The sequence below is a fragment of the Strix uralensis genome, chromosome 6 (assembly GCF_047716275.1).
Source record: "Strix uralensis isolate ZFMK-TIS-50842 chromosome 6, bStrUra1, whole genome shotgun sequence".
NCBI lineage: Eukaryota > Metazoa > Chordata > Aves > Strigiformes > Strigidae > Strix > Strix uralensis.
Window position 1 is genome coordinate 10,602,285 of NC_133977.1, and position 109,023 is coordinate 10,711,307.

The 109,023-nt window shown below is 38.7% G+C and overlaps 5 protein-coding genes across 17 annotated transcripts; 3 read left to right on the forward strand and 2 right to left on the reverse strand.

Moving 5' to 3' along the window:
- The first annotated feature begins 22,873 nt into the window (after nt 1–22,873).
- Nucleotides 22,874–26,365, forward strand: ASDURF (ASNSD1 upstream open reading frame). Its single transcript, XM_074872695.1, has 4 exons — nt 22,874–23,076; nt 24,530–24,583; nt 25,138–25,213; nt 26,092–26,365. The coding sequence occupies exons 1-4, from the start codon at nt 22,969–22,971 to the stop codon at nt 26,160–26,162; spliced, it is 309 nt and encodes a 102-aa protein (XP_074728796.1). The 5' UTR covers nt 22,874–22,968; the 3' UTR covers nt 26,163–26,365.
- Nucleotides 26,185–30,887, forward strand: ASNSD1 (asparagine synthetase domain containing 1). The gene is made up of 3 exons (XM_074872686.1): nt 26,185–27,666; nt 29,287–29,468; nt 30,558–30,887. Exons 1-3 carry the CDS (start codon nt 26,185–26,187, stop codon nt 30,811–30,813), a joined length of 1,920 nt encoding a protein of 639 aa, XP_074728787.1. The 3' UTR covers nt 30,814–30,887.
- A 2,930-nt stretch (nt 30,888–33,817) lies between these two features.
- Nucleotides 33,818–39,458, reverse strand: OSGEPL1 (O-sialoglycoprotein endopeptidase like 1). 5 transcript variants are annotated; one of them, XM_074872690.1, is made up of 9 exons: nt 39,071–39,455; nt 38,683–38,932; nt 37,884–38,271; nt 36,805–36,847; nt 36,572–36,720; nt 35,922–36,052; nt 35,705–35,776; nt 34,519–34,599; nt 33,818–33,916 (listed from the first exon to the last, which is right to left on the reverse strand). In XM_074872690.1, the coding sequence occupies exons 2-9, from the start codon at nt 38,892–38,894 to the stop codon at nt 33,880–33,882; spliced, it is 1,113 nt and encodes a 370-aa protein (XP_074728791.1). In that variant the 5' UTR covers nt 38,895–38,932; nt 39,071–39,455; the 3' UTR covers nt 33,818–33,879. The 5 variants fall into 5 exon arrangements, with proteins under 5 accessions (XP_074728791.1, XP_074728788.1, XP_074728792.1 ...); XM_074872687.1 differs by having other exon boundaries at nt 36,805–37,009; XM_074872691.1 differs by lacking the exon at nt 39,071–39,455 and having other exon boundaries at nt 36,805–37,009; nt 37,884–38,266; nt 38,683–39,055.
- A 1,290-nt stretch (nt 39,459–40,748) lies between these two features.
- On the reverse strand, nt 40,749–47,244 carry ORMDL1 (ORMDL sphingolipid biosynthesis regulator 1). Of its 2 annotated transcripts, none has more exons than XM_074872694.1 (4): nt 47,130–47,244; nt 45,455–45,635; nt 42,946–43,097; nt 40,749–41,432 (listed from the first exon to the last, which is right to left on the reverse strand). In XM_074872694.1, exons 2-4 carry the CDS (start codon nt 45,626–45,628, stop codon nt 41,297–41,299), a joined length of 462 nt encoding a protein of 153 aa, XP_074728795.1. In that variant the 5' UTR covers nt 45,629–45,635; nt 47,130–47,244; the 3' UTR covers nt 40,749–41,296. The 2 variants fall into 2 exon arrangements, with proteins under 2 accessions (XP_074728795.1, XP_074728794.1); XM_074872693.1 differs by having other exon boundaries at nt 45,455–45,648; nt 47,130–47,239.
- An 89-nt stretch (nt 47,245–47,333) lies between these two features.
- PMS1 (PMS1 homolog 1, mismatch repair system component) lies at nt 47,334–96,187 on the forward strand. 8 transcript variants are annotated; one of them, XM_074872701.1, is made up of 14 exons: nt 48,107–48,481; nt 48,945–49,080; nt 50,208–50,361; nt 54,629–54,811; nt 56,920–57,022; nt 58,661–58,824; nt 68,414–68,530; nt 72,302–72,424; nt 74,448–74,591; nt 75,823–76,718; nt 81,910–82,365; nt 82,911–83,041; nt 92,931–93,091; nt 95,765–96,187. In XM_074872701.1, exons 3-14 carry the CDS (start codon nt 50,230–50,232, stop codon nt 95,954–95,956), a joined length of 2,802 nt encoding a protein of 933 aa, XP_074728802.1. In that variant the 5' UTR covers nt 48,107–48,481; nt 48,945–49,080; nt 50,208–50,229; the 3' UTR covers nt 95,957–96,187. The 8 variants fall into 8 exon arrangements, 7 of the variants coding, with proteins under 7 accessions (XP_074728801.1, XP_074728800.1, XP_074728803.1 ...); XM_074872700.1 differs by lacking the exons at nt 48,107–48,481; nt 48,945–49,080 and adding an exon at nt 47,334–47,394; XM_074872699.1 differs by lacking the exons at nt 48,107–48,481; nt 48,945–49,080 and adding an exon at nt 47,626–48,076.
- The last annotated feature ends 12,836 nt before the right edge of the window (nt 96,188–109,023 follow it).

A 109,023-nucleotide genomic window follows, 5' to 3' on the forward strand; every position in this document is an offset into this window, starting at 1 on the left:
CACAGTTCCAGCTTTGTGCGTACAGTGATCTAACAGAGCAGAAAATGTGGCTTACAGTATTTGCAGAGCTCTTTTTTTCTGATATCTTAAGCACAGATCTATTCATTAGCTTAGATCAAGCTAACAAGAAAACAGAAATATGACCGATAGCTTGCTGTTATCTTGCTATAATACTTCTCCACCCTATTATTATGGCTAGCACTCCCAAATGGATGGAATGACCTGTTACCCTTACCCAGATAGCTGGCTAAAGTACAATTTTTCATGGAATATTTATGCTCAATGGCATAAACTGTGATACGTTTAAATAATTAGGGAAATCAAGTCTCAGTATAAGCATCCATTGAAAATTTGAAAAGTAAGTGTGGTCAACATTTCAAGAAAAAGTTCATCAGAAGCAAATGCAAAGTCTTCTATCTGGGATGGAATAACTCCATTCAGGAGTACAGGTTGGGGGACAACTGTAAGAGGCAGCTTTGAAGAAATGGATCAGTGAGGCCTGGTGGACAACAAGTGGAACATGACTCAGTTGAACATGAAGCAGTGTGTCCTTGCATCAAAGAAGGCCAACTGCATCCTGAGCTGTTTTAACAAGAGTGCAGTCAGCAGGCCCAAGGAATCAATTCTTTCCCCCGTTTGGCACTTGTGAGACTGCATCTGGAGTACTGTGAATACTTTTTGATTCCTCTGGACAAGACAGACATTGACATATTGGAGTGAGTTCAGCAAAGGGCCACCAAGATGGTCAGGGGACTGGCGCACACCACATAAGAGGAGATGCTGAGGGAGCAGGGCCTGCTCACACTAGAGGAGGGAGGGCTAGGGACACATCTTAATACTGTCAGAGGATACAGAGGAGATGGAGCCAGTCTCTTCTTGGAGGTGCACAGTAATAGGACAAGAGGCAACAGACACAAGTTGGAACATATGAAATTCCAAGAGCTACAAGATTTTTTTTACCACAAAAGTGGTCAAATACTGGAACAGATTACCCCGAAAGGCTGGGTAATTCCCATTGTGGGGGTGTCCAATATACAACTGGACACATGCCTGAGGAACACGCTCTGGGACCTACTTTGAACAGAGCGTTGGACTAGACCTCCAGAAGTCACTTCCAACCTAAATGATTCTATGATTATGGAAACTTTATCACCTTCAGCACTCAGTTTCTCACACTGCAGGCTGTGGACCTCTCCTTTGGGGGACCTGTATAGTAATCCTATTACAGATCCACCAAGTAGAGTCAGAGTATGCGAAGAAGAAATGGTCAAAAAACTGATCCTGTTTGTTTGAAAAGGCAACGCTGATTTGAATTTGGGCAAGGGTTGTATATAACTAGATATTACCAGAAGAACTGCTCATGAAAAATAAATGCTCATGAGTCAATTCAATTTAAGTCAAGGTTAAATTAATATAATAAGCACAATCAGATCTTTAAGATTTTGCATGTTAGGAGATCAAACATTAATAAATTAAGGGAACTGATACGGAAAGTTAGCAACAACATAGGGGTCCTGGTCATATGAAGCCTGCATGTGAGTCATACATGAGCTAGTAAGAAATCTTTCCTGCCATATCAGTGTCAGGAAAACAAATATTTTCAAACAACTGTGAGAAAAAATCTAACCAAGTCTGTATATTACTGGTACTGCAAAGAACAGCTGTATATTAGTTATATTCTTGAACTACAGTGCATGGGTTTGCACATCGAAAAAGTAAAACAATGGCAAGATCAATGGATTTCAAACTGTCTTAATACAGTATGTTCTTTTTTTTTTTTTTCTGACCTCAATTGGGGCTGAGGCAGGGCTCTTGCTTCACTGCAAAAGAGATTGACTTAAGTTGCTTTTCAAGGTAAATTTCAAGTAAGTAGTCTTTTAAATCTATGGGCTGCTCACTAATTATGTCTTCAGTCCTGTAAAAACACATAATTGCCCATTACTGTATTCAGTAGAAATAGTCAAGTATTTATTATGCACGTGCTTCCAAGTGTTTTCAGGATGAGAGTCCATGCCAAAGTCAATTAAGTACAGGGCTCCAAAGTGGTTGGGAAATTATATAGGATAAACAGGCAGAGGATGTTTCTTAAGTGAAGGTGTAATTCTGGATGTCAGACATGGTCAGAAGCATTGTTGTGATGTATTTAACCTTGCGAACAAACAGAAGAGCTGCTGTAACATATAATTATTAAAGAAAACATTGACACAATTAAACCTCTAACTAATGTCTATTTACACAATATTCACATCCATCCTGAGGAGCACAGGTTTTTCATTTGTGAATTCCTTTCTTCTGTAGTCTTTCTGTTTTGACCACATTCTTATTGTCAGCAATCGATTTCATACCTCCCATTGCAAAACAAGTATTTTGTTTATGCTGCTGTGCATAACAAATTTCAAAATGGTGATTAATTTAGCTGAAAAACTGCACAGTGACTACATGTGACATAGGGCCAAAATAAGCTGCCTAAACACAGGCATCTAGTCTGAGAGACCCCTGTGTCTGAAACACCCACATGGCAAATACAACAAAGGTCCCGTAAGAGACCTGTGCTCTTCTGGTATATTAACTGGGTGGCAGACAGGATACCCTCTGTCATCTCAGATGACAGCAGATGTCTAAATTTAGAAAAACAGATCAAACTCTTACTCTCTGAAGACCTTACTGAGGCTGTTGGAGACATGCTAAATCTGGAGACAGCATGTGTTTATACAAACCAAAAACCTACCATATTAATGTTATCCTCAGAGTACATTGCCAGTATTTCTACGTTGAGACTCAGCAGCACTTCTGCACTAGGTATTACAGCTACACTGTGGAAGAACTGAGGTTCAAAGAGATTGAGAGCCACATTCAGTTTTCCCAGCTTCTACTTCAGTCTTTGTATCCAGCATTTTCCACTGAAAAAGCCCACAAGCCAAACAATTGAAACACTAGTTGCAATTCAGATGGCAGGAGTTTGGCCTTATATAATTTCCTCCAGGATGATTGCTTGGAGCCATCAGAACCCTTGACTGGAGTCTTAATGGGGAACTTGTCCTGACTGACTTTTAGAAGGCGGTCTGAAAGGGGAAAATGAGGTCTCTACAACACATGAACTTGTGCTGCTGTAGTGAGTAGCAGGTTGTAGCAGTAACTGAAGGAGGTACTCACTAGGAAGGTGAGAATCATTCCAAATTGTCCAGTGGAACATGCCTGTCTTCACAATTATTATTACTTAGATAATTAAATACATGGATGTTGGCTGTGGGAACCACTGTTCGGAATAAAATGGTTCATTTCCTTAACATTTTTTATAGGTGCCTAGACTTGGAGATTTAAAGGAAGCCATCAAAAGAAGTATTTCATTAACTAATTCAAGACATGAGATTCATTCTTGTGATTCAGCTTTGTTAGGCACAGACATTTAATCAGTGAAATTACATAATTATGCTCTGATACATCAAATTAACAAATGCAAGATACATTCAATTCAAGGTTTATTACTTTCCCTAAAATGCACAGGCCAAAGACAGGACTGAGAGAACAAGAAGGCTGGACATTTCCTTAAGTAGGAAAGGATGGGGAAAGAAGGAAAATTCAAAACTGTACCTGCCGATGTGGACATGATCTGATCTCCAGTGGGGCCTGTAGGAAGAAGGCAAATGGGAAGAAAGCAAGGAAAAAAAAACAACAAGGTTTTGGCACACAAGAAGACAGGACTGAGAAAGAGACTAAATCCAGTGACTGACCAACAGGCTGGGTGCCAGGGACTTCTGGATTCTGATCTTAGATTCATTGCTGACTCACCATGTGACCGCAAACTAATGACTCCGCCTTTACGTTTCAGTTTCTCATAAGCAAGGTGATATTTATCTACTAGTCTCATGGAATGTTGTAAAGATAATTAATAAACGTTTGGAAAGTACTTTGAAGGTGAAAGGCCAATTTCACAGTAATGGCTAGGAGGGCATCAAACTGACTTGCTCATTCCTTTTCAGCAAAAACAGTCTATACTTAGAGAAACCATGCAAAAAATGCCAACACAGATTTGTTACTGCTGTCTACTCTCTACTTATTTTCACCTAGGATTACTCTCATGGTGTAACCACAGATGGCAACTAAGCACCACACAGCTACTTGCTAGGGGAAAAAAGTAAATCAGGAGAAAAAGTAAAACTCACAGGCTGAGATAAGAACAGTTTAATAACTAAAATAAATTAAATATAATAATAAGAGTAATAAAATGTGATAATAATAGTAGTAATGAAAAGGAGTCTAACAAAAAGAGAGAGAAATAAAACCCAAGAAAAGACAAGTGATGCACAATGCAATTGCTCATCACCCGCGGACCTATGCCCGGGCAGTGATCTGCCTCCCGGCCAACTCCCCCCCGTTTCTACAGGGAGCATGGTGTCCTGTGGTATGGAATAGCCCTTTGGCTAGTTCGGGTCAGCTGTCCTGGCCATGCTCCCTCCCAGCTTCTGGTGCACCTCCTTGCTGGCAGAGCACGGGAAACTGGAAAGTCCTTGACTTAGTATAAGCACTACTCAGCAGCAACGAAAACAGCAGTGTGTTATCAACATTATTCTCATACTAAATCCAAAACACAGCACTGTGCCAGCTACTAGGAAGAAAATTAACTCTATGCCAGCTGAAATCAGGACAATTACACTCTATATTTAGCTAACGTTTGATTCAAGCAAATCATATGTGTACAACTATTTATCAGCTAAAGTTAATCATGTGCCCAGCTGATTATCAGATTAGATTCCAAGACTAAATGGTGTGTAGAGGGCTGTCTTTTATCATATATCTACAGAAACATCTGATAAACACTTTTTCAAATATAAATAATAATAGCTGGTAAGTTATAAAAAAGTGACAAATACACTTAGCACTGGTCATCAGCTCTTTGAAGTTGGGACCATTTTTAAGGTCTATGTTTGTGCCTTAGCATCAAAGTACACTGTTGATGGTGAGTGTTCATTAGAATTTTATATTATCAGAATATATTTTTTAAAAAATACAGCAAACTATAGGATACATTTATTACTTAATCTAATGTCAAAAGTCTACTACATCTTAGACAGCTTTGTGCTTATTTGGTCACAAGCAGACAGAAGCAGACTGGTATTCTGGGCTGGTAAAATTTTGGTTACTTACTTTCCCTAATGATTCTTCTACTCAAGGCTGAGGTCTTTCAGGAAGGCAAAACAGTCTTAGTTGTTAGGCCATTAGCATCTTATGGGTGCCATAAGTCAACTGTAATTTCTATCCAACTTAATATGCCTGTCCTTTCTTTAAGTCTGTTTAAAGTTTTCCATGTCAGGCTTTATATATGCAACTATCTATGAAATCACAACAACTTGACCTAATTTAGTAACATTGAATAACAGAAGAAAGCGCAGTTGAGCACGTTCACTAGCCATCCCTAAATAAAGTTTCTTCATAAACTATTAAAACAGATCATTTAATAAATATTTTTGAACTATATATTTAGTTTCTTGCCAGTTAAGATTTGCTGTGTTTGGGTCAGGTACTGCCACTGACTTAAGTAAATTATCATGATCTAATACAGAAGTAGAAAAGACTGCTATTCAGTGTGAATTAGTACATGAAATACCAGACATGCCATACTAATCAAGTGATTAGTCCACTTCTGCCTCTCCTGTACCAAAGCAGTGAGTAAACCATTTTTTCAGTCTAAGGAGAACAAGAAAACCTGCTGAAAGACCAAAATATTATCAAATGCTGGCACAAATTAAGCTGCCTTTATGACCTAATACATTTTTAGTTTTGGGCAACCCAGTGAAAAATAATTTATCATCTCTGCAAAGTAGGAAGCTTTATTTGACAAACAAAAAGAAAACTGGGTTGTCCAGCCCATTTTCAAATGGGAAGACACATAGGTTTTGTAAAAAAAGACAGAAAGTTGTAATTATTTAGCAAACAAAGTAACAGCTAGTTTAAAAACAAACATGGGCTCTATCTCCAAACCATAGCATACAATCACTAGTTTTCAAGAATGCCACATATAACATCACTACAGAAGCTGCAAAAAGTGACATTACATCTAAATATTAACATCTGAATATGAAAGAAAAACAACAATATTTTTGTGGCTTGAGTGGCTTAACTGAAAATTGGATAGAACCACTGATAATTCACTGCTTGCTTTCTCCCTACTGATACCAAATGGAAATGATATAGCAGCTTGCTAATCAGCAATCTTGGGCTCATCCTGTCTTGGGCTTTGTCACTGATACAGGGTGCACCTATACTGCAGCCTCTAATACCGGCCTAGTTCTGGCAGCACTGAGCAGAGCAGAAGCTGCACAGTCTGTCTAGGAAGTGGGGTACGTGCTCAGACAGTTAGTCCATGTCAAGCTTTACACTGCATACCTACTGGTACTTGATACTGAACTAATACCACACATGCTACTAACTCCAGGAAAAACATTGACAGCGTGTCACATTTTCCTTTATGCTTCACCCACAGCTTGATAGCTGTAGAGTGACAGTCCACTGGTCAGAGTCTATTTTTGGTTCTATCACCGGTCGTTTGTGTATTCCTAAACAAGTGCGTATTTTGTCTCAGGTTCCTGTGCTATAAAAAGAGAGATATTTTAAAGTCTTTTAAAATTTGTGGATGAATGGTGTCCTGAACAGTAATTTCAGAGTGCTGTCCTATGCAGTCACGTCTAGTTTTTAATCCTTCAATTTCCTCATCTATAGAATGAGGATTACTTTATGTGTTATAATTAATGGGTCACTAAGAGGTTAAATTCATGAATGTCAGTCAAGTGTTCTGAAAACGGAAGCAGCATTCAATGAATATTATTACTAGTTTCACCACATGCATATTACGTAAAGCTTAACTGTACAGAGAGGCCAGGGAGCAGGAGGCAGGGAACAGTGATGTTATTGTGTCCAGAGTGATATTAGAACAATGACCATTATAAGTTGATGATACTTTATCAACTGAACAGAACAATGGCCAAGGCTTAGCACCCAGTACTCTATTAGTTGTGACATTACAAATCAGAGAGATCATAAAAATGAGGTCAATTCTCTGGGCTAATTGTGTTTGGCTATTTGTTGAGAATTGTTTGTACAGGAAAAAAATGTGTAGTTCCGTTTACAGATCTACTGTACTAAAAAAATTAGAAATTCAAAAGGGCTAAAACTCAGCTGAGCTCCTCCCCCAGTGGTACCAGTCAGGTTCCTTTGTGACAGGATGCTGTGCACTTTTAAAAATCCCAGTGGAAAGCGTGCAGTTTGCAGCATTCACGTGTCATTATTTGTTCTTTGGGAGGAAAAGTCACACTGTTAAAACCTAAAACATATGTTTACACACTGTCCGCAGTACTGGGTGATCCTCAGGGAACAAAGCAGCAGGACAATGCCAAGTATTGGGGCTACCACTATGTTTTTCCTCACCTACTTACTATATATATATATATATATATATAATGCTAGATGTTTGTGTAATTTGATCACCATTATATATATATATATATAAAAAAGTATAGCTAACAGCACTGGACTTGTCACACTGAAAACTATTGACCAGCTAATACCCAGTGTGTCTATCTAACCTTACTATAGTTCTCCCAAGGAAAGAAGATCCTTACGTAGTCAGTGAAGAGGTGCTAAAGTTCAGACAGACATCACCTTCCTTGAAGGTCTTCAGAGCCTTCTCACTACTGCAAACTCCCAAGGTGTTTGCCATGTGCTTTCTGATGTGAAACAGCTTTATGGTGACCAATCTGCACAAGAATTGTGGGGTAAAGTACAGCTGTTACAGCAGTGACTATGCAGCAGTACAGTGAAGAATATAGCTGCAGGAGCAAAGAATGCTTATCTGTTGAACGGAGGGGACAAGAGGGGAAGTAGAATTAATAAAAGTAAAATCTGAAATGCAAGATGTGATTCATTTATTTTAGATGATAGAAAAAACATGGGAGTCAAAGAACAGGTGGAGTAAAAGGATGAAAATGGCTTGACTGGCCAGGTCAAAAAGTTTATTCTAACAGTGTGATAAAAGCATGAAAGGTAGGAAAACAGGTTAATTGATCACATACAGTACTATTACCAGCATGAAAGAGGTAAGGAAATTAACTTCAGTAGTTAAGCATACAAAAGAATAAGACTTTCTGCAAATATAATGAATATGGTACACACTGTCCTTGTCCTGTCCTCTCTCCAGTGTAACTTCATGGAAGTTAAACAGAAATTCCATTGCAGCTTTGGGAACAACTGATCAGCACAATATTTGTACTGGAGTCTGGGGCAGATAGTGGGTATGGGAAATGGGTTTTAGGTAGCATTCTACACAGATGCAGGTCATCTAATGGAAGCAGAAGATGTGAGCAGCCTCACTGGAAAGAAGGGCAATTGATTAAAGGAAGATGTGGCAATTAAACATCAGGCCAGATTGTGGCAGGTTTTATGGGCCTTGGGAGATGCTAGACACCTTCAACATTTTCTTGATCTCAAAGATTTGAATACTAGGACAATTCAGGCTGGAAAGGACCTCAGAAGGTCTCTTGTCTAATCTGCTCCAAGCAAGGTCAGCTATGAGATCAGGTCACTCAAAGCTTTATCCAGTCTGGTCTTGAAAACCTCCAAGGTTGGAGACTGCAAAACCTCCCTGGACAACCTGTTCCACTGCTTCACTGTCCTCATCTGCATCTTCTCTTATCTCATCTGAGAAATTAATTCATGCTTCCAGTTGCCAAATATCTCCTATATCTGTTCCTGCTTCACCGTCATTGATATTGGCACCCTGGAATTGCTTTTATTCTGCTAAGGAGGCATAACTAGTTGAAATTTTTTTTTATACAGAGTTCATACAGTACGAGCTGTGGCAATGTGACAAGAATACAATACAAGGGAGATGATGCTGCGCCATAAACTTAAAAAACCCCGCCTTTGTTCAGGGGATTGTAAAGCATTAGCAGAGTGCACTGCCATGTTATGAACAGTCTCACAGCTGATATCTTTAAGTTCTGTAGGCTAAAAGGCTCTAGTGTAGTGATTTTAGGAGCTGCCACCTGACTTCAGTAAAAGCTGAAAACATTCTCACTGTCATCAGAACAAGGATTTCAGTCCCCAGGGATGTTTTATGAAAGAAGAGAAGCAGCTGTGCAAGCATTCCTGCCAAAATAATCAACAAAACAGTAACTAAGAGTAACTGGAGTAAGTAGCTGTATATTTTGCACCCTGAGAACTGGAGGGAGTCAAAGTGAGAGCAACAGCTGTGGAAGAAGTAGTTAGGGAAATAGAAAAGGACAGCAAGATACTCTATGATACAGATTTTTGTTCGTTCTGAGGTATGCACATGTGTCTTCTGAGACAGGGGCCAGTATGCTTATCACCTCAGAGAATTAAAAATCAGCAACATCATTTGTGTTCCAGACAAAGCAATGATAAATGTTCTTCCCACACCTATGCACAGAGGTGTGGCACTCTGGTCTTTCATCAAATCTCTATTTGCAGGAAAACAGCTTGCTAGATAAAGCTACTGCATAGTAAGAGAGTCTTTCATAATGCACACTCTAAACCTGGCTGGGTTACCCAGGAAATTTCCTCCAATTAATAATCCTTCCTGTTTGAAGGTGGCTTTTTTTGATAAATCTGTAGAGACCGCACTGTGTTCAAGGGCAGATTATTGGCCCAATTACACCACACTCCTTCCTCAAACAAAATGCAAAATTTTCAGTCAGGATGTTGCAGCTGTTCCACCACCATGCACAGTGGTACTACGCAATAATTTAGGCCAGGAAACAGAGATTACTTCATACTAATGCAGAGCTGGTGATGGTTTTTGAAAATTCTCAAAGGTAAAGTTTTATTTCAGAATAAAACACTAAGCAAATAAATACATGAAGCAATGGCACCAAAGTCAACCAGGAAGCCCGCTTAATAACTTTCAGATATGAAGGACTAGAAGTACAGTCTAACATAAAATGACAGTAACACATGGAAAAAATAAAAATATCCTCAGCCTATTCACCTCGACTGCTGAGTTTACCAAAAATGTTTAGCCCGCTATTGGATCATACAGAAGCTGCTCGACAGGCAATAAGAGCTACTTGATCTAAGCATGCACTACACTCTGTTTGATGAGAAGCAAACTATTAAGAATTAAATAATGAAATGCTGCTAAATCATTTTTCTAAGCATGAGGTCAGTACTATTTGAAAACAACTGCCATCTGTTCTGCTAATCGGAAATTGACAGACATAATAAACCCCTGCAAAAAGACCTATCTACTGTCTACAGCTATATTATAAAGTCCTACTTTTAAAGATGAGCTAGTTAGAAAACCATTGAAAATTAATCATATTAATGCCTAAGCAGAATTCCCTTCTGTTGTGTCTCTCAGTAAAAACTGTAGCAAATGCTTCAGTGGAAAAACAAACAAAAAAACACATTCTAATGCTAAAATGAAAATGCAAAGAACTGCAGTGAATCCAGTAGTTTTTAGTTAATCATGCTAATTAGCATAGTAAAACCATCAAAATTGAAGATGATAACCAAAGGCTGGCATTGCCAAGTGCCTATCTTCCCACAAAAGAAGACAACTCGGACTGCGCTGGCCTTTGTGAAACTGTTTTATTACTTAACAGGTAGCAGTAATTAGGTATAGCACAAGATACTGTGCCATTTAGTTGTTGTTGTTGACTTCTTAAAAGGAACATTTGATACTGGAGCCTAAGAGCTATCGCGTTCATCTAAGTGTGACATTCTGGCCTTGCTGTGACCGACAGCCAGTACTACAGATTTCAGTAGATGTGCAATTCACTGTTGCATTTGCGCACACTAGTGCAGAAGGAGACTTAAGGGCTTAAACCAATTTCTTTCTGACACCTGCTTATATGCTGAAGCATGACATTTGGTTCTCCTTTTCTACTGTACCCTATGACAAAAAATATCATTAGTGCTCATAAAATTAGTCTATTACAAAAAAAAATCAGTGTTTTAAACTAGGAATTTCTGCGGCATTACATTTCACCCACTGTGTGCAACATGAATATTTTCAGTTCTAAATATATTACAACCCCACCACGCATCGGTGCTTTTTCTGTCATAAAATTAAATGAAAAAGAGGTAACAATCCCTACTACTTGGATGTCTCATTCAATCATTTTTCCAGTTCTAACTAATAGAATTGTAAATAAAGTCTCCCACATGTCAACCATATAGTACTGGTGAAGTGTTAGATCAGAAAGATAATTAATGTCAACACTGTTAGCAATCATCTTGCCAATCATCTAGCAAGTATTTCCTCATTGCTGTTCTGTGTAGGGCCGGATATGTAGGCAGCATAGATGGCGCAACCTGTCAGTAGAAGCTCTGCTGGGAAGAGGCTGAATACTACAAACCTTCTCCTTCCCCACTCCCCAAAATCACTTCCCTATCTACATATTAGAACAGAAAATCTTTACCATCAGCATCCTCAGCTTTGTTCTCAGCATCAGAATATGAGACATGCACAACTTTGCAATGGCTAGAAACTGAATTGTCCAGTAACTAGAGTCAAATTTTCAGCTTTCTTCATCAGCCACATGCATGATGCAGCCTTGTCAATCAAAAATACCTTCAGTTTTGAAAACCTAAAAGCAGCTTGAATAAGACTGATTATCAAGATAATATATTGAGGTATATATAGAATACTGAATACATTTATCAAGATAAATACTAAGACATTCTGCATCATTTTGGAATGGAGTAGTGCCTGAAAGAAAATAGTAAACTGCAAGGATCTTAGATGCACGTTTAGGTCTGATTCATTACATGTGATGTGGAAACTGCCCCCTTTGTTGTCCATTTCTACTAGTGTTTTAATTCACCTGCGTTTAGGTTTTAATGACTTCTGTAAACTTGAAAAGATTATTAGTCAAGTTACCCATGATGATTTAAAAATCCTTTTCAAAACAGGATCTTGAATCCTCAGAGATCATCAAGCCTAAGAGGAAATGTTTTATCAGCAGGCAAGGCAGATCACAAGTGGAGTGAGAACAACATCTATTGAGGTATAAAACTATCTTAAATTCTTCCCATTCTCCTTAAGTGTTTTATGATTTGGTAGTTTGGTTTTGGGGTTTTTTTTAAGTGTTTAGTATCACCTAACTTCCTTCTTTAACTTCTAATTAACTGTTAAATATTTCAAACAATGTTGGTCCACTAAAAATCCAGACTCTTCTCATAAGTAACTTCTAGATTCTTCACCCTGGGAACAGCTATTTTTGTCACTTAGGGCTTCATCCTGAAACAAGTTTATGTTCAAGGATAAGTCTGACCTTGTCACCTATGCAGAGCACCAATTATCCCCATATATTCCACTATCCATACAATATTTTCCAAAGGTTTACAGTAGTTTTGCTTTTTATTCATATCAACAGAATCTGACCAAGTCCAAACTTAATTCTGAAACTAGTATGGGTTTCAACACAAGAGTCTGCTGAAACTTAAGTATGCTGAAAAGAAACACTTTTCTACAGATTCCTAGTGATTTATACCTGGACCCAACCAAAAATTAACAAAAATACAGAACTATTTAAGTAGGGAATTTGGTTTGTTTTACAAACCAAATCAGCATCTGTATTACATCATCATCTCTGCTTTGCTGTCTAAAGAGTCTCCTAATTTCTTCTTCTTAGTGTATAATTTTAATACACAGTTCTCGACTTCCAAACTGTTTTCTCCAAGATGATTCAGCCCTTGACACTTTTTCCACAAGAATGTTTGGTTATCACCAACAAATTTTTAAGCTTTTCTGTCTACAATTCCAATATTTTGTCTTCACTCTTTCCTAGGAATGACGCTAACTTGGAAATTACTTTTTTTTTAGAGTTTAACTACAAACTCCTTATTTGACACCATACATACATATGAAACAGAATTCTACAATACAAAGAAATGCTACTAAGAATAATTAGATTATCTAGGATGATTATTATCTAGTACAGTATGCTTATGTGCATATATATAAACTTGTATTTCTGTACTCACACACACACTTGCACACACTTAAATGGATATAAATGTGGCATGAAGTTCCATTAAAGCTAATGGAAATCCACCAGCAGTGAGACTTTCAAGACTGTGTTGCTTATACTCCCTACAGAAAGAATGCAGTCACCCAAATAGTTCTTTAGCAGCTAAATCTTGCTCATCTTGCTTTGTAATCAACATTCAATTCAAATTACCGACAAGAGGAGGGAAGCAGAATTTGGCTTTGTGGACCACTACTCATTTAAACACGTAAGATGCAGATCACATGTCCAGGTTCTTATTATAATAAGATGATAATGACTTTTATTATAGTTAAAAATACCAAATATGATTGCAAACTAAAAATAAAATGATTTTCCAATTATTACTCAGAACAAGAAATGCTTTTTATTTCCCAATATCATGTACGAAAAAAATTTTCCAAATTTTCAGTCATACAAATAGGTATTTTATACTCCAAGGTATTAACTGGCAGCTCTTTTACTAAAAAAAATAAAGGTAGAGGACTAAAGGAGGAAGCATACAGTCTGCAGGAGTCTATTCTAGTGCATGATTGAAAACAAGCATGGCAAAATCTCCTGGCAACGCTTTGTGTAAAGACACAGTAAACAATTAAGTGTAAGTTACATGCACAGTAACTGAATGCTAGAGTCTGCATTTCTTATCCAAAAATATTCTGAGTGGTTCTATTTACTGTTAAGGAGCTGTTGCACTCATTTCAGTAGCAGACAATCCATGTAAGACTGTATTTACTGGGCTTATTTAGCAGAGGATTAAAAGTCAATTAGATACTTCAAATAAAAAGTAAAATGTAAAAAAAGAAAGTAATAATCATCTTCCTCTGATTTTTAAAAAGACCATGACCTCCTAGTTAATATAATTTTTAATCAGATATCTTAATGTAATTTCTGCAGTAGCTGTTTAACTAATAAAAGTAAATCTGATGGTCGCAAGGGCTGGCTATGAGGCCTTTTCAGTAGGTATTTGCCTAACCTGCCTTCTCCACTTTAATTGTGGTGAACACAGTATAAATTCTTTAACAGTTGTGGCAAACTTATCACTTAAACTCTGTTCACCAATAAGCCAGCCACAGACAGACAAAGCCACAGTCACACTGCTGTTCAGGGGCTGGTGTGTGGGGTTTTTTTTCTCACTGAGACAGGTACCTCAAGAATCCTTGCAGTCCGACTGTCAACATCTTAACCATACTCTTTATGCCTAAAGATTGCTTTAAATTTTTGAATTGCCTTTTGAGTTTTGAACACTGTTCAAAAAGAGGATTTTGACCACACTTACAGACTACAAAACGTGAAGTCTGAACGCTTCCTCAAGAGGAAGTAGCGCAGCCTTGTGCATTCTGCATATTATAATAATAATATATAAAATTCTACATATAATAATAATAATAAACCAGGGACTAAATTATAACCATGACATTGACATGAACAGTGAGAATGGGGCAGATCAATTTACCACAGTCCTCTATTTAACCTATGCACAAATGAAAGTGTTCTCCAACAGCCATTTTGGGGATTAATTACTTACCACTTATTACTTTCTGCATACTCTAAACACACATTATTACTGCAATATAACTTCTTTTGCAGATTGTTATTGAAAGAAAATGTGGCTTGCTTCTTCTTTTTACCATGCACTTGTGCTAGAAAACTGCAATTCTCCTACTCTAATAAGTTAAAAGGAGGAAACATTTATTCCTTAAAAATTCCTCCCAAATGCTTAGCTGTCCACCTCTAACAACTGAGAAACGAGTTCCAAAGAGATTTTTTTTTTACACACTGCACTTTCTTTCTCTACTCTGCAAAAGTACACACCCAACTCCTCCTTGATCAGCAAACAATTGGAGACAAATCCACCTCATCTTGTTAAAGGCAGCAGTATGATTTCAAAAAACAAAAATAAATTCTGCCACATAGATCACCTTTTTTAGTATAGTCATCATTTAAAACAAATGTTTTTTTCTTGTTTATACTTCTTGGCATGTTCTTTCCTCGGCTTCATTTATCAAACACAGATGGAGACAGCCTATAGAGCTAGAAGGACCTTTGATCTGACTCCATGCAGATACGTGTTATCTTATGTTCTAACCTACTTTTTTTTTCCCCCCCAGAGTGCCATGCATCAGAAGTAACAGAATTTTCATTGTACCAATTTGGTCCTGTAATTCAGATAGAAGGATACTGACATAGTTTTATGACTGAGATAACATTACTATTTTTGGTGCATTACAACAAAGGGCCATATCCATATAACGTACATATAGTCCACACTAGAAAAATCTACTACATTGAAGTACCTACTTTCATCTTCCATATCAAGGGCTGAAATTCATTATCTCCCTGATAATAATTTTTCAACATTTTGTTGAGGATGGAAGTCAGCTGAGAAGGCTAAGAAGATACAAAGAGAGCGAAAAACAGTTGCCAGTTTTCCCTTCTTTTAAAAGAACTTTCATCCGCTTGGACTGGAATAATTCCAGAAATTTATGTTCCTTCATTATAATTCATTGTCATACCTCTTTTTTTTGTTCTGGTCTGGAAATAATCAAATGTAGTCACATCTTGCTCATGTTGCTTGCAATTCTACTAAGAAAGGGTAGCTTCCATGCTTTAGTTTCATATGTTACTACTACTAGGCCACTAGATTTTCCTCTGTGTGAACTGATACTGACATTATCGTCATCTTCAACCTATTGAGACTGTGAGCAAAATTTGGCAAAGGTTGTTTATTCTAAATTCAGTATTCTTATTTCTGACTTCCACTGCTAACCAAAGTCACTACTTCTGGGTATGTCTGTCAAATTACACTGATACTCTCATATTCTTTTCAAAAGGCTTTAAAAGTTTGCTCTAACAGCATTAACTGAACTTACAAGTTCAGTTGTAAGCAAGGCTGAGATTTTAACTTACAGGTATCTAATGTTAGTTTTGGGTTGGTTTTTCTTCCAGACAGCTACCTTACTGTCTTGATTTCAGAAGAGCTAAATACCACTATCTTTCATTAAAGGAATGTTGAAATAGTTACAAAATGATATGTTACTCGAATGTTCAATGTTGCAAAATCGTACGATTCATCTAGGCTACCTCTCTCACATATGCGAATGTATGTCACTGGCAGAAAGACCTTTTTTAAGCTTTCTATTATCTAAACTACTGTTAAATTCTGAGCCATGGTGAATGTTTTGCTAAATATCCACCAGTTAAAATGCCTTTCCCTCCCTTGTGGTTATTCTTGCTCCAAATGATGAACTATCATATTAAAAAATCAGCACTGTGAATACTAGGAACTCAGTCAAGATTACTGGATTTCAGGTAACTGTATCAGTTATATCGGATAATACTATTAACATTCAAAGCCTACCAACATTTACACTGCTGGTTTCTTAGCTTCTAGTGGTTCTGCCTTGGAAGAGAAGGAAACCTTTTGAGGGCTATTATACAATCTAAAAGATGAGGTTCTTACATCTCACAGTAGTTACAGCCCTTTTGTACTACTATACATCCTTTTTCCTTAATTGTAACAGCTGTAATTACTCCAAAAATTGTGGTAAACATGGGAAAGAGTATAGGATCACTGATGGTGTTTCACAGGAGGATAGTTGGGGAAAACAATTAAATCTCATTGATGTTTAAACTTTAAATGAGATGACATTCATAGTAATGCATAGTACACAGCAACTTGCAACTAGTGAGTTTTGCCTTTCTTCAGGTTATATGTCAACATGACAAATGGAAGATGCTTTTGTCCTGTGACATTCCAAAATAAATGTTTCATGAGATCTCTTCTGTGAGCTTTCCTGTCAGAGTTCACTTAGCTGTGGAATCCTTAGTCTGCTGCCCCATGAGAACTTGAACAGAATATTTTCTTTCCAGCTACTGAGACGAAGCGTCTAGGCTGTCAAGCAACCATGATGGCTTATAACAGTCAACATAAAAATGGCAGTAAAATTAAAAGAGATACGTATTCACCATTCAGTTCAGTGAATTTTTTTGTACTGAGTAGTTTTCTGACTGTGACTTCATAAAGCAAAAATAGCCTCATTTTAAATATGGAAATAGTAACTCAAAACATGGAAATAGTAATGCTCATAGGCAGAACATGTGAAGAAAAGCCAGGACCTCAAAGTTTTGTTCCTCACTCTGCCAACTCACACAGCTTAGATTTCTTCTCTGTATTTATCTATCTCAGTCAGGCATCCTGAGCTCTAGGGACCCTAAAAACATTCAGAGCACTAAGTATCATACTCATCTTAAAATGATGGTGAAAAAGTATAACCCTCAAGACTGAAAGCTCTAAGATTTCAGTTATTTGTGTCCCAGGCTCTTTTGCCATGTGTGCAGCCTGACTGGACCAAAGCTTCAAGTAGGGAGGAAAAAAAAAAAAAAAAAAACCACGCTCAAGACGAATAAGGACAATGGGTAAATGGGAAGCCCTCAGCATAGTCTAAGACACAAAGAATGAAGTATAAAAATAAGTGAAGCCCAACAAACTGTCTGATAACATGGCCTCTGGCACATTAAAATTTGAAAACATAAGAGTGTCCTTTCAAATAACTCTCTTCTCCAAACCTGGAAAAACTACAGTTTCCCTCTTTGGTGTCCAAGTGGCTATATTTGCTAACTAGCAAGCACTAAGTCCAAACATCTGTAACAATGAGAACAAAGCGACAAAAAGCACCTGAGAGCAACACATTTAATAAATCAGCCTAGGTAAGATCCTAATCCAACTGGGCGTCTTCAAACAAACAGCCTTACCTTTACTCTTGCCTCAGAGAGCCTTGCAAAGGTATTAGGCCCTTTCTCCAGCCTACTCAGACATGTTCTGGTCTGCCCAAGCTCACAGTTAGGCAGGTCCATTTTGTGTCTGTGAGAACATGCTTTATGGGACTGTAACCTATCTCAGCCGAAATGACCACATCCCTGGTTCTAGGAGACCCCTATTAGAGTAACACAAGCAGGCTGCTACTTCTGTACCTTCAGCCCACCCTGCTCAGGCCTGCCTACTCCTTCAAAGCAATCTAATCTCTGTGGTTTATCTTCAAGAAGATATCGGTTGTACACAGTATTAAACACAGTACTTACTGTCAGGGAGGCACTCCCAACAGGAAATAGAAGCAAGCACATAATTATCCCTCTAGCCTTCCCCAGGCTTCCTAGCTCAGCTTGCAAAAAGCAGACTTACTGGGCAGGCTGACTCTTCACTCAGAGTGTCTTTGGTGCAGTTCTCTTTTCCTTTTCTCGTTAGGCAGAAATATTAGCGCTGATCTGATTTTGCATCAGGACACCCCAGTCCAAGGTGATGCACATGAGGCATAGGTCCATCTGGTGTTCCCAAGCAGTTCTAAGCCACTCACACTCCTGCACCGTAGCAGCATCAACAGAAGGGTTTCCAGCTTCATACTGCAAACAGAATGTTTGTTGTTGTAAGACAGAGCACTTGATTTTTTTAAGATCCCTGAACATTCACTGCCCAAAATATATATCTGGAAATCTGATCCCATATTCAAAGTAGACTGTTACTACAGTAAATGTGCATTGGTTATTCAAAGCATGTGAGGGACTGCTGTGCTAGGTTATGAACTCTCTATAACAAAAGAGAGCTCATAAACAAGAGACAAACTCAAATCTTTTAGCTCTACCCTTCTAAGTCAAACTACCACTCACATGAACGTCTCAACTCTCTTTTAAACTCTAAGCAAAGTGCACAACAAGGTATTCTGCACTAGGAAGAAAAGATTATGAGAATGAAAGGTCAAACTGTGTTCTCAGCTACAGCAACATAAAACCTGGAGAAAGGCCCTTGTATTCATTAGAGTTACTTCAGTTTTACACTGAAGAACACAGAGTGGACTTGGAAAAGTCCATTTTTAAACACTCTTTTATTTATATCATCGGACAAAAGACTGTGCTGGGAGTATTTTACAAAAAAGGTGCTTGGTCCAGCACTTTTAGAAGCTTTACGGAATGCTATCAGATTGTAAAAACTAATGATAGACTGATGCTACACAAGTTCTTAGCTATTTTTACAACAGCCTTAAAATCTTCCATGAGAAAGTGACGAAATCCTGTTTTAACTTGGAAAAGTAAGAATTTTATGCATCTGACCTATGCAGAAGTTTTGTGCAAACAAGTTCTCAGATTGCTTTAATAGTGTATCAGAAGTAAATGCTGAAAAAAATGACTGCACTTCAAGCTCATGAAAGTGTCAGACTTCTGTTTTGTTTGCAGTAATAGGACTTTTAAAGTAGAATGATTAGAAGGTTTGCAAGGTTTCTTGTGCAATTGATAATCTAGATACTTAACCTAAGGAAACAAGCCACGACTTTATGTAAATAGATTCCAGTACACAGATCGAGATCCCCGATTGTGTAAACTAAACTAACTCACTTCAAATCCTAATGTCTCAATCAAACTAGCAGAAGAACTACCATAAAGCAAACCCAACTAAATTCAACAATTTGAATTTTCTTAGACTGGTATGAGTTTGTAAGTTATTAAAATATAGGTTCAACTGAGAAGTTAATGTAGATATCAGTGTTACACCTCAGAATTTACTCACATGGATTCTAACGTCACAATGTCTGAATACAAAGTAACCCAGGATCAAAACTGAAAATGTTCCAAAAAAGACAAAAACCCATAAGTCCAAATACCCTCTGACCACTTTCTCCCCCTTCTAGAGACCCAATCTACCTGTCTTATATCCTAGGCTCCATTCTTTTTTTGACTATCTCTGGATTCACTGAACAGCCAGCGCAGTTTCGGCTTGCTCTCTTGTGGCCAACATTAGAGCTACAATTATCCTGGTACCTTCCCGTTCCAAGGACCTTCACGAGTGGTTCTTCTAAAGCATAACAAATTTCCTCAGATGACAGGCACAGCTGAACCTAGTAAATGACTCAGGTTTGAACCCACAATCAAGTTATCATGGCTTAACATGTTACCAAGCATCACCTTAGATAGAGAACTGAACACACGCAGATTTCTAACCCACAGCAAAGCATGGAAACTTGGTACTGCTAAGCCCCAAAGGCGTTATCAATGCTGCCCTGTACCTCTCATATCCATAAAATCATCTGACACAAGTGTACTGCCAACATCTTGAAAAGCGGTGTTCAAGACTGACAGAAGTTTTCAGAAGGACAGCCTAACATTTTCAGAATGCTTTTGACAACAGTCTGTCAGAGCTTCAGCTTGGTTATTTTGAGGATACTGTTTTAGTCATGTGCTTGCGAACAGGTGATGGCAACTTCAAATAGTTTCTGGCATCAGTAACTGCTGCCTGTTTTGTAACTGTTAACATTGCTTGTTGGGTAATTTGTGTTATTTTGTATATTTTTAAAGATCCCAGATGCTGAAAAGGTGAGGACTTTAAAAAGACTCTGAAATATTCCTTGATACTTTATTAACATTGTGTCAGGCATTATTATCCTCCCCAAAATAGTTTTATGCCAGAAATAGTTCAGACCACCCCAGCTGGCACAAGAGAAGTGCGCAGACACAAGCAGATTGACCAGAGATGTATCACCGACCTACCTTGCCCACTTAGCTTTCAGCTGGATCAGCTCCTGAGTCAGTCACCTCACCACCTCTCATGAAAAACAGTGCAAGCACGTGGCAAACTATAGAACTACAGCAGCCCTGGAATAAGGTTGGACTAAGATGTCGCAACTCTGCATGGGGAGATAAAAGGTGCCGACCTTTTCCTTTGGTGACTTTTAAACACAGCCGCTCTTATTGTGGGTATGGATGTGGGTAATTTCACGAGTAATCATGTCACAGGAATCCACTCATTTTAAAAAGGACTTATCAAATGCACATTCCATATCAGTAGAAGAATCAGCAATTCGCGGTAAGACCAGAATTTGAAAACATTCCACATTCCCTATTATGCCTCAAGACCATTATCATCACTCTTATGAACCAATCAATGGAACATTCTCAGGAATGGAGTGATGAATTTTTGATTAATAAACATTAACAATATTTATTACTGAACATGAAAAGGATCATCAGTACAGAAATTATACTTTGACTACTGAGTTACTTGATCATCAACCTTTGTAACATATCAACAGCAGATAAAATACAAAGGCAGCAGAGGGCCAGGAGGTACTCCGATTAAACAAGAGTGACAAACTACAAAGCACACTGAGCACTAGCACCAAAACTGCTGTTCATGCCCCGGGTATGTGTATTCCTTCTAGAATCCGAAGGACAAGCCCCAGAACCTCTCCAACCCCTAGGCAACAGCCCCTCAGCAGCTTCAGTGAATCTGCTTTGGGACGGCCAGAATCACATAAGCACCGGTAAGCTGCAGAGAAAGCTGGATCAGGTACCTCCCTTGTCTCACCACACAGCCCCACAGCAGCCGTGTTGATGTGGAGGCAGAAGGGTGTGGCTGAAGGCGGAGGGAAGAGCAAGATGGACCTTTTATGAAACTGTAACCTCGGTTTTTCTTTCTGTTAAAGGCAAATAAGCCTTTGCAAGCTACTGTACTGTTAAATACTCTTATAGCCAAATTGTCTTTTTTTTCATGCTTCTACTAGAAGCCAAAATCCTTGTTCTCTCTGCACCACTGCCAAAAATTCCTTCAACATCATGGACACTCCAACCAAGCTCATGGATACCACCAAAACAAGGTGTAATCTTGCTCACAAGCTCTAAGTATTATCAAAATACATATGATTAAGTGATCATAAAAAAACATAAAGCAGCAAAAGTCAACACTCCAACCTCAGTTATTAAAGTAGCAAATGTTTCAAATAATTCATGAAGATTTGCACAATATTTGCAGTGCAGTCAGTAGCACAAGAACTTGTAGGATTTTCTTAGATTTCTAACCCAGCTGAACCATCAGTAGCAGTCGTGAGCTTGGAAGGACTCCTGAGGCTTTAGAATAATTACACAACAATATTTAAAAAGAGGGGAAGGGATAACATGAGACCAAATAACTGCAATCTTCCTACATCAACCCGCTTGACAAAGTTTTACCCAAACTCCTCACTGGTATCCACTAACAGCCATTAATAAATATATGATCTATTTTCCACGAAAATCAGCAGACTTCCAACTTCCTGAGATACGCAGTTCATTCACCAGTTAACTCACTAATCAGAACATGTCATTCCTTTCATAAGGAAATCAAACTCTATCTTAAATTATTTTTTTGTTCCTCATCTGTGCTACTGGAAGATATTTTCAAAACTTTTCTGTCACAGTAATTGGCTCCTTTTACCGTTTCTCAGCCTAAAGTTATTTATGATAGCAAATCATGATAATATTGTTTGTTGTGCTACCGTCATCCTGCCACTTAAACAACTCCTTCCCTGATGTATTTATAAAGACAGGAAGACAGATGCATCACTGTGATATATCTACAGTAGAATGGAAGAGACAGAGAAATATTACCATCCTACCAAAGAGGAAAACTTATAATCCTAATATCTATAAATATTATATAATTCATAGCTCCTCTGGAATGCCTTTAAACAAGCTGCCTGACTCTGGCCCAGGGTCACCACCACACCAAACAGCTCCAAGGCAAAGCACTACCCTTTTGTTTTCCTTTTTGTTTGTTTTTTTTCTTTCTTTTCCCTTTACACCCTACAAGGCCCAGTTTCCAGCCCTCATCCCGAGCAGCGTTTCCACCTTGGCCTTGCTTAAACAACCCTCTGCCATGGCGACAGCCCAGCCCCGCCCACTCCCGCCTCTCGCCTCCCGCCTCCCGCCTCCCGCCTCTCGCCTCCCGCCTCGCGCGTGCTCAGGCCCGCCCGCTGATTGGTGCTCCGCGCTGCCCGCCGCACGCACGCGCATGCGCACGTGCCCCCCCCCCCCCCCCCCCCGGGCGGTCTGCGCATGCTCTGCGGGGAGCTGGTGCGCGCGGCTGCGGCTGTGTTGCCGGGGTTGTGCGCGCGGGCCCCGGCGGGGCGCGCTCCGCGGGGGGATGTCGGGCCGCGCGCTGCGGCAGGAGAAGGAGGAGGAGAAGGAGAAAGAGGAGGCGGACGCGGGGGAGAGCGCGAAGCTGCGCCGCAAGGAGGAGCTGGGCCGGAGGGTGAGTTGAGGCGGCCTGCTGCCGGGCGGGCGGGAGAGAGGGGCCGCGGGGCCGCTGCCGGGGCCGAGGCGCGGCCGGGGCTGAGGCGCGGCCGGGACCGTGCTGCTGGTTTGGGGGGTGGCGGCTCCGCGAGGCCTGTAACCTCGGGTGTGATCCGCGTGAAGAAGAGGAGGGCGAGTCGCGTCGAGAGGCTGCGGCTGCTGTGATGCGGGGTTTTCGTTGTGGGGCCGGGAGGAGAGCGGCTGCCGCGTAGGGAGTGTCTGGCCTCGCCGTGAGCTCTCTCGTCGTGTTGGGGTCTTGGTTCGTGCTGCTCCAAGTTGAGCTTGAAATGTCGGGTGAGTCGCAGTGAGGTTTTTCTTTGTGGTATCTACCTTGGCTGCATCAGCTCAGAAGGTCCCAAGGGATTTCAGTCACAGAGGCTGGCACTCCTCATAAATCTGCTTCCGTGATGCCAATAACTTATTTAGTATGAAATCTGCCAAGTCCTATGGAACCGCTTTCCCTCAAAAAATTACTTCCTTTCCATATGGTCATATTGTATAAAGTCAGTGGTATTTTTGATTGCCAGGGAAGCTGTAAAGCTGTGACATAACTGTATTGCAGGTTGCATTTTCTGTTATGTGTAAGTGGCTGGTTTAGTCCGTTTGGTCTGTTGGAACTGTAAATACAAGAAACGATGTAGCTACTGGAAAAGTTGTGTTTTCTGTATGCCACTTTCAGTTTGGCTAACCTAGCTCCGTGGCAGCTTTCTACTGTTGCACCAATTCCAGGAGACACAAAGGAAGAACAAAGCCATACATACTGTTTGTTTCTAACTAAAAGCATTAAGTGCCCGCAGACCAGATTTTGTTCTGTTTGTTGGGTTTTATTCCCATCCTCCTGATTGCTCTTTAGCATTGACAGCTGTCATTGTAAAAAAAAATGGGAATGCCTGTCACCTCCTTCAGTGCAGAGTGGTAAATCTCAGTAAAGAAGTTTGTGCAGAACTCCAGAGTGATAGAAAGGCTTCCGTTGCTCTTAATTCCGTTTTAGGGGTTTGGGGTTTTTATTGGTTTCATTTTGAATCATGATAATACATATGAGTATAAAGTCTGTTGTAGATATGATGCAAAATCTTGTTTTCTAGAGTTATTTTTGTATGTTTTCTTTTCTTCTGGGGGAAAAATGTGATCTCTGATTATAAATAGCTAGAGGTACTTTGGCTTCCCAGTAGGGATTGCTTTCAAGGGTAGGAGAAATATCAATCCATGCAAGATAACCCATTTCTAGAACAGTTATTTAGTATTTCATTTTTATATCTACTGCCACTTTGTCTTCAGTGGTCTGTTCAGAAAACAGCAACTATATTTGCATGTAGCTGTCTTAAAATATTAGCAAGCTTGTTCATCATCAGGGTTATAATACAGTAGTTTATTTTTAATACTTAAATTGAGGTGCATCTTTTGCCTTTCAGATTAAAGAGCAGAAGGTTGTAGTTGATGAGCTTTCAAATTTGAAGAAGAACCGGGTAAGTATGTATTTACAAATTTGTTTTTTACTATTTCATTTTAGCATCAGAGAAATAAGCATAGAGACAAGAGGGGAAACAAAATCGGAGCACACTGTCTTTAATTTGTTCCAATACAGATGTTAGTACAGATGTGCTCTGCTGTTCTCAGAACAACTTGTCCTCCAAATTATTTGATTATGTACACTTGTCCAGTGTAATAAAATGCATTGTTGGGACTTTTTGCCTTTTTGTGTTTTATCTGAGTTATTTCAATAAAATGTTTGGGTTGATCAGAAGACTTCATGAGGTATTCGTACTTTTCACGTATATGAGTTTTAAAATAGAATGTGATCCCTCATGTATGAGGAAAAGAGAAATGCAGAATAGTCATGGGTTGATCATGAAATGTTTTTGATGGTATGACATTAGCATGTTGCTGTTGTCAGGGCAGAACTTACCCTCCTGGCATAAAAGTGAAGGGGTGTATCAGTGGACCCACACTAGTGTCTCCTGCAGCGTGGTTGCCAGAGCCTGTTGCTTTGACTTAATGCAGCCTTGTTTTTGTTTTACAGAAAGTTTATAGGCAGCAGCCCAATAGCAACATATTCTTTCTTGTAGACCGAACCGAAACACTATCTCAATGCAAAAGTAAGTTTGCAGTGTAAAAGTTGATCAAATAGTTCACTGTTTTGAAGGTGCGTTTGTAGCTGTTAATGATTTCAAAGGTATATTAAAATGAAAAACTGGCAACGTGTATCAATGCAAAGGAGACTTCAAGACACGTGCTTGTTTTCCTAGGTCAGGTAAGTGTGAAAGTGTTTCCATTTGATATATGGATGTGATAAAAGAGCAAGTGCTGAAGGTGTAGGAAGAACGAGAACACCTGCCCCACAGAGAAGTTGCTATTGGTGCCCTTTGGTAAGCTGTATAGCATTTTGTCCCTTAAAAAAAAAAAAAAAGTCTAAAAGTCTAAAAGGGATGAGTAGGAAGAAAATGACAAGTTAAACTGGAGGCTAAGCTGCAAATCTTTAGGTAGTTGAAAGAATGGATCTGTGGGGTTGTGAAGATAGGAGAATGGATAATAAAAGGAGTTGATGATAGAACAAATGTTAGAAATGTATAAATGTATAGTATAAATTTTTCTGGAATGAACAATTGCTACTTTCTTTTTCTTTGATTTAATGATGTTGACATTTTAATTGACAGTTTGCTTTTCTTACTGTTACAACTGTGTGAATTACACTGATTATATAGGCAATAGTTAGCCTTTCCCCTAATTCTTATACTTGTAGTGTGGCTTCCTTTGGGAGAAAAAAAAAAATCATCATCTTTGTATAGTTGAAGAGGACTACAGTGAGCTATGTTTGTGTTACATGAATACTATAGAACTTTTGTTAGCATTTCATGTTTATCTCTTTAACTAAACAAATGGCTGGAATTACTCATTTCTTAGATATAGTCTTAAATTTACCTACTAATTTACCAGATTATGAAATTGATTATTAGTGTATTTTTCTCTTACACAGATACATTAGATGAATTAAAGAAGGCACATCAGGAGATGGAAAATTCAGAAAAGACTAAAATCAAGAAATAGTCCATCTGAGTTCAGAGTCACAATGTGTGGTATTTGTTGCATCGTTACCTTGCGTAGCCAGCGTGCTATTCGTGATTTCTTTAACGAAGACATACTCTGCTGTCTTAGAAGAAGAGGACCAGACAGTAGCCAACAGTTGATAAAAACCGCATCTGATCTCTCTTATGAGTGTCTGTTTTCTGGCCATGTACTTCACTTGAGGGGACTGGTGACTCCTCAGCCTCTGGAAGATGCCAATAACAATATTTTTCTTTGGAATGGAGAAATTTTCAGTGGAGTGCATGTAGGAGATCTAGAGAATGACACTGAAGTAATGTTTCATCATCTTGCATTGTGCAGTAGTGAAGCAGACATTTTGTCACTCTTTTCATCACTTCGGGGTCCGTGGTCTTTTATTTATTATCAAGCATCTACACACAGTTTATGGTTTGGTAGAGATTATTTTGGTCGTCGTAGTTTGCTTTGGCAATTCAATAATGAGGTTGACAGTGCTTTCTGTCTCACATCTGTAAGTGTTTATTCTGAGTCAGGTAACCAATGGCAAGAAGTCCCAGCATCTGGAATTTTCAAAATTGATCTCAAAGCTTGTGCAACAACTAAATCTTTGTCTTTAACATTGTTTCCATGGAAGTACAGCTGCACAGAGAAGGCAGTAGAAGAAATATTTGTTAATGTTCTGGACCAAGTTTCAAAAGACTTACCAAACCACATACCTCTCGTGATGAATGAATCAAAACTATGTCTCAGAGCACCAGTTATCCCCTTAAATAAAACCATTTCTGAAGCTTCAGGTGAATGTCCAGGCGCTAATGTTAGCAAAATTACCCATATGGTTTCTGTAGAAACCCTTCAGGGATTTCTTGCGGAGGAACACAAGAAAAAATTAGTCCATCAGTTTATTAATGTTTTAAATGAAGCAGTGAAGAGACGGGTTTTGTCTCTCTTCAGACATGAAGATCAGAAAAAAAGGGAAGTTCCAAGCAAATCTAATAGGAAGGCACACATTGCGGTGCTGTTTTCTGGTGGCATTGATTCTATGGTTATTGCAGCCCTTGCTGACAAACATGTGCCTTTGGAGGAACCAATTGATCTTCTCAATGTAGCTTTCATGATGAAAGAACAAACTAAGCAAAAGCGTGCCACTAAAAACCATACCAACCGGGAAGTACAGCTTGATTTGCTTTGTCCTCAAGAAAGTTGTAAAGATCTTGATGCTAAAACTGGTGCTGATTTATCTTGCTTTGCTGTTCCCGACAGAATCACTGGTAGGACAGGACTGAAAGAATTAGAAGCCATTAACCCTTCAAGAACCTGGAACTTTGTGGAAATTAATGTTACACTAGAGGAATTGAAAAAAATGAGACAACAGTGCATTAATCACTTAATTTATCCACTGCATACAGTCTTGGATGACAGCATTGGCTGTGCAATTTGGTTTGCTTCCAGAGGAGAGGGTTTTATTAGTAACCAAGGGGAACTGAGACCATATAAAAGTCCTGCAAAGGTACTGGTTGTTTTCTGCCCTATGCTTGACCTGTGAATATACAAACAGTTCTGTTGTTTCAGAAGGGTCTTTAATATTCATAAGGCTTCTGCAATTCAGTGGCAGAATATAGAATAGTTCTGTACTGATAATCTTTGTGTATTTCTGGAGTTAAAAACCGCATTCAGTTCTTTTATCATGTAATGTGTATGGCATTTCATTAAGCTTGAATAAGCACCAGTGTGACTAGGAAAAAAATAACAAGTCATCTTACCATTTTTGGTGTTTCAAGTCCAGTAGTGGGGAACTGCTATTCAATCCAAACTGAATAGGTTAACAAATTGAGAGATAAACATTAATGAAGTATTAAGTAATATTGTTTTGTGCCAGCATCCCAACAGCTGTAAAATTACTAGCTTGTTACTTAGGCACACTAAGTGACAAAATTGCAATTAATAATGGCAGAAAAGATTACTACTTGGAATCTTTTGTAATTAGAGTCTGGTTGAATGACAGAACTACAAAAAGTAGTTCTTTCTTTTTTGTAACTTATTTTCATGTATGTAGTTTTAAGTAAAATTTTTTTAGTAACTAGATGATTTTCTTGGGAATTTGGTTCTTATTTCTCACTTCCCAATTCCTGATGGTTTGTGTAGGGAGGAATAACTGTATAATTTTAGGAGTTTGCAGTTCACTGCTACCTTTGCTTTTTGAGGCTTCTGTTACTTTTCTGCTATTGCTAGATCTTAAAAACACAAAAACCCAACAACAAAAACCCCAACAAATGCAATAGTTTGTGTAAAAACTACTGCTGTAGAACACAGTTGATGCAGTTGACTGATCTACTTCAGGATGCATGTGTCAGATTTGTGAAACATACAGATTCATATTAGGTCCAGAATATGTTGAAATGAGACATGAGTTAATAAAACATGAAGTGAAATTGTCATCTTCCCATCAGTTATTTACTAGTGTGCACAGGTAAAAAATTAGTTGACCACTAGCTGGTGCCACATCAGTAAAACACAGTTGACTTAAGAGACTTCCGCTTTTATAGTGAATTGCTGTTGAAGGCACAGTAATGGACCAGATGTAGTAGTGTTTTTCTCTTGGTAACATTTTATATGCTTATCATTGAGTAGACAGAACAATGACACATTTTTATTTCCTGTAATGCAGTTGTTATTAACCCAGTAGCTGGTAAATTAATCTGTGTGTACATTCTGATAACTATTTAGAACCTACAACATACTGCATCACCTGCGGCAACAATTTTTTTATGAACACTGGTGCTTAACAAATGCTGTTTATTGTAATAGAAACTAACAAAGACATTCTTCAAAGATGTTGGTGTATTTGTGATGCACACTACATTATTTTGGTGTTTTTTCCTTGCCTCGGTAGAAATGTTTGTGTGTGCTTTTAGGTCTGATTGTAAACCTGCATCAGGTTCCCAGTGACATTACTGGGAACTGTTTCAGACTCTGTAAATGTGTAAGGCACATCCTATCGTAATAGGTAATATATTTAGAAGATGTGTATTGAAGTTATTCTCCTTAAGATGTAGTTAAACATTTAAGATCTGTTACATATTATTAGCTTGCATAGATAATAAAGATTTCTCTTACTCTGTTTGTTTAGGTTGTGCTTACAGGAATTGGAGCAGATGAACAGCTTGCTGGATATTCTCGACATCGTGTTTGCTTCAAAAAGTATGGCTTAGAGGGTCTGAATAAAGAACTTGAAATGGAGTTGCATCGCATTTCTTCTAGAAATCTTGGTAGAGATGACAGGATTATTAGTGATCACGGAAAAGAAGCCAGGTATTATTCTTTTAACATGAAGCAAAACTGGTTTTGCCAGTTAGATTCTGTTTTAACGCTCCAGCAGAAACTTCTATGCATTTTATTGACTTTAAGTTTCATTGCAGTTTCATTAATGTGTACTGTGTTCTGGGTTTTTTTTGTTTTAAGTGGTCTGTAGTACTGTGGAAGAGTTAAGGAAATTTAGCAACTTGAATATTGGATTTCCATCTGGAAGTTTTAAGAATGGTTTTATTCTTTTAAGTGGAACAGTCTTCTGCACAACTCTGAAGTGTTCTGGTGTGGTCATTTGGGGAGTGACTTTGTAGGAGGACAACACAACATAGAAGCCACGTATTCCTGTCCACACAATAAAGGCGTGATCAATATCCACTGCGTTTCCTGGTTGCTAAGTCAGAATAGTTAAAGAATCATTTTATTTGTGTTTACTTCCTTCATGCTACTGCCAACTTGCAAAAAAATTCCTTAGGTGTTGTCCAGTAGTAGAGGCCACTCAGGTGCATGAAAGGTCTTTTCCTGTGATCTTTGTACCAATGTTTTTTGAAATCTGTTCTTAGTTGCACATTTTCAGTTTAGTTGGTGCAGTGGTGGACAAGCAATGCTGTTAATCATGCTTGTGATTAGATAGCAATACCTAGAATTTGGAACATTGTCAGAATTTATTGTGTAAATATTTTTGTTTCAAAGTTACAGTGTATCTTCATACAGTATTTTTAAATACTTACTAGTTATCTTGAGAATTGTTACTTTAAAATTTCTTGCTCTTCCATTGTACTTTTGATTTTCTTCAGAATTTTTGTTTTGTATAAACCCAACATTTCTGATGCTTGTGTTTAGTCTTTTCTTTTGCATGAGTTTAAAAAATTCCAGGCTTCTGAAGGTTAAACATGATGTATTATGCTTTCTTTCTGCAAGACAGTGTAACTGCTTTGGAGACTTGCCTTAGTACTGCAACACTAACATTTAAGGTACATCTATAGTTAGGAATTGACACAGACTCTGATGTCTTTGCATGTGGTAAAGGGAAAAATCAAGACTATTTGTATGAAGTTTTTAAAGGGTCTTTTCCCATGTATATCTTTCCTTTAGGTTTCCTTTTCTTGATGAAGATGTTGTTTCATTCCTCAATTCTCTGCCCATCACAGAAAAAGCTGACTTGACTTTACCTCGAGGAATTGGTGAGAAATTGATTCTGCGCCTTGCAGCCAAGGAGTTTGGCCTTACAGCCTCGACTGTTTTGCCAAAAAGGGCTGTACAGTTTGGATCTCGGATTGCAAAACTAGAGAGCAACAGTGAAAAAGCATCTGACATGTGCAGCAGACTGAAGTTATTTTCAGTAGATTAATTATAAAGCTACATGCTGAGATGTTGCATTTATCATATATGCAAATCCAGTAAATCTTTGGAGTTTTCTTAGAATGCTTGGTCTGTTTTTTTTACACACTTACTATACACATTACTATTAATCATCAAAGTAACATGTTTAGATGTGTACTTGTACTAGAGACTCACTATGAATGCATCCATGGGGAGGAAGGGAATACTGGGCTCTGGGGAAGAGAGGATAGCCAGAGGTTGGCTTTCCTACCCTTCCTGACTGATGTCAGTGTTGCAGAAAGTGTTCAGTCTGTCCAATCTGTCACATAGACTGAATTCAGTACAGTAGATTTTCCTGTTATAGAACAGGGCTGGTCTTGCAGCTGTGCTTTAGGAGAGGGCTCAGGGTATGGTTTTAGAAGGGAGGGCGTGGTAAGGAGCTGGCCTGCGTTGCCAGAGCCAAAAAGAGCTGAGGATCTCGGGCCTTCTTGCCTCTTGGAGATCTGCCAACCATGTATCACACTTGCCCTTTTGTTATTTGAGAAATGGACACCCCACACACCTCCTTGGTGTTTTGGGGCCATCCTGTGCAGCCTCCCAGTCCTTGGCCAGTTCTGCAGGGCTGGGTTGGTTGGTGGTCCCCAGTCTGGGGCTCCCTCTGCTCCCAGAGAAACCAGGAAGCTCCCTTCAGGCTGTTCTTTGTCCCTCATTAGCTCCCCTAGCTTGATTCCTCTCCTTTAGCTTTAACTCTGCTACTTTTAAGTTGCAAAGCATCCATTGTGTACTTCAAGGAAGATATCTTTTAAACAAAACAAAAAAAGGTCTCTCTTTAAGGAAAAAAAAAAAGGTACTCTGGGTGAGTATGTGGATGCAATCACAGGGTTGAAATAGAAATATGAATGGATTTCCTCTGAAGAGGAGCTTGAGTTAGCTTGTTCTGATTGTGTATTGAAGGACTGCAAAGTTAACGTAAGAAAAACTGGATACATGTTCTCCAGTGGTTTTGGTAAGGTCAGAGCTTGGTACTCAACGTGCTACCTTACAGTTCTAGTTTTCTGTTTGTCCAATTAAGCAGAGAAAGGAAAAATCACACCAGAAAAAAAAAAAAAATCCATTTTCATGCAGAGCATAATATATCTATTCCTACAAAGTATCTCTAAGGGTGTGAGTAGATTTTCAATTTGTCAAGTCTGTAAAGAAATGTTTATTACAAAAATTTAAGTTTCAGACTGGTTCACAGCACTGGCAGATCTCTTACTGGTGCTTTGAGGAAAAAGGACTCCCTAGTACCATACCCTGGGATGTTTGCAAGAGTTCTTCCATCTAAAGCAGGTGGAGATTGGACCAAGAGGAGCATTAGGCTGCTGAAATGTGACTACTGTTCATTACTTATCTCTGTTGGAGTGTTCCTAGAAATTATGTGCACCTAGGACCCTAAGAAGAAAAAAGTTGTGCTTTCTATACCTAGGCAAATAGTTTATTTTCCAAACTAAGAGGCCTTTGATATTTAGAGAAACATGAGAAATAATTTTGGAAGGCTTCTAAATAGTTTTAGATAGTAGAAGGAAATCATGTAATTTCATGTTGGTAAACTTTTCAATTTATCCAGTTATTCATAAGAAATCAATTTATTGTTATTATTTATGGTACACTTAGTATTATTTATAGAGTTTCTTGACCAAATGTTCGGTTCCAGGGGAAGGGGAAGACATTTTAAAATACCTGATGTATTGAAATCATATTCCGTAATATTTTAGAACAACCTACAGGAATGTTACTGTCTTTTAATCTTGTTCTTAAGAGCTTTATTGTTTTCTTGCAAATACTAGTATAGTTCTTGACGGAGTAATTGCTCTGGTTTTTTTGTTAGCCTCTCTAAGAATTGTATTTTGGAAACTGGAGAATATTCTTAAAGACTGCTCGGGCCTGACAAAAATGTTCCCTAGACCTGAATAAGTTGATGAGGCAACCTGCTTGTCAAACTTACTAGCACAGGAAAATACTAGTGCCTTGTTTGCAAAGTCTGACTAAAGTAAGTATCAAGAATTACTTACTACCCTGTCCTCTAGTTGGCTGGCTTCAGAAGATGATGTAGTGCTTGGTAGATGCCCAGTGGACTGCTGGGCCAGATAAAAATTCTATGTACCCAGACAGCAACTTTGCTAGCACTGATGGATTCAGATATGCCCTTGCATTATTAAGAAATCCATCAGATCTTGAGAGAAGTCGCTGTTTAAACCTTCTGTGGGTGCAGATACAAACTGTCATCACGGCACTTCTTGTCAACTCCCTCCAGCTTACACTGATACAAAAATTGGACAAATTTTGATCAGTGGATTACATGGCAGAAGTTTGAGGCATATATACCCAAAGATAAATGTGTTGAGTTCCTTGAGCTCTGGTGCTCTGAAGTGAACGTTGATATTGATACCGATGGGAAAACCCAAACAGATGGAAATATTTTTTGAGTTTTCGTTCAGGAGGCAAGTACAAAAACATTCCTATTAAAAAAATACCTCATATTGCATGTAGTTTATACATGGCACTCCTAAAAGATGAGATTATTACTCAGAAAAATACAATCATTTGATCTCATGCAAGATTATAAGGTGATATGAAATACTGTAAATTAACAGATTACCAAAAGAGCTCAGCTTCCACTGTGCTATTTAAGTGATTGGTCAGATTTTCAAAAGTCCTCAGTACTTTGAAGCACTCTGAGAATAACTCCAGGCTTCCGAATTCTTCAAAATACATCTCTGAAGACACACGCATACATTTTTTCCTAACATTTTACATAGTTTATTTATATTATTTGGCACGTCTCTAAGATTTAAAATTAGTTGCATTGCTACATAAGGTGGTGTTAAGAAGAATCTTCTTTCTAACTAACATATAACTAATAATTCCCAGTGTATTAATAAAAATACTGTCAGGTTATATATGCAACAGCAAAGTGCATCTGACAAAACATTTTTAAAACTGAAGAATGCTTACATTTTAGTGGTACAGATTGTTATGGCAGACAACAATAGTTTTCTAAAAGGTTTTATTTGACCTTGTAGAATTTTGTACTCATTCCTGATTTGCAGGTCTAATTGGTATTTTCACCAATATGATTTTGAGGGAACCTGTGATGAAAATACAAATGAAGATCCAATTTATAATCCAAACTACAGAAAACAAAAGTGTCTTTGAAAGGCACTATCCCTATACCCCCCAAAATTTAGTTTTGTATAATTAAAAACAGGCTTCTCACACCAGCAGCATAAAATTAGGTACTGTTGAAACAAAATTCGGTTGTACTGGCATAGCTAACACATTGAGACCTTCTTGAAAAATCTGAGCTCTCTTGTGTCCATTTCTGCAACTTTTCAATCATGGTAGTTAGGAATTTTTTTAACATATAGTGTAAATTGTAAACCTTGTATAAATTATATATCGTTAAATTATAATATGGTATATATTAAATATATAAACCTTATAAGTTATAAAGTGTAAACAATGAAGGTATTTTCATTTGTGTAAGTTTATATTTATAAGAAAGTGCACTTTTATTTTTTTGTTATTAATACCTAGAACTGTTAGGCATTTGTGGAACAGTAACTGGAATCATTTTGGTGATACCACACAGCATTTATTCCTCTGTCAGGTGATTTTCAACACCTGTAAACCAAGTACTGTCAGTAAATGTAACAGTTTTTATTGAACAATTTCCCATTTATTTAGTTACCATTGTATCTTCTTTCTTAGTTTTGGCACCTTGATGGAATCTTCTTCAACTCTTTTTGAAATATCAATTCCAAGAGGAGCTCTGGAAAATAATAAAATTACAATGTATTTGTTAAAAATAAGTAACATTATGGCTGTATCACGCAGATGTGCAGATTCACAGACCTTTTTTACAATGAGCATGAGACTCACAGTGTTTTGCAGATTCCCTGCACTGTTCAGACTGTGTGACCATTGAAATGGTCTATCTGAAGCTGGACCTGAAAACATCTTCACACTGAGGAGATATTTGATCTGTAGCCATTCCAAAGTCAGGGAACACAGCTGTGATTTCAAAGGCATCTTTTGAGGGTGTTTTATTTAGATTCTCATTTTAGTTGATAATTCTTTTTACATGTTGCTGATGAATGCAAGACACACTAGAGATTCACAGGTATCTCTGTGATAAAGAATGTATAGTCTACAGCAAATAAAACTTAGTATTTTATTCACTGAGATATATAAAGCAAGTTAGTTTTCAAGAAGAGTATTTTATCATTTTTCCATGGGAAAATTCTAAAACAGACTTTTTTTTTTTGTCCTGAGACCTTCAAAGTCTGTTTTCCTGGAAATGGAAAGGGGAAAAACCTGAAAAAAATAAAAGTTTAAGACCAGCTGGTACTTTTGAAATTTTGTTTCACCTTAAGCCTGGGATCTACTTAAATCCATAGAACAAGTCTTACCTAACAAGTCATTAAAAAAAAACCAGTATTATCAGTAAAAAAAAAAAAAAGTAGTATCAGATGTTGTATGTTAAATTCTTTTTTAAAAATTGATAGCTCATTATGAATACACAGTTTGACTTGGAGCATTTTGATTTCTCTACAGTAACAGAGAAGCTAGGGGCAGTGTATTACAGCTTAACTTGCTCCAGTTTTCCCATACCACAACGGTAATAGGAAAACACATAAAACTGTTATGAAGTATCGTAATTTAAGTTTCTGAGCCAAAAAAACCATAAATGCCAGGCATGATCATTTGTATTTCACAGCTACATTGAAAAGGAAGTGCTGGTAAGTTTTAAAGGTTATATGCTCTGCAAAGACACTCCTCAGCTTCTGCTGCTTCTTTCAGCCTACACCTCCTTCCACTTTCATTGCCCACGGTGAATAAGAGGAGAAGTAGACTGAATGAATTGGGTCACTTACTTTGGTTCATAGCGGATCCCGTCAGTACTATGTAAAACACCAAGTCCTGCACGTAACCTTTCAATGCCGTTCCTAAGAAAGCAATTATGTAAAAATGTACGTCATAACTATCTGAATATGTGTATGTGGTTCAGTCACCATAAACAGAAGTTCTTGACTCTAATATCAACTCTTAAAGAACATTCTAGAAACACATGTAAAGAGAAACAACTCTTACCATGCAATCATAACACCATTATCAGTGCACAGCCTTGGAGGAGGACACAGAAAGGCAAAATCATTTGCATCTGCCAAAGTCTGTAGACCTTTTCGGATATACTGATTACTTGCAACTCCTCCTGATACAACCTGAGAGCAGTTTCCGAAAGAAAAAAGGCATTAACTCAAAAGTATTGATGGGTTACACTCAACTACCATCCTATTTAAAAAAAGGTCATCAAATGCAGTTCTGAAGACAGCAATAAATAACACATTTGAAGATTAAAACACATCTCTGAAGATGAAAACATATCAGAAACGAGTACAATAAGTAAGCTGCTTATGCTAAAAGAGATTCCTGAACAAAAGCATGTTATAACTAGAACAGCTGTCAAGTACTGGGGAGCACTAGGTCAAATTATGTGGCCTGAATTCTTATGGAAGGTCAGATTAGATGGTAAAAAAAATCTCTTCCTAGCTTAAAACCAAACAAACTATGAAAGACTTTACTGTAAATATTTACAGGACTATTACTTTAATCCTGGTATTTTAACAATGTAATACATACTGACATCTTCCTTACCTGTTAAGGGAGAAAGTACAAGGTATCTGCATCTTCAAATGTTGTTATACAGTCAAATATAAAAAGGAAAAAAAAAGTATACCCACCAGAGTTGCATTTCTTGATGATAATATGCTGTTTTTTATGCAGAACAGCATGGCTCGATATGTGCGCTGGATAATATGAACAGCCACTGCGTGCTGTACAGCAGCAGCAATATCCTTAACACAGGATAGGATCTCACCTTCTTGAATACCTATAAAAATGTATGATCAAATGGGGTTTCCGGAGTGTAGGCCATCAAAAAACACGGTTTATATCTGACTTCGTTTAAAAATACCTTCTTCTTTTTCTTTTTGTACAATGGCGTTATTGACAAGGTTCTGAAGTCCAGAAAAAGAAAAATCACAGTTACGATATTGCTGCAAGGGAAGTCTGAACGTGTGCTGTTGCCGGTTTCCAGTTTGAGCCAAGTGCTCTATCGCTTTCCCCCCAGCCATGCTGTGGCACTCTGGATGCTTTCTTAAAGACAGTCTCCTTGCTACCTAAGGAGATAATAAACAACAGACTTGGAACAGAGAGCTAAATTCATTCCTCCCATAATAGCATCACTGTATTTTAGTCAATGGAGCAAAACTGAACACCGCAAAAATCCAGTCCAACCTGAGCTTCCAAACAGGGCACAATAAGGACAAGACATATGCCGGCTGGATTTTTTTTTTTTCTGGAGTAATTAGAAATGCAATTCTAGAACAATTTGGGCAAACATGAGGATCAATGAATTTTGCAGGAAACATTAATTACCCAATTTTTATGCTATAGGAAACACACAGAGTGCCATGCTGCATTACCAGATAAACAAAGTTGGTTTCAACTTTCAACAATCCCCTTTCTGACTTGGCTCACACCCCCACTTTTTTTTAATACACACCAACACTGTTTATAAACTGCTTGTGTTTGAAAACAAAACTGTAAGTGACCAATTTTAGATTGTACTTGCTGACCCAGAAAACTTAGATGATTCTGAAAGTCAAACCAGGCTTTTCAAACTGTGCAAAAAAAAAAGGGTAAGAAATGTTTTAATATGTATTGCTTTAAACCTGACAGTATCTTTTAAAATATCGCTATCAGTCTTCTCAAATTCATACAGCTCGTTTGTAAAACAGGTGTCAGTGAAACTTCCAACACCAATTTTGCTTATGTTGTAAATTAATTATGTTTTTAGCAAATAGACATGTTACAACTGATGCTATGCATTGATTTTTAACAGCCTCCTGTGTCTTAAACCAATGGTATTTCAAAACAAAGCTCATACTGCACTGTATTACTGTCCTCAGGCTGATGATAATACTACCATTATGTAGTTTAACTGCAATAAGAAAAAAAAATAATAGATGCGCTTAAGTAAGGGAATCCTACCTTATCCAGCATGTCACCGGGTGCTATATCTATAGACTGTCCAAGCAGAAGGAAATCTGAAACTCCTTGTGCTACTGCCAAGATGCAGTGGCCTCCAGAGAGTAAAAGAACTAAGAAGGGAAATTCCAGGTGGTGCGTGAGTCTGATGGTCAGTGCGTGAGCCTCCATGTGATGAACGGGTATGAACGGCTTCTGGTACTTGTTCACCAAGGTCAAGCTGTACTGCAGCCCCACTTCAAGGCTTAGTGCAAGTCCTGGTTTTACTGTAGTTGCAATAGCTGCAAGTTCACGTACAGAAACTCCACTGACACCAAGCGCCTCTTTTACTACTTGCTCAATGTTTTCTCTGTGAAGTTGCTGTGCCACCACAGGAATTATTCCACCTGCTCTAGTAAAAACAAAGAATTACAATACATTTGTATTTCATAACAGATAGAATGATGTAAAAATAATTTCAAACACCTCTTAACTTACTACTTGATTCATTTTCCCTTAAAAAAATTTGAGACATTTGGTGGTTTTAACAGTAATAATGATTTCATCTTTAATTCAAGCTAGATAAGTAATCTGTCTCTTTTTGAAAGAAAATACTGGAGGAAACTTGCTACATGCACAGCTTGCTTTCCTCACCCTTAGTAATATCTCAAGCAGAATGTGTGGTGGCCCAGGGGGTTGGTCTTTACACCTACCCACTTCCTACTGAGTTTTCTGGAGAAGGCTTTCATACAGATGACATTACAAGTAAGAATAACAATAAAAAAACTAGTAAGGCGAAAGCCTGAGAGAAGTGTATTCTTACTGTAAATGGACTTCCTTCTGGCAGTGCAGCGCTTCTCCCAGCACATTGCCGGCATCGTCCACCACTGCGGCGCCGGTGTCGTCACAGCTCGTCTCTATCCCCAGAACTAGTTTCCGCAGATGCTGTTTTCCAGATTGAGCAGAGCTGGCTCTCAGCCACACAGCTTGGCCGCGTTTAACTGATTTCAAAAGGTTTTTGGCAATGCTGTTCATTGTTTAAAGTCGATCTGGTAGTTATGTCTAGAAAAGAACTGTACAGTTTATTTTTACTGGAGGGTTTTCAAGCATGGTCTGATTTTCTGAAGAAGTGGTACTACTTTTAAAGTTAGGAATGACCACACATGATATTTAAGACCCTAAGGAAAAAAAATCATTTACGTTTGTTTTACCTTAACCGTTCTTCGAGAGAGTTCTTGCTGTGTATGGCGCTCCTTGCAGCCCAAGGGGAGGGACACAGCCCCGCAGCAGCGGGCAGGGCCCCGCGTGCCCCCCGTGCCCCGCCGTTCGCAGTGCTGCCCCCAAGCTCCCTCTTTACCGTTTCGTCGTCAGAGCCTCGCCAGCCCCACGGAACCGCCCCCACGGGCAGCGGGTCACGGCGCGCCCGGCCCCCGCTGTGCCAGGGAAACACCGACCGCCCGGGCCCGCTCCTGGGCTGCGGCGCCGGGCGCTGCCACGCTTGTCCCCGCGCTCTCGCCCTGTCCCCTCGCTCCCTGACGCACCGCCGGCCGCGGCCGTCCGGTCCCGCCGGGGCCCACCCGCGCAGGCAGCCGGGCCCGCCGCCACGGGTCACGGGGCGGGGCTCCCGCGGACCCGGCGCGTGCGCGGAGCGGGGCGAGCGGCCCGGCAGCGGCGGGGCGCGACCGGCCCCGAGGCAGGGGGTGGCGGTCCCTGCGCTCCCGCCTCCCCGCCGGCGAGGGCGGCCGGGCCCGGGCCAGCGGTCATTGCGCACGCCGAGAGGTGCGCACGCCGCCCGGCGGCAGCCCTGCCCCTCACCGCGGGTCCCGGCGCTGCCCGGCCCGCCGCTCTCTGCCGCTCAGTTCCGGCACTGGACACCACACGGCGATTTCCAACGGGCAAGCAGAGCCGGAATTGAAAAATGAGCCCGCTACCACCTTCTGTATTAATCACACAAAAAAATTACTTCCACTTGCTAAAAAAAAAAAAAAACCAAAAACCTCATTACCTTTTTTTTTTTTTTCTTTTCCTTTTAATAGCATCATTATCAAGAAAGTAAATAGCTAGAAAATTCTCTTAGCAAGAAAAGAAGTGTGCCACTGTGGTCTTTGCGCTTTTTTTTTTAATTTTTTTTTTTTTTTTTTTCCAGCTCACTGGCTGTCACTGCAACCAAAATGTAAATCAAGTCTTACATGGAATCTTCTGTTAAATCTGAGCTGGTTTTTTTTGGCTGGCAGACATATGGTACACTTCAAAATTAATCCTTTTTCCAAGATGATAGAGAAATAAGTGCTCAGAACTCTAGATGTACCTCCTACACTCTAGTTCCAGAACTGGTAATATACAAGATTACTCAGTACTGCACAGTACTACACGGTACCCCTAAAACACAGCATTCCTCCACATTTCCAAGACATGCAGATTATCTATACCTTTTTCTGCAAAAGCATACAGTTAGTCCACGTGATTTGCCTATCACCTACTTTAGTTCAGCATCTATTCTAACTTGTGACCTACAGAGTTTCTCTTACATGTTCTGACATTGTTGCTCCGTAATGGAGCTGCTTTTCCTCCAACAGCAGCGACCTTTTCCCCCACCGTTACAGGCCTCTCAACTACTGAAAAATAACCCATCAGTCGAGTACTGGAGAAAACAGTCAAAAATCCACAGCTTAAAAGAAATGTCAATTTTTCAGGATGTCCCATTTACACATAGAAAAGTCAGTATCTGGTAAGCAAAATGAAATAAACACAACAGTGGCAACTTATAAAAGTGTACATAAACTGAGCTATCAAGTTGATGTAGAAATCCCCTGAGCTGACAGTTAAGGACTTTCTCCAGTCTTTGTGACAAAAAAAAAAAAAAAAAAAATCACAAGAACAGATAAGGCATGAATTACACCATCAGTTTATGCTAGCTGTCACAGTATTTACTGTGAGACAAACTTTTACAATGCAATAACAAGCACAACCACCTACAATCCATACAGCAGAAACTAGCCACTTAATCTAAGGATGCGGCCTCACCAGTCCTTGGCATTGAGGATCCTGGATTTATATGTAAAGTTACCATTTGCATCAGGTTGACTGCGAAACCCTGCTCTCCATTTCAGCTGTTACTCGCACCTTCCTTACAAGTCACTCGCATCAGCCCGGCATAGACACAGTCTCAGCGGGGATTACGCTTTAGAGCTGGGCCTGCCCAGTTCATGGAAATCTTTCTTCTAGAGGTTTCCGATTCACATTTAGGTATTTGAAGGCATCTTCTTATAAACTCAACTTTCATCCCAGACAATGTTGCAGGACGTGGGAATTGTATCTCAGATGTAAAAGCATCCCTCATGAATACGATTAGATACCTGGCACAGCAGACTACTCGTTTCCTTCACCTGGGGAGCAGCAGTAGCCACATCAGGGGCAGTCAGCGTCAGATCTCCTGCTTAATATTTATTGATGCCAAAGATTCGAACACCATGCAACTGTGGCAGCTTGGGGATAAGCACTGTCAGGAGAGAGGTTGTGTTGAGGATAAAGTGGGTTGGATCATACTTTGTGTAGAAACTCGCCAGGAAGTACCTGCAGGAGAAAAGGGAGCAAGTTTAGCTGATGACATCCTTGTCTAAAAAATAAATAAACAAAGCATAGCTGAAAGAAGTGCTTTAATAATCAGTAATATTCTATTGGTTAACAACTGATCTATTCCTGTATTAAATACCTCACCTGAGGTTCTAGAATATCTACAGCAAAATTATGGACTAAGTCTCTTCTTCCCATACTTCTCAAGGTGCTAAAAAGCAACTCTCAGCTAGTATTTCCCTCCAGCACTCCTCCCTGCCCCTCAAGTTGGAGTCTATGAGTTCTGCAGCTACAAGCCTGACTTATGATACGGGTTTTAAATAGCCTAAGATCTGTTACCAAAATACTCGCGGTTCTGCTACCCTAGCAAGCTCAGGGACAAAGCACTTGATGTTTTTCAGTGCTGAGCACACAATGCTGAGCACATCTGGGATTGGCGTGATTTTAAAATGCTTCCATTCTGGCAGATATTTCCAGCATATTTTTCTTCCAAGCTAGTCCACAACCTGTTCAACTGCAAGATCAAGGAAATGTGCCTCAGAAAATCCAATTCACTACCAACTTCTTAAGCTTTGAGCCAGTAATTTAATCTTGTTCTTTGCAAAAACTAGTCAGAGAAATGAGGCTATCACATTGTTAGGTTTTTGGTTTTTTTCCCAGCAAAACCCAGATGCTTATTCAGCTACTTACACATTATTAGTGAACGAAGAGAACCATACACAAGAGTTATCAATACAAAATTCCCACTGGAAAGTGGGAAGCAACCTTTGAAGAAAGAGAATTTTTTTTTTTTGAGGAGTTATATATATTTTTTCAGTTTTTATCCTTTGTGAACCAACTTTCTAAACACGATGCAGGATCTTTCCCTTCCCCTCCAACCCTGCCATGCAAGTGGACAACTTCCTTCAGGGAAAAACAGAAAGACTTTTTAGAGTTGCATATTAAATATGTATCTGATTTCCTTTAGTTGCACAACCATACTTTTGTTGACAGAGACAGGTGGTGCAGAATTTCTAATCTATTTACCTAACTAGTGTAAACAGAAGACAATCTGTACAAAGCAAAACCAACGTGCAAAATCCTGGCCCCATTCCGTGAGGACGGCCACACTCCTCGTAACTCACAAGTTGCAAAATGGTTAATAAATGCTGTCATGTGTTAAAGGCGATTACTTCAGATTGCCAGTATTTATGACTTCACAATCTCTTAAAGAACTTCAAGAGTTAACAGTAAGTTTTCCTCACATCCTTTCTAATCTTTATAACCTGCCCCATTAATATCTGTTTACAAACTTTGACTTCAGTATGTGAACTCAAGTGTCAAAAGCTGCAAGAAGATTGTTGATTATACAGCCTGTAAATATGTACTCCCTACTTCTGTCATGTAGAAACAAACAAACAAGCAAAGAAAGAGAGAAAATGCTTTTAGAATGTAAATTGCAACCTGTTTAGCTGCAGCTTTTGAAATCATTGTTTTATGATTCAATTAATCCACAATACAGTTTTGAACTCACAGAATTATAGGAGAGATTGTGAAGAATTTTCTTGAAGATGTAAATTGTACTCCATAATCCAGTTGTTCCCAGTGTGTTAGTAGCCTAGCTTTCCCCTGATCAGGTGTTTCAAAAGGAGTTCCCTTTACTGCATGCAAAAACACATACATTCCCTGGGAAAAATAAAAGTGAATACAGTGGCACTTTTAGCTATATCTTTTTTGTAATTGTTACATTGTTCAATGCATTGTAAAGAGAAAAAAAAAAAAAAAAAAAAAAGAGTAAATGAATTCTCACCCAGAAGAGCTGCTAGCCTGTATTGACAAATTATCAAAGAGGAAGGAAGAGACATGTGATTTGCCAGAGGTTGTGCAGTTAGTGGCACAGTCAGAATTAAAGCCAAAGTCTATGAGACATCCAATCCACTGCCTTGTCTTCTACATTAGATGGCAAAAATCGCATGAAATCAACAGAATTTTAACAAGCACTGTAACGAGTTTAGGGCTGCCGATTTACATGACCACTTTCCTAACACAGTGCTAATTGAGTTATGAGGTAGAGTCTGCACAAAGCAAAAATCTATCTACAAATACTAGTAATATTACAAGAATTTTTGAAAGCTTTCTTGGCCCCCCACCAGCTTCAAATAATTAGAAGTAGACTACCAGCAATCTGTTGAATACCATCTGTCCATCTCTTTGCTGCTTCTCCTTAACCACACTGGACTTCGTGATTGTGTTTGATAGGAGCATGCCATGTCTGGTCTGTTCTAAAAGATCACTTTGAGCCCACTGATTTCAGATAGGGGAGTGCGTCCTCTTCCAGCTTGAAAAAACACCTGTTTTCTATCAGAGAGCACACCAACTCCAAGCAAGAGTCTCCATCAGAAAATATCAAAGACTTCCCTTTATTTCTTTCAGGTTATTTCCTATGCACATACAGAAGTTGTTCTAGAAAGTTTCATATAGAAAAATCACATTTCTTCCAAATTCTTATAAAGGAGGTGAAATTTGAGCAAGTCACTTCACATCATCTTCCACTTTTTTTTGGCACAGCCCCCTGACCAGAGGCCTATTAAGCTAAAGAGAATTAATTTGCATGATTAATTCTCCAATTCATGATGTTTCCAGCATCTGAGTTTTAATAACTTAACCAAAAAGGCACTTTTAGGACAGGTCCAAATGCCTACTATACATCTTATGGCACTTGCAGAAAGGGCCACCAAAAATGCTTACAAGGTCAGCCAAGAGTTTCCCATTAGTGGAAATCCAAGATTTTTTTGTTCGTCGAACCACTCAAGGATTTGTTTCCAAAAAAGTGCCATCGAAATGCTGGAATATCCAAAAGTGAAGTTTATCCTCAATCTTCCACTAGAAAACTACTCGCCGTGCATGCTCTCATCCCTGTTGTCATTATAGCTACTTGTAATGAATTCAGTAAGGCATTTAGGAAATATTTAGTAATACTTGTCTCTGCCAACATCTTCCAAAGTCAGGCGTGTCTGACATACAAAATGTTCTAATGATGCTTACAATCCAACTGTCATTTTCAAACATATCTACAAAAATAAGAAGCTTGATTCAAGAGGATGTTATCCAACCTCAGTCTTTAAAATGAGCTATCGTTTTCCTAAATAAGGAAGAAGCTATCTTTTTGTCAAGACTTCTTTGCTGTTAATCTTACAAAGCTGAGTTAGCAAGCCTCAAGTATGATGTAAATTCCTGGATTATGTCCCTCTTTTCTCTAAGCTTGGCAGGACCAGTATACATACTTGCATTACTTTAAATGATTACAACAAAATTATAGCATCCTGGGGAAACAAGGCAGAAAGATTCTTAAGAACTTCAGCTTCCAAACCCTTTTGCATACAAAAGTCATCATGCAAATCACAGCCCACTGAATGACAAACGGTTTCAGGGCTTGGGTCAAGGTAGTCCAGTTCTTCCCACTGCTTTCAAGTAAGATTTTTCCTGTGTCTGTAGTGACAAAGTTGTATGCTGAAGTCATTCTGAGCTGAAATTTACCTAGCTTGGCCAGAAACCAATGCAAGAAAAAAAAAAGGAAGAGAAATGTTCCTGTCCAAGTAAACAGGTAAAATGCCAAAATGAAACATTTTGGGATACTAACAGATTTGTGTAGAAACATTAGTAGATAATATCCAAGAATTAAAAATATATTTTATGGATTCAGCACAGCTCTCTAATAATACACAAAACACCGTAAAAGTCAGTTGGCATGATGATTTTATGTTCGCAAGATTCTAGCTTAATTAAATGCCTTTTAAAAGAATACATAAATTGTATAAGGAATATTTCCTGTCTTTTGTGCTTAAACCCAAAGTGATCATGTATCACTCCTCCTCCCAGAAACACCCAACTCATCTAATAGTGGATAAGTCAAGTAAAGGTGTTTTTCTGTCTGGTTGGATTTCATTATCCATACAGCCTCGCTATTTTTCCTCTTCTCTTGCTACTAAAACTAAATACGTATGAACAGCCTTTCAAATTTTGTTACAAGAGAGGGTGCTTACCAGGTTGTGAATCACATTTGTTAAAGTCCAGGCGACAGGGACACTAAAGAAAGGAATGCTGAGCAAGACAATGTGCAGCATGCCGACTCCCAGCGCGTACGTCAGCCACATTCCACGACTGTTCATCACACGCGTGTTTGGATTTACCTCGCTGTGGGCAACTCCTACGTTCATTTTTATCCTATAAAACAGATCTGTTTGAAGATTGAGACTACTGTTACAGAGAGGTACTTAACATGCAATTTTTGAACCTGGGAAAAGGCTGTTTTAAATAAGCGGGTCTGGAAGGAACACAGGGCATAAGCCAAGATGTACCTTAAGATCTTCAAAGTATGATTTATAGAGAAGTCAGTACAAAGGGGCTGTTGGGAACTGTTTGTTTAAAAGGAGTCCAGACAAATAAAACGCACAAGCTTGCTACAGAAGGGCATTTTAAAAAAATAGTAAGCCATGCTGTTAGAAGCTGAAGCTGCAAACCTGTAAGAAACCAAGCTTTGTAACTTTTGTTCTCTAAATTATTTTCTCCATCCACAACAATATCTGCAGTTCTTTTCTACTTCCCATATCAGACAATTTTCCTCCTGTTTCTTCTTCATGGAATGGCTAGTGAAGAATTCTGCATATACCAGTTGCCCAGCCACCTACTGCTAGAAAGAACGAACAAGGACTAATTTATGCCTGCTTTTCTTGCAACAGAGTGCAGATTTTTCCTCCTCTGCCCATCTGTTAAGTCTTCAGACAGACATTTCCATCTTTCAAATCTGGCTGAAATTAGCCAAGGGGTTCAAAAGTTTTCTGACAGACACACAGAACAATTTAATAATGCTGATTTCTTCAGGAGATTGACAGAACTTACTGGAGGTGACACTCTTGTCCTGTTGTACTAAAATTTGTAATGATAATTTTAAAAAAGAATCATGGCATACTTCATACTCACGTGATCTGTGAGACTATTTATATTCATTTATGAGACTTAATTCTAAATCAGTCTACAAAAGCACTGTTTAAAGAGCAAAAATAGCTTGTTTCTGGTAGGAAGTTTGTTTCTTGTACTTGCTTAGTGCTGTAAAGCACTGTGATGTGATACTCAAGTATTTCTCAATATTAACAGCAGACTGTAGAATAAAAAGAGATGCGACAACCTGAAACTGAACCGGGGCAATGATGATTTTAATCAATACTTAGTGCAAAGTATTTCAAAACGTGCCGGTAACACGCTACCCGAGATGGGTGAAGAGAGACTCTTCCCTGGCCGGTGAGCCAGTACCCAGACGTACATCTTGACATAACCTACCACCTCTTTCTATTTTCCCCTGATGTTTCTCGTCTAATCAGCCGGCACCTTCTCTCGGCTCGCTGTACCCCCATGTTTTCCCTCTCATGGCCAGGAGCCCAGACGCACCGAAGAAGCGGGATGCTGGGCCCACAGACCCTGCCGCAGGAGCCGGGGCCTCCCCGGAGAGCCGCCTCCCTTCCCGGCCACGCACCGTGCGGGCTCCCAGCAGACCCCCTCCGGCAGACGCCTCCCACCGCCCCGGCCCGCCGGGGCCCGCCGCAGGGCCGGGCCTGGCAGCAGCCACCGAGCGCCCCGGGGCCTGCTCGCAAGCACCGGCGCGCAGGCGGCGGCAGCGGCGGCCCAGCCTGCCCGCCCCCCGCCTCCTGAACGCGGCCCCACCTTTCCGGAGACCCGCCGGCCTCAAGCGCCGCCGGCCGCACTGTGACCGCAGCCACCAGGAGCGGGAGCGGAGCGTGGGCCGCCGGCCGCAGGTTGAGCGCGCCGCTGCCCTGTGGGCAGGGCTGCCAGCAAGGGGAGGGGAGGGGAGGGGAGGGGAGGGGAGGGGAGGGGAGGGGAGGGGCCGGGCCGGGCCGGGCCGGGCCGGGCCGCCCGCACCGCCCACGGCAGCGGCGGCGGCGGGAGCTGGTGCGCCGTGGACGCGCAGGTAGCGCAGCCCCGGGGTGTCTGCGGGGGGGCGGCGGGGCGAGGGGCGGCGCGGGGCCGCTGCCCGCCTGCCGCGGGAAACGCCGCCGCCTCTCCCCGGGCCTCGGCCGGGGCGGAGACGCTGCTTCCCCCGGACAGCTGGCGGCACCGCGGCGGGAGCCGCTCCCTACTGGGCTGCGCGGGACGGGCCTGGGCCTGGGCCTGGGCCTAGGCGCGGGCCGGGGCCTGGGCCTGGGCCTGGGCCTGGGCCTGGCGGGGCGCGGCGGCCCCCGAAGCCAGGCCAGGCCGTGCCGTGCAGGGGAGGGAGGTACGATGGCTGGGACGGGAGCTGTGCGTCCCCCGCGGCCGTGGCTGCCCTCCCTTGCCTCACCGAAAAGCAGAACCGGGAACCGGGGACCGTTCGTGTGGTTTTAGGTGAACTCAAGGGGGACTGCCTGCAGGTTTATTTGCAGCTTTTCTTTTTTTTTTTTTTCTTTCTCTCATAAACTGAGGAATTACCTGAGTACGTGTTCTGGTGGACTCCGAAGAAAGGTCGGAGTGGGGGTTTGGGTGCTGCGCCAGAAACCTGTGAGGCTGCAACCGTGAAGTTTAAGGAGTTTTCATTGGCGCTTTACCCGGTGGCGTGCAGCATCACAGCTGTTGGGGAGCCGCCGCTGCTGGGCTGTCTGACTTCGTTTAGAGGGGTAAAAGGATTTTAGGAGGCAGCAGTGATAGTGCTCAGACACAGAAAATACTGTGGCTTCCCCCTGAGCGCGGATTTTAATATATTCAGTCAGCGAATGGGGCTTGAGCTGCTCGAGTGGTAATGGGGCAGCCCTGCGCGGGGTGGTTGGGTCCAGGGAAGGGGAAGGCACCCCGGGAGCTGGCTCCTGGCCCACACCGCCTGTATCAGTCACATCTCATCGAAAATTTGTCTTTGAGATCTGCAACGTTTCTTTTTTAAGACCCTCCCTTGTCTCAGTCAGTGTCTTTTGATAAAGGTATCCAGTTCGGATCTAGCACTTGGCATTAGTAAATCATGAAGCACTTGACGTGGGAATCCTGTATAACGCGTGAATGCATGAGGAAACCTGCCTCTCTGAACACGTGTACGTGATTAATATTGGTCCGTCTGCAACAACACACATCTTCCCGTGCTCCTCCAGTTTGTTTGGTGGAAAACTGATTTGTCAGATCTTTTTACCACACCTAAAAGGCAAACTCCCTTTGGAATATAAATAACAGCTTTGTAGCTGTTCTTAGAAAAGTTTTAATGCTGCTTCCTCTTCAAACCACTCTCCTTTTTTTTTCCCCCCCAGTAACTGTGTTTTTTCTTTGTCTTTTATGTTTGAAGAGCGGCAGTCTTTAGGAGGATATCTAGGCAGAGAAGTGTCCTGTAATTGTTGTATCAGCTGCCTATAGCCTGCGGGATAGCAGTGCTCTGGGGTGTTGGCTGCAGTCCCTTGCTGTGTCCTGACTGTGTCAGGAGGAAATCTGGGTTTGCTCCATTCCTCCACGTGTGCTCATATCCTTGGGACAAGAGCTGAGTGTTCAGTCTGTGTTTTCCACCAGATACTTGGGCTGAATCGATGAGGAAGCCAGGACTGCCAGGATTGTTTGGGTTTCAATGCAAGTAACGTTATGTAACATAACCCAATAAAGAGTGCTGCTGTGGAGAGAAGAAATCCAAGTCTGAACCATTCTTAAGGTGCAGAGAACAGTCTAGCAATGCTCTTTCTCACCCCCTTTCTCATATGCTTGAAAAACTGTGTTTGAGTTCTTTGTGTCGGGCTACAAGGATCGACAAAGATTTTTCCTGGAGTTTGGTTAATTGTGTCTACTTGGGTACTCAAACAGTAAGGCATGCAAAAATTTGCAGATCCGCTTACAATCTCTTTGTGGTAGAGTGTCTCTATAATGCAGCAGGAATCATACAATCCTTTGTAAGTATTTTCAGGGATAAAAAAAATAAATCTCTATTTGCTTATAATATGAAGCATCTCCATTTTCAAGTGGAAGATACAGAAATAAACTGACCTGCCTGAGGGCACACAGTAATTCAGATCAGAAGGGCAAGGTTTATAATTCAGAAGGTTTTTGGGTTTATTTTGTTTTGTTTTTCATTATTGCTGTTAGATCACATTGCTATTGAATATGACTTTAGCCTCAGCACTGTTGTGCTTCCTTCTTACTTCTTTCTCAATTCCAAAACAGTTACCTTCAGGTCATATTTCTTCCATGAATTTTTAGGTACTGGGAATCATACACACAAAACACAGCAGTGCTGAGCTCAGAAATTTTAAATGTAGGGGGAAAAAATGATGTGAGGAGTTTTTAGAAGTAAAAGAAAATTAATAAAGAATTTAAAAGTTCTGGGTTTTTTTTCATCAGTGCTGGAATTAGGCCTGGTGCTGGGTAAATATCCTCGCTGAAGATGTTTCTGACTAGCATTCCGTGTTACTGTCTAGTTTGTCTGCTCTGTTGTAATTGCAAGATCACAACCACATGTTATAGTAATTTAGAGGAGATGACTATATAAACATGAGATAATACACTGCTTTGCTGAGTATATCTCTGAATTCTTAAAGTTTTTCGTTAGAAGTTTAATGTACTTAAAATAGTGTTTTCTAGTCTAGACCTGTGTTCTGTTTCTTCCACAAGTCAAACTCCCATTGACTGCAGAGGAAGCTGGGTCCTACTTTATCTTAAAAATTTTACTCTTCAGCTGTAATGTTGTGTCTCACCTGCATTTAAAAGTTGCTGTGGAACAGTTACTTAGAAATGTGTATTTGTAGTGTGCCTTTTACGTTCTTTTTCTGTTATCTTTCTATGCAGCTTCTCTGAATCTTATTCCACTATGAAACAGCTGTCAGCAGAGACTATTCGTCTCCTTTCAAGTTCTCAGGTGATTACATCAGTTGTCAGTGTGGTGAAGGAGCTGATAGAAAATTCCTTGGATGCCAGTGCTACAAATATTGATATTAAACTGGTAAGTCCTCTTTCTCTTACAAAGAGTTGGACATAAAATAAGATGCAAGGAAAGTTGTTCCACTGAAAATGTATTTTTTAGGCTATTGGGGTTTGGGGAAGTAGAAAGGTATTAATAATAGTTATAGATATATATTTTAACCTCAAATAAAAATGTTCCAAAATTGTTTTCCTTTTAATGTGTTTCAGGCCCCACTGAAACAGTAAGGCATATTTGTGCTCCTGAGTATATCTTGGGGAAAAACTGTCAACTTCTTCAATACTTTTTTTCTTTCTCACAAATTACTTTTTCTCACTAATAGCTTGTTTTAAAAGATGTTGGACTTAAGTTTCACTGCTAGACTGGCATATTTAATGCTCATTACAAAATATTGTCAGGAAGGTGAAAATGGAAGCAATGGAAAAAGTCGATGGCTGTGCTAGATGTTTTTGGAATATAAGTTACTACATGGTCCCTAATTAGCACGGTGAGCTCTGGCTACTTCTAACATTTTATTTTTATAAGATGCTAAAAAAAAGTTGGCATATCACTTAAGGATAATTTCTGGAAAAAAAGAAAATATTGCTTATAAAACTTGTGCTTTTTTTCCAAATTGGGTAAAATGGCTGACTGATCAGCTTCTCTTGCTGCTATGCATATTTCTGGTTTTGCAGTATTTTGTCAACAGCTGCATCATAGCAGTATCTCCTACTTAGTAACAAAGTGTGTTGTTACAGCCTGTACAGATGGATGTATCCAGAATTTCGTCCAGCTTCCTTTCCTGCAAATAACAGTGAAAGCTATTCTTGAATTAAGTGCTCGACAAATGCTTTTGATTAGGAGGGCAATTCAGTTTCTGTTTGTTTCTTTGTCCATGTCACTGCTCTCTTTTCTGAATGAGTTTCAAGTGGTTTCTATCTGAGTATGGTTTCCTGCAGATGCCAAGGAACATGCTGCTTTGTTGCTTGCCTTAAGTGAACTGAAGATGCTCTGTCTTCACTATGGTCTGTGATGACCTCTGTCTTCTCAATATTTAGACTGCCTAGTATTTTGCTTCATGAGTAACTCCGAAATAAGTAGAGTGTGCACAGTTCTGGGCATAAGGGTATCAGAATCAGATCCTGTGAGCTGATCAGTAACTGCAAGAAGTCAACAGAAGGTTTTGGAACCTTCAAAAATTGTTAGAACAGACCTTGTCTCTTTTACTGGAGTGCCGATACAGAGCCGTGCAGACAGCTGGAGGAGAAAGCCCTCTAATCAGCGTGGGTTTCACAGTGCAATAACCAGCTGTTTCCATAGTGAGAGGTCCAAAATCAATTAAAAAGAGCATTTTCAACCCTTTCCAGTGCATGGGTCATCTTCACTACTGTTACATTCTTTGTCAGTTCAGCCCAATTCAAACCACTGTATTTCTAAAAGAAACGAACGAACCTGGCTTCGCACAAGTTATCAGTGAGTAAACAACATTTGCTGATTGTTCTGCTGTGGGTACTAGGGGAGAAGAGAAAACCTGCACTTTGCACAACTGTACAGAGCAATATTAATAAAACAGTGGATTTTTTTTTCCTGGAATTTTTTTGTGATAAAAATATTTTTATATCAAACTACTATTTTTATTGCGTGAAATTTAAATAAGGTTGACCACATAGTAGAGCTCAATGACCACATTAACTCTGGTTTAGTTCAAAAGCATAATAGAGAACGGAATCTTTGAAATTTTATTTTACAGCTTGATGTGCTTTGCCTGAAACTTGCAGCAGTTTTGTTGTTTTAACCTTTTCCAAATGAATTAGGAAGTCTAGCTGATTCATTCAGCTTTGTTACCCAGTTTGCCTGAACAAAGACAGGAATGGCTTTTTTGGAGACAGACAAACAGGAGTGAACCTGCAGGTGGAATGGCTCTCAGGTAGAAACCGTTGTAGTGGGAAGCTTTGGCTAGTGTTTTATTCTTGTTAACTTCTTGGCTGACCAGACTCCAACAGGTGATGTTATTGAGCGTCTTTGCATTCTGTATCTAGAAGGACGGATCTTAGCTACAGGTTTGCTACTATTATATGAAATGGCTGTTGTAAAAGGCAGACACTCATTTCTGCACCCTTTTTGTTCCGATGCATGAAGTGGGAGCTTTAATCCTTGGAACCTTCTCAGAGGAATTTTAGCTCGGGCTGAGGTTCTGGTGTACACCTGATCCATCTCATTGCCTGGAAAGCAAAGTCCCACATCCATCTGCACGGCATTGCTAGACATTTTGGCCTCTGATGATCCATTCATCTTGCTAATGTAAAAGAAAAGTAACCCAGCAAGAAAAGTGGATTATTTGTGTCTGTTTAATAAGCTGAATTGACCTTAGAGTTCTTCTGAGTAACAGAGCCGTAGCTGAAACGTAGATGGGACTGTGCAGTCATGAGTAAAAGAAGAGGGAGTTGAACCATATGGTTTGGCATCAGTGACCTGATAGAGCAGCTTAAACATGTCATGGGATCATGATGTCAGAAGTATTTAGGTCATGTAGCATGGTGGAAGGTGTTACAGAATACAAAGTTTAAGCACTGAAATATTTTAAGTAAAATGTGTACACGTAAAAATGAATAGTATTAGAAAAGAAATAGAGAATCATTCATGTAACATTTTGATTCAAGTTGAAGAAGATAAATCTCTCTTTTCCTAAGCAGTTAAGTGGTCTGGAAGTAAAAATTGGAGTGGAAAGTAGGGGTTTGTTGTAAAATGCTCAAACCCTTCATTAGTGCATACAGCAGCAGGGTAGAAGATTTCCCATTTATATCTCCTGTGTGTTTTTATGTTCAGTTGAGGTGTATTGCTTGGGTTCTGTTTTGCTTCCCAGTAGGAGGTTGACTCAAGTATTAGCAAAAGCATTGTTTTTTCACCTGTAGATAGCTTTAGCACCATTCATTAATACGGAAAGTGAAATGTACCCACAGTTCTTTTGTGTATTAGTTAATTAAATATATGTAGTTCTGTGTCTACCTCAGAGGCTTTTGGTGTTTCCTAATGCAGATTATGTGTGAATATAGATATTATCTTTAGATACCTTCCTTTTGTTTTTAATTGCATTAGTGTTTTACTGCGAGAAATAACCCTAGGAATACATCATAATTTTTTGTAACTGTTGACAGCAAAGTTCTGTTTAATCAGCTTTCTGTGAGCAATGGTCACATGCTCAGTACAGCAAGAGTGGTGGTAGCCACTCCTTCAAGATATTCTTTCTAAGCAAAACCAGTTTTAAGGTCGCCTAGATGTATTATACACTACAGCACATTTTTCTGTATGTTACATCATAATCTTTTCGAAGGGCTGGGTGTGCTTCTGTAAAAGAAGTGTAGTTAGTGATCCTGCAGCTCTAATTACTTTCTCCTCCTGGCTTGTGATTCTCTTGGGTGCGATTTACATGTGCAGGTTATAATGTAGCTGGAAGGAAGTATTCTGTTGCTGCACCTGTTTGAGATGCTGTAGAACCTGAATTCTGTCTTTCCTTTAGCTGTCCTAATTATCTGGGTTTTCAGAGTTTTACCCTGTTGATGCTGGTGCTTATTGAAATGACATATTTAAATTAGAATCCAGTAAAATATGTATTGCATATATGTAAAGGTAAATCACAAAGGTTGAACTTTGCTTCCTCAAAAGCTGCTTTTTAAAAGAGTCTCTAGGAACCTTTACTTCCTTCTGTAAAGTATTGTACCTTGTAAACAAGGTTTCTTATTTTTGTCCCCCTTCGTGCCTTGCCCCCATTACAATTTCAGCTTCTGTATATTGAGACACAATATAGAGACTGGAAAACTACTGAAGTAGTGAAATCACGTAAATGAAGACTGAAATTGAAGATGGTTCTGAGGGCCTTCTGACTTTACTGGATGCAGGGTGATTTCAAAAAAATTGATACCAAATAGGTAAGAGAGGTGAAAAGAGGTGAAAAAGTCTTTAGCTTTTTAGCTATAGATCTCTTTCTGAGCTTAAGTTTTGAAAGTTTGGTCATAGTTTTTAAAAAATTTACTTAATTCCCATTTTAATTTTACTGTATTTATATTAACGTGCTATTTTGGAACCACAGGGTATGAATTACAGAGAAACCACCACTTCTCTCCTAATATGTTAGTTGCGTTTTGGTTTGTTTTATTTAAACAGAGACATTTAATGGTTGCTCAGTTTCTCCAAATAAGCAAAACTCCCACTTCTATCTGGATGGCTAGAAGCTGTAACCTTAGCTGCTTCAGACTTGTGTCTTAATTCACTCAGCCATTCTAGTGCTTCGTTATGTTTTGTTCTTTTTTAGGAGAATTATGGGTTTAACAAAATAGAAGTAAGAGACAATGGCGATGGAATCAAGGTTGCCGATGTTCCAGTTATGGCAATTAAACACTACACCTCAAAAATAAGCTCTTCTGAGGACCTCGAAAGGTTGACAACATACGGTTTCCGTGGGGAAGCTTTGGGTTCTATTTGCTGCATATCAGAGGTGAGCAGTTGCTATAAATGTGTCTAGTCTTTTGTGTTGTGATTTTTGTGTGTGTGTGTTTGTGAAAGTTATATTAAAATATCAGTGCAAAGACTTTAAATTTTTCCAGCGGCCTGCCAGTGATATGTTTTCTGAACAGTTTGGTTTGTGTAGGCTGCCTTTCCCCACTCCTCCCCAGAAGTCATGTCATACGGTTAGGAAGCAGTATGGCTTTCTTGTTAGTGTCAGTCCTGCCTGTCACTCTGGTCACAGCAAAGCTCTCTTTATTTTCCTCAGTCAGAATAGGTCAGAGACAGATTGCTTGGTGTTTCCTTTTCTTTTGTATCAGGATATAGATACACGATTCCTTACACATACGTGTATAGATACATGATTCATTAGAACACTGGCTTATCTTCTTTCATATTATCAGCAAATACAACATCAAAAAGTATGGCTGAGTTTGCTACTTGAATTAGGGTAAATCAAAATGAGGAACAGCAGATAGTGGCCACGAGAAATCCTTTCAGGGAACTGATGGCCCACATAGCCACCGTTCCAGTAATTTCTGCCTTGATGTTCTCTAGGTGGTCAGCAGTCATAGGATCTTGCTGGGCTTCATATTGCTCCTTGACATGTATATGACTGCAATTGCACAAGCTGTGTTGTCCATATGAGTAAACAGGCCAGCGAGCAGGTTCCTATCTGAGTTTGATCCATGTGTTTGTGTTAAGAGGACTGACAGTGTACTGGTATTTAGGATTTAACTTGTTGACTGAAAGTCAGTAAGTTTGTTCAAAACCATCTGAAAAGTGTTCAGGCCATTAAGGGCACATCATGTATCTGTTCCATTGTGCTGTGCCTTTTCTGTATTCATGCTGCACCGAGGTCAAGTTTTGGATTCTTCTTTCTAAGTCTGCCAAGGATTAGAACCTGCAAGAAGACACTGATACCTGTGTCAAATTGGAACTGTCAACTGTCGAGGGCAGGAGAGATGGTAGAGAGCTTGACTCCCTGGTACCTTAGGCTACATTCACATTGCACTAAGCAGGAGTGGGTTGTGTGTTTGGATGGAGATTTCCAAAGATGCTTTCAAGAGTGTTGGTGTTCAGACAGATGATGACAGACCTCAATCACTGGTTCCTTCTAATGAGTTGTCAAAGCAGGATGCCATCTGTTCTGAACTTTTAATCAGCTCTGTGGTACATTTCATAAGAGATGGGAGGTGGCCCGAGTGTATGAAGTACTTTACTAGGTATTACTTTAATCCTTGGATCAGTAATTATGTTAATTAAATAGTTTTGGCATTAATTGCATTCTGCCTACCCAAACTGCCCCCTGAAGTTTTAGTTAAGAGGTACTTTACTATTGGCCCTTAAGTAGGTCTGTAATACTGTCATTTCCAATTAATCAATCACTGTTTTTTTCTCTCTAGAGGCATGGCTGAACTGTGAATGATTCATATGAGGCCCTAAAATAAACCAAAATATCCTGAAGCTCTGTATGTGTGATAACCTTTATGGCTTTCAGGTGGTTAAAGTGCAGTTGTTCAAAATGTTGATACCTGAACTCAGGGACCTGTAGTTTTATTGAACTTCTGGTTTATGACTGGTCTTGCTAAAGCCAAGCTGTGTATTACCTTAATAGCTTACAAAACATGCTACTACTGATTGCTAGATATGTTTGGGTGTGGAAAGATAATACACTGTTTGTTTGATAGTACTTGTTATGTTTGTGGAATCTCACATGAACTTAAGAAGTTGTCATAGTATGCCTTCTCTTGTGAAGGATGAAAATGTGAAATTATCGATGGATTTAGTTTTTATTTAACCTGGGTTAGAATAGAAGATATGGGAGTGTGTGTTGTAGGTAGTAGGGATTGCTATGCTTTGTGTATTAGTGTGATAGAAATGCATGGCTTTTAGTTAAATGGATGGAAAAATGAGTAATAATGCAGAATGTTTCTGTGACTGTAAGAAACACCTGTAGAAGAAAAATTTTATAAACTAGTTCAATGTAATTGTGGTGACTAAAACAACAGTGAGAGCGGTAGCAAAGCTTATCTAACTCATTCTGAGCTTTGTGAATCCTTGATTAACATAATTTTCTTTTTAAACCACTCTTTTCAGGTTTTGATCACAACAAAGACAGCTGCTGATGATTTCAGCACTCAGTATGCTTTGGATAGCCATGGGCGTATAACTTCTAAAAAGCCTTCCCATCTTGGACAAGGTAAGATACCACTGTTCTGGTGTTGTGCTGTGACAGAAGTATTTTATATTTCTCTGAGGCTCTATTTGATGTTGAAATACCTGTTCTCTACTTGAAGGCTGAGTATGAAATCTTTGCAGCTGTAAACATTTCTTGCCTTATGTCTGTCAGCTGAGAATGTGTTGTTGTTATTGTAAGAAATAATATGCTTTGGAAGTTGCTTTAGATGTAATTATAAACTAGTTTCTCCTCTGACTCACTTCTTCAAGCTGACAGCAGAAATAAAAGCTATAAAAATTCAATGCCCCAGGTCCAAACAGACTTACTGTGTAAGTATACAAAAGATTTGTTCAGGACCAAAATAATGTTTCTGTACATAGCAAAATCCTTGCTTAAAGCAGGAAGAGTTGCCCTGGTGCTATATGAAGGAGTTGCTGGAAACAGCTTGGCTGCAGGACCAGGCAAAGTCACAGTTCTTTCTAACCTGCAGGAAGGGTGTGTCACTAGAAATCCTTCTGCGTGTTTGTGTGAAAGATTAAAGGTTGCCCTCACCTCAGAGGCGGCCTTAGTGGTTCAGACATGGTGTAGGTTTGGGGTAGCATCTGCTCTGCTTCATGCTCTGCTCAGCTAATTGTTGCTCAGCGAGGACCGTTAAGACCGTGCTGTGTCCTGGCATACACGCTGCAGCCGGTGTGTATTCCCGGAAGAGGTGTGCTCCTTTCTTCTGACAAGGGCGTGCTCCTGAGGAAGCAGTTGCAGCTTTTCAGTAAAGCTCAGCTTTTCCCAGCTGAGCTGCAGCGGCTGGCTGCTTGTCAATATTTGGCAGTGCTCGTACACCAACAGGGAGCTGCCTGCTGACCCGCTCCCTTTCTCCTCAGCGCTAACTGACCACACGAGTCATTAAGCCAGAAGAAGCTGCTGAGGGCTAGTCAGTGGGCAAATACTGAAGAAAGAGCTGAAGCTGAGAACTCTTAATTTTAGCTAATTTTAACCAGGAACTCCAAAGATTTAGACTGTAGTAAAGCCAGAAAGCCTGTGGGTTGCATTGCCTTGTCTTTTGTCAAAATAGTTGAATGACTGACTGAATTCTGTGACATATATTTAATACTTTGCAATATCCTTATGGGCTAGGAATTTATGTGATTATGTTGGTAGTTGAGTATTCCTCCTCTTACTGTGTGCTGTGCCTTGAACAGAGGTATCTGGCTCATGAGGTACTACCCTAAAACAAATGCTTGTGAAGGGCCTTAATGGAGCACAGTGTTCCTTTGCATCCAGATATGTCTGATTAGATTCTAGTCTGTTAATCAGTTTACTAATGAGAGTTAACTTAATATGCACTGACAGAGTCTTCAGCTTTATTCAGTGCTGATTCTCGCTATTGTCAGTGTGTACAAAAGAAAGGTTAGTGCTACAGTCATAACTCTAAAAGAGGGGAGTTGTGACTCTTGAGGTCTGTAGGTACTGTTTTGGGGAGGGTGACCACTGATTTGGTATATTTCTTCTCATGCTAATACAATCTAATTTAGTGCTAGGGTTTATTTTGTATGCAGCAGCATACAGACAGGTCTCTTCAAGTAAAATTGGAGTTTTCCCAACATCCAGTCAGTGGTATGCTTTCAGTGTAATTTCTCCTTATTTTTTGTCACCTGCTTGCAGGTACTACAGTAACAGTCCTAAAGTTGTTTAAGAATCTTCCTGTAAGAAAGCAATTTTACTCAACAAATAGAAAATGTAAAGAAGAACTGAAAAAAGTCCAAGATCTACTGACAGCGTATGGCATCATAAAACCAGACCTGAGGATAACCTTAACACATAATAAGGTAATACTGAGTTCTTCTCTATCAGCTATCTTAAGGATCAATTTCTGGTGAATTTATGCAGTTCATCTAGTACTTACATAAAGTCTTTAATTCCTAGGAATTTTCTTTCATCATAGGTTTGTTTTGGACTTCCATTTCTTTCTTCCCTTCATAGATGTGTATTTATGATGGTTACAGATTTTGAGCCTAAACTTCTAAAGCTCAGATTGTTTTGGTCTGCTCCAGCAGATGCCTGGTTAGATATATGAAGTATAAAAATTATTTTACATGCTAGTGGTATAAGAATGATTTTATATGCTAGTGTTTAGTAAAGATGGTGGTGGTGTTCTGCAGAGCAAAGAAGTGAGACCTTACTAGGCCAGGGGGCCTGATCAAGTGTTAACCTTAGGCAACTGAAAAAACTCAAAGCTTGACTGGTTAGGCTATCTGGACAGACACTATAGCACTATAGCTTGCTGTATGATTAGTCCTTAGAGCTCAATACATAATGATGGTTTTGTTTAAAAAGGCTAAAAAATTCAAAACAATTTACTATATTGGTGTAAGGAAGAGTAACGTATGTTATAACAACAGGCTTTCGTTGAGCTAGTTGTTTTTTGTTCAGACAAGAGGGAACGGGTTCAGAGGCTGCTTGCAGGCTACTTTGACTTCACAGCATACTGAACAGTAATTATACAACACAGCTACAGAAATGACACCTTGAGCAGTTCTTTACCTAACCCAAATTTAACTAGCTACCTTTATGGGCTGTACTCTTGCTTTTGACACCTCTGAGAGGAAAGCTATGCTAATGAATTTCCAAGTTGCCACAAAGTAGAGAGTGACATCTCGTGGCCAGATCCCTCAGCAATTCTTTTTCTGTTCTAAAATAATTTTGTTTATTGATCTTGCTATTTGGCCTGCTCATTGATCAATTTCAATCAGTTATTCTATTAACCAAGCATTCACACTTCAGTTCATTTTCAGTGGGAATGATGAATGGCACTGTGCTTTCTTGAAATGACAACAGATTGCCCATCCTTTTCTGGAACTGTAGAACATGATCTGATTATATTTATGTATGTCTAAATATCAAAGTGTAGATACCCTGAAAAAAAAAAAGCCAACCTTGTGGCTACAGAATTAGTATTCCAAAGCTGAGAAAGTGTAGCTACTCTCAGTCTTACTTCATTGGGACTACAGAAAGTTTGAAACCAGAGATCTCGGGGGTGTGAACTTCTTAGATTTTAAGCTCCTTGACATATCTAGCAGTGGTTCACAGAAAAACTAACTTCTTCTTGGTGTTTTTTTTCTCTCTGACAAGTTGCAAAAGACTTTTTTTTTTTTCGATTTCATCCCCGTTGATTAGACTATAACATATCTTGGTTTTCTTTTTTCTCTGCTTGTTTTAATACAATGTCAATAATGTGCCAGAAGTTGATCACATGTTTTTTTCACATACTTACTGCAAAAATGGTGTAGAGAGTGGTGTGATAAGTAGCTATTGCATGTTGGTTTTGACTACCTATCCTATTAGCTACAGAGGTAAATTCTTCAATATACAACTTGAGTGGGTAAAATAATCAGTACAAATGCTATCTGCAGGCAGAATTATTCATTATAATGACAGAGATGGTGCTGATTTTTTAGGATCTTCATTATGCACTGCCAACCTTATGTTCATTTAATTTAGTTAGAAAAAAAGAAAACAAACTGCTCAAATGTTTCAACACGAGAGGTCGCTCAGTAGCTGTTGCTGAGCAGGGAGAATTAAAGTCTTAAGAAATCCTGCAGAAGGTATAGTCTGTCTCTGTGCATGTGTAAATGGTTTGAAATAGTCTGAAAATGTTAAAAAACTTTGAATGCAGATGCCCATGTTTCTACTGCTGTTGTCATTCTTTGAAAAATAAAAAATTACCTATTGCATCATACCTTTTAAGAAATTTGAAATTCTGAAATTCCAATGCATAACAACTTTCAGCAGATCTGTGTGCTTCTGTTTTACCATAATATCACAGAATGTGATTTTCATAAGTTCTTTTTACTTCGCATGCTAAGTATTATTGTCACTAAAATTACTAATTCAGATCAGAAGGGTTTTTTCCGATAGTGATTCTACAGTATATCAGTACTAGAATAATACTCTACTGAATAGGGTTGTCTGTATTTTTTTTTTTTTTTTGTGGTGGCTGTTATATTTCTGTTTGAAATGTACTAGGAGAAAGAATCAACTTCTTAGAATGGCTTTATTTTTCATGTAGCTCATAGATTATATATTAGTTTTTAAAAATTGTATGTGCAATTATTCAGAGGAGTTCCTAGAATCCCAAATTCTTGGGGCTGAGCCAATACTTTCTGTTGCAATGGAAGAAGATACACGTCAGGAGTAAGATCAGGTTCCAAGGCTTAAAAGAGCAAGAAGGTAGCAGAGATGAGGTATTACAGAAGAGGACGAGGAAAGATGGGTCAAAAGAATGGAAAGGGTGGTAACTGAAAGAAGTGTAAATGAAAGTTTTCAAAGAAATCTTCAAAATAAATGACAAAACCAAATCATTAAAAAAACGTCACAAATTAAAGACTGCCTTTGTGGGGATTTTAAGTCCTGTATTTTGTAAGCAATTAAAGAAGAATGGAAGAAAGCATAGCCCTAGCTTTACAGAGGAAAAATGTAAGGAGGCTGAAACATTCATAGAAGTGTCTGAGCGTAGGCATCTGAAAATGGTTGCCTAATTGATTCTAGCAGAAACTTATTTTGGCAAGTCAGGCCTCTTACTGAGCTGTTGAATATATATATATGTTTTTAGGATGCACACTACATTGCATGTTCTCTTTCTACTGTTTGTTTTTAAAGGTGTATGTCTTGTGTTTCTGAATGAAATTTTCAGAAATTTCTCCTGTTGTTGTGCCACGTTTCTTATCTGTGTTAGTTTGGAAAATATTACCGTTAGGTGTCTGATTTCTGTGAAGAGCCACAATGCTCTTCCTACCTTTAGGTTGTTTTTTAGTAAGTAAGAAAATAGATACCCTTTTATCAGTCATCCTAGGGTTCGTTTATTGTAGCTAGGAAATACTTAGTTGCTCTTTCTGCTCAGAATGTTTTGTTTGCATTAGCAATAAATAATGAATCACTTTGCAGATCAAGCCTTGAAATACTATTGCTATTTTGACAACTTGGATTAGCTAGTGCTCCTTCTTTTTATGAAGGTTTATCCTGCCAAGACATTCTTTGAATACTGATAATGTTGATCCTCTTGCCAGTATGGTTATGTTAGAAAGAGGTATTTTTCTTCTTTCATCACCATGTTCCTTGAAAGCATATTGAATAATGAGACAGCCAAATGGAAATAATTTACATGAGTATTCAGCAAGTATATTTAAAGTTAACATTATCTGAAGGCGTGCTAAGAACATTCCAAAGTCAGCTACCGCTTAAACCGCATCAAACTCTTCAGCCTGAAATGCCATGTTCTAGACACCTATGAGCTCTGGCTGTATTTTTCCTGAGGTGGTGTAGGTCTCTTTCCTGGAACAACAGTTTTCACACTCTTCACTGTTTAACACCAGTAGCCCTTGACTCAGTCTTACAAGCCACTGATGTTCAAGAAGCGCCTTTGTGTGTGGAAAGGCTGATGATACAGAATACTTATTTCTGTTCTAGTTGCCTTTCTTCCAGAAACACCAAAATGAGAGCAGATACCCAATAACTATACCTGTTTTAACAATTTCAGATATAATAGGGCTAAACAAATTATGGCAACAGGTGGTTTAGGTGATGCCTATCAGCAGGTCATACCATACACAACTGGTCCCATGTCTTGTGCAAAGCACAGGTGGGCCATAAGTAGACTCAATAAATTTACCAGTTCCTGTTTAGCAAAAATCTGCATAGGGGAATATTTTTTTCCAGTGTTTTTTTTGTGCATAATATTTTGAAGCCTTGTTCACACCCAGTTCTGCCTAGAACTATGTCTTGTTTGTTTCTTGAGAGAGTCATGGGTCAGAATTTCTGGATGCAAGAGGTCCACTTTAAAGCTATTATTATAACTGTGGGTGGTATTCTTCCCCAAACCCCCTTTGTGGTTGTGGTTCATGTTGACCTAAAGGATGCCATCTTCATTTTTTTTTTCTTTACAGTAATTCTCCTCTTATTTCCAAAATTGGATAATCTCAACCTACAGTCTGTATCCAATAGTCCAAAACCAGTTTGTTTTCTGTGTCTGAGTCCTCTGTAATAAGTGTGGGTTTTTTGAGATGGAGGTAAGTGCGTTAGGGTAAATTTATCATTTTTTCATAATGGGATTATATTTTGCTTTCTTTCATTGTGCTTCCAAGCTCTACTGTAGCTGCATGTTGAAAAAAAATCTGCATTGAGCAGAAACAGCAGCACATAAGCTCTTTCTTGAGTTGGAAAGGCTACTCAGTTTAATGTAATGATGATAAATTAAGTCCTTCCCTAATCTGCGTGTCTTAAAATATAAAGAGGAATTATGATTAAGAATCTGCAGTGCTCTGCAGCCAACATGCTTTCATGCTGACCTGGAATATAGCTCAGTCTTTACTTCCATTCGTTGTTCAGTGGCTTTGCTGAGAAAGCCAAACAGAGAGTTAATTATGGTGGTTTTTGTGCTGAGGACACCTGTCCACTAGGAAATGCGCTGAGAACCTCCACTCAATTTACATCAGCCAGAGAACAGCTGCCAGATGGTAACTACTTTTGGTCACTACCAACCTGGTTGAATTTGAACTGGTGACCTAGAGGTGAAATGCTTTATATCCTATTACTAATTCCTTGAGGTTTCCAGTTTCTCATCCATCACTTTTTTCAAATGACAGCACAGTATATGTCTGAAATCTCAAAACAATTACTGTTTCACATATGCAGTGTGTGTTGCAGAATCTGAGATGTGCCTTTAGCTCTTGCAAGGCTTTTGCACTCACTTCGTATTCTTAAATGTTAGCAGAAAAGGATATTTCCAAAGCTGCCTGGGATTTTTCCCTCTTCCTTACCAGTGTACTTTGTGAAAGTTAGGCATGTTATTTTTGTTAAGTACTCTTTTGCAAAACACTTTTAAACCTCCCTTTATTTAAACGGAATTCACTGTGTTGATGTACATCCTGTAAATGACAGTTTATGATTAGAGAGTGTGTTTTTTGATAGTAGTTTAATTGTTTGGGAACTTTTATTTTTTTTTCTTCTGCTGTGGAAGTGGAGTTTCTCTAAACACCCACAGCTGAATGTGTGTGGTTAAAGCAGCCAAAAAACTTACAACTCTCTCTAGTCTGTAATTCTTGAAAGGCTCTGAAAACACATGTTACCAGATGAAGGTCTCTGGCTCCTCGTAATATCTGTTAGCTCCTCTTCTAACTTACCTCGCAGCTCCCAAATCCAAGTATTTCTCCCCTGCATGATGCTCAAGAAAGCCTTTTCATTGAGAGGGTGCTCTCGTATCACAAAAGGGAAATCTGAGCAAGAAACATGTTGGAATTTGTAGGATGAACAGTGGCTGTGGAACATTACTGTCTTTCAACAAATCCCCTTGATAGCTGTCATGTCTGATGCCCATGGGATAGACAGGTATGTCAGCTGCATCTGATGAGGGGAAAAACTGTGCCTTAAGTTTCCCTATTGCATACCTCCGCTGGTAGTTGTCTCACCATCACTTATGAAATGGATGGACAACGGATTCCTCAGGGGCAACTATGAAATGTATGGGGAAAATAATCATGATTATGTAGAGAGTTGTGTTGTTTTTCTTTAAGCTAAATTGAAAAACTGCTGTGACTTCTGTTTTCAAGGGAAGATTCTGTAAGAGCTCTCTTTCAGTAAGATAACTTCCCATTGGCTTTAAAACAATACACCAGTTATGGCATGGAGATGATAAACAACATGAACACTTTTCAAGGCTGGGTTTTTAAAGAATGTGGTTAAGACTTTATCTTGATCTCTTCTTGATCTTAGCTGATAGACTTTCTTCCACTGCAGAGAATGTGCCAGCCCTTGCAGCTGGATATCTGTGCATCATAAGCAAAAGAGATTATATACATCGTACAAGGTGATGTCTTTTTGTTTCCCTTGGGCTCAGTTCAAATTTTGGGTATTGCTGCCTGGCTTTGTTCCTGTTTTTATACTCTTAACAGGTCAGCAGCGATGTTTTCAGTTACGTTGGAGCCTAATAAACTACTAGGTTTTAAGGAAAGCTAAGGAACATGCTGGCCCAAAGAGTTAACTATCTGCAGTGAGATCTCAGATGACTTTTACACCCTCAAACTTTATTATAGGATAAATAACATGATTATCACAAAACAAATAAAGAAAATAGATGGTTTCTGGGTACTAAAAGTCCACTTCATTAAGTTACTGCCATTATGTAGTAATGAGATAAACAATATGAATCTGTTTAGCTTATTGCACTGAAGAAGCCAAAGTCAGCAACAACATCCAGTCCCCAGCTCTAATTAACATTTTTCTTTTGTCTCTGATTGCAAATCATTGTGGCTGCTAAGTTCTAGAATATGAAGGATAGTTAGGGATGAGGAGTGGCTGTGTTTTTTCTCTGTCATTCCATGGTGTCTTTGAGGAGACAAATAATGAGCAGCTCTTATTCTCCTTAGTGCCATATACCAGGGACCCAGTGGGAAGAGGTTGCATATTCTTTCTCCACTCTTTACGCATTTTTTCAAGGAATCCTTCTGGGCTATGTGTATGCATCCTGAAATAACAGAGATGCCTGCTCCATGTGTGCATGTATGTTGTTGGTTGTCATCCTCCACAAAAGTATGTGTATGCATATGTCCTAGGGGTGGACAGGGGTGGAGAAATACATACAGACATACACACACATACTTATCTTCCATATATGTGCAGTACATTTTATATACCTTATGACATTTTGTACGATCTAGATCATGTAGTCCCCTTCAATGAAACAGGGAGGGAGGTGGGATATATTTGACTAGCTCTAGCAAAACCTAAGATGGGCCATATGTAATAATATATCTTTGAGTAGGCTGTTTCTGCAGTGTCATCATACTGACTAGAGTCAGATTCTTCCTTGGCTCATCCTGGACACCCGCTTTATATGACCTAGAAAAAAAAATATGGGGGGTGTGTGTGGGTGTGTATTTTTAGCTAAACTAAAGGGTATAAGCAAGGTTAAAAAAATAGGGTATTGCGGGAACCTCATCGAAACAGGCACTTTCTAAAATAAATTAAATGGAACAGGAATTGTTGCTTTGTGGACTTTTTAATGCCTGTTGATACGTCTGGAGAGTCTAGAAAAATAATTTTCTTTAGATTATCAGCTATTCCGATGTTGCTTCATAATGTGCAGTCAGGGCTAAAAATGAACATACAGTCCATTCTGTGTTTATATAGTGTACAAATTTAAGAGTGGCCTGGCCTCTTTAGTATGTAGGCTTTAATTTAACCTACCCCTAAACTTCTGTCTGTAGTTCTGAGTATTAATATTTGATAAATGTATGACTAGTTAAAAAATACCCCTGAACTTATTAACAATATCTACTTTTATTAAGTTTGCGTTTAATAAGTTGTCATTTTCCACAGCTTTCTTAAAACCACCTTACTGAAGTGATCTTTCCCAGTCCCGAGTTTCAGCTATTCAGCAGGTCAAGCAGTGTAATAACCTTGCATTAATCAGCAGCTAAGATTTATATCTGTACCTGTGGCATCACACTAGTAACCTAAAATAAACAGCATGATGTTTACGTTAGTCATGTAACAAGTGTCTTTCTCAGGTTGGTCACATGCATTTAATTTAAAATATATCCAGTAAAGAAAAAATTGCTTGGCACTTTGTGTTTCCATTTTAAGTAATCAATTTTAAAATAGAAGCAGTACAGGATATGTTTTATAAGAGGAGCTCTAAAGAAGAGGACAAATTCTTTCGTCACTCTGAAATGTCTTTGAGGAGATTTACAGCAGGTGTAGAGGAGAGAGGCTGAGAGGCAGCATGCTTTGGGCAGCCCCAAGCTATCCTTTGCCGCTGCCTGCTGCCAAAGGACAGTGGGCACTCTTCCTGCCAGAGCTGTGGACACCCAGCCCATGTCTCTGCTTGCTTGTTTATCCTTCTCCCCTTTTTGTATTTGCTGCCCTCCCCAATGTAAATTGTCCTTTATGTTTGAGGGGTTCACTCTGGCTGTAGGATGACTGAGCTGTTATCCAGCATGTACAAAAGGGCTGTCAGGCTGGTGTCTAGATTCAGCCAGGACTAAAAAGCCCCACTTCACAAATGCTGCAGAGCATACATGGAAATGCAAAATTAAAGATTTGGGGAATAGTTTTAGGCTCAACAGTCTCAAAGCTTTACAATTCCACCTGTCCTGGAGGAAAGGAATATCGTTTTACAGGAGCACCGTGTTCTTCTGTGGAATTCACCCCTCAAGGCCAGCAAATATTCCACTGGACAGGTGGAATTTTAAGGCTATGTATTGCATTTCTTGAGATTGGTGAGTGTGTATTCTTTGTTCGCTTACCATGCTTTCACATAACATCCTGTACCAGAATACTGTGAACTCGTTTTGAATTTACTGGACACCTAGCACCTACTTAAAACATCAATTTTAAACAGCAATGTAACATCAGATTTAAAATGCAACTTGCTGCATTTTTTTTCCTTTTGTGTTTGAATGTTGCACATTGAAATACACTCAGTCAGCCAACAGTGACAGAAATAGATATAAAGTGGATCTGACTCTAGCAGTCTCAGTTGCCTAGAAGCAGAAAGCCAACTAAGCAAAATATTTTTCTTGTTGATACACAGCAATAAAAGTCAGCAGATTCAGAGTTAAATTTGTGTCTGTTTAGTGTAGGACTTCTCATTAGTGAGAGACAAAGCTTCACCTCCCAGAGTAGCTGATACTTTCTGTATATGTAAGTGGACTTGACAGGTTAACTTCTGATGCAAGTTGCAGTTCATACTGCCTTGCTGTATTTATTAAATCTTTGCAATAGTACTGGAAGATATGTAGCTAATATCCTTTTAACTTAGAAAGTTTTCATTAGACAAGCAGCTGCTTTCCTTATACTTCTTTAGAACTTCTTTCCTTTCTAAATAGCAGGCTTGTCATAGACCTGGAGTATCAGGTTAAGAGCTATGAATGGACATCTAATAGCTTGATTTCTAGCAAAACAGCCTGCCTCTTCAGTATAAGTACCAAAAGTGTTGCAGTGTCTGCCTTCAGATGTTGACCACCATGCCAGAGACATGTCATAAACCTTCAATTTATTTACTTGGTAAAAACACAAAGCCTACTGCTATATATTTAAGAGAAGAAGTAGTATTTTTATTGATTTGTTTTTAACAATTGCTTCAGGTGTAGAAGTCCAGATTAGCTGTGTAACATCCATAAATACAAGCGTTGCTTAATTTTCCAGTCGCTACGAGTCTAAATAAGTAATACAATACGAGAAGACATGCCAAAAAGTACCATATCGTGTGTGTGTTAACACTGAAAGTTGTGAATGTAAGAGGGTCAAAGTACAGAATGTTACATATACAGTATGTGTGCAGTTGCATATGCATGTTCATAGACATGACTTGAGTTCAACAAATATAATGTCAAAAATTTGACTCTGTGCCATTTGTTTCAGGCAGTTATTTGGCAGAAGACGAGGGTGTCAGATCACAAAATGGCCTGTATGTCAGTTCTGGGAACAGCCGTTATGGGCAGTATGGTACCTTTTCAACACTGCTGTGAAGATCCTGAGGTGAGTTTAAACTTCCTTCTCCCAAATCCACTTAAAGCCTGTCAATGAAGAGAGCTAAAACAATATTCAAAAAGAAGGAGAATTTGAAAATGAAATACTATCTCCAGATTGACATCCAATTAATGCATTTGATTCTATTACTGTCCTCTCTGCAAAATTAATTGGTTAGGTGATTGAAAGTCCACTCCAAGAATTATCTAGTCAGTACTCATGTGGCACTGATCAAATGGCAGTAAAAACAGTTGTGATGACAAATGCAGAATTGCTGATTGCTCAGAGCTGTCTAAGTTGGGATTCCTGGCCCACAGGCAGGTTGTGCTTTGATTAATATATAAGCGTTTATATCGTTCTCATCCTCGTGGCCTCTTAGCCTTACACTCTAAAGAATATCCCCTCGATTTCAATGAGGGCCACCTGAGCAGCAAAAGAAACACTTGCTTAGAAGGCAGGTTATGTAAAATTTCCACTAAACATATATTTCAAGGAAACACTAGTAAGTTTTCAAAAAAACTCAGTGTACTTTACCAGGCTCTTTACCCTTCTTGAAATTGAGGGAGTTCCCCATGATATTCTCCTTTGTCTAGTATTTTCAAAAAATTGTGTACTCTGCTTCCATTTTTGTTGGAGACATACTTATGAAGGGGAGTCTTGCTACTTCCGATCCTTCAAAGTTGCATTTTCCTGTATCTTGTAGTAATAAATCTTGACCAGTCACATAGATGAGATGAATCACCATCTGTAAAGTCACAGTGGCTATTAAACACAACTTACCATGCTGCATTCAGCATGGTAAGTTGTGTTTAATAGCATTATTCAGACTTTAATACATACATAGATATTCAGACTTTATTAAAGTTTAATAGCATTATTCAGACTTAAATCTTGAGTTTGTCAAGGTTCCTGTAGTACAAATGTGAAGGGAAATGAGGGGGAAAAAAAGCAGAGTTGCTTCTTGTAGTTTACAAAGTTTTTGTTGCTGAACAGAACATCCACCCATTCTCACCTGAATGCATGTTGGATGTGCCCCACAGGGCAAATGCAAGGGGGCTCCGAAGGGAAGACGTGGGGGTATTTAGAAGGGACTATCTTGAAGGGGAGGCACTCAGGTTCTCACATTACCTCTCTGCTATATCATGAGGCATCCATATTCCTTGAATAGAAGTTGGGGAACATTCCATCTCTCTCTCTGTCTCTAAATAGTGTGTAAAATACCACGTGCATCATTTATAGGTGTATAAGTGATCTATGCTTATTGCTCACACAAATCTCCGTTCAGAAACCATGGACGTTTCTAAATTAAGCATTCAAACACTATGAAATGATGGAATTAAGGTTGCCTGTGTAACCCTTTCTTTATCCTCTCTGTGCAGGTATTGGGATAGGTATCTAATGACAAAGCATATGCTGCTTATGTCTCATTAGGTCCATGCCTCATTCAGTACTCAGTACACAGCAGCTCTGTAATTCTTCTTCTTTCCTACTTGTTCATCACGTAGCTTCATACTCCTTTGCTGCAAAGTCTACTCTGAAGACAAAACTAATCTTGCTATAAACAACTTTCTGTAAGCTATATCTTACTAATTGTGGAGTTAAAACTTCTGTAACAAGTGATCCGGGGGTTTTAAAGACTGGCTTGCTTCAAAACATCTCCATATGAGCACTGAATGAAAGAAGAACACATTTCAAGCTGACTCCAAAGCATGCAAACTCAGGAGCTACTTGTAAAATAAAAAGAAAACAGAAAATAAAGAATTGACACAACTTTTTACATGTACAAAAGAGCAACTATGCTTTTCACATCCCCAGTCTTGTAAATGGGTGGATCTATTTTGGCTGAAAGCTTTAACAAAGGAAATTTTCCTAGGCTTTTCTTTTTTTGTGGAGGTTAAGTTTAACAGATACCTGTGACACTAGGAAAAAGTGAAGTGCTTAAGACAAACATTCTATTGTTCACTCAACACAGATATATTTTAATACATGTATAAGTTGATTTTTAAAGTATTAATTTTGAAAACAGCCGATCTAATCTAAAAGCAAAAATTCTGTAATATTTTCCAGTCTGTAATTTTGTCTTTATACTTCATATACTTTCATATATGAAAATTCTAATAATTAAGGCTAGTTTTAGAAATTGTTGCTAACTTTTGGTGAGCATACTGATACTCTGCGTGGCTTTAAATAGTAACAGCAGTCAGCCATTCCTAAATCTGGCAACTTCTTAAATGAGTTATTTAGAGACTTTCAGTTTTCTTTAATGTTGTCTGTATTTAAAAGTATTGTTTGAAGTGAAAGACTTGCACAAATATTTGGGAATTATAAAAGGAGCTTGAAACATAGAGGAGGGACATTCAGGGAGGATGTGCTAAAGTTGCGGAATAAAATCTAGAAACGCTGCATGTTGTTTTCTGATAATCATCCAACAGATATTTGACACCTCTTTAACTTGACCAGTGGTGTTTGGTTATGTGTGACGCTGCTGACCAGAACACTCCAGCTTTAGCACAGAATGCTTATTACAAGGTCAAGAGGGAATAAGGGAGCACATGAGCAGATAGCTGGAGTGACGTAGATGAATGGAAAGGATAGGCCAAATCCCAGGGATTTTAAATTCCGTTTCAAATGCATGATAATTTGGATTTTAGTGAATACAAGTGGTTCTGCCAAAAGCAAAGCTAACAAGGTCTCATTTCTGTGTTCAGTGATCCACCCTGCTACCAGAACATTCTCCAGACTTGCCCATATCTCCGAAATCTCCATCCTCACGATGCCCCAAGTGTTCCTTCCCCTGTTAGTTTGGGCATGTGGCAGTGGGGCGATGTGTGGGGCACTTTGTGGGCTGGTCGACACATCAGTTCTTACATGCTGATGGATCCCGGCTTTTGAAAAGTTGCAATTGCCTTTTCCTCAGTAAGGTCATTATCTTGAGGCTCTCCTCTCCAAACAGCTGTCAGTTATCAGAGAAATTGTGGAAATATAATATCTTTGGGATTTCTGCTTCTTCACCAGATTGAATTGAAATTGATCCAACAGTTTCAAAAGTTGCTTTGGTGGGGGAGAGGGGGAGGTGATGGGACAGGCAGCACAAGTTGTCAGCCTCATTTTGACCTAAAAAAACCTAAGGTAAAGAATCTCAACAGAAAAATCTTAAAACTTGGAGTTAATGTTAGGTACTCGAATCGTGTGATTTTCGGAGGCTCCTTGGCAGTGCTGTGTGCTCACAGGTTCTGCTGCAGTCTGTGAATCGTGGGTGCTCAGCACTCCTGAGAGTCAGATGATTTGGATACAGGTGGTGTAGGTAAATTTAGGTGCCCTGAATAAATGCCCTATGACAGGCTATTTAAGGTGCCCTGCGTGTAGAAAGGGAGGGATTGTGTGTTTTGGGCTTTCCCCATAGGGAAAGCACTACTGCCTTCTCCAGGTTGGGCAGCAGTGCATGCCTTTAGCTTGTAAAGGGGTTAAGTTCGCAGCCCTACAGTCAGCAAGCATAAAGCTGGCTGGTGTTCTCCACAGCCCTCAGCTGCAGACAGGAGCCTGGTGCGACTGGCAGTCCAAATGGGAAATTTCTCAATAAACTGATCAAGGAAAATAGATGCAAACCCATCCTTCTCAATCTCTTTTTTTTTTTCTTTAAATGATTTTTTTTTTTTGTATCATAACTTTCAAGAAGCAATGCATGCGTTTGAATGACTTGGACTCCTGTACAATTTCTAAAAAACCTTTTTCAGGGTTCTCTTTAAAAGACTTTTGTACTGGATTTGTTTATCATTACAGATAAATCTTTCTGGATTTTTCCCAAAAGCTGAGTCAGACAGTTCTTTGACAAGCCTTTCAAGTTCAGAAAGGAGTTTCGTTTTTATAAATAATCGTCCAGTTCATCAGAAGGAAATACTGAAGGTAACATTCTCTAGCTTTTTACTCAAGAAATGTGATCTCTTTGAGAACAGAGATACCTACGCAATCTACAACCTTTTTCCCCACATAAAATAACTAGAGTATTACAGGTGAAGATACTAGATAGCATTTACAACAGAAAGGTCCTCACAAGTCTGATGTTCCTCGTGCCTCAGTTCTATTCCATTTGCTGCAGTCACCTACAACCACAGAGCTGGAGGTTTTGTTTATGGCTGTTTAGAAACAATGTAATTTCAGATACTCCTATGTGAGAGACCAGAATAGTCTATTCTTTCTTTGTATTAGCCTGCAGTAATATACCTGTGCAGTTTTCCATGAGGGAACTTTATGTAGTTTCTTGCAAGAGAATTATTCTGAAAATAAAGTTTTGATTTTGTCCACTCCTTGCTGTGGGCTTATCAAGCAAATACACATACTTTCCCTTTAAATTTGTGTGTGCATTGGATAAAAATGAAAGTGATAGTGCAGCAGCATTGGCTACAGCTAGGCATTGTGTAGGCAGAATTTGATACTCTTGGGTTTCTCACACTACTGAACCTTGCAGCACCTCACTTGGAGCAGCCTTGCTGTCCTATTCCTTGCCCTCCCCAGAAAAGAAAATCATATTTGTGCCAAAGTGTACATGTAGGTTTTAAAGTGGAGACAATGAAATAGTTTTCAGTTGGCAAGCAAAGTTTTGTAGGTGGAAACCCTGAACTTGTGTTGGTACGTTAAGTGCCAAATAAGGCTCACGCACCTCTACGCAGTATGTGATGTGCCTGTTTCTGGGAGTTCAAAGCTCAGCTTGAATCCCATGACAGAGACAGCTTTTTCACCAGAGCACAGAAGCCCAGATTCAAGGTGGGATTCAGAGTACTGTCATACGTTACAAAGTACAAATACATTGCCCTTCATTTAGGGCTGTTCTGTAGTAGTGCACGTGTAATCTTCCACTGCCTTTTTTTTTTTTTTTATTTCCCCCCAGTTTTTTAATTGGTCTTTTTTGGCCAGGTGAAGATAATACATCTGTACAAACACATTTTTGATGGGTTTGGAAAACAAGCTATAGATCACTTCCTTTTATCTCCATGCTATGTATGGGGAAGAAGTGCTGGTGAACCTCTGAGGACAGACTGTGGGAATATTAAAGTTAAAATAACTTGAAAATATTTAAACAAGTTTAATTTTAAAAATATTTAAGAATTAAATTAATTTAAAAAAATTTAATCTGCAGCAACACTTAATTTTTTATGCTTTCAAATTTTTTTGTCTCATTAACGTATTCTTTTCTCCAATATGTGTGTATGTTGAAGGATCCCTGATACTAGAGGGAAGTGCAAGGATCTTTATTTGATCCTTCTAGTAAATAGGACCAAAATTCTGAAACAACTAAATTTTGTAGTCTTTTGGAGGAGTTTTTGGGAGGATTATAAAGAAAATAGTAAGGGCAAGCAGAGTTTGAGGAAAAGCTGTAAATTTATAATTGGGTTAATAAAAGGAACAAATTAATCCTGTTCTGGGTGAAGGACAGGTCTGTGGTGCAAGGCTATGTTCTCAAACAGACTTTAATTTGGCTGAAAGAGGCAGCAATGTAGTTGCATGCTATATAAGTAGATTTTCTTTAAAAAACAAACAAATAATAGTATTTGTGTTGGTTGAAGAAGTAGTGGAGTTGCAGTCCAATTTGGGCATATCATATCTATTCTTCCAAGTGTGATCAATACTTTCATTCAGAAGATCAAAGTAGCTACCATTAGTGTCTTAGAATTGGTTCCTTTTTGTGTTTTTTTGTTTTTTTTTTTAATTTAGCTATGAAGACAGGGAAACCACCAATAACTGCCCTTTTGGTGATTATTCCAGCATACATGTATACCCATGAGGACCTTTTTAGCATTCCTTTAACTTAAAAAAAAACCCAAATCAACAAACCAACCAGTTATGCTTTTATAATGTCAAATTTTGTTTCTGTGCCTTTGTGTCTATTTTATTGCCTTTACTGACATCTCTTTGTTAAATCAATCTGTAGTTAATTCGACAGTACTACAGTCTGGTGGTGCACAAGGACTGTACTCGTTTATATCCTATTTTCTTTTTGAATATTACTGTACCTGCTTCTGCTGTGGATGTGAATTTAACACCTGATAAAACTCAAGTTTTACTGCATTATAAGGTAACTAAGATTTTAATCTGGTTTTGAGTTGTCAACCTTTTACTTATGTAAGCATAATAAGGGCTTCTGGGACTACTGAAATGTTTGAAGGTAAACAGTGCCACTGTTTTGTTTTAGTTACATGATAGCTTGCCTTTATTACAGGACTATTTTGTTTGAAAAGTATTGAACAGGCTAAGTGGAGGATTTTTCAAAATTAATTTCCCAGTTGATTTCCAAGATCACTTTTACCTGTCAGATACATGTGTGTGTCACTGTTTTTCAATGGCTTTATAGTGAGAGAAGCTAAATGGAATTATGATGTGTGTCCCTACATAAATCTCATGCTTATCTTCATAATTACACTAAGTAACCACTTTTTAAACACCATGAACATGAAGGGGGGGCGGAGGGAGTTGATTTCTGGTCAAAGCAATATTTTGCCATTATGTGTATAGATTATTGTTGACATCACTTAACTTTCAGGATACCTTGTTCATACTATCAAGACCTGAAATTTAGACCATATATGCCCATGTTTTAGACGATGTGTAGTAATAAATTTCCATAAGGTCACTTTCACTTAATTAGTACTTCATATGAAAAACAGTGCCACAGAAATGAAGAAGGTTAGATAGATAGGTAGTCACACCAGTATGTTAATCCTCTTCTTCACTTAAAGGTTTTGTTTTTATCTATGATAATCTTGTAAATGTATTGCCTGTTAAGTGTCACTTGTATGAAAATTAACACAGCATTCTCACATTCGATCTAGTTTAAAGCTTTCCTTCGGCATTAGAAAAAGGGTTGGGTTTTCTTTTTTCTTTTTTCTTCTGTTTTTTTTTCTGGTTTTCATTTCCATCATTTGGTGCAAAGCTGTGTTGGAAGCATGCATCATAAAAGCACCTACACAAACATGCTTACATGAAATGGATGTTGTTGGTGCATCTGTCTTGACTATAATCTTCTAAGTCCATATTAGTTGGGAATAGCTTTACCTGTAGTTACTCAGTTTTGTGATAACCAGTGGAGTGAAATACCTATCACAAAATATTTGAGGCTAAAGGTGTTCAGTTCAGAGTCTTTTTGAGCATGTGTGCAATAACCTGTCCAGATTTGTCTGAAAAATATTCTGAATAAGATCACTTTGCTTATTGTTCTATATTCTCAATATCTGTCAGTAACATTTTAAGGTGTGCTTGTGTGTGTGGCTTTTCTGTTGTTTTTTGGTTGTTTTGGTTTTTTTTTTCAGGAATCTGTCTTACTTGCTGTTGAAAACGTGTTGAAATCACTGTATGGACCACTACCTGCTACAGTCCCTGGTGAAAGTAATAAAACAGATGTTACTGCAGAAGACATGTTTGTTCATAGAACAGAACAAACAGATGTGGTTGTTAATGAAATGGGACCATCTGGAAATGATGATCTACATGCTCATACTTCATTCCTTTCGTTCAGCAGTGATGTGCAAAACTGTCAAGCAGGAAAAAACACAGAGATCTGCTTAAGTCATCAGACGTTTTGTGGTGATAATGTACATAGTCGCCTGGACAAAAAAGAGGTTTCTAAGAGTGATGCCTTTTCAGACAGTTCCTTAAATTTATTGTGTGAGGAGGAACAGAATGGACAGAATATAACTGATACTGAAAGTAACAGTGTTCCCATGGACCCCAAATCTAAAAAAGCCAATGAGCATCTTTTGAGTTCTGATAATATTGACAAAATAGAAAAAAATGAGGAAGTGTTAGTCCCTAAAGACTTACGTGAAATCTCTGCTGATAATTGGAGTATGGGAAGTGGATTTAAAAACCATCTAGGAGACAATCTGGAACCTGTTAAGATTCTGATTCCTGAAATTGGAGGAACAATTAATAAGCAAAATGAACATAGTGATGAACAAAGCAATGATCCACAAATCTTAAATCAAAGCATAAAGAAAAGAAATGTGATAAGTGATAAATTCGGACAGGTGTCAGCTTATGACTTAATTAGTAGTAAAATAATAAGAAAACCTAAGTCTGCAATTGGATTTTTCACTCAAGAATGTCGTCCAAAATTGATAACTGATAATCCAAAGGCCAGCATGGAGGACATCCTGCTGAGAATTGAAGAGCAGTGGAAGAATTTGAATGAAGAGGAAAAAAAGAAGTAAGTTTTCAGGCTGTGACTTCTAAGTCTGGTAGTTACTGATGAGTCACCTGAAGTGATTTTAAAAAATTGTAACTTCCCAGTTATTTATGAAAAAATAGAACAGAAAATTAATTTTGACTTTTCAAGATCAGCATTAGTATTGTGAGTTGTAACCTTCTGTTGTGTGCAGATGTGCACTGCTGATGCTCATTTTGCCACTGTGATGTGCAGCAGTTACGGAGGGACAGTTTTGTTGAATTGCTATTTAGAGATAACAGGCAAGAAAATGTACTGTTTGAATCCTGCAAACCTCTTTTCCAAGGGCTGCCTGTATGTTGTCACTCCTGATGCACTGTCAGTGAAAACCAGCATGGTGATGGATGAGGCACTGTATAATTCCTCCAGAGCTTTTCCAATGAACAGTTCTTTTTTATTTCTACAAAGTGAGAATTCTTTTTCAGGATCTTTAGTACTGGAACATTTGGTAAACTCCTTTCCTCTAAATTTAGTACATATCTTAATCCAGGCTACCTCAGAATTGTATTTATAAAACCCAATCAAATGACACAAGGAATTTCTTTTTCCCCTAAACAGCTATTCCAGTGCTGGTTCAGAGAGTATGGTACAGTCTGAATTTTAATCTGTTTCAGCCAAAGCCAAATCTCTGTTTAGATTGCAGTCTGAATAGCTAAAGTCCATATTTTTCTAAAACTGATTATCACTGAGTTTTTGAAATCCATCTGCAAGTAAGGGAAATATTTTAGCCTAATTTGGGGCAGGGGTTGGATTAGTTAAAACATCAGGTATGTGTTGTCCTTTATGTGGAAGTTGTATTACGGTAAAAGATGAATTAGAATAACAGATTTTGAGACATTCTAAGACAGTTTAAAGAAAAAGAAACACCAAACCTTCCACATCTTGTTTGTCATTTTATAAAATGTAAAACACTGTAGAACATCACACAAATGGGGAAAATAGAAGTTCTTCAGTAGTTTCACATGTAGTGCTTTGAATGCATATTGTAATTTGTAGCAGAAAGTTTGGGAAATTAAATTTTGGTTCCGAAGAACAAACTCATTGGCAGTGTTGTGAAAATGTGTTTTCTTCATGTTATGGAAGCAAGGAGAGGGGATTAAGAAAGACCGCTGAAAAGGAAACTATACTAGGCAGAACAGCGTAATTTTAACACTAATAGGAGATTTGATTAGGAGAATGGTAAGAAAGAGAAGCTATACCTATTGAATTAACTGTAAGGTACCGGTTTTTTCCTTGACTTCTTGGCTTTGTTTGAAAACATCTGCATTGTTCTGAATACCAGCTATATCTGAATTAAGTAAAACCTTTTCATCTAGCTTCCGATTTAATTAATTTAAAGCTCACTAAGCAAGCAACATGCCATGATCACAAAACGAAACATGTGAGAAAGTGTTTTGTCTATCTCTGCATTAGCAGAAATATTAATGTAATAGTAGAAATCTACTCCAATTATAATTATGCTTTTGATGAACTGAAACAAAAGGTTCTGCCAGCTGTTTCAGAAAATTTTAATTTGCTCTGCTTTAGCTTTTGAGATTTCATGGTTGCTTTCCTGGTACAACTGTTATGTTTAAGAGTGTGCCTACAGATTAACTTTGTATTAGTTCAGGGAGGAGACCTGAACTAATGACGTAATGAAGTTTTCCTTATATGTAGGGTTGAATGCAGTATGGTCCAGTGGATGTTGAAGTGAATAAAAGATTTACCACTGGTTGTGTCCATACATTTCAGCTTTGGTGTATCTCTTTTCTGCTTTTAATCTTTTAAAATTGCCTCAGAAAATAACGAAGAGGAAGAGATACACAGACATCTTTTCCTCCAAGGCAACAATCCAGAAGAACTGTTGTACGTCTGGCAGAGAACATAAGTCTTGGCTACCAGATACTCTGGATAAATTGGGCCACCTAGAGGTAACAACAAATGTATATACAACAGGGCAGCCAAAGTGCCACAGTTCTACTGAGCACACTATACCTCCAACTTCCTGCAACCTTGCTGGCAAGACACCACTTTTTCTGGGCTCTAGTCCTCCATCCTTCTGTGATAAAGTTATGCGTTTATGTTACAATGGGTGTGCTTGGCTTCAGCATCTCTGTTTCTCTCTGTGGCTCCTCCAGCAGGTCTAAATGAGTTTAAATCCCTTTTGGGAGCAGTACAACCAACAGATGTCTCATAGTGACATAGGATAGCCTTTTCAAAACAAGCCAGCATTTATTACTCAACCGGAATGTAAAATGTTATGGTCTTTAGGTTATAATAGAAGAGGAAAGCTTCCATGCATGTCCATGTTGGCAACGTTGCGTATCCCCCTGCTTTGCAAAGCCAGGATTTAATTTCTTGCTCTCACTCTGCTCTTACTTAATACAACTTACGTACTTTTCTGGCCTTAATATTTCTTGCATATCAGGCTCAGGTAGGAGTGGCAGAAATCCCTCCAAGGGCCATGTCAGTGGCAGCAGTAGTTACCCTGAAGGTGTAGGAAAGGTTCAGAACTACATGCACATTATCATGGGACTAACATATTACCTTGTCAGTATTCTATAGTAATTCTTCATGAGTATATTTGTACCTTGGGAGAAACATCATTTCAGGTAGCGTGGCCAGTGCTGTCTGTTGACAGGTAAGAGCATGCACATAGGCAGTCATTAGTGGCTACTAGTAACGAGCTCATATGTGGTAGTTTTTTATTGCCTGATAAACTTTCCATGCATCTCATGGCTTGTGTGTGGGTGTATGCATTATTTGCACCTCTTTCACTTTGGGGTAAGTATGCTTGCTTAGCAATTCCAGAAAAATTCTTTTTTACTGGCTTTTAACCTTTTAGTTAACATGGTCATTTGGTGGTACCATCTAGTCACTGGCCATCCTTCATATCTCTAGCCAGCTCTATTCATATACTGCTAGATATTAATCATGAATAATGACATTAATAATTGGTATCAGTTGTCCCATACTGATGCTTGTCCCCAGCATCTGTTCAGTCCTAATTGTAAGTCCATATTGTCCACTCCTAGGAAACAGTGCTAGTCACCTGAAACCTATGCATTTCAGAATCAAACTGAAAAGCTGATATGGGCTATTAAAAGCTTTTTTAATTTTCCTCTTCACAAAGCAGGGAAACACAGAAGTAGAATGTAATACATACTCATGGTGATAATTTGAGTTGATTTTGTTTCATTAGGTGAAGAGTCTGATGCTGAGATGTGTTACATTCAGAATGCGATGCGCCTCTATTCTGGACACATACGATTCTACACAAGTGGCCATTTCCAGTCAGAGTTTACTCCAGATAGTCAAATTCAGATTATTTTTCTTATAAGGTCTGAGAGACCTTGGATTAAAAGGTTTTTGTTACATGCTAAATATTTCATTTGGGTTTAAGATGCAGGGGGAAAATAATAAATTGTGGATCCATTTGTCTAGTTAAACCAAAGCTGCCTTTGAAACTAGACTTCATTCGAGTCTTCCACTCCCTCCTTACACCCAGATTTGCACATTTCCTTGGCTTTAGGTTTTGTAGCTTCAAGAAGGGATCCTGAATCTACAGTCTTAATTCACAAAGCAGAGGAGAAACTGTTCTTGTAGTGCTTGTTGATTATACTTGCCTCTGTGGAAGGATTTTTGAAAAGGCAAAGATGTTCCCTCATAGTTTGTAAACCTGCTGTTTTCTTTGATTCTGAGCAAATCACTGGTAGTGATGTATATGAATTTGCAAAACCCTCATAATCAAAGCTTTTAAGACTAGAATTTTTCTGATGGTAGCCTAAAATGACAGACAAGTTGGACTTTCTTTGGAGGTGCTTTTGTTTTGGATTATCAGTGTATCACTGAAAGCTCAGTTCTCTTATAGTTAAATACTCTCCTGCATTACAGTTGGGTGTATTCAAAACAAAGTATTTATTGATCTGGTCAAAGCAATAAATGTATTTGGGTTAAAAAAATTTCTGTTCAAGTGATTTCATCCATTCATTTTAAAAGGAGCAGATGTTTTTTATCTTAACGTTTACTCCATATTTTGTAGGACATGATTTATTGCAAGAAACTATTTAAGCTGACTTTTTTAGTTAACTAAATATTGGTACCATATGTGAACGCTAGCACATCATAATTAATTGCAAATGGTGACCCTTTTGTTGACCTTAATTTTCCAGCATGCATACACATAATTGAATCAAACTGTTCCAGCAAGTAGCAATAAATAAATATGACCAGCTAAAATATTTATTTCCAATACTTACATATGATACTACTACTTTTTTTTATTGAAGATTGGACTGGTTTGAATTACGTGCTAGAATTTGGAATATCAAATAAGGGCAAAAAGAGGGAGTTCAGCAAATCACTCCTTTGGCCTTCAAAAAAGTAAGATTTGTATGCAGTAGGCAACCTGGCATCTATAAAAGTTTAGCTATCTTCTTGACATTAGTAAACTCATTAAGAATCCATTCACGTTATAGAGATTTAGTATGTAGTAATGTTCTATCCATTCAGACAGCATTTAGTAGTAGTTTGTTATTGAGTACTTTTTGAAAAATCCGTAAGTTTATTAGTTACAGAATTCTGTGATAATCGTTTCTATTCTGTATCCTCACACTTTTTATTTATGAGGCTAATTTGAAATGGCTAATTGGCCATTTGAAATCAAATGTGGTTCTTTATGTTAAGTAAAGCCTGAGGCTTATGAAGTTATTTAGACTCCAAATTCTTACCTAACGACATGGACCCCCCCTTGAAGTCTATAGAGCTCTGGAAACTTAAATGGCTTTGTGAATTGGGCTGGATGTGCCTGTGAAAAAACTTCCAAAACTATATATCTGACTGCAAATTAGGGTTAAACACAGTCTTTGGGACTGAGGTCAAAAGCAACTTGCTGTAGCTCTTTGTATGATGCAGTCTGCTCCTCCCCCTTCAGTAATTCAAGTTTTGCTGGCTGTCATGATGAAGGAAAATTTCCAACTCATCATCTTCAAAGGGTAATGTAATACGGGCACAGTCCCCGATATCCTTCCACCTCCATCATTGTGGAAAGCATATTGATGTGGCTACTTGAATAAACCATGGGAGTTGTTCTTGTCTGTTGAAATGGTTACCTTGCCTTTTGTTTTAGTATGTTCAGAGTTGGGGTTTGGGGATTTTTATCTGATTATGCTACTTGTTTGTTTTCTCTTTTAAGTTATGAAATAAAAGCTGTTAAAGACATGGAACGGTACAACAAAGAGGTCAAGAAAGCTATGGAACAGACAGTGCACCGACCAACAAAGGAGGCAGTAAAACAGAAACCCAAACTGAAGACTTCCCTATCCGACCAGCAGAAACTTGACAAGATATTACATGCTCAAACTGAAAAGAAGCGGAAACCTGAACAGCCTACGAAAATTGTGACAGTGCCTTTTTCTCTGAGTTCCTGTAGACATCAGCTTCAGAGACACGAGAAAAATGACTCAGATGAACATGAGCTTTTCCTGATCCGTCGTCAGAGTTTTCCTGATGTCTGGATATTTGCTACTGAAAAAAAGCTAATGTTGCTGAATCCCTATAGATTGGAAGAAGCCCTGCTACGTAAAAGACTACTGATGAATTATAAACTTCCAGTAGAGAAACTGGACCAGCCGATTGTGTTAACGGACAGGTACAGTACAATTGAGCAAAAATTTGTATGTTATTTCAAGTATCATTTGATAATTTTTTACAGTAAACTCTGGTAAGGCCCTGTTTGCTAATTCTGTGATTATTTGTATATTCATTTATCTGTAACAACAGATATTTATGTTTTGTATACTTTTACCTTATAGTAATGAGCAGGCCTGGTCATACTCCAGTTGAAATAAGTGTGAATTTTGACCAGTTTCATTGGTAATGCAGTAAAGACAAATTTCCTCCACCAGAAGAAAATTAAATGTTCCACATTTTCACAACTTCACTCTAGTTAGCTTTCTCCCATGGATTAGAGAATGGCTGATGTAATTATTATTATATACCTAAACTCAGCTACTCTTTAAGATATGTGAATAGTTGCAATTTTGTTTCTTTAAAAAAATTGCTTTTTCAGAATACTTTTAAAAATTCTGATCACTCCTCATCACTTACTACTTTTTCCTGTATTTTTCTCACAGTTTTAATTTTCACATTAAGGATTTTGGTTTTTAACACTTTGGGGATATTTTTTTTTTCCAGCCTTATTGGTGGAGCTCAGTATATGGCCGCTCTTTATAAAATGCGGAAGGGTTACCAGAGTTTCAATGGATCGAGTTACTTGTCAGATCCAAGGCTTGTAGCAAATGGATTCCAGATAAAAGTGATAGAAGGTATGATAGTTTTAAAATCTTTTAGTCATACTGGGGCTTGTTTCAACTGATTTAACGATTTAAATGATTGTTAATGTAGATCATGTTATTCCACATTTAAAGCACTAACATCCTGCTTTCCTTAACACTGAGATTTTATTACTTGGCAAACAATGTAATCTCCTACATAGAACACTGAGTAATGGAAACTGATAACTGAACAGAAAATGTTATTAGTATTTCAAAAAATGCTCTGAAATCCACGTTTTCCTGACTTTTATTTTTTCTTCTTTTCCCAAAATGCTAGATGTCAATATCCTTAATTGCCATTCTGACAGAATTTAGATTAAACTGATGAGAATTTCTTAGTCCTGGCAGCTTCTTCCAAGGTGATACTTGCAGAAGCTTCTGTGAGTACGTGCTTTAGCTGACTAATCCTCCACTGTTGAGGAGGTCCAGTAAGAACCTGGTTCTGGTTATTGACTTACTTTCACATCAGAGTTGTAACAGAGCCCAAAGGGGCCAGTAAAGAGAGGGTGACAGGATCACCATCGCACCTTTTGATAGAGTTTAGTCTGAACTTTTTTTTGAGACAGCCTACTTTTCAATGCCTCTACGTAGATCACAGAATAAACCTGTTTCATTTAAGATCCTCATACGTTAGCAAGAGAGATCAAATGTTTATATATCTTTCTGAAGAACAATTTATAGGGATGTTGGTGGAAACCCAGGGGCAACCCACTCAGGGTTGGTTCTGCAGATCAGGATTTCTGTAGCAGAATTCCAAGAAAAGCGAACGTCTTTGGGGGTAGTACCTAGCTGACAGCTCAGAGAAAAGTTTCACTATAAGAGCTGTTAGAAATGCTATAGCTTCATGTGTTACAGATCCCCACATATGTACAGTGATGACAGATCTACTGTAACATATGGGATCTTTTAAGGGTAGGTACAAAAAAGGGATGTAGAGCAACTCCACTCAGAGGCTGGCTCATGGGAAGAACAGAGTCTAAGCTGTTTTCTTTACTGAATCATGCACAGCAAAACCAAGAAAATTTATTTTGCACTGGCTAAATCCTTACATACATAGCAAAAACTTTGTAGAAGAGGTGTTCATGGTAATAATCTTAGATTGAATAATTAGGGAAATAAAGTGTGTATTGTAAGAGGCAGCCTTTAAAAGGTTTATTCAGTCCAGCAAATGAAAAACTGAGGAAGTCTATGATATGTCTCTAGACAAGTATGGGAGAAAGGGATTGCTGCTTAGCCTTCACCTCCTGATATTGTAAGTTTGCTCAAAATCTAATTAATGTAAACTGGATGTGAATAAATTGAATGTGAAAATTTGAAGACAGTGTCTAGGTAACAACAGAGAAGAGTTGTTGACCAGTCTTGTGGTAGTGGAGATGGGAAACTAGTTTTAAGGTAGCTTGGTTAGTTTAAGAGCAGATTTGTGCAATATAACAACACAGTAACTGGGAAGTAGTAACCGTCTTCCAATCCTGTGTTCCTAAGTATGTGAAATTAAGAAAATCTTGTGAGGAAACTCTTCTCATTTGGTTTACAATTAGTGAAAGTAAACATGCTTTATATGCCCTATACAGGTCGATGAACCATGGTCATGAACTTGACCAGTACCATACAGCTAGCCCATATGAAGAACGGGAATCTAATTCAGTTCTTTGCCCCAGTCTTATATTTTAACTACAACATTAATAACATCTGAGGCTTGTCAGTCATGTTTATAAGCTTCTGCTGATGACATTATAGCAGTTACAGCTTCTGTTATTAAAAGAGCATACCATTGCAGTTGAAGGTAGAAATACCAGCAAACAAATGAATGGAATTTCTCCCATCTTTTTTTCCAATTGACCCAAGGATTTTTACTTAATACTTCATCAGTCCCTCCTTTTTCTTTTTCCCTTAAACTCATCCCTGAAATACGCTGTCTTCTACAAATTTGCTACTATCTTCTACAAATACTTATTAAAGCTGATTTTTACAAACACAGGTATGAATTATTAATACTCCTTACGTGTCTTTCTCTGGGAATTTCACTATGCACTTTGAGGTTCTTTAATTTCTGGATTCTTTTGTATAATCTTTAGGAAAGTGATCTGCAGACCAGAGTCATTTGTCCCACTTATACTTGAGTATCCTACAGGATTTCTCAACTTTGAGAGAACAAGTTTGTCTAATAAAACATTCTTCACTATCCTTATAGAAGCAATTGTTTTTGTTTGCTGTCTGAATCCAGTGTCTATTTTTGTGGTTTTTGGAAACTCAGGCACAGCCTCAAAGGGGGACATTCAGATGTTGAGCTAGAAGTTGCCTCAGAAAACTTTTGTTCCTTCAGGATATATAATTTTTTGGGACAGGAGTTGCCACTTTGCGTGGTGAATGATAAAGTCACAGCTTCCTCTGGAGAGGTGTCCAGAATTCAAATGTGCACTTAACCCATGGTAGCTGAAGAGTTTCACCTTAGCAGCATTCATAGGGGCACACCTGAACCCCGTTCGCTGTGCATGTACCTTTATAACTCATTTTTTCCCATCTTTTTGGGTAAAATTGGATCAGTCCTAGTATTTTCTGTTTCTCAACTGAACTATCAACTCTTTCTTGATGTCAGGGTCCACTGTAGTATATTTGAAGATCTATACTTCCCTTTGGAACGTCAACCCTGACATGGTCATATGTCCCTTTCTGACTGCTGGTTGATTTCTTATTAATAACCACTAGTATATGGCTTCCTTTTTCATCCTGGGTTAAGAGTTTTATTTTCTGCAGTAGAAAATTTCCTTTTTCTAACAGAAATATCATCTTTTATGTCACAAGCAAAGGTTGCATTTCTTTAGCTTTGAATTTGAATGTGAAAGTGGTATTTCTAGTAATTTCTTCTTGCAAAAATACAAGACTTTCTGTTGATCCATGTGGATAAGTCTGTGATGGCATCAATAGCTCTAAAATACCTTCCAAAACAAGAATGAAGGAAATTTAGCTGCTCCAATTCAATGTTTGGCGGTTTTGGCTGCAGGAGAAGAGGCTTTCCTTGACCCATGGTGGTCTCTGAAAAGGACTGTCAATCTAGTAGGTAGCATTGATTATTTGTTGAAATCTCCACACATATTTGTCCGAAGGAGATGAGAAGGACCTTGAGTATTGCTGTCCATTGTCATATATTAAGTCTACTCATAATACTCAGATATTAATTTGGAATGTAAGACCTCTTGCTTTGGTATTGAGCACCTCACTAGGACTGTTTCCTAGATAAGTATAATGACTTGAATATAGGACCATAGATTCATTCCTTATTTGCTCTTGGTGGGGGGTGTTTTACAGGACTAGCTATTTAATAACAAGAAAATCTGAACAGCTGCCTTAATTTGGAATGTGACTTTGTTAATTCCCTTGTTGTGTTGGACTTGCATCTCAACTGGTCTTTGTTAAATTTAAACTTTTACCTTTTGGCAACTTATGGCACAGAGAAACTTTTTATAAAGATTTTGATTCTGATAGCTTGTTACTTATTAAACCAATCACATAGTATTGTTTTTTCCTTATTTGGATGACTTGGTCTGTAAGGGACAACTCTCATAGGATAAAAAAAAAATTCATTAGTTTTGCACTAAATTTGGCAGGTCTTGGGATTAATACTTAGAAATTGAATCTTACTCCCTCACAGTACTTGGAATTCGTAGAAATATAACTACACTCTTTAAAGGCCAAGACCTCTTAGCTAGTGGGGTGGTTCTGAACTTTAGTTACTCTAATAACCTCCCAGGAGTCTTTCTCACAGGCATAGCACGGACATGCCTCACACTGAACCCCATGGCACCATGTGACACCAGATGCACTACTCCTAGTAGGTTTTTGAAAGGTCTAATTAGGCCTTTTCTTCCTAACAAGGACTGAGTTTTGTTCTTGTTCTGTCATTTTGGTGGGAAAACTGTTAGAACTTCTGGCAATGTTTTCCTTTTTCACAAATGCAGCCTTTCAATAGTTAGTTTTACAAGAGTGCAAGAGTATCAGGCCTTACTTGCCTATTGTTTCATTTAAGGATGTCTGTCCTTTGAATGTTCTCTTGTTGTAAGACAGGAATGTAATTTACTTCTGCTCCATATTGTTCAAAGACTCTGTATGACTGTAGCCAAAGCTGTTCCAAATATCCTAGATCTTGGACATGCCCTATCTTCTTGTTTTGGTAGACTTAAGATCTTTTGTAATGTCTCCTTGTTTCCCATTATATTGATCGCTCAGCAGTCTAAGGAGTTTTCAGCTGGTTTTTTCTCTGGATAGCTGACAGTGAAAAACATGTTGTGAAATAGCTCAGAAAAAACTTCTTGCTGTAAGTATGTCAGTTAGGCAAAATCAATGGTTTCTTTGTGGAACGTGCCAGTTGTTGTGATTTGCAAAGCTGTGACGCTGAACTCCAGTCTGTCTTCCACTGCCCTCCCGCCCCCTCATATTCTGGCCTTACTGAGGATTCAAGTGATGCTACCTTTGGGAGAGCAGTCTGTTTGCTTTTACTTAACTCGGTATTCTGGGATCTGCCAGGCATTTGTTTGCTGGGTATAGCTTGCAATGACCCCTGCACACAGAGAAGCATTTCAAGAAGTAAGATGGATTACTTTCTGTTCAGTTCTTCTTAAGCTGTGTTTGTTATATGTACCTTCACTGCACATCTGCCTTTGTGAAAGTGCTAGAGAGATGCGAATTCTTGGCTGGAAAGGAACTGAGAGCAAGGAACACATCTTACCTGTTTTTGTAACAATGATGGGCTTTGGGCCATGCTCTAAGGCAGGCTTTCAGGGTAGAATTGTCTGCCTGATAGAATATGTTTACCCAAATGCATATATACAAAGAATGTGCTTACAGGGCCTCAAAGAGCAGTAATAGGTAAATAATCCATCTTCCTTGGTAATATAAGCTGCCTCAGCTCTTGTAACCAACCAGTGGAAAATCATGCTGCTACTTAATTTCAGTTTGATTTTGACCATAGACTGGAAGATAGATAGTCTTATATTGTCACCTAATCTAGGTTGCAGCTGGAGGAGAACAATTTTTCCTGGCCATCAAGAAGGAATTATCCAAAAATGATTGTGAATGCTTTGTTTGGAAAGAGAAAGGGGAAATTTGTAGCAATGAGAAATCCACATTTTTAGTCAATTGAAAGCTAGTTTATTTGTTCACGGAAATATTTTCCTTGGAAGTTGCAAAGCATTTTGTAGAAACTACCATGGAAACTGCTTGAAGACTGCTGTTTGAATACTCAAAAATCTTAACGTATATTTTGTCAAAAATTTACAAGTACACTGAGGCTCAGACATCTGCTTATATCATCAAATGTTGCCAATATTGGAATTCCTGCAAAGACTTGCAGATAAATATATGTTAATCAGCATGCAGTGGGCTACTTTGCAATCTAAAGAATGTAAGCACAAAAGAAGAATGACAAACAGAAATACCAAAGAAGAAAACTTCTCTTAGCCAGGATTTGTATTGTTTGTTCTTATGTTAGACTCTTTAAAGCCCCCTTTGACTTTCAAATTAACGAGCAGTATGGTGAAGTCAAATTTGGCTGTCAAAATTTGCAGACAGGAAAATTGCTATTGGTAAAACCAAAGAGTTTCAGGCATTAGCAGTCTCATTAGCAAGCATGTATGATTGGTTTACTGGCTTTGCAAAAAAAAAAAAAAAAAAAAAAAAGACACATTTTGCAAATCCAGAATCTCACTGTCATGAAATTTGAAGAGGATAGAACTGGAAATAGAGTTTTTAAACTGAAAATCTTAACACTTGGAACTTAACAAAATTTTGTGTCCCATTTTTGGTAGCATATAGAGAGGTAGTTATTGAAAGGTTGTCAAACAGACTAAGTTTTCACTTTAGAGAGCAGCATAATCAAATGATCTGGAACAGTTACTCAAATCTAGTCTTTCATTACAGCAGAATTGGGAAAAAAATTAAAAGAGCTGAAGGAGATTAAAAACAGACTTCATCTTTTGCTCCTGTCTCTTACTGGCAGCCTTTCCCATGGGGAAATATTGGCATAGTGCATCATCTTATCTCACCTTTAATAACTGGCGAACTTTCAGATAGTTTAACATTTTGCTTTAAGCTGAATCTGATCACAGGCTTACAGCAGTACATAAAAGATATGTCTGTTTTTGCTGGCCATGATTAGGGACAGACAGCTTGGAAAAGAGAAGGAAGGCAATGCTGTGTGAAAAAGGAAATAAAGTTTCAAATTTATAGCAGTGTTAAATATGTAGCTGAAGGAGGTTATGTGACTTTTTGGGGTAGGGGGTGTTCCCTATATCAAATTCCCACTCTGGTCAAAGTATCTCTTGCCATGAAGCTTAAAAAGGCCATCAGCATTATTTATCTGGTGACACACACATATTTAGAAAAAAATTCAACCTGCACAGTCTTCCTGTTCATCTATGCATTTATTTAATGACTGTTAAATAAACAATCCCTGGTCATGGATAACAGTTTCATTCTACTAGCAAATGAAAGTATGTTGTTGTGACTTACATTGCATGTATATTTTCTCTCACTTCTGAAATCTTTCATGTTGTTTAGATTAGGAACATGAATGATCCCTTATCGCAGTTTGTTAGTGTAATCCACTTCGTAGCAATCTATTTCTCTCTAGCTTTTTGGACTTTGCAAAAACCATGGCTCAGGCTGAATGTAATTTATCCTACCTGGGGCCATTACACAAGAGTGGATTTACTTTCATTATGAATTGCATTCACAGAATCACAGAATCGTCTAGGTTGGAAAAGACCTTGAAGATCATCCAGTCCAACCATCTACCCAACATTAACAGTTCCCAACTACACCACATCCCTCAGCACTAAGTCGACCCGACTCTTAAACACCTCCAGGGATGGGGACTCCACCACCTCCCTGGGCAGCCCATTCCAACGTCAAACAACCCGTTCTGTAAAGAAATGCTTCCTAATATCCAGTCTAAACCTTCCCTGGCGCAACTTGAGGCCATTACCTCTTGTCCTATCGCTTATTACTTGGTTAAAGAGACTCATCCCCAGCTCTCTACAACCTCCCTTCGGGTAGTTGTAGAGGGCGATGAGGTCTCCCCTCAGCCTCCTCTTCTCCAGACTAAACACCCCCAGTTCCCTCAGCTGTTCCTCGTACAACATGTGCTCCAGACCCTTCACCAGCTTTGTTGCCCTTCTCTGGATACGCTCCAGTAATTCAATGTCTTTTTTGTAGTGAGGGGCCCAAAACTGAACACAGTAATCGAGGTGCGGCCTCACCAGTGACCGAGTACAGGGGTAAGATCCCTTCCCTGTCCCTGCTGGCCACGCTATTGCTGATGCAAGCCAGGATGCCATTGGCCTTCTTGGCCACCTGGGCACACTGCTGGCTCATGTTCAGCCGGCTGTCAATCAACACCCCCAGGTCCCTCTCTGACTGGCAGCTCTCCAGCCACTCCTCCCCAAGCCTGTAGCGCTCCTGGGGGTTGTTGTGGCCCAAGTGCAGCACCCGGCATTTGGCCTTATTGAAGCTCATGCAGTTGGCCTTAGCCCATCACTCCAGCCTGTCCAGGTCTCTCTGCAGAGCCTCCCTACCCTCGAGCAGATCAACACTCCCACCCAACTTGGTGTCATCTGCAAACTTACTGAGGGTGCACTCGATCCCCTCATCTGGATCGTCAATAAAGATGTTAAACAGGAGTGGCCCCAAAACTGAGCCCTGGGGGACACCACTCGTGACCGGCCGCCAACTGGATTTAACTCTGTTCACCACAACTCTTTGGGCCCGGCCATCCAGCCAGTTTTTTTACCCAGCGAAGCGTGTGCCCATCCAAGCCACGAGCAGCCAGTTTTGCCAGAAGAATGCTGTGGGAAATGGTGTCAAAGGCCTTCCTAAAGTCAAGGTAGACAACATCACAGCCTTTCCCTCATCCAATAAGCAGGTCACCCTGTCGTAGGAGGAGATCAGGTTTGTCAAGCAGGACCTGCCTTTCATAAACCCATGCTGACTTTGCCTGATCATCTGGTTGTCCCGCATGTGTTGTGTGATGGTACTCTGGAGGAACTGCTCCATCAGCTTCCCGGGCACCGAAGTCAAGCTGACAGGCCTTAATTTCCCGGATCATCCCTCCGACCCTTCTTATAGATGGGCATCACATTGGCCAGTTTCCAATCTGTCAGGACCTCCCCGGTCAGCCAGGACTGCTGGGAAATGTTGGAAAGCGGCTTGGCGAGCACCCCAGCCAGCTCCTTCAGCACCCTCGGGTGTATCCCGTCCGGTCCCATAGACTTGTGTATGTCTCTGTGATGCAGTAGGTCACTGACTATCTCCTCCTGGAATGCGGGGGCGTCGTTCTCCCAGTCTCTGTCTTCTGGCTGAGGAGGCTGGATTCCTTCAGTACAACTAGTCTTGGTATTAAAGACTGAGGCAAAGAAGGCATTAAGCACCTCAGCCTTTTTCTCATCACTTGTTACCATGTTTCCTCCTGCGTCTAGCAGGGGATGGAGGCTCTCCCTGGTCTTTCTTTTGCTGCTCACATACTTACAGAAACATTTCTTGTTGTCCTTGATTGCTGAAGCCAGATTAATTTTCAGCTGGGCTTTAGACCTCCTGATTTCCGCCCTGCATAGCCTCACAGTCTCTTTGTAATCACTGTGAGTGGCTAGCCCCTTCTTCCAAAGGCTGTAAACTCTCCTTTTCTCCCTGAGTTGCAGCCAAAGCTCCCTGTTCAGCCAGGGTGGTCTTCTCTGTCACTGGCTTCTCTTACAGCACCTGGGGACCGCCTGCTCCTGAGCCATTAAGACTTCGTTCTTGAAGAATGCCCAGCCTTCCTGGACCCCTATACCCTTCAGGACCGTCTCCCAAGGGATTCTGTCAAGCAGGTGCCCAAACAAGACAAAGTCAGCCCTTTGGAAGTCCAGGATGTCAGTTCTGCTGCACCATCTCCTGGCCTCTCTAAGAATAGAGAAATTTTTTTCTTCCATGCTCTCCTTGTGAAGCTCTTCCCTTTTCCTCCACTGCAAGTCCAAGAACTAAAGGTATACCATGCAGGCTGGGTTGAGATTTCTGTGCGTCCAACATGAATGAGAGAAGCAGCTCTGAAGAACTGCACAAGAACATGTGAGCCTGACCCCTAGAGAGCTTGCTTCTGACGGGCAGTGGAAGAAAAGTTAGCTGTACAGTAGCAGCTTCATTCAAATTTTTGGAAGTAGTGTGTGTGAATAAGAAGTGAAATCTCTTACACCTCAAAGATTGAATAGATATTTGTTTGGAAGGTTGTTTAAATGTTTTATTTGTCCTTCCTTATCAGAGTGGTACCTACTGCAGCAGTGGTGTCATATGAATGATAGTACGAAGTCTGTCACAGAGCCCTTAGTTACGGTGCAGAAGTTAACTCTTCTGCTGTGTTAGGAGAAAAACTGCTTTTTATTTCAGTAGAAGCTGAATTTGTTATGGTAACATTTGAACTCTACAGATGTTTAAACCAATTACATAGGAAATAGTGCCAATGCTCTGTTTTAATTTTTTTCAAACTAAACTGTATTTTATTACTAACTTCTACTTTAATTTCATGTATGTTTGATTAAAGCCATAGAAGCTTTAATTAAAGCTGTTCTCAAGACTGGGAATGCTACAAAATGTTTTAAGCATTTAAACAGTGCCAGCTAAGATTTGAATTAAAATAAGCTGAGACATTTGTGATGTGACTAGGCACACATAATCATAATGAAACATTGGACGAATAAATGCTTTTCACTCCAAGGGAGGAGCAAAAAAAACTTTCCGAACTGTATTGAATTTGTGAGACTAATTTACTAAGTGATTTTACATGTTTAATTTTCTCTGAATTGCTCCAGAATAGAAATCATGCAGTGTATAAGTTACTGTTTTGATTTTGTATTTTCAGGTGGTTCAGCTACAGAAAGTCATGTGGAAATAGAAGGGATGGCAAATTGTCTGCCATATTATGGTATTTCTGATTTGAAAGAAGTTCTGAATGCAGTAGTTAATGAAAATGCAAAGGAAGTGTATGAATGTAGGCCTCTCAAAGTAATAAATTATTTGGAGGTAAGACAGAAGTTTGCTTTTAAGTATTGTCCAGCTAAGCTTACAATAAATTCTTAAACAGCTTGAAAATCTTTCTTCAGCTTTCTGTTTTAATTAATGTAGTTCTGTTCTCAACAGAAGTTTCTTTTGAGAAGAATGTCATATCCTCTCTGAAGTGTATGGGTTCTGCATTGCTTACCAAAATACTTCAATCAGACGTATCCAAAACCAGTTGTCCAATGTGATATAATACATGCTGAAAGCTGATGTTCACAAAGTGTTTCTATACAGGCAGTTTTCAGACTTGAAAGGTGTTTCTCCGTGTTAGAATACAGAACTGCCATAAAATTGCTTTACAAAGTCTAGAAGGCAGTTGAATCCAGAACACTCATCAAGATTTAACTCCTTTATAAATAAATCTATGAAGTAGTTATAAAATCATTTAAGGTAAAAGTTTATGAAAAACAGGCATTAATTGAAGCTTATTCTCATGGAAACATCAGTGAGTACATTGTGAAAATCAGAAGGTGCACCGTTTCCACTTAAAGAGGAAAAATTCCTATGATTCATTCAAAGAAAGCTCAGAGATAGACAAATGGAAACCTTTTTTTTGCCAGAAAATCAAGCTGTCACTGGAATTAAGACATTGAAGTAAAAAAAATGAAGTCTCACATACGGTGAACCCCATATGCCTCTGCAAATGCTTGTATTTAGTTAACATCAATAACTTCTGCAGTTAAAGGAGGCACATATAGACAACCAACAGTCTTGTAAGTCCACTCTATTCGAGGCAGTAGTGACTAAGTTCTGCAGTGCACTGACAGAGAGGAAACTATGTGTTCTTCACAAGCAGCCAGCATTATTGGTTTCCGGAAATACGGTACCTGAGTAAAAGAATCTTTAATCTGTTTTCTTACAGAAGTTACTTTTGCAACAGTTGGAACTGGAATGACTATTGTTAATATTTGATATGCAAATAGATAAAATTGCCCATCTAGAGACACTAATGGGCATGTTTCAGAGACAACTAATATATGTGGGACTAGTTGAAGCTGGAGTAACTAACAATAGTAGTTTTCTATTTCTTGTCTAGATGTTTCACTAATGCTATATTTAATCCCAATTCTTAAGATCTCTGTTCAAAAAGGTTACCAAAATACATGTTAAGTCTCTTCTTAAGCATTTGCTAACATGCTTTCCTGAATTGGGCTACTAGCCATTTACCCAGAATATGTGGTTTATCTTTTAAACATTTATTATACAAATCTTGCCCTGTCTTTTTGGAGCAGTAAGTTTACAGCTGCCTTTGGAGTGAGTGATTCTGTTGCGTACTACTGAACCATTCTCGTGTACTCATGAAAGAAGCTTAAAGAAGGGATGAATTAAGTTTCAAGACAGGAATGCTTTGTAACTTGGTTTGGAGGCAGAAGCTTTATTTGCTCTACTTACAAATACTCATCAGATTGAGTGGGATGGAGTTGATTATATATAGAGATATACAAACACATACAAATGTGTGTTTGTATCTATATACAGATGTATATATATATAGATACACACACATACATATAAAGGTAAATATCAAGAGATTATCAGAAGAAGGTTTATTAAGAGTAATTTTGATCCTGGAACTGTTAAAAAAAAGATGAATGTGCAGCAATAACAGTAGCTGGACAGTACGTATTAACTAGGAAGTATATGGCTTGCTCTCATGGAAAAAAGAGCACTGGGCTTTTTTGACCATTCTGGGGGATAAACACTGGAAATGCCATTCACTGTCATGTTCAGAATTGCAACTTTTATCATAACTTTCATGTTTGAGCAGGCAGCATGTCTGCAGCTTTTGCTGTCTTTTGGTAGACCCAGAAGAAAGAATAGGGTAATGGTTAAAGAAGCAGCCTTCCTAGGTAGAGAATAGTCCACAGTGACCTCTTTTCCACTTGGAAGAGTGGGGAAAAAATCCCAGACACACAAAATGAGAAGATTCAGATTAAAACATTTATGAATGCTGCTTCAGGTTTGTACAATGGGAAGGGAGATTGTATGCTATATCCATTTCTGTCTAGGCAATGTTACTACAGTACAGAAGAGAAGGCAGTGGCAGGAATGGCCATCCTTGAGGAGCAAACAAAAGACTGACAACTTCTTTTTGAAGTTGCTTGATTCTTTGAGGATGGGTGCTTCAGTAATTGTGTTTAGCAGTCACTTCTGCTTTCTAGTATTGTGAGGTAACTGGTTGTAATGTTAATGTTAATACAACATTAATCTAAAACATCACTATAGTATTTTTAAAACTTTGTTTTGGTGACTGTTGACTTCATTTGTGTTAGTTCTAAAGTTTGTGGTGTAGAATGTGTCTTGTGAACTGGTAAACATCTTCAGCTGATAGTGGTGCCAATAGGAAATAAGATAATCAGAAACAAAAAGCATCTTTCAAAAGTGGACTCTAAAAGAAAAAGAGTGCAAACATGACCAGGAGACTGTGTGTGACCACTGTAGAAGTGTCATGAAATGACCAATAAGATAAGAGTTACGTTTGGGTTTCTGGAATTCAAAATACTTATCAGCAGAAAAGAGAAGAGTGACCTTTAAACAGTGAGTGCTTAACTTCTGCTTTCTGGTAGCCCCTTTAATGTGTTAAAAAGTGCTACTTTAAAACTATTGGGGGTTTGTTTTTGTTTTTTCTTTCCACAGGGAGAAGCGGTACGTTTAGCTCGGCAGCTGCCCTTACATTTGTCAAAAGAAGATGTACAAAACACAATTTACAGGATGAAGCAACAGCTTGGAAAGGAAAATAAAGGCTGTGTTCATGGTCGTCCTTTTTTTCATCACTTGACAGATATTCCAGAAGTTGACAAGCACAACTCCACGGAAATTATTCAGTAAATGGAACATTTTGTTTGGGATCATATTTCTCTTACTTAATTTTGATCTGTAATTTCAGTATGTTTTGTGCAAAACATTTGTATAATGATTCTTCGTTATCATATGTTCACCTTCTAGAGACTTTTTTTTATTTAAATTCAAATGCTGCTTGAAAACTGGAAATAAATACTATAGAGAAACAACTCATGACTATTTTTTTAAAAGAATTTATTAAAGAAATGTTCTCAACTGGTTTGATGCTTTTCTTATTTGCTGCAGGTTTAGAAAATACCGGTATGTCAAATTTTTTTAGATGTGGTTAGAAGGTGCTTTCAACAGAGCCTGGCAAAGTTTATTGTACTAGGGACATGAGATGTTAATTTTCAAAGGAATGCCAGATAGCTGTAGGTATTTAAATGTGGCATTGCCATATGCAGTTATTACAGTTACACTTTTATGATCTTGTACTTCTGTTTGGAAAATGTTAGCTCACATAAATGAGTATCGGAAGTCCTAGTGTCCAATCTCCAAAAAGTTTTATTACACACTTACAAAAGTGTGATTCTTAAAAATATAGTGCACTCTTAAAACTTTAGATCGACAAAAACTGATCAATGACTTGGAAGATGAAAGGATCGGAGTCACAGGAGCACAGGTTAGCACGGAAAGCAGATGCCAATACCTGTGTGTGGGTGCAGTGCTGTACAAAAACTGTTTGGGGGTGGGAAACATAAACTGTCCTCATGCAAGGACAATGTGGCACACCTAGGGCAAAGTCTGCTTTATAGAGAGCTCCTGATTCTGGTCAACTCATTCATTCTCTTTCTACCAGCATCTAATGTTTGCTCCTCTATTTCAAGCAGTAGCCTACTTCTGTAAAGCTACCCCATTATGCCTTCTGTGCATAGCAGATGCAATGTCTCTGAAGGAGTATGTTTTCAAAGTTTCAAGGAAGGTCACCTGAAAATTCCTGTCGATCCCCAGTTGTTCTGTTGTTGCAAATCTTGGCACTACGAAAATGTGGTGGCAAGATCTAGCTTTGTAGTGTTTCTGTGGCTGCTAGGTTGAAGGTTGCTGAAAGACCTGAGTGCAAGCTAGTTCGGGGACAGGAGTATCGGACCAGACAAGCAAATGTACAGTCTGAAAATGTAAACTGCTGATCTGTTGCTCTGTATCAAACAATGCTGAACTGGTGAACTAAGTTAAGAAATCACATCGCAGCAATACATGACAACATATAAATTCTAAACTGAAAAGTAATGATTTTTTTTTTATGCCATTAAAGTAAGTTTATCCTTTTCCTAAAGAGCAGGGATGATCGGAGGGCACAAGCAGGATGTCTTTCCAAACTTAACTGGTGAGCAAGGCACAAGATGAGAATGTCACTGGAAAACTGGACACTTGTTGGCTGTAAATGTCACTCGGTGCAGAAGATGTGAATTTTTAGAATGGAAGTGAGAAGGTGGATGGAGACACAGGAAGGAGACGTGACTCTTGGCTCCAAGGGGGAAACAAGATCCCAGCCTTGCGGTTTGTTTATTTTTATTCTTGTTTGGATACAAACTGTGAGAGTTTAGAGAGGAGCCATTACAGTGAGAAAAGCCAAAGGCAAGCTGGAGAATAGAAATTTATCTCCAAACTAAGTTTGCTGGAACTTAAATGAAGTCAGTTGGGAATATAATGTGTAGTATTTAATCAGATTAATAATTGCTAGTTCTTTTCCAAAAGGTAAAATAGCTGTATCCTAATTATACTGGAGCAAATGCTAGTATCTTTGATAAGACTGGAGTCAGCATCAAGTGCTTTCATATAATAGTACTGTTGCAGAGGACAAACAGGTATTCAGGCCCTAGGTTGAGGATAAAAAATGATTGGTAAATTGGTATTCACAGGTGCTGAGGTGGGTGTGGTTGCTATGGAAGCAAATTAGTGTCAGGCATTGCTGTGGGTGCAGGTGCACCAGGTTAGGCAGTTGGAGCTAGGTCTTCCCTACTCCCTTCCCTCCTTCCTTCCCTCTGGCTAGGTTTGCTGCCCTTTGCCTCGGAGAGCTGCTGTGGATTTCTTCCTTAGTCACACGTACGTACAGTTTGTTTCCTGTCTCTGGGATACTGGGGATTGTTGTGTGGCGGGGTGCCAGCCGCAAGGGCTGTAGCATAGCTTCAGAACTGTAAGTCTGGGTGTCTCCCCACCATGGTGAGCGTGGTTGGGGTTGAAATTGTGAGTTGCTCTGATACTGCGTTGATGGGAGATGGCTTCTGATAGGGTGGGTCTCACTTTATCCATTGTGGACAGAAAGAAATGTTGCTTGCTGTTTCTAGAGATGCTCTTACTGATGCCTCTGGTGATGCATCCATTTTCTGTTCCTTATTTAAACAGTAAAAGTACCCCAGTCCTAGATTTACAAGTTTAAAAGAAGTCAAATGGTGTACTTGATTCAAAGGCTCTTGAAAAGGAAGGTGCATCAACTTACTGCCGTTGCATCAGTGCCTGGTGCCACTCAGGTGTTTCATTAAGTGATGAACCCCACAAGGCTCTCTGGACAGCACCTGAAGGCTGCTTGTCCTTGTAGGTCAGTCAGTCCCCAGCTGTATGGGCTGAGAGGAAGAAGAAAAAATGTGTTTTCTAACAATGAGTAGACTTGTTATTGTTGTGCTTTACCTCTTACCTCAGAGGAAGAAGCATCGGGGCATGGCCCAGCAGCGAGCAAACAGACTGCCACATCGTTGTACTGTGGCACTGTGGACCCACGTAGCTGTTTCCACCACGGGTGGCCAGGTTGGGGTATTTCAGGGGACTTCTAGTATTTGCACTGCCCTCTGCTGGCATTTTGTTGTTGTACAATTTTGACCACTTAAAATGATGGGTAGGCAGTCTGAGGTTGACCACGAACAAGCATCGTTCCTTCCTTCAGTCACCAGTAGGTCAAAGAGTTATTGCTTATGCCGCTTTCCATGGTGTGCATGTTAGCCTAGTGCAGGTAGCAGGGTTTCCTAAGTGATAATCGGGATCTTTCCAGAGTAAAGCATGATCTCATAATAAAACTTAAAAGAACTTCTGGTTGTACATAGCTTCGCATTATTCAGAGGATCACTTGTACAGTTGGTTTGGGCAGGTTCAGTTCTGGTGATGTATTTGCAGCTCAGATGTTCACCCCCCCCAAATACTGAAAAGTTGCATATTATTTTAATAGGAAAACATTGAATATCAATTTTCTTTTTAAAGATAGGAAAATCTCATTGAAAAAAATAGTTTTTTCCCTGCGTATAAATATGGATATAAACATGAAATGAAGGTAGTGCCTCTTACATGTTTCTTTTCTGAATGTATTAGGAATCTTAATAATGAAGTTCCTGTTTCCTTTCAGTTAAGAATTGTGTGTGTGTGTGAAAGGATTTGGAGTATTTCTGGGGATTTTTTTCTTCCTTTAGTATGAATAGTAGCAGTTTAGAGAATAATAGCAAAACCAGAGGAATGCTTAACTTACTTCAGGAGCACTTAGCAGTCACTGGCAACAATAAAATCTGATGTAATTTGTGATTTGTTAAAATGGGTTCTTCTGTTTTTCCATATTCTAATATGGAATATTTAAAATATCTAGCACTAGAATCAATACTTTCAAGCAACACTCTATTCAGTTATACAAGTACCCATTCCTCCATCTCGATTTATGCAAGTGGTTTCATTCCTTTTTTTTTTTTTCCCCCTACATATTGGTGTTACTTTAATGAAAGTAAGCATCAAACAGCAACTTTTTAGGTTTTTGAAAGAGTTAGAATATTTGGTCTTCAGAGCTTGTTTTATCTTCTGTAAAGTAGGTCTAGTATTTGTTTGGTAGAGGGGCTTGGTTTTGTTAAACAAACTTATAATTCTGTATTAGTTTTTTGGCTGCAAAAGCAATATTGAAGGATTCTTGAATGCTTTGTTTTCTTTTGTACCCAGCATTTAACCGGCTGGGTTAGCAATTGTAAGAACCTTAAGGTACATCCATTTAATTTTGCAAAAGGAAAGCTACCAGAAGTAGCTTTTATTTTTTTCCTCTCTCTAAGTACGGAGTATCATATCTGAAATTACGGAGAGTATAAATGTGGAAATGTTAAATCTTTTGTTAATGGCTTCGAATTAAGCACACATTGTTGCAGATGATTTGGAGGACTTATTTAAAGTAAATATACAATTTCAAGCTCAATTATCATTCATAGTTTAACTGAACACAGTGAGATATTAGGTCTGTGAATTTGATACAGTGTTACTTCGTAATTACAATGCTTTTTTACAGTAAATTTGATATAGAACAGTTGCTAAAGGAAAGCTGCTGAATAGTGTGACCAACCATTTTATGGGACACATCTGGTGCATTAGTTCAGGATGTGCACTGCAGAGGAACAGAGCCTTTTGCACAAAATGAGAAGGAAGCTAACTCCACATGTATACGTTTTGCGGACATGCGGAGAGGTTAAACAATTACGAGTTAATTGTGTAAGCTAATAGGAGGAGTGTTCATAATGTCATTTTAAAATAGCTAAGGAGGAAATGGAGGAGAATTATTGTTTTAAAATCTCAAATGAACAGTTTACACCTGTTAATGTTACATTTAGAACAGCTGTTTCTTTTATTATCAGTAAACAGATGCAGAAAGTAATGGAATGTTTTAAAGCAATATGTTAATCCTGTCTTCCACTACTGAACATTCTCACAATATCATGATTAAATATTAACTGTAATGCTGCTGTCATCTGCAGTTACAGAATTATTACGTATTTTTTTAATCACTTTTGTATCTGAAGTTGTAAATGTTCATCCAAAGTTGTTGTAGCCTTTCATCAACCCATCATAAGTCTTTTTGCACATCAGTAATTTTATTGATTATTTTGTTGGGCAGAATTACTCAGCCAAAGCGACCCTGACTTTGGATTTGCTCAAAGGTTATTTCTGTATTTGTAACTTCACCCTGAAATGAAACAAGCTGTATTTATAAAGGGAGAAAAAAAATTTGCTCTTAAGGTTCCAGGCTAACACACATTTCATATGAACTCCATATGAAGTTGGTTGGTATTATAGGTGAAGTTTTGCCAGAGCGTGCTCACTCAGGTCCAGCACTGCATATTGAGGCAATCAGGTGGAACAGAAGAGATTCTTGTTTAGTGCATGGAATTTTTTATGTGAGAATGATTTTGATCTTAGTTCACTTTCTGTATTTCTTATGACAAATGTGTCATGCTACTAAGGTTTAGAAGTAAAGAACAGCTATCCTTCTGACAGCCTCTTGGAAGTGTACCTAGGGAAAAAAAAAACAAGTGAGTATTTCAAAATATTTTAAAATTAGTGCCAAAACTGACCTGAAGTTTTCTAGAAACCTGTACCTGTCACTCAGATGCTCAAAGGTGGCAGTAGTAGTTCTTCAACTGGAAAATATATGTCTTAGTATCTGTGAATGTTCTCAAAAATGTAGCATTTCAATGAAATAACGTGCAATTGTGGAGCATTACTAACTCAGCACTCCAAGAACGGAAGCGCAGAAGATTAATACTGTATAACTTGTTTGGCAGATTAGTTTTCAGGAAATGTAGAGACCAATGAATATGGCAGCTGCATTATTAAAATACTGTATTCAAGCCCAGGTCAAATTGTTCATTCATGCATGGAGTAACTCAGCATTAGTTGAATCATTACATTTTTTAGATATTTTAGATCACCGATATTTTTTGCTTCAGCACTTAAAATGCCTCTTTAAATTACAATATTCACAAGGAGTAAGCATTTTGACAGAAGAATGCTGTATGAGGCACTTACATGAGTGTTCATTTGTCAGGTCATTACAGTAATAAAATTGCACTGGTAGAACCAAGGTTCTACCTTATTTCTAATGTCAGGACAGTCTATTTGTGGAGGAATTTAAAGATGTTTAGTCAGGTAAAATTATCTAAGTTGATATAAAATAACAAAGAGGTTATTTCTTTCCTTGTTCTTGTAGCCTGGTACCTGTTTATGGTAGATAAATCAGAGATAGTGTTCCTGACGAAAGGTAAGAGAATTTATTTTCTCAATTTAAAAAAAAAGAGGGGGAGGGGAGAAACCCTACCATGTTCGTTAAGTATCTTTAAAAGAGTCCTCTCATCTCACTTCAAGAGAATGGAAAGGAAAATTCTTGTGGGAATATGCCACAAATTCTTTTTGAAATAATTTCAGTTTACTTCACATAAAGTAGTTGTTGAAAGGCAAATAGTTTCAGCTGTGAGGAGCAAATGTGGGTATAATTCTTGTTGGACTTGGCCAAAACTCACTAGTAGTAAATAGTTTATTTCAAAGCAAGGTGCTGTTGGATTTCTGTTGTTCTTCACTTAGGCAGGCAGAGTTTGACTATTATTTAGTCAGTTAACATTCCTGACGTTCCCTGACAGCTTAGGTGTGTGTAATTTGGAACAAGAACCTGTTAATAGTTATTAAGATGTGTGAAATTATATACGTGTAGTTCCTTCATCAGAGGAATTCATACAGTTACTTCACCCACAAGGTAGCCTACTCTGTTACAGAACATTTCCTTAATTGTTGCACTTAAAGCTTCACATTCAGCTTGAAAATCCCCTTTTTCAAAACTGCTTGCCCAAGATCCTGTTGCCATTTAGGAGAGCCATACTGTCTATGCTTTATTTACAATGACCTTTGAGCAACTGAAAATGCTGCCAACTCCTTTAGGAAATGTGTGGATTTGAAATTCCAATTTTGGTCTATGTCTGCAAATAATTGTGATTATGCATCAACTATAACAGCAATAAAATGCATACTGGTGTTTTAGAGTAGTGGTATTTTATACTATTAGTAAGTTTCACTGTAGAACCTGAAAACACTTAACAGTGCACCAACCATATTTAAATTATGGAAACTGAAGCAGCAGCTCAATCAGCTTTGAGCCAGATGCAGTGTTCACATGGGGAAAAAACCCTGAACCCTGCAATTCATCTTACAGTGTTGCACTTTTACTATGATGAGCATGGACCTAATGGTTAATGGGTAGGTGCAGTTTATGCTTGCCTAATTATGAACTCCTTATGGAGTCCTCAGGACTATATAATTTCTGACTCTATACTACTCTAAGTCATCAAAAGTTATGCAGTTTTTCATTATTATTGTATCCTGTTTCTTCTGAATTTATTTGGATATTTATATAGCAACAGTGTTGTGTTGAATTCTCTAATCATGTAAAGTAATGAAGATTTTTTTTTTTAAAACCTGTGTGGATGCAGAATTAGTAAAACTAAAATCAAGTCCATCTAAGGAGAGCTTAAATGATAAAATATATTGCAATAACAACCGTCTTGCCAGTTTTCTTCTGGTTGCTGGCCTAAGTCTTTTAACTGTAGCTCAAAAATCTGGAGCAAGTATTTTGGCATAGCACAGTTTGTTGTAAGGAAGATTTAATAGCTTGTTATGTCCTATTTCTATAAACAGAAGTCATTTAGAGTTCAGCAGATATATTTAGAATCAGCATTTGTACTGGTAGTTACAAGCTGAATAAAATAATCTTTGAAAAGCTCAATATACAGAAGGGAATGTGCAAGTTCAAATTTACCTTGCAACTAATTCTCTTTCAAGAGACCTAGGCGTATTCACAAATGTTAACCTACAAAATTGGGAACCACATTTATTATTTTATTTACAAATCTTTTTAATAATGAGTTGAAGTGTTGTGTGCAAACATTAATAGTTTTAAGATTATGATTGCTGCTGTACAATAGGTCTGCTCCTGCACTCTTTACCCTGGCAAAATTCCCTAATCTTCATAGAGGAAGATTTCTCTGTCTCAAGGAGTGTAGTGTAAGGCCCAATAAAATGAACAGCCAGAAGCTCTGGAGAGGTCTTGTCTACTTTGGGCTGGTTTGGGTCAAAATATTAGTAGGAGTTAATTGGGTGATTTGTAATCTAACCTGTGATTTGTTGACTTCAAGTATGCGTAATATCTGAAAAACGTATGCAAAGTCCGTTTAGATACAAGTTTTATAGCAAATAGTAAATTAAAACCATAGTGACCTTTTGGTCTTGCTGATCATGTGCATAAAGATGTTCATCTGTTGGTCTGTACTAAGCGCAGTAACAGGGCTCTTGCTCAGGGTATAGCCCGCATGAGCAATACTCTTGTATATTTGTTCTTCTGCTGTGTTTTTAATTGAGAAAATTTTGCAATTAAAATGTTTATAATCACACCTTGATTCAATTTTTGCATATTCTGTTTTGGAAAAGATAGTAGTTCTTTTCTGATGAAAAAGGGTTCACTTAGTGGTACAAATAGACATCAGTGCCCTAGTTTAAAATATCAGTTGATATTTCTGCCCTGATTGCTGGCTCTAGCCATGTTGGTGTGAAGTCTGATAATTTCTACTATATGATTTCTGGTGTAGATTTTGCCAAATACCCAGAATTTTGAAAACTATTAATTAAGAGCATATTATATGTTGCGCTTAAGTATCTTTTTCCTCTTGTATTTTAACCTTTTTTTAACTGTTGTCCTTTCTTCTATATTAAGTGTCCATGTTTTCAGCATCACAAAAAATGTCACCGAATCGTGTGCTCATGCCATCATTAAAGAAGTATGTTGCAAGGATTGTTTTGCAAATAACTAAATCTTTCATTTTATAGTCTCATATCTAAACAGGACATTTTTCAGTTTTTACCATGTTTGAATTTTGATTGTTTCAGTAAGCATCAGAGAAGTTTCATGTAAGTGTATTTTTTTTAAATGTCATTACTGAAGAGAGAAAACATGAGTACATTTTTTTCACATGTTACTTACAGAGATTATAAAATGATAATTTACAGTGTTCGTTGCTGTTCATCCAAGTGTCAGAAACATGAAGTTGTATACAAAAATGAGAGTCACATTATGCCCATTTGTCCCCTCATTAAAGTGGCATATTGAAAAGAGGACTGGCCACGTAGCTGACTGTTAGAAAATCTGGGAAAAGAACCTAACAGGCTGATAGTGTTTCCCCACTTTAACTACATTGGAAGTCTACTTGTTGGGGAAAATGATATGCTGGTACCAAATGATATATATGATGTGCAATACAAAAGATTTCCTGTTTTCAGTTTACATGACATGACCTGTGGGCTAACTGAAGAAAACATCACTGAGAAAGTGCTATATCTACATATACAAGTGTTCCTATTGATACGTTATTTTTCTAAGATTTTGCTGAGTAAAGCTATTTCCATACATAAGCGTTTTGGCCATCTGCAACTGCTTGTCAATGAGCCTGGTTTGAGAACACTGGTCGTAATTGTAACCTCAGGAATGTGTGACCAGCTCGCGGCCAGCTGTGCATGCCCTGACTTTTCCCAGGTGTTAAGATACATGACCACTTTTGTTCACTTTAACCAATGGGGCAAAATACAGTCCTTGTTTTTCCTCACCTTTCCTCCTTAAACCTAAAAGCTGCTGGGTTTTATTTTTTTTTTTAATATGTCATAGCAAACAACTAGATAAAACTGTGTTGTTTAAATTATTGTGCATACGTGATGCAGTGCACTGCATCTGTATGATAGTATGTATTTAAAGAAATACGAAAAGGGTCCTCAGTGTGCCATGGTCGTGCTATAAATTAACAGTGCTGACCCTGCAAATCACACAAATGCTCTTTTTTTTTTGCTTTGTTTGAAAAACATTTTACTTGTGTTTCAACAGCATAAATATTTCTGCAGTTTAAGCCTCTTCAGCCAGAGTGAGTTTGGCTAAATTTTCTAATTGCTTTTATTTTAATGATCCATTTCCTGATCATAGGAACACTTATTAGCTGTCTTCTGCATGGAAGCCTAATTGGAACTCCTCCTGAATCCAACCTGGAGTTGTCTGCATAGGGGGTTTTGTATTTTGTCTTTACCTGTGTAGCATTTTCTTTACTTGTGTAGCATTTTCTGTATTTGAGGTGAGGCACAAATAGCTTGAAAGCAATACATGTGAGCACAGGTCTCCTCCTCAAAGGTGTCGGAGGGGGACAGCACTTCTAGTAATCACGAGGACAAAATTTGCTCTGTGGCCTGTGACGCTGCTTAGTCAAGTAAAAAGTGAAAGCATGAGATTAATTTATGGACATGATAATTTGCACAATGTGATTGTTATGAAGGAATAAATCCACTTCTCAAGTCACTGCATTTGGCTCTTATTTGCCAACAAGCTGAAATGATCTCCACATAGTAGGTATGGACAAGAAATGAGTTTGTAACTTAGACTGATTCTTTATATGGTCAAAAAGACACACATTATCCCTAAAAGTAATCTACCTATTCAGATCAGTTTCCATGGAATAAACTCAGACCTTCAAACAGAGCAGGTCTGTGTCTTCCGTAACAAGTTCTAAGCTCGTGAAGTATGAGTTTCTACCTTTTCTGGCCTTTCAAAGACCTTGCATTGTTGGTTTTGATCATCTTTGAACATAGTAAAGACACACAGATTCTAAACCAGTGCTGGGGATTTCCTAAATGTTCAAATGTCAGTGAGGGATGAGCACATGTGAAAACTGTACGTGCCTAAATGCTTTTCAAAATCCAGTTCTTAAGGACTCAGAAAAGTTTATTTTGAAAGTCAGTGGAAAATTAAGCTCCTAAACATTTGCTTAGCCCTTGAAAAATGTACCAGAACTGTTTGTGGAGGAGGAGAGGATCACACCAAATCCAGTGCTGAGACCTGCTTAAACATAAACTTGTAGCAAGACAAGTTCTCCCTTACAGATATGGAGCACTCTTGTATGATGGTCTTAGATGAAAGACTGAATGATGTGCTTTTTCAGGGGTGTCTTTGTAGTTGAAGTACTGGTCTGTGAATCCTCTTTAAAAGGCAGGGACCATCCACTCTTCCAGAGCATGTGGGTGAGCTGATAAGAACTGGGATAAAACTGCATGGTACAAATCACTCGTGATTTGTGCCTCTGACTGACGTCTCGGCAGTGAAGACTCACAGATATGTACCAGCGTTGTGAGATTCCTGTAACCACTGGTCTTCGGTATTTCCTGTGAAACTTAAACCTAATGTTCAAAATCTGCATCAGCACTGAACTATTTGTCCTTTGTTTTCTGTTCGTCAAGGTGGCTTTTCTCATTAGCATAAATCACAAAGCTCCTGCAGCGGTAGCATTGTCCATATGATATACAGCATCTCTGCTGTGGCCAAGGAATATTTACAACCCAAAATGCTTCGCTTTGCTTGATTTGGAGAAGCCTTACATTGTTTCTTCTTTCACAGTTTCTTGCATCCTAACAAGTAATTCTGGTTATAACATGGAACAAAAAAGGGTCTTTAAGAGAAAATCATACAGAATACCATGATACTTTTATTATTATGCATATCTGATGTGAACAAAATAAATTAGCCAAAGGCAAATAAAAGGCACCCCTGTGGACATTCAGAAGTTTAAAAACAATGAAATAAAAATATCTGCGGGAACATTACATTAGACTATGGTAAAGAAGTTAAATGGCTCTAAATTGTGTGTAACCTAGTTGAAGAAATAAGATACTTCTGTGGGGTATGGATACATAATGTAAACAATTTCAAAGAGTATTTGGCAGTCTCTTGGAATTTGCTCCAAATGCTTTTGGTTCAATGGGAGTGAAAAGCTATGCTCCATTATAGCCTCACTTGGTATTTTATTTTGGATGAAGGAAACTTGGAAGCAAGTCTACATTTTTTTTTATTGCTTAAAGGTGACAGTGGAAAAAAAGTAAGATGAGCTGCATGCTTATATTTCTTCCTACCTGCTCATCTTTCTTACTTTCATTGTTGCCTTTAACTTTCAGTCTTACTTAAGCAAAAAGAATTAAAATGCACACACACATATCTACTAACATAAGAAATATTAATAAGCATAGTTGGTGACAACTGCTTGCTTCATATATGAAAGAAACTGATCTGTACACATGCTTTAGTTTCCTGCGCTTTCTCAGAGGTTGGAGAGGGAATAGGAATTTCTGATGCTATCTTCCTATCTGTGTATCTTTATAGTATTGATTTATTGTTATACCTGCTGAGATGATCTTGAATTCTTGCTTTATGAGGACTTAGGACTTGCTGGAGTAGGAAACACTTTATTCCTGTACGGCTTTTGAAAGATCAGTAAGAATTGCTCTGATTCAGTGCAGCTTTCAATCATATTGCCTTCTGCTGCATTTTCATCAGATATTGCAGACTAAGTAGTATTAACCTGCTCAGTAGTTGGGTGGAAACCACAGGGAACAACTAGAAGTTGATTTTTGCCCGCTTCCTGCAGCGGCATATGAAACCAGTTGAGCAGAGCTGTTAGCCTTGCTCCTGAGGGCTAATATAAATTAAAGGTCCTGAGCACTAGGGGTTGTTAAAATTCTCATAGGGCTCTTTATAAGATGTTAACCCCCGTGGTCTGGCCAGGCTCCAAACGGAGTAATTGCATTCTTCCTACCTAAATTCCCCCTGCAATTGCAATTCGATGTGCTGGTATTCCTCACTTCCTCTCCTCTGCCGTGCCCCGTGGAACAGTTGTTGCATTTCATCCCAGAGGTACTTGCTTTCGGTGACTGATGGAGTGATCTGTGTGTAGAGCCTATAAAGCATTTTAAGAGCCTTTTGGATTTATATAATTTATGATGCTTAATTTTTATTAATTATCTGCTGTTTAAAATGGACTAGGTTAATCTGAGCCCTGAATGTGTGTGAACTGTGTGTGACAGACCTGGAATGAGACAGTATCAACAATTGTTCTCGTTCCTCGTTGAACTTCTTCCCAGGGGTTTTTAGATAGAAGAAGTAACAGCCCAAACTAAAAATACAGGAAGGCTTTTCTAAAGAGTTCATTACAAAATTGAAGAATATGAACTATGTTGTAAGGCTAATGTGATTTTTGCCTCAATTGAAGTATATATTGAAGTGTGTGTATGTATATATATACACATACATAATGTTCCCTCTACTTAGGGATTCTGTTGTAACCGTAAGTACAGCATCTGAACACTCATGTTTTGAAAGTGACTCTACCACTTTGTATACTAGAATGCCTTTTATTATAAAAACATTATAATTTTTATTAAAGATATTGCATACTAATTCTATATAAACTTATATGTTGCCT

What these genes read in the sequence shown, in the direction of transcription:
- ASDURF (XM_074872695.1), top strand. Translation starts at nt 22,969, where the DNA reads ATGTCGGGCCGCGCGCTGCGGCAGGAGAAGGAGGAGGAGAAGGAGAAA. An exon ending in CAAATTTGAAGAAGAACCGG is followed by an intron (nt 24,584 to 25,137) that starts GTAAGTATGTAT and finishes TTTGTTTTACAG; the next exon opens with AAAGTTTATAGGCAGCAGCC. An exon ending in AACACTATCTCAATGCAAAA is followed by an intron (nt 25,214 to 26,091) that starts GTAAGTTTGCAG and finishes TCTCTTACACAG; the next exon opens with ATACATTAGATGAATTAAAG.
- ASNSD1 (XM_074872686.1), top strand. Translation starts at nt 26,185, where the DNA reads ATGTGTGGTATTTGTTGCATCGTTACCTTGCGTAGCCAGCGTGCTATT. An exon ending in CATATAAAAGTCCTGCAAAG is followed by an intron (nt 27,667 to 29,286) that starts GTACTGGTTGTT and finishes CTGTTTGTTTAG; the next exon opens with GTTGTGCTTACAGGAATTGG. An exon ending in GATCACGGAAAAGAAGCCAG is followed by an intron (nt 29,469 to 30,557) that starts GTATTATTCTTT and finishes TCTTTCCTTTAG; the next exon opens with GTTTCCTTTTCTTGATGAAG.
- OSGEPL1 (XM_074872687.1), bottom strand. Translation starts at nt 38,894, where the DNA reads ATGAACAGCATTGCCAAAAACCTTTTGAAATCAGTTAAACGCGGCCAA. An exon ending in CCGGTGACATGCTGGATAAG is followed by an intron (nt 37,010 to 37,883) that starts GTAGGATTCCCT and finishes TTATCTCCTTAG; the next exon opens with GTAGCAAGGAGACTGTCTTT. An exon ending in GGGATCCGCTATGAACCAAA is followed by an intron (nt 34,600 to 35,704) that starts GTAAGTGACCCA and finishes ATTATTTTCCAG; the next exon opens with AGCTCCTCTTGGAATTGATA.
- ORMDL1 (XM_074872694.1), bottom strand. Translation starts at nt 45,628, where the DNA reads ATGAACGTAGGAGTTGCCCACAGCGAGGTAAATCCAAACACGCGTGTG. An exon ending in CAAATGTGATTCACAACCTG is followed by an intron (nt 43,098 to 45,454) that starts GTAAGCACCCTC and finishes TATTTTTCCCAG; the next exon opens with GGAATGTATGTGTTTTTGCA. An exon ending in ACAATCTCTCCTATAATTCT is followed by an intron (nt 41,433 to 42,945) that starts GTGAGTTCAAAA and finishes TTTCTCCTGCAG; the next exon opens with GTACTTCCTGGCGAGTTTCT.
- PMS1 (XM_074872696.1), top strand. Translation starts at nt 48,450, where the DNA reads ATGCATGAGGAAACCTGCCTCTCTGAACACGT. An exon ending in CAAATATTGATATTAAACTG is followed by an intron (nt 50,362 to 54,628) that starts GTAAGTCCTCTT and finishes GTTCTTTTTTAG; the next exon opens with GAGAATTATGGGTTTAACAA. An exon ending in TAACCTTAACACATAATAAG is followed by an intron (nt 58,825 to 68,413) that starts GTAATACTGAGT and finishes CATTTGTTTCAG; the next exon opens with GCAGTTATTTGGCAGAAGAC.